Here is a 144,179-nt window from a genome sequence, read left to right as displayed (position 1 = left end):
TCATTTAATATTATCTCATTATTACAATTTTTCCAAACTTCTAAATAAAACATAAAAAATAATTCAATTTTTTCAAATCTTAAAATAAAAATTATATTCTAACAATATTTTAACTTTATATAATTTTTATTTAACTTTTTTTTCTCTTTTTTCAAAACCTCGCAAAACATGTTAAATCAAACTATTTCACAACTATTCACAAACTAGTATCTCACTATTTACATATTTTTCAACACATCTATATAATCAAATGAGACTAACTTAACCCTCTCATCCTAAAGGACGATGTTTCGTCTTCTATTTAAAAGAAAATTTAAGTTCATTATCAAAATGACATTAGGGTGAGGAAAGGGGTGGGCCTGGCCTAGACCGCCCTTCGCCCCTATTAGGATTCAAGCAAGATCGCTCTCATCCTTGAGATGGGGCGGGTGGTGGTGGCGGGGCGGTGCTACCCACCCCTAGACTAATATTGCATTCACGAGATCGAAGAGCTTCACGTACGTACCCAAAAGAGAAAACTACAAAAAAGAGCCAAAGTGGAAATACTAGGTAGTTTTAAAAACACGTACAAAAGTGGTGGTATTATAGAGTATTAATGTTGGTAATTAATTCGTGCATGATTATTAGGAGGAGATAATTAAGCATGGCACTGACTTTGAGTGAGTCAGATGGGCCTCAGAACTTCACGAGCATTATTCCCTTTCTTTCATAATCAAATCATCAAGCATGTCATTGCGAAAGCAACGTTAATGACTCTTTCTTTTTTCTAATCTCTGGTCATCACGTCTTTCTCCATTCCACGCCGAACTAATCTTCTTCCCAAAAACAATTATACCGAAAAGACATATTTCAATCATGAATTATTATGGATCATATCTTCTTCTCAAACAGCAATTGATGCAGTGAAAACATAAACTTTAGTAAATTCATACATCAATTTAGTTTAATTTAATTTTAATTTTAAAATTTAAATATTAAAATTTTAAATTATTAAATTTATCTAAATTTAAAATTTTTTTATAAATAAGATCTATAATATTTTTTAATTGAACGTATTTATAAAATCCATAACTTTTTTTAATTTTTCATAAATAATACTAAACTTATCTTAATACCTAAATACATTTAAATTGTATTTAGATGTTGAGCTGAATTGAATTAAGTTAAGATAAAAATTAAAAATTGAATAAAATATTATTATTTAATATTATTATTTTTAGATTTAAAAAAATTGAATTATTTATTATATTTTATATTGAAATTTGAGAAAATTATAATGATTAGATGAGATGAGTTGAGATTAGTTTGTGATACAAAATGGTCCAACTCATTTTAGATAGGACTCACATAACTCACTTCACCTACTCAACTCAATACTATTAATAAATAACTCAAACTCAATTCAACTCCGTGCAACATTCCAATGCAACCTTAAGCTATTTCTTCAAAGACAATCATTAATCAATTACTATTATATATAACAAAGACGCAAATACAAAGTTTGCCTATTTACATTAATGCTAATTCACCTAACAAAACTGAACTAGCTAGTATGTTGCAAACTCTGACCTACACCATCCATGTAGCATACATATACAATTCATACTGCTAAAAATAATTACTTTTGGTTTAGTAAAATTTGAAATGCCAAAGTTTGGTGTAAGAAAAAAATTTATTGTCAATCATAAGATTATGAATTGGGTTTTAATGCAATCAAGTTTAGGTCAAATTAGTTCAAGAATTAGATGGTATTCAATTCCAAATGATCTATCAGTTCATAAAATGTAACCAAGCCACGAATTATTTGGCAAGGCGAGGCGAAGGGGGGCTTAATTGAAGTTTTGAGTAAGGTGATTATTGATGGATATTATTAAATTAGATGCTTTGGACTTTCTTTCTATTAGGAAATAATCGTTTTAGTTTGTTTTGTCTTCTTGTGGTCTTTATATTTTTCCTTGCTTTCTGGTTGTTTGGTTATAGGCATTCAGGTTAATTGACACCTGTTTTGGACTTTTTTTTGCTTATTTTGTAACCTTAGATGTCGTCTATAACCATAATTTTCTTTTATCACAAATAAGAACTATTAATAAAATTAAGAGAAGTCATCCGTGGACATATAACCTTTTCTCTTATTTAAAAATAAATAAAAATTGGTTCAATCTAATTAGATTTATCAACCCTTTTAACTTGAAATTTACCTGCATGATCCGCATAACTAAATTATATTTTTATCACCAAAAGTAAAATCCTCACCCCACGCTAATAACTATTATTAATATTAATGATGATATTGAGTAATGAGATTTTGTGATATTATTTGTTGGAATGTAGGGAGAGTGAGGTATGAGATCTGATGATCATAATAGTTAGATCTTTAATTAGTGATGCTGGATTACCTTAAAAATAAATATTAGCGTAAATGTAGCAGAAAACAGTAGAAGTTCTTTGAATTAGTGCCTTACTAATAATTTGACCATAACTTTTACTATAAGCATCAGAATCGTGCGTACAATCTAATTTAAAAATTAAGCTAGGTGTTAAGTTATGGTTATCATGTTATGTTTGTTAGATAATATAGCCTATACTTCAAAATAATTACTCAATGATATAATTAAAATTTCGTTAAAATCTTATAACGAATAAAAATTTCTTTTCAAATAATATGAATATTTATACACCACCTACCCTTATTTTTATCATCTGAATCATGAAATATTCTAATCATTTCTAACGCTTTAATAGAAGACTTAAACTATATAATTTATATTTTAAAAAAGCTATTTAATGATTTAATTAGATTTTGATTAAAATTTTATAAATAATAACAACTACTCGTTCTCAAATAACTTGAAATTCCATACACTTACATAATCGATTTTTCTTTATTAGTTGGGCTAGTTTTCAGCCCAAATAACTTTATTAGCTGGGCTATTTTTTCTTTCAGGAAGGGATGAAGACCATATATAAAGACTAGGTAGCAAGACTCTGAAATGATCACAACCGTCAGATCCTTTTGAATTTTCTGGAAACATAAAAATTCGAATCATTCGACCATTGAACTAGAGAAAAGTCGGTGGAAACCAGGAATCGTTTTGGAGTACTTAATTTTTTTTCCAACTCGATCTCCGATCATACCCAATTAATCATAATAAGGTCAGTGTTCTTCAATCTCAGTCTACGAATATCTTTTTTATTTTTTTATTTTATTTTTTTTATTATTATTATTTTTTATACTGGTGATTTAATTGAGTTTCTGAATATCGTTAATTAATCGGAGTTTGTTTATATTGATACTGTTATTCGTATGTTCTCTTAAGTTTTCGAATTCGGAATTATAGAGATCTGTTTTCGTTGTTTAATATTTGGCGAATCGCGATAACCATTTCACTTTTGATCTGATTGTTTTTTGCGTGACTTAGAAAGTTAGGGTTTTATAGAGAAAATGTTCCTGATCTTGTCTTATTCCGGACTCAAAAATAGGCATTTTGATCTCTCTTTTTGTTTACTTGTGTTATCTTGATTTAAGTCTGTATTTTTCATTTTCTTTTTATAATCCTTGGTTTATCTTCACGCTTCTTTCGTTCTTGTATAAAAGCCTTTGAGAGTTTTTCTCCTTTGCTAATTAGGGTTGATAATTTTGTTTTCGTGGCGTTGGTAATGGATTTCTACTTACAGGGGCTTTTGAATTTTGAGGTTTTAGAGGTTGGGAGATGGCAAGTGGATTTGGGGAGTCGACCACAAGCGTGCCATCCCAAAGCTCGTCTTTCTCAGGCAATAATGGCAATGACGCGGCCGATTTCGAATGCAATATCTGCTTCGAATTGGCTCAGGACCCAATTGTAACTCTTTGTGGCCACCTCTTCTGTTGGCCATGTCTATACAGATGGCTCCATCATCACTCTCAGTGCCAGGAATGCCCAGTTTGCAAGGCCCTAGTACAAGAGGAAAAGTTAGTTCCTCTCTATGGAAGGGGCAAAACACAGAGTGACCCGCGATCAAAGTCCTTTCCTGGTATTGATATTCCTAGCCGTCCGGCCGGTCAAAGACCCGAAACTGCTCCTCCCCAGGATGCAAATCAGTTTAACTTCGGCAATTATGGGTTTGGATTTATGGGGGGTTTTATGCCAATGGCGACGGCTAGGATTGGTAACTTCACGCTTTCTACTGCCTTTGGTGGTCTGATTCCGTCACTATTCAATATTCATTTCCAGGGTTTCCCGGATGCTACTGTGTATGGACAGACTTCTGGTTTTCCCTATGGATTTCATACATTTCATGGAGGTCATGCTCACAGGTTCCACCAGCCAATAGTTCGGGGACAGCAGGCCGATAATGTTTTGAAGAATCTCTTTCTTCTGATAGGTGTTTTTGTGATCATTGCTCTTCTTTGGTGGTAATCTTTGTTTTCCGCATAAACTTAAAAGTAATTATGGTTTTCTACAGTCGGTGATGTTATGATTGTATATACGAGGTGCTTGGTGACTTCGTTTGAAATCGTCAATTCGGTCTTACGGTAATTTGAAAACTGGACTTGTATTCGTTTCTTAACTGACATGCAATCTCTCTCTCTCTCTCTCATTCATTTTGGAACGTGTTATTTTGTTTCATTTTTGCATTCAGATCCATGTTATTTACTCCTTTCTTTATTATTATAGTGTAGTTTGAGATCTACTTTAGCTGATTGCTAGACCTTCATTGAGTAGAAAAAGTGCAACTGATCATTGTTCTCGATGCGTACTTGATATGAAGTCTTTTTTTTCTAAATGTTAATATGCTTCCAGAATAGTTTCTTTTGCATGTAAACAGTAAGAATTGTGTTACTATCCAATGATTAGAATCTTATTCTGTACGGTCGGAAGCACTGTTATAGGCACTTCTTTGTTAGCTTGTCAGTAGAATGGTCTTTGTGGTCATGCAATTTGCAATTGTGGCACCGACTGCGAGGGTTGTAGCAAGTGGAAAATAGGAGAATTAACTGTACATTTGGTAGTGGGGGAGAATGAGTGATTTGCTGCTCAAATCTACGAAAGGCAGAAGCTAGCTAACATCCCTCCTTGAACATAGATCATGATTTTGTTGGAGTGGTGCAAAATTAATGGATTGGTATGATGGAGGTTATTGTGGTGCAAATCAGCTCATTACCAATTCGAATATAGAATCTATTAAATGCTTCTGTCATAAGAAGGGAGGGGAAAAACGCTGAAGATTGCACAATGCAGGGGACGATATTGTTTCTGCCCTTATATTAAAGCATTTGTTTATCTAGCGGGTCCTGTTTTTCATGGATCAAGGTACTAGATATGTGAAGCACTTGAGTACAGCCTACACTAAAGAATGGAGCCTATGTGTAATGTCTTAATTGAAGATCCAAATTACATAGTCTATATTTCAAAAAGACTAGTCAATGATATAAGTAGAATCTCATTGGAACCATTATAAAGGGAAATAACTTTTCATTTCTAAGTAATGTGGGATCTTGTACACTACTTATCCTTATCCTTATCATGCGGGCTATCAAGCTATGTCCATTTAAGTGGTTCATTAGATTAGCCTTAATATTTCAGTAAGGTTGCTTCTGGGTTGGCAAAAATGCAGTTGACTTGTGGAAAGAAATATTATATATATATATGAAGTCTGACCTCCCTTGAATTTTCTGTGAAGTTACGGCAGTTGCTGTTGTTCAGTTCGGATTTTAAGGATTTATTTGTTAGAAATGCTTTTGAGATTTCTTCTTTAATTTTTGTGTCAACTAGGTCGATCTTTTAATTTTATATTGTTGTTCTCTAAGACTATTGCTCACACAAGATGCAAGAATGCAGCAAATTGGTCTGCATGGGTCTCGATTTGGTTCAGAAGTATCGCTGTCTTGTAAAGATTTGTTTTAGGAGTTCTTCGTTGAAGCGAAAGCAAGTATGTGATAAATATCGTAGCTGAAGTGATTCGTTTCCCAGAAAGGAAGAGTTATTATATGTGATGCAGAATCGTCTCCAATCATATTCCCTAACAATATTCACATTCTGACCGTAGTTCTTGAGCGTGAGATTTCTAGGTAATTTCCTCATCTTTTTTAGCCAATGAAAAGGTGTTGCATTAATCTTTTTAGGTTTACTCTGAAGCTGATCCATGCAGCCACTTGTCAAAGGTGGAGTCTGGATTTGAGATACGTCTTCCAGTGAAGCAAATGGTAGGTTTTATTATTAGGTGCGACTGGCTGGTATGGATTTAGAGATGAGATGAAATGATTTTAGATAAAATATGAAAATTAAATAAAATATTATTAAAATATTATTTTTTAATATTATTATTATTTTAGTATTTGAAAAAGTTTAATTGACATTTGAAAGAGTTGAATTGTTTATTATATTTTGTATAAAAATTTGAAAAAATTATAATGATGAGATGAGATGAGATGTACGTATAATTGACATATTTTCAAAAGAAAAAATCTGGTTGCAAGTATAAGTGTATTAATATGTGCATTAATTTAATGTGATTAATCAAAAAGTAGATTTTATTGAAAATAGTTTTAATGTAAATTTTAAATATAAAAAAATCAATATTAATACGTGATTTTATTTGTACCTAACAAAACTCTTTTAAAAAATAATGAAGTTCAAAGTTTGTCATTTGGGTGGGACATCTTTGCCGTTTGGTTTGTTTTATGTTGTTGTGTCGATATGTCACAACTAGGTCCAAACAGGCATAAAAAGCCTGAAATAGAGCAAGAGTTCAATCTGCTCTGTCTTCTTGTTTATCCTATTTAATACAGAGTAATACTGTGTTGTCGGTGTAACATTGTTAAGGTTATAGGTGAAAGCTTTGTAACTGTTGTTTGTGATGTGCTGCTAAGCAACTTTAATGGAGAAGAATCTTTGAATTATTATTGGAAAGAAACTTATAAAGATTGATGAAAACAGGACACCTACTCTTTCAAAATAATATGTACAACAAAGCCATGTGCTCAAATTCAACTTTTTAAATTATTTGCAATTCTCTGTCTTCTGCTTGCAATGACCATGGATTCATGCACATGCAAATGTCCATGGGATCGTCTGGATTATTAACAAATGTCATAATCATCCTCGATTATTTGATCTTTTGCCTCAATGTTTTAAACATGCTTATAAATTGTGAAATGAATGCAGCAGCGATATGTTGTTTTTCTATTCAGAATTTTAACATCTTTTACACTCCCGCCTCCATTTTACAAACGTGGTGGATGATTAAAAAAACTCTTTATTTAGTTGAGTATTAATTTGCCCCTTCATAGCCAAGGTTGAGTTTCATGCAGTCAGAGCTTGTGTGATAAAGGTGGAGCTTCTGAACTCGGGCTCTTTTTAATCAAAAGAAAATAATAATTTTTGTTTGTATAAAGGGTGAAGTTGAGTCTCTGGTTAGGTAAAATATTATCTCTTGGAGGTTTATCTATAGAGAGTATCAACCGTAGGCCTCGCTCTTCCATTATGCAAGTTAGGCAATTGCCTAAGGCCCTTAGTGGAAGAAGACCAAATTTTTTTTTTTAAATATAGTTTTTTAAAAAGAAAAAAAAAATTCTAATTAAAAAAATTAATCAACTCGATAAGAGAACATCAAAAGTATTAAATAGATATTATGTCATTATTAATTTTAAAAGTATCACACATAATAATTATTTCAGGTACTCTCATTCTAAAAATACACTTCTCTTTTTGCCGTTAGTAATTTAATATATAATATAAAAATTATAAATAGCAAAATCTAATTTTTGAGTTCATAAAACTTTTTATACAACTCTTTGAAGAGGCAAGGTTTACTTTCTTACAAATGTATAAGTTGTTTATAGAATTTTATTGACAATAACAATTATAATTACTTTTAAGGCTTATTTGGATACTAAAAATATTTCAAAATGTTTATAGATAATAGTGAAATAGTTTTAGTTAAGATGTTTCTTTGAATTTTGTGAAATGAAAGAAAAATTTGAATTTAGTATATCTGAAAATATCTAAAAAGAGTTGTGTTCTCTAACAAATCCTAAAAGTCTAAAGCACGTATTGTAAAACTAGATTTGATAAAATCTTCTCTAAATAAAAAATTTTTCAATAAAGTTAGTTATCAGTTGAATAGGCAGTATAAAATCTTAATCAGTAATTTTACTTTACAAAACTATAGGTGTTATTTTTAAATAAAAATGTTATGTAAAAATAAATTTATTTTTTTTATTTTTTAAATAAAAGAAAAAAAAAGCCTCATTTAAAATTTTAGCTTTAAGCCCCAAAATGTATTGAGTCGGTCCTGACTATTGTGAAGTCTAGGCTAGTCCAGTAATATATTGGTGGAATTCCAAATAGTTGATATAGAAATATATCAAAATAGTTATAATTGTAAGTTTCTCTTTATGAATAAATGAAGATATTTTCTTCATAAAATAAAAGAAACTAAAAGTCGTGCAAATGGGAGATCTGATTTCCACTGATGTAGGCGAGATCAGCTTCGTTAAGAGTAGTAGTAATACTTGTAGATGATTTTCAAAGAAAAGAGGGTAAATTTAATTGATTAATGGGTACAAGTTAGGTCTATCATGCAAACAAAACCACGTTATAAAAGGAAATTAGGACTCTAATTATAGGTCTTAAAAACTTTTGGCCGGAAAAGGTTTACATGTTGCTTATAATTTCATAGCCTTGTCTATATAATATTCTGTTTTTTCTCAAGTGGATTTTTGTCTTGTACGGTTTTCTCACTACATCTCAAAGGTACTATAAGACTACTGGAAGACATGTTTTACTAAATATCAAATCCAATGAAAAGGCTGTACGCAGAGAAGCATAAGTGAAATCTGATATTAATTACTTTACTGCAAAAATATATCATGCATTTTCAAATCTTTACTCCTACTCCTCCTTTACGCGTAGTAGACACGACAGAAAGAGCTTCCCATGTACTTTCTTATATATATATTTATATATATTGCCTCTCAAATGGACAAGATTTACATGAAATTCAAAAAAAAAAAAAGGAGAGAGAGAGAGAGAGCCCGCCTTCTTTGGCTGACTTTTCCGCCGTGCTGGACCCGGCATCGGTGTCGGCCAGAAACAGTGGAGTACTGTCGTCAGATTTTAAAGCCTCTGTAGTAAAAGCAGGACATGAAAATGTCAAAAAGAACAGGGGAAGGACAAATGTACTTCAAAGTTAATGCCCCTCTTTTTCTATTCCATTCACTCGTTTTTGAATTGGGACCGAACCGACAGTAGATCAGTATTTCTCATTTATGAATGCTGATCAGCCCATGCAACACCATTCACTCTGGTCTTGAAGATCACAGAAAAAGACACCAAACCAAAGGTCCAAAACAAGAAGAAAAATGTACGTAAGAGGGACGGCATATCCTTCTAAAGATTGAGAATTTACTTCTATAATTTATCATAAAAGCAATGTTATATATAATTATAGAATTGTAAATGTCGTATAATTATTTTAAAAAAGAATAAAATTTACGATTAAAAAGTTAATTTTTTTTTCATGTGAGTCCCATCTTAATTCATTTTTTTCAAAATGACTGCACACCGCTTGCACAATCACGACTATAAATATCATTTTTTTTTATCATAATGAATGAAGTCGACCTAATAAATTTTTTTTTTCCTTAGAAAATAATTTAAAGCATTATCAGAAACAGTGAATTCTCCCCAATAATTATTGAAGTTTGTTTTGGGAGTTTGCCGTGCTTATCACATAGACCAGTTCTAGGTGAATGAAATATGGTCCACCGCTAAAAGATTTAAATTGTTATTGATATTTGGTTATTGAATATATATATATGTATATGTCTATCGTCATTATTATATATAAATACGTTAAAAACATTAATCTTGAAAAAATGGGAAGACTCAAAATATAGAAAAATTTTAGAATATGATAAAAATATATCTGTCAATATTTCAATTGGAATTATATTAGAAGCATTATAATAAGTACACACTTTTCATTTTCAAACAATGTAAAATTTTATACACCATCTATTTTTATCATTCAGTTTGAAAATATATCACACATAGAATCTTTGAAGGGCATTGATGTTGTAACGTGCTCTTCATGAGTAGTTTTGTTTCAACAATTCAGTGAAGACGTTGTAATATCATAAACCTCACAACTCACCTCCCAATCAAAAGTTGCATGCTTCTAGAGTAATGAACTGTTCAGAGCCTAGACTCCCAGCTTTTATCAAGGAATTAATTCCAAGAAGAACTCCACAGAAATTTAAAAGTAGTTTGGTGTAAAATGATATGGACTGAAATGCATGATAAATGAAACCCTAATAATGGAGAATATATTCACCACTTTTTCCTGTTGAACAAGCAAATCAATCTATTGAAAAGCGAATGCATGCATGTGAGGTGCACATGCATTAATTCAATGAGATAGATGCATTAGCTTGTATTTTTGCAACGAAATGGAACTGCTCGCCAACTCTTCTTATCTAATCGACATAAAGTCCTGTCACCAACGATGGTCAAGTACGGTCCAAGTCTTAAACATGACCTAGGGCATATTTTTGTCATCAATAAAAAAATCAGAATAAAAACCAAAAACAGATCAACATCTATCAATTAATGTAGCTGCAGAACCTCTAATTTCTTGGAGGAGAGGCTAACTTTTTTGCCGTAGAAAATATTTATGTAAAATAAATAGATATTAAAAAAATTCAGAAAATACATTATTACATATAAAATAGGATCTTGATAACTTGTTATATACTTGATAACTTAAAAAGTATATGGAAATTATAAATTTTTTGTGGAGGCTATTTTCTATATTTATAAATTTATATTAAATAAAATTTTTAAATTTTGGAACTGTTTTGAATTTTTTATAAATTTTGAAAAAGTCATCACCTCCTCAAGCTAAACGTGGTTCCCCCGCTGAATTAACTATGATTGTACATGAACTCCTGTTAATTAGGAATTTTTCTACATAATTCCCATTTAAGGCTAAAAGACAAGGTTTATGTTTATTGTTCTTGTTTTTAAATCAAATACTTGGTTGCCAACATTGGATGGAGTGACTGATGTACACAATTTAATTGACAATAACAGGAGAAAATTAAAACATGTGATCACCAAATTAATTGGTTTGGTCATATGGATGATATAAGGTAAGATGAGATGTTTTATTAAAAGTTAAATAAAATATTATTATAATGTAATTTTTTAATATTAATTTTATTTTAAAATTTAAAAAAATTATATTATTTATTATATTTTATATAAAAATTTAAAAAATTATAATAATTAAATAATATGAAATGAGATAATTTAGGTTATCCATTAGAAAATTTCATTTTTTATTTACTTTTAGTTGAGTAATAAAAAGATTTTATTATATATAAAAAGACCTTTGTACATATTTTTGTTCTAGAAAATTTAGTTGTAAATATAAATATATTTTAATATATGTACCAATTTATTAGAATTAATTAAAAAATAAATTTTATTAAAAATAATATTAATTTAAATTTTAAATATAAAAAATTTATATTAATATCTAAATTAATACGTAATTTTATTTATACCTTAGAAAACCCTTTTATTCGGACTTGAGACTTATTGTTTTTTTTTATCTCAATTGAGCAAGGAGCCAAATATTCTTCCCTCATTAAAGATTATTTAACCGAGAAGGCAACCTCCGGCCAGTGGCAGTCATATCATTGCATTGACTCGCAGGCAATTACCCGCAGCCAGGACAGGTGAATAATCAGATGACCTGGCCGGATCGTAGGTACAAATTTTGGAAACCCGAAATTATTGAACTGCCCCGTCACGATCTGACGTACCTACACACTTGGATTTATATATGAGATGGAAAGAAAAATGAAGAATAATGCATTGCTCCCAAAACAAGCATATAAACCTAAAGATATATGTGATTTGAACGAGTACTCTGTTTATTGCAAGAATTACAAAACCATGCAGACCAGATTTACCCTATTTGGAACTTTCCTCAAAAGCACGCACAAGACACTCACATTCTATGATTTATTAATGCCACACGTACGAGACATTTCTATTTGCCCACTCATTTAGCTTCTGTAGAAAAAGCTGAGAGAGATCTAGAGAGAGATGCAGGGGGGTTTTAAGGAGCTTTCGTGATTTTTGCTTCTCAGCACACCCCTAACATGCCAAGACTATCACCACCACAAAAGCAGCGGCAGCACCACCACCTCTCACTATTCCTTCTCGCCGTCTTTATACTCTCCTTCACCGGTAATGTCGCCACCACTCAACCATTCCGTGAAGCTCCCAAGTTCTACAACTCCCCAATCTGCGCTTCTATTTCTGCTGCAGCTGCTGCTGAATTCTGCTCCAATGAGGCAGTCCACGTCGCCATGACTCTCGACGCCGCTTATCTCCGTGGCTCCATGGCCGCCATTCTCTCTGTTCTCCAGCACTCTTCCTGCCCTGAAAACATAGTTTTCCACTTTGTCTCCTCCTCCTCCTCTGACCTTCTCGGCAGCACCATCTCCAAGTCTTTCCCATACTTGAAGTTCCGAGTCTACGCTTTTGATGACTCGGCCGTGTCGGGACTCATCTCCACCTCGATCCGAACCGCCTTGGACTGCCCTCTCAACTATGCCCGAAACTACCTGGCAAGTCTCCTCCCTCCATGTGTGCGGCGCGTGGTCTACCTCGACTCCGACCTGGTCCTCGTCGACGACATTGCCAAGCTCTCCGCGACCCCTCTCGGGGACCGAGCGGTCCTTGCCGCGCCCGAGTACTGCAACGCGAATTTCACCTCCTACTTCACGCCGACTTTTTGGTCCAACCCTTCTCTGTCCCTGATCTTCGCGGGCCGCGAAGCCTGTTACTTCAACACAGGTGTGATGGTCATCGACTTGCAGCGGTGGAGAGATGGTGACTACACGAACAAGATAGTGGAGTGGATGGAGCTCCAGAAGAGGATTCGGATCTATGATCTGGGTTCGCTGCCGCCATTTTTACTGGTTTTCGCCGGGAACATAGCTCCTGTGGATCACCGGTGGAACCAGCATGGTCTCGGGGGGGACAACTTTCGTGGACTTTGTAGAGATCTGCATCCTGGTCCGGCGAGTCTGTTGCATTGGAGTGGGAAAGGAAAGCCGTGGGCTCGACTCGACGCGAATCGGCCATGCCCGTTGGACGAGTTATGGGCTCCTTATGATCTTTTGCAGACACAGTTCGCTCTCGAGTCTTAGAAGAAGAAATTGTATAATTAATTAATTTTCCCTCCATAGATATTACTTCTTTTTTTTTCCTGACATTTTTAGAGGAATTGGGCATGAGTGGCTTATCTGCATATATATAAGCGTCTCTCGACTATGAGCCTCGTCTGCAGATTTTGATCATAAGTTGGGGTACTGAGGGGTGGTCATGTTTGTGTACATTGCAGCCATTAACGGATCTTTTTCTTCTTTCTTTCTGTTCCTGGGAACAGGGAATTAAGGTTACTAAAGAAGAAAGAAGGAATCTATATATATGTAATTTTGAGATGTTACTCGAAATGATGATCAATTTATTTATGTTAATTACTTCGTTCCTCCCATACCTCTTCACAAAATCCTTTATTGGTTAACACTTCATGAATTTGAAATGAAAAACTCCTTATATATCTAGCATTACTCCAAGTAATTTTGTTTTTTGTTTTGTTTTTATTTATAAAAAACAATTTCATTGAACCTGAATCAAACCATAACAACCAATGTTTGTCCACCCATACAATAGATTGAATACAATTAGGGATAAACATTCCCTTCACAGACACTTAGATCCTCAATATGCCAAGCAAACTTTGCCAACTTGTCAGCCCCTTCATTGCCAAGTCACCCAACATGTTGTATACTGCACTGAGGAAACAGTTGCATCAGGTCCTGAATATCTTGAACCAAGTTACCAATGAGTGCCATGGTAACTCTCGTCTTGAATGGTTTGGACCATTATTAAAGAATCACTCTCAATGATTGAGTTATTAATGGCCCGGCCAACAATTCAATTTCAAAATACACCCATCTCCTTCTTGCTAGTTGCAAAATACACATTTCCAACTTTCTCATCTCTAAGTATGGCACCAGTTCCCGCTTGTTGCTGATCGATCATGGAATAGAGCACCATCTACATTAAGCTTAAGAGAGCCAACTAGAGGAGGCACCCAAGTAATTAGATACAATCCTAGTTGACATATCATGAATTGATTCGTACAAAATTTTAAAATTTAATTTTTTTTTAATACGACATGTCAACTATTAATGGAAAAAAAATATATGCTCCAAATTAAATATTTTAAGAATAAATTTTCCTTATTTAAAGCTATTTTATTTGATGAAAATTTGTGGTGCTGTAATGTGAAATCGAAATTGCAAAATTATGAAGGCAATTGATTGAACTCAACCCCTGGCTCGTGCTTGTTTTGCTTTAATTCGAATACAATATTAATGTCGTACTTCTTCTTTGTTTTGTACATGTCCTTGGGGATACTTCCTTTTTGTGTCTTCTAAGGGCTGGCTAAAGGTAGCTAGCTAGCCAAACATCACTTCAAAGGATTGACAAAATGATGAGTCTTCTTAATCATTGTCGACGTTAGGTACATATAATTAGTACTTTTTCTAAGATAATTGTCGGCAAGGTTAATATATTATTATTGAAGCTTTCTAAGATCTTTGATTAATGACTATTGCTTTTATTATTATTATTATTATTAATTTAAACATGATTTGTCATGAAAGTTACTAGCTATAAACTTTAGGGTGATTTATACGATTTTTAAATAAATAAATATATATCTTTGACAGGAAAACTTTTCAACAACGAAATCTATTTGGACAAACATAATCAAATTGGTGATCCTATCATTCATTTTGGTGCCTTTATACGAATATAATATATGTCTACCGTTAGATCGACCTTTTTTTAGACCTTAAGTTATCAACTAAAATATGCGTAAGTTAATATCAGATATTCTGTGAATTATAGTGAAAAAGTAATGATAAATATTAAATACTAGTGAATAGTAATAAAAAAATAATAAAAAAAAGTAAAAAGTAATGATAAAATAATAAATAATAGTAGAATATTCTAGTATCCAAACTAGCCCTTAAGCTATAGAAATGGCCTGATAATGGGTACTTTTACGCGCATTCTATAAAGTCATGGTACAAGAAAATCGGACTTTTATGACCAATTTCTTACAATTAAAAGACTATTTGTAATAAATTTTAACTGGAAATAATTATTTCACCAGAATTAACTTGTCGCAAATAAATAATTTTCTTGTAAAGGGCTAGTATAATACTATTATAAAAACTTAATTTAAAGTGCATGCGAAATACTCGAAATTCAATATAATTAATGCATTAGTCTTTGATGAATTCAATAATAACATGCATGAGTACACACATTAATATATCATGACATACATATTTTTAAGATTGTGTGGATCTTAATTAATTAATTAATTAATAAATATATATATGTAAGAGCTTTGGTTCCGGAATTAATTAATTAAGTGATCGAATGAATGATCTGTCAAATTATTTTTAAAGGATTCCTTTATTTTTACTGATTCAATAGCAAGCTTCACGTTAAAGGAAGGGAAGGAAATTAACTTTTTGCGGTGGGGGAAAAATTATCGAAACGCCAAAATAGTATAGTACGTAGGTCAGTGGGGTGCATGATCAAGTTTTGGTAATTTCGTGGGGATAAAGACACTCAATTTTGTTCTGACGTTGTAGTCCAAACATCCAAAAACTAGTTCCAAGGGGAAAGGGAATCTCGTGTGGAACAAGCTGCTGGTCCGAAGACATGACTTATAAGGATCGAGGATCTTCGATCGCTTTTATATAAGTATGATATACACACACAAACACATATATAAACTGTATATTTTAGGGAATAATATGAATATATATATATATATATATATATGCCCAATGAGTTGGAGAAACATTATAACTATAATAAAAACGATTATTTGTGATGAGATTAAACTCGTTTTTATATAAAATTATCATTTTCATAATAAATATATAATTGATCACCTCTGATAAACATTTTTCTTGTAGTAAAATTATATACATACAACTGAAAAATTATGGCGTTTGGGGAAGGAGGATTTGGAGTAGTTTTACTCAAGTCACCATCCAGCAATGTATAGATAGTACTTAGATGATCATGACCTGTGCTAAATATAATGCATGGCAGCGTTCTGGCCAGTACTAGTACTGCATGCATGGACTGTATATGAGCTTGCTCCCAATTAAAGTAGTGTAAATAAATAATAGGTGGCATGCATGTGATTACAAAGTGTACGGGTGGCCGATGAGTACTACTGATCATCAATCATAGTTTCATTAATAATAATTGAGGTTGCGAATATATATGATCATAGTGATCACGATCACGATCTACTACTACTACCTTCTGTCCATATATACTTTGATACTTCCCTTTCGGTGGGTACGTAACGCGTGCATTTCCATTGAATAATATCCTATTTTCGAGCTTCTACATCCACACAAAAAATATGAATGTTTCAATAATATCATGAATACTGTTATTTTCGCACTGAACTACTGCATATATATTTATGCCTACAAATGCAATGGAAAATTTACCATTTTGTTTTTTCTCTTTTACGTACACCCATATTATAATTGCATGCGCGTTCCAAGAAAAAAAAATCCAGGACAGAGAAATCTAAGGCTGCCATGCATCCAGACAATTGGTCAGTAATTCTGCTCGCAGCTAGATCTCTGTTGCAACGGAGATCCGAGTTTCAGGCCTGAAACTCCACCAAGCTTTTATGCATAGATATGAGGAAATTTGAGATGGACCTACAATTATATTAGTACTATATATTATAATATTGGTCTATATATCTACCTGAATTTAATCCAATGGCTCTCTCTCTCTCTCTCTCTCTCTCTCTCTCTCTCTCTCTCTAGTTTATGAAAGATGCATGCAAGACAACATGATCGAGAAAGATCTGCCCCATCTGCAATATATATTACAACGGAGTTTAGGCAATTTCACGTGAATTAAACAGGAAGTAATTAATTAATTAAGGAGAAATTATAGCTTAATTGGTAGTAAACAATACGTTCACCAAACTTGAATCTTACGGGACATCATTTGTCTGCTGTGATTAAGCAAGGATACCTGATCACACAAGTCTTTTATTATATATATATATATATATATATATTCACTTTACTTCATCTTGATGAAGATAGTTATAAGTTCCACTTTGCTTCATCAACAATGTACAAAGAAAAATATTAGCGTATATATCTTTTATAATTATTTTTTAACTCTATATATAAAATAAAGTATAATTTTATAAAATCAAGATTTATAGGCTCGAAAAATCAGAATCGGTTTGGAATTGCGTAAGAACCGATTCAATGAATTAGACAAATCATGATAAGTTTGAATAGGATATTTCAATGTTGTTAAAAGGTTTTAAAAATCTTATTTGATGCAATTCAAGCATTTCATATCATGTATAAAAGAGTATAAAATATAAATTTATTGAATATTTTTAATAAAAATATGATATGAATTTAAAAAGTTTCAATAAATATGTAATTTTTGTATTTAACCTCACTATTAAACATTTATTTGCATTATATACAAAAAATATAAAGATCATTAAGTTATAAACACATGGAAAATATAGTATTTATGCACATCCATAAATTTGATATAAAATACTCATTCATCTCCTTAATTTTTTGTTCAACTAAAATAATAAGAACTAAATGTTTTTAACTTTCAAATTTTCTACAATTCTTATTGAATGCAATGATGAAAAAATTATTTAAAAATGTTAAAAAAATACATGTAAAAAGAAAACAAAAATCACTTTTATACTAACAGTAACTCCCAGGTGGCTGTAGTGCCACCGAAGCATTAATGATAGACTCTTTAATTAATTATGGAGCTCACTTGCTTAACTTGTTCGACACTTGCGACGGTCAATTTGATTGAATTTTATGTTACTGTTAAACTAACCCTTCTCATGGGCTGGGAAGCCAAATTTCCATTGCAAACCCAAGATACCCATGAATGGCATAAGAGGCCGGGCCTTTTCCTTGCCTTTCATTTCTTTTTTTCCTTTTTAAATGGGCCATTATGGATCTCGACTTTCTATGTATTTTCTGGTCTAATAAGATTATTTTAATCTTAAAAGATGTAAATCTCACATATTCATTTTAAAAAAAATTAGGTAAATATAAAACCTATATAAAAAAAAATTATTTTTTTAAAACTTTTTTATCGTTATGTAAACATTGTGCACTCATTTCGAAGAAAAGTGAGGTTCACCATACACTACACACCTCTATTTAGCATCCCCACACCACACACCACACATCTTTTTAATTTTTTTTATCTTTTTTTTATAGTAAGTATGTGGTGTATAGATAATGAATAGAACAACTTAATTAGTTTAGTAGGAATAAAATTTTACAAAAATAGAAAAATCATACTTATCATCCCCTACAGTGTACACCACATACCAATATGTGATTTATCATTTTTGCTATGCTATTTAAATATACGATATATTGATATTTAAATATGTGTATTTAAATAGAATGACAAAAATGATAAATTACATGTTGGTATGTGGTGTGGGGATGATAAACAGCATTTCTAAAAAAAAATTAAAAGATGTGAGATGTGTGATATGGGATGCTAAGTAGCATGATCCATTTATTTTTATTCCTATATTCAAAAGTAGCTCGTTTAATATCTAGCCAATTTGAACTTGTTCACAAGCTGTTTAAATAAAATAATTTATTTATATTGTATTTTATAATTTCTTGTCTAAAATGACAAACGCAGAGACTTTGATTTTTTGCTAATATTTTTATAAAATTTGTATATCAACAATTAAATTCATAAGGATTAATTAACATGTTTAGTATTAGGAATATGATTTGCTATAATTTCTTTAAATATTTTAAATATTCTGATTATATATAGAGAGATAATACTATAAAAAGCAATAAATAAAAAATTATTCGATTTTATAAGAGTCAAACCGAGATTTATACGAGTTACATCGTTTAATTATACGGTCATAGTTTTCACGAACAACAATTTAATAAAACGAATCGAGCCGATCGAACTCGAGTTAGACCGAGCCAATTATCTCGAGCAACTTATGTAGTAGTACTACTGTTGTTTATTAATTTACAGCGGCCTTAAGAAGATCCTTTTCTAGGTGTATTATTACCAATGTCTAAAACAAACCGAAACATATCCATCATGTGGCAATAATGCATTAAAAAATAAATACAAATGATTTTTTTTTTTTTTTTTTTTAAGAATAATTCTATTTGAGATTCAAGATTCAATTTCTCTATTCCTCTCTAGAGAACAAAGCCAAAAGACCTATGTTGCCCAGATGACTAATATAAGAAGGGAGTGAATTGAGTTATATTAAAAAATTAACAATTATAAATCAAATATATAATATAAAATATAAACAAAATATGAAATAGCAATAAATATAAAGAGTAAGGGTAAGAGAGAAGCAAACTAATATGTTAATGAGGTTCGGCTCTACTGCCTACGTCCTCGCCTCAAGTTACCCCTTGGGAATTCTCAAATTCACTATTTAACCTCTTTCAAGTGGAGATAGAAACCTATTACATCTTTGAACAACACCGCTAGAAAGGATCCGTGTAGAACACCCTCTACACTTGCAATCACCTTACACGTGATGATTCAACTATTCCCTATGTAGAACACTCTCTACACGCACAAGGGTTATACACACCCTTTTACTGATACAAGAGCTGATAGTGGGTAGGTTATCAGAAAACACTCCTCAATGAGTGAAATAGAACAATACAGCGTAAACTATATCTCTCAAAATGAATAAGGATTAAGTCTCAATATTTAGAGAAGAGAAAATGAAAGTTTTGAATGAATGTTATATGCTCTTAGTGTTGTAAATGTGAATCTCTCAAATGATCTATTTATAGGCATATAAGACTTCATATTCAAATTTAAAAAGATTCATATGTCAAAGATAACATCATTCACTTTATCAAAAAATTCAAATAAAATGTTCTTCTTTTTCAATTGTCAAAGACAATATCATTCATTTTTTCAAATATTTCAAACCTAATTTTTTACTTTTGGCATATGACAAAATGAGCACACTTTACTTTTCAAAAAATTCAAACATAATATTTTTACTTTTTGCATATGACAAAATGAACACACTTTACTTTTTCAAATATTTCAAACAAAAACATCTACCTTTTGCATAAGTAAAAAAAAAGTATCAATTACTTTTGAAAATATTCAAATAAAACATGCACACGTGAAAGATTATAATCAATCATTTTTAATATTTTCAAAGTTCAAACCTTTAATCAAGGCATGCACATGTGAAAGATGACAATCAATCATCTTTCAAAATTTTCAAATATAATTTTCAAAATATTCATGCACATGTAGAAAATGTATTTTAATGCTTTATGATAAAATATTAATTTTGAGCCTTAATCCTAATTTCAAATTTTTAAGAGATTCACAACATTACTCTATGACTTTAATGTGAACTTGTTCACTTCTTGCTCATGCTTGTTCTTTTGATGTGCTTGACTCCATTGTGTAGATAACTTGAACTTGAAATTCATTTATTTTTTGAATTCATTTGTTATCATCAAAATTCATGTATATATATATAATTACATAAAACTTGAAATCTTGAGTTCAACAACCTCCCAAGGAGGGAGGAGGCCCTCTCCCTTCATCTCTTCGTTTATTCTTGTTTTTGGTTAGGTTGGTTAGGTACTAATAATAAGATTTGAGGAGGCTGTTTTAACAGTGGCTTAAGGGTTGTTTTGGTGTGTCTCTCGCACAATGGCTCTAGTAACCACCTCTACTTCGGGTGGTGCGTTTGTCATTTGTTTGGTCTTCGATATAGTGGCATGAGCCTTGGTCCAGCCAAACCGAAGCAGGTTTTCGGCATGAGCTCATGAGCTCTGTTTTCGTCTAGGAAAACAAAGGGCTAGCTCACTTCCGGTACAGAGGAGAAGGGCTAGACAAACCGAAACATGCTACCAGCCATTCTGAAGCATGCTACCAGCCACTCCGAAGTCGCCTACGAGTGGACCAATAAGCACAAACGTCAAACTATTTTGGATGTTTTTTCTGCGCAGCAGTGATCCGACAAGGCTGGGCGAGAGATGACGGTATTAGGGTCAGGGCGAAACTTTAGTGAGCTTCGTGCAGAGGCCCGTGCTTGTGCATTGGTGGAGGGGAACTCTGCCGGGGGGGGGGGGGGGAGAAGAAGAAGAAGAAGGGTGGCAACGGCAAAAAGAAGATCGTGAAACCCTAACGGGTTGGGCCCCCACATGCACACAAGCTAGGCCTTTTGGCTTATACTAGGCCCATATGTTTTTACAGCAAATTGCCTTTTTTTTATTATTATTTACAGTCTGTTGGTTTTGTTTTAGTTTAAAAATAAAAAAGAAATAGGCTAGTATCACACTCCTCCTTTGGAGGAAGGTGAGTGTTTGTCCCACTCTTCTTTTAGATGAAGGAGGGTTATTGTACTCCTCCTTGGGATGAGGGAGTGTGGTTGTACTCCTCTTTTTTGGGAGGACAGAGCGTGTGTGTACCTCTCTTCTTTTGGAAGAAAGGTCGTTTAGCTTTGTTTTAATAGAGCACATTCTCTATTGATTGTTGTCAAGAAAGAAGTTATAAAAATTTAAACAATATCTGTCACAAAGAAATTTGTTGACGTGGGTGTCAAATGGATTGAATACCTCCATTGTGAGGATTTCTTGTCATTATAAAGGCACTAAGTGCAATATACACAACTAGATTTAAGCCTAGATTACAGTAAATAAAATCTGTCTATGTATGGAAACTAGCCCTCTGTACAGATTCTCAATAAATAAATATATACAAGTATCTATAGATAAATAAGGAAACACAGAGCATATCACGCTAACATTCCCCCTCAAATTGATGTTGGATGGTCAATAAGCATCAATTTGCTGACAAGAAACTGATGACGCTGTCGTGTCATGGCCTATGTAAACACATCAGCGATCTGGAGGTTAGTAGAAACATGAGGAAGTGTAATTATACGAGAGTCCAAGATTTCTCGAATGAAATGACAATCCATCTCAATATGTTTGGTACTTTCATGAAACACAGGATTGTCAGTAATCTGAATGGCGCTGGTGTTGTCAGCATGGAGAGGGGCAGGAGAGGACTGAACACAACCAATTTTAGCAAGGAGACCCCGAACCCAGAGAATCTCAAAACAAGCAGCAGACATTGCACGGTATTCAAATTCAGTAGAAGATTGGGAGACACGATCCTGTTTCTTACTTTTCCAAGAGAGTAAGGAGTCACCAAGAAACATGCAACAACCTGTAACAGATCGGCGCGTATCAGGACAACCTGTCCAATCAGCATCACTGTAAGCCACAAGACGAAGAGGAGTGCCAGTAGGAAAGAAAAAGCCACGACTAGGGGAACCTCGGAGATATCGAATGATACGACGAACAACAGCCAAGTGGAGATGACGTGGAGCCTACATGAATTGACTCACCTGCTGGACAGCAAAGGAAATATCAGGGTGAGTAATAGTCAAATAGTTCAGACTCCCCACTAACTGTCGATGCAGAGTGGGGTCAGAGAATAGATCACCCTCTTCCCGATGATACTTCGTGTTTACTTCCAGAGAAGTATCCACAGAATAAGTATCCTAAAAGCCAGCCAAAGTAATCAGATCCTGAGTGTATTTATGCTTATTCAAAAAAATGCCAGAAGGATCAGTATGGACTTCCAACCCCAAGAAGTAAGTAAGAGGACCAAGATCCTTCGTATGAAAGGAGGCTCGGAGATGATGCTGCAATTGGGTGATCAGAGCAGAGTCCGTCCCAGTAATAACAATATTATCAACATAAACCAGAAGAAGAACAATGCCAAGAGATGTCTTGCAGAAAAATAAAGAAGAATCATAGGCACTCTGCTTAAAAGAAAATTGAAGCAAAGTGAATCGAAATTTATCAAACCACACTCGGGGAGCCTGTTTCACCCCATACAACGATCTTTTCAATTTACAGACATCCGAGGAGGAAGATGAGGACAAACCAGTGGGAAAGGTCATGTAGACTTCTTTGAGATCACTATGAAGAAAGGCATTTTTGACATCCATCTGATGAAGAGGCCAGCCTTGGGAGGCAGCAATCGAGAGAATAGTCCGAACTGTAGTCATCTTGGCAACCGGAGCAAAAGTCTCCTCATAGTCCAACCCATATTCTTGCCGATTACCAAGTGCAACCAACCGGGTCTTATACCGATCCAGAGTCCCATCAGAACGCAGCTTGATGGAATAAACCCATTTACAACCAATGGCTTTCACCTAAGCAGGACAAGGAACAACATCCCATGTATGATTATCCTAAAGAGCCCGGAGTTCCTCGGCCATCGCTGCCCGCCAACAATCATGTTTAGCTGCCTCAGAGTAACCTGATGGGATGTGAATGGAGGACAAAGTAGCATGAAGAGAGGTATGAGAGAAACCATACCGGTCAGGTGGATGAGATACTCTGGTCGAACGGCGAGGAACTATGATAGTAGGCAGATCACCCGTAGAGGATGCATGCTGAATAGGCTCAGATGGCGGACCAGTCTCAGGAAGGGGCAAAGGAGGACGTCGTCTTTCATATACAAGTCCAGATTTGAAACGATTAGGAAAAGCAACCGGGTCATCAAATTTAGGCAAAACATGTATCTGAGGTAAAGACTCAACAGAAGAAGGAAAGAATGACTGATTCTCAAAGAACACAACATGACGAGAAATACGAAATCTATTAGAGCATGAATCAAAGCAAACATAGCCTTTGTGAGAAGCACTATAACCTATAAAAGCGCATCGAACAGATTGAGCAGATAACTTATGTCGTTCATGAGAAGATAAATGAACAAAGCAAACACAACCATAAGTATGCATATCAAGATAGGTAGGATGTCGATGATACAAACGAAAGTAAGGACTTTCAAAATTCAAAACATTGGATGGCAATCTATTAATTAAAAAACCGTCGTAGATAAGGTTTTGACCTAGAATTGAGGGGGAACAGAGGATTGGAGTAGTAACGTACGAACAACATCCAACAAATGTCTATTTTTCTGTTCAACAACACCATTTTGTTGAGGTGTATACGGACAAGAACGTTGAGAAACAATGTCTTTTTTATTAAGAAAATCATGAAACTCACGAGACATGTATTCACCACCCAAATCAGACCGCAAACTTTTAATGCTAGAAGAAAATTGAGTTTCAACATAAGCAGTAAATTATTGAAAAACAGAGAAGACCTCAGATTTTGAGCGAACAAAATAGATCCAAGTGTACTTCGTATAATCATCAATGAACGTAACAAAGTATTTATAATTTGCATGAGAGATAACAGGAGAAATGCCCCACACATCACTATGAATCAAATCAAAACAATGTTCAGCAGGAGTACTATAAGAAGGAAAAGCAAGAGACTTACTTTTGCCTAATTTACATGTGGAACAATCAAAAGAGAGAGAAGAAAATTGATCTTTATTGCCCAACAAACTAGAGTTTATGACATGAGATAAAATAACGGAATTAGGATGACCTAACCGTTTGTACCACACTTCACACTTATTGTTCACAATGTTACAAGCAAATGAAATGACATTAGGAATGGAAAAATGTAAAGGAAATAAACGTCCAACTTTAGGCCCTCTTGTGAGTATCTTGTCCGACACTTGATCCTGCACAAGACAACCATCACGAGAAAAACGAACATCGCAATTGTTATCAACCAATTGACCCACTGAAATAAGACTAGTAGAAAGCTGAGAAGATACAAAAACATCTCTAACAGTGGAATCCATATCCCCAATAGCATGAATAGGTAACTGACTACCGTTAGCAATCTGAATGTGTGTCGATCTAGTATAAGGCCGAATATTGCTAAGTGTATCAGAAGAACTAGTCATGTGATTAGATGCACCCAAATCAACAAGCCATGAGGGAGAAAGGGAACCGTTACCTTCAAGCCCTAAGGCTGAAAAAGCTGAAAGAATCATCTGCTGAACCTTCTCAGTAGTGAGAGTAGATGAGTCATTAACAGGAGTAGAAGAAGCGGAACCCATCGTAGCTTGATAAGCATGAGCCTATCGATTTTGGGGACGTGTAGGACAATCTTTGATAATATGCCCAGGCTTCTTACAATAGTTGCAAGATTTCCGAGCACAATTATTAGCAATATGTCCGTATTCTTTGCAACTGAAACATTGAACTATCCGCATGTCTTGTCCCTTACCTTTTCCGTGAGCAGCATAAGTAATAGCAGTGGGTATCATTGTGTCGTGCTGATAAGTAGCTTGGGTGACAAGACGCTGCTCCTCACGAAGTAATTCCCCGAAACAAACATCCAAAGACAGCACAAGAGCACGATTCATCAAATTAGAGCTTGTGAGCTCAAATTCAGGACGTAACTTCATTAAAAATTGATCGCGCTTGCTTTGCTCATTAACTTCCTGCACAACAGAGAGAGACTCTTCTAGTACCTTGGCATAAATTATGTCAGTAAATTCTCCCCAAAGATGATTAAATCCATAAAAATAATCCTGAATGGAGAGATTGCCCTGAGTGTAACTGGCTATTTGATACTCTAACTGAGACCGTTGAGCCGTATGGTCCTGATTATACACTTTTTTCAAATATTCCCACATAGATTTAGCAGTTTTATAAGGCCTCAAATTAAGAACAATAAGAGGATCAACCGATACTAAAATTCATGTCATCACCCTAGCATCTTTCATTTGCCACTGAGCTAATGTAGGAAGCTCAGTAGGAGCCGGATTACTCCCATCAATATGACCCCATAACTCCTTTCCCATAACAAATAAACAGAATTGAAATTCTCATGCAGAATAATATTTACCTGTAAATTTCACGGTAAAAGACTCGGAAGACATGAGATCCGTAAAAAAAATAAGCGCACGCCGAATTAAAAGTAATACCTGACCAACCAAAAAAATGTCGACAATCCAAAAGAAATAAAGAAGTTGCCGAAAACTGCACAAACAACTGCTGCCGAGACCAAAAAAAATTCAATAATCTACTGCCGACACCAACCCACAAAGCTGAAATAGAAAAGACTAAAGAGGCAATAGAAATGCACAAAATAGCAACAGAAAAGGCAATAGAAAGTGCCGACCAGGAGCCTGGAACAAGAGCCACGTAACAGGAAGCCAAAAGCCACAGAAAAACGCTGAACCCACAACCAGACTACACCGAAAATCACCCAGATAGGATCGAATAACCAGAACAGCAACCAAAGACAGCACAGATGTCGTCGATAGGACCAAATCACCAGAACAACAACCAAAGACAGCACAGATGCCGTTGATAGGACCAAATCACCAGAACAGCAACCAAAGACAGCACAGATGCCGCCAATAATGCCAAAAAGAAAAGCCCGAAAGAAAAAAAAATGTAAGACTAATAACCAGCTCTTGATATCATGTCAAATGGATTGAATACCTCCATTGTGAGGATTTCTTGTCATTATAAAGGCACCGAAGTGCAATATACACAGCTAGAATTAAGCCTAGATTACAGTAAATAAAATCTGTCTATGTATGGAAACTAGCCCTCTGTACAGATTCTAAGTACATAAATATATACAAGTGTTTAAAGATAAATAAGGACACACAGAGCATATCACTCTAACAAGGGGAGCCCCTAACATATTAGTAGTTTGGCTGATAATCTAGATTTTTCTGTATTGATTAGTCACAAATGTAATTTCAGTTTTAGTAAATGAAATTAAGTCTATTTCCAAAAAAAAAAAAAAAATTTTTTTGACTAAGCATTAACGAAAATGCTAAACCCACCGCTACACTTGCCAATTCTTTTTTTTTTTACTTCTTGATTAAGGAATTATTTTTTAATGATATTGTGAATTTAAAAAAAAATATTTAAAAGTGTTAAAAAATACATGTAAAAAAAGTTAAAAAAAAAAAAATCCCCTTTTCTACTAACTGTAACTCCCAACGGGAGTTATGAGTGGTGTCCCGCCCAAGCATTAACGATAGACTCTTAATTAATTATGGATCTCACTTGCTTAACTTGAGCAACACTTGTGACGGTCAATGACTAAATATGATTGAATTGAATTTTACTACATACAAGCATAGTTATGTACTAATCTGCGTATCAATACTGATTTTTTTATATTCAAAATTTGAATTAACACTGTTTTCAATAAAATCTATTTTTAAATAAATCACATTATATTAGTGCATATGTTAATGCACAAATATATTTGTAACTAAATTTTTCCGATTAAATTTTATGTTACTGTTAAACTAACTCTTTTCATGGGTTGGGAGTCCAAATTTCCATTGCAACCCATGAGGCATAAGAGGCCGGGCCTTTTCCTTTCCTTTCATTTTTGTTTTCCCTTTTCAAATGGGCCATTATAGAACTCGACTTTCTTTGTATTTTTTGGTCTAATAAGATTATTTTAATGTTAAAATGTACAAGTCTCACATATTTATTTTTAAAAAAATAAATAAATATAAAATTTATATAAAAATATTATTTTTTTTAATAATAGAACTAACTTTTTTTCAAAAAAATTATGTGGGGCTTACGTATTTACACATCAATGGATCGATTTTGCAAATGAATAATATTGCTAGATACAATTATGGTTATGAAAACGTCTCGTACTCATTTTGAAAAAATGTAAGGTTCATCATACACTACACCTATGCTTAGCATCCCACATACCACACACCATGCACACATCTTTTAATTTTATTTTTTTTTTATCATTTTTTTATAGCAAATATGTGGTGTATGGATAATAAGTAAAACAACTCAATTAGTTTAGTAGCAATAAAATTTTACAAAAATAGAAAAATTATACTTTAATCCCCTACAATGTACACCACATACCAATATGTGATTTGTCATTTTTTCCATTCTATTTAAATACACATGACATATTGATGTGTAAATATGTGTATTTAAATAGAATAACAAAAATGATAAATTACATGTTGATGTGTGGTGCATGGATGTTGAGTAGCATGACCCTTTTATTTTTATTCCTATATTCAAAAGTAGCTCTTTTAATATCTAGCCAATTTGAACTTGTTCACAAGCTGTTTAAATAAAATAATTTATTTATTTTGTATTTTATATTTTGTTATCTAAAATGACAAACGCGCGGACTTTGATTTTTTGCTAATATTTTTATAAAATTTGTATATTAACAATAAAATTCATCATAAGGATTAATTAACATGTTTAATATTAGGAATATAATTTGCTATAATTTCTTTAAATATTTAAATATTCTGATTATATATAGAGAGATAATACTATAAAAAGCAATAAATAAAAAATTATTCGATCTTATAAGAGTGAACCGAGATTTATACGAGTTATATCGTTTAATTATACGGTCATAGTTTTCCCGAACAACTATATTTTAATAAAACGAATCGAGCCGATCGAACTCGATCGAGTTAGACCGAGCCATTATCTCGAGGAACTTATGTAGTAGTACTACTGTTGTTTATTAAGTTACAGCGGCCTTAAGAAGATCCTTTTCTAGATCATTGTCTTTGTCATATTCACAGATATTGAGACAATTGTATATGTATATATATATGTGTCCCACAAGGATAAAATATTGTAAATAAACTTTATATAGAATGAATAGAGTTAAATATCTAACATCTTATATATTATGATCAGCTGGTCAATTTTGTTGATACGCAATATTTTAAATAATATTACCGAATTTCATACTCGATAGCTAGGAACTTAAAATATCAGAATTATTACTAATTTCTTGATCTTTTTAGTGAAAATTTTCATGAATAGTACTTTAATTTTCTTTGAGCATATATATATATACCTATAAATTGAAAACCCTGCAGCTGTAACACAAAGTGAACTACAGTCTTAACTAATTAAAAACAAAGAAAAAGCAAGATCAAATCACACTTTCAAGCACCTTTGGAAACATTTTAGAGATCATATATATATATATATCAACTTCAAGTGGTCGATTCCATGATAATCATATGGCCTTTGAAAAATTAAAGAGACAAGATAGGTTTGTAGTTGGTAAAACCCACATAGAATTATTAAACATCAATAAACGTACGTACAGCTAGCCAATGGTAATTCGCCAGCAAGGAGTGTTTGCACTAATCAAAGGAAAAACAATACATCTTTTTTTAGGACTGCTGATCGGTACTACTGCTGACGTTCGATCCAAACGATAACGCAGATCACAATTAATATATTTAAGCTCATGATCTACCGGCGAGGATAAATTAGGTTTGAAATATACGAGATGATATGACTTTGGTAAGTATCAAATAATATTACAAAAGCCCAATTAATTAGAAAAATCAGATTTTACTTGCTTCCATGCACGTAGTCTCCATAATCTTCAGTTGTACTAGTTGTGCCCGGCGTTCTTCGAAGATACTTGTAATAGATATACTGCAATATGATCTATATATAATGTTTTTGTTAAGGTATGTATGATATATAGATAATACTACATATATATGGCCAGAATGACAGTGATGAAGATGATGAAATTGATGAAGAAGATGACATGATGATGATGATGATGATGTGAGGGTAGAAATGATTATCTTCAGGAGAATTGGCATGAAAAGGATACAAGTAAATCAAGCCCCACGCATACAACAGCATCCAGCAACCATGGCATATTGGCTTTGATTTTTTCCCATTCAGTTGTCCTTACAAGAATACTGCATGCGTTCAAGTAAAAAGATTAAACATGAGGCCGGAATTAAACGACAAGGAATTAAGAAGCTTCAGTTCAGTTCAGAGAGAGACCTTGCCACGTAAGTAACGTTGGCGACCAGTGCAAAAATGAACATGAGAGGATTCAAGCCCTAAAAAGTTTACAGAGCGAAAGGGTCTTAATAAGTTGTTGGAAAAAAAAAACACTGCAAGATATTGAAGGTGTGGTAGAGAGAGAGAGAGAGGAGGCAATTAAGAGAATATCACAGTACCTCTACACTCCCCCTTTTAATCTGTCCAATTAAACATGTTCAAGAACTTTGTTAGAGAGACTTTCATACAGCATAGAAACAAAAAAAGGGTAGGTAGAACAGCAGTCATTTTAATTATTTTCAACTTACATTTAACCATATCTGGGGGAGTCGACCGCCCATGTAAATGGCAGCCATTAGCCATCCCAACCATTGACCGTATACACTCTCTACCCCACCTTGTTCCTGTTGCAGCCTAATTGTAAGAACTTCCGACAAACAAAAAGAGGATCTTGTTTAATTTAGTTATATATTATTAATCAGAAGTAGAAATAATCATACATGTAAGAGCTTCCTCCCAGTAAGTCCCAAGTATGCTTCTGTCAAACCCTTACTATGTAGGGGCAAGTTGAGTGATGTAGCTAGAAATGTTCCATAGCCTAGCTGAAAAATGTACCAAGCATGCAGCAATAACGTGTAAGAATTTAGGTGATTTTAAAGCAAACTTAAAAGATAAATTTGGGTTTCTAATGTGATGATGCATGCTATTTTCAGATACGCTGTCATCTCATAAGCAATGAGTGGTTCAAATAGCAAGTGATCTAAGTTCTGTTTGTTTAAGACATTTTGTTCTCGTTAGGAAATTTTGTTTGAATATTTGTTAGAGTGTGCAAATGCAATGGGAAGAACAGCAGTAGCAAATGATCATGATCAATAGTGCCAACAGTACTCATGCCCGCATGCTTGAATATCTGGTAATTAAGTGGAAGATGAAGACAACTTACCGATCTTGGAATAGGCCTAGGCTGGCTAATGGACTTTTTAGCCGGGGCTGGAGCTGCCTCATCATCTGACGATGAATCACTGTTCAGTCCCATAGCCGAAGGACCACTTTTGGCAGCTGTTAGATATGTTCGAAACGGAGGGGTACCACTGCCAGCCAAAGATCTTGCTGAACTGTAAAATTCAAGAAAAAAGATATTCTTGTTAATTATCCGAGCCGCATATGCATAAAACTCCTTATCAAAAAGAGCAATGCTACATACAGTTACTTTTACGTACTCTCTGTGCACTCTACTAATATGATTGGCTGGATTATTTTTTTTAATATTCAACCAATCATATCATTGGAGTGCACAAAATAATGTACAAAAAAGACTCTACATCAAATTTTTGTATCAAAAAATGATATTCTACGTACGTGATGTAGAACTCTCTTCGAGGAGTTACTTTTGGGGAAGCTGTAGGTATTGAAATGCCTGGATCAACTGACTTAGGTCTCATTAATGGTTTTTTATGATCCTCTTTATAAGCCTATAGTATTGTACAAGAAAAAGGACAAAAGATCAGAAATACTGACTGTGTGTGCATTTTCAGAAAAGTTAAAAGGGAAAACTAAGATTAAAATTACTGTACCAGATGGTTAACTTTGATCTGTCGACGCTTGAACCATCCGCGGATGTGGTCATAGTACACGCTCTGCAATACCAACACTACTGTACTGATTGTGTAAAGCTACAACAAAAAAAACAAAAATTATAATTATTATACGTAGGAAAAACAACCACAACTTGGGTGGCAGAACGCCCTAATATCTACCCAATCACCAAGCGAGTTTGTAATTTGACGTAGTTCTTCGCATAGGTACTCTAGAATTATTAAGGTTGTGTTCGGGTTAGAAAGGAAAGTTGCATAGGTCTCAAACTTTTTATGTTTTTACTGGTCCTAATTTCCATTAAAGTAGGTCTCATGCATATTATTTATTATTATTTAGTATTATTGAAGTATTTATATTATAAAAAATAAATTAGAGATTCGTATCTAAATTTGAAACAATTTCTAATTAGGGGGAGAAAGATTCAGGCCGAAAATGGATCCTACATTTATAACTTATTTAAATGAATAATATTAAATAATATGGATACTAATAACTATAAATTTGTTAGACTTGCGGGATCACTTTTTAATTTTGAGCGATTTTTTTTTATTCTTTTTACTAAAGTTTCCTTGGCCACTAGCACCACACATCGAGACCAACCAAGCCTAGCCAGCAAGGTGGCCGGTTGGAACGGAGTCACGGACCAACCCAAAACTTTCGGGTCGGCTTCGTTCCAGCAGAACCTACCTCAGTTGCAACCTTAACTTTATGTCAGGCACCCTCACGGTACCTCGGTTGCAGCAGAAAGTGAAAATCATGAAGAAATATTGTAAGAGCTATATGAATATATATAATCCAAGTGAAAGAGTGGTATTACGTACCAGAGCCGTATAGTACTGGGTAGGCAACTGCATCCAAAGAAAAGTAAATTCAGATCGAAGATTAATTTTTATTTTTTATTTTTCAATGGGAAGAAAGAAAAATAAATGAAGAAGTTGCTTGTGAGGACCAAGATAATATGCTAGAAGATAGACTGAATTACGATATTATTACAGATGGTAGTGTCAGAACCAGAACCACTCAAATTCAGACCGCTTTTTGGACCACTAAACTACCAAACAACAAAACTATGGATTTATGTTTCTCGGGCGCCAGCCTCACACTCACCGTTGCAGGTTCCATAAGGCAACCAACCAGATTAAAAACATCTCTGCATCAAGGAAATAAACATGGATATTATTTGAAAAACATGATAGTATGAAGAAAATTAAGGAAAGAAAGAAAGAAAGAAAGCTCTGTGTGGTTGTCTGTGTGTGTTACGGTACGTGTTTGTCGCTAGGTAGGAGGAAGAGAACAAACCCAACAACCCAAGTGAGCAGAAAAGCAAGGGAAACTCCATGGCCGGACTTGGTCTGGAAATTGGTGATGATTTGAGGGATTTCTGCCACTCCCCAACAGACTAGACTAATAAACCCAAAACCAAAAGATAACTCATCTCTCAGATTGCAAAGGCAGTCTTTAAAATACTTCTCAACCCAACGCGCGCAGGGCTTTTGTTCCTTTACACAGTACTGCATTCTCTCTCTCTCTCTCTCTCAAGCACTAGTGCTTTACTGGTTGAGAAGGTTGGCGATGATTTTAAAGCATGAAAGGGGCTTAAGTACTGACTTACTGAAGTCCTGAATAAGTAATGCACAGCAGCACACGTCGGACCTCTCTATGGACTCTTGTCCTTTTGTGTTTAAATTGGTAAAAGTAAGCAAAGCTATCATTAGGTTCGCACATTCTGTCTTCAGATGCTACGTTTACGTATATAATACATATAAATTATTATAAAATTAAATTTACAAATTTAATATTAGATCTATTTTATAAAACAATAATCTTATAATTTAATTACATTAAACCACTTCAATTTATAAATTTTTGTTATGAGATCTCTTTATCATGACTAAAATATTTATATAAGAAAAATACTTTAACTACAAAAACATTTTTATATGTACATTATATTAATATATATGTGTTAATTGTTCATTGCAGGTTGTACGCATATTCTTGGTGCTGATCTTTCCTTTGCATTGCATATCAAAAGCCCTAACTGACGATATTTAAAATCACTCCCAAAAAAATAAAAATAAAGGATATGTAATACGGTACGTGGAAGATAAGAACAAGATGTGTAGAACATGATGACATTCAGGAGAAACGTACAATATATAATTTCATTTTTATTTCACTCTCAGTCTTTTCATGTCCTTCTGCTTCGAAGCTTACATAAATTGATACTCATGTTCTCCAAACTTTTGTTGAATTAACCTTTGTAAAATATATGACTTTTGCGTTCTCGCTATGCAGTCATGTATATAATTCGGTGCTTTACTGCCAAACTCCAGAGTGGTTGGATCCAACATTTTCCTCATTATAAATATGTTGAACTGTATAACGCATGAAAGCAAAATTACTACAGAAAAATGTTTCTGTCTGTCTTGATCATTATAAACAGCATATACAATTAATATAATTTATGAATATTAAATGATGTTATTATATATATATGTACGATCAGTTGCAGTCATCCACTTTCAATTTTTTTTATCTTATAGTTTTTTAACTTTTCTGATCCACGCCTTTTGCAACTTGTGCACTACTTAATTGGGTGGTGCCCTAGGGTACGTAGAGATATATATATATATATATTTAAGTGAACAAAATAAATGTGAATGTGTACATGTCACACCAGTGTGTTCTTTGAACTTGTGCACGCTTACTCTATGCTTTATCGATCATTTTCTTTTATTCCAAAACTGTTTATTTTCAATTAGAGAAATATTAGTTTAGCCATAGAGGAATTTCATAAAAAATTTAACGGATTACATGATGAAGTTGAGTCAATTTATAAATTTATTTTTGTGAAATCCTTATGAAATTGTAGCACTACTAGTCTTTCAATTATGAATTATGACTTTAATTTTCAAATGATATAGTACCAGCTTCGCTAATTAATTAGAAGATATTTTAACCAAACCCTAAAAAGAAAAACATTTAACATTTAAGGATTCGACACGGCCTTTGAGACTGCATGGCAAGCTTATAAATTACACTTAATAATGCAAAGATTTCATTCCTTCAATTGATGAAGTACATGCAGCCAGCGGAAACTAATACTTTCCCAACTCAAAAGGATTCTCTGTTTATTTTTGCACAAAAATGATCTTCCCGTGTATCATGCTGTTTATATTGCGGAAACCCGTAGACATGAGTGAGTGATTTGCCAGACTGTAGCTATACTACCTAACTTGGAAAAGGATTTTCAAACTAATCACATATATAAATTGAGGAGAAATGATATCTGCATTGAAGTGTCCAAATCTTGTCATAGATTCCTTTTAAAAAAAATTATCTTTTTAATAGTAAATTGATCAATTTTTTTAAATAGAATATATATGCGGTGCTTCATGTACACATCTTCTATAATTTTGAGTTTAGGTCAACCATACGATCGAGAACGTAGCATAATCATCATCATGTGCATCTTCTATACATCTCTCTCTCGTTTGTTTTTCAAAGGCAGATAATACATCAAATAATGTAAAACATGACCAGTTTATCAATTATCGGCGAACATGGGAGTGCGAACCATACCCATTTATCTGGCCAAGTTCAATGCAGCCAAAAAGGGACAAACTCCAGCAACCCTACATATATTATACTTGGAGGCGATCTGCTCTCTGCTCCTCCTTTCTTACTTTGCCTTCTAGCAAGGCTTGTTCCATATAACACAGTTGAACCTGGACTCCATAACCATCCAGGTTCATCCTTTCCTGCCCATCTATATCTAATTCATTTGATTTTCTGTAGTGTACGTTCTGGGTCTCTGTTACAGCCTCATGTGCTCTCTCTGGAGTCTAGACCAAAATGGGTAATTTTCTGTGTGACATTATTTTATCACAGATTATTAAAGTCACCCAGCTGGCTACTTCCCCCGCCGCATGAGCTGCTGACTCGACATAGCCCAGAGATGAAGATAACGAAAGGGAAAGCTGTCAAAGGAAACTAATCCTTGAGAGTAGTGGTGGGGAAAGAAAATGACAGAAACGGCGACGGTGCGCTGCAACTTGCAGAAAAACGTACAACACGCGACACGTGGGAAATGCCTGTCTCTCATGTGGCCTTTGGATCGGTTTCATGTTTATCCACCCCTGCTTGTTTATTTGAATTGAATGAATGCTAGCCGGCACTCCATGCAGCCGCCCTCAGAAACGTTTTCGATTTTTCTTCTGACCAGATAACGTAGTACGTTTACGATTTCGTACGTTTCTTATGATTTTGTTGCACCTCTTGATCTTTTGGTTGTCTCCAGGAGGCCGTTTCTTTACGTGGAAGTTCCATAGATCGTATATTAATTTGTTCTTGTATATATGACACGCTATCGATCGTTTATTAATTAAAATTTGGTAACGATTACAACAGAAGATAGAATGCATGCTTGCAGGAAATTTTAAGGAATATTGTTGAATGTTACTTGTATATAAGCCATTTAAGCGAAATTATTAAACTCATTTCAATATATCATGATTAATTGAAGTACTACAACTTGAGTGGTTAACATCCACTGTAACTGTCAATAAATTTTTAATATTATCCATCTATATCATACATATCTTTTATATTTCGGCAAAGAAATTATTTTTGATAAACGTCCAAAAGATGACGACATGATTTACTACAGCAATAATATTAATTGTGATAAAGGATAAAGTTGGATTCACAATATTAAAGAATTGAGCTATATTTCGCTCGAATATATATGTTAGATTATTATAAGATGTTTATTATTATAAAATTCATCAGACACATTATATTATGGATGATGCGCGCGCGCTAGCTAGGTTGCCTCCAAAATGTGCTCCCAAAGTATCCCTAGTGAATTCTAGTTTTTTTCTTTTTTAAATGTTAAAAAAAACACACATTAAATGTTAAAAAAAACACACACACACAAATTCGATAACTTTTTTAATCATTTGATAAAAAAAAAAACCAAAATGCACTCGGGATTTGGGCACTTTGGATACATTTAGGAGGCAACTAATTATTTTCCTTATATTATATTAGAGAAATGATATTTGCAGTTATAGAGTATGTACAAATACCGTGTACTAATTTGAAAAAAATGTGAGTAAATATGGAATTCACAATTTTTAAGTTGTTAATGGTAAACTCCACTCATTTTCAAAAGAAGTATGCAACGCTTGTAAAATTTATAATTGTATCTGGTATTACTCTATTAATGTTATATACAGTAATAGAGTGGCAACGTGCCAAGCAATCATTTTAAAATAGTGTGGTCTATTATTAAAAAATTAATTTTTTAATGTATGTATCATATTTACTCACTTTTTAAAAATAAATTACATGACATTTGTGTACTCAATGACTGTAAATATCATTTTTCATAACATTAAGATATATAGTATTACATTAAGGACATATATGTATAGATATTATATATATATATATATATATATGTAGAGAGAGAGAGAGAGAGAGAGAGAGAGAGAGAGAGAGAGAGAGGTAGTATAAGCTGAGAGCATAAAAGAATGGGAGTTTATTACCATGAATTCATGGAACGGATGGTCTTGACTACTATGGACTCTTGAGGACCTGAGGTCAACCTCACTACGGCTATATTGTCTTCGGCCAACAAAAGTTTAATTTCAAGGAAGATTCTAGTTTGGACCAAAAACGGGGAGATTGGGCCTGGATCCTATTCCTCTAGAGGATTTCATGAGTTTCAAGTTTTAACTGTTTTTACCCTCCTAAAACCAAATTGTCTAAAACTTAAAAAGACATTATTAAAAGAAAATTTGCACAATGTAAATTATTTTTAAAAAAATTAAGTTCTATTTGAAAAAATAATTATGGTTAATACCACTATTTTTTAAAACTAGATTTGCATTTGTAGGTCCAATTGACAATCATTAAATCAAAACTTCATAAGATAATGTCGCATTTTGAAAAAACCACCTTAATTAACTAACGCTTTAAATACATGTTTAACTAATAATAAATAAAATTTTAATAATAAAATTATTTAGTACACAAAAGCATTATTATAGAAGTTATATTTTCTATTGCAATATCAAACCGATGCTAAATCACTCATTTTTATAAAGAAAAAAGAAGGAAGAGCAAAGCAAATACGCATAATATACATCTTTTGTGTCTCGTAAATTATTCTATATTGCGCGCCGGAAAGATTGATTTTTTTTTTCTTTTAATTGTTTTTTTTTTTTTTTATCTTCTTGGTCTTCTTTTTAAAACTTATGATTTTGATACGGCCTAACTACTGGTACATAAATTTACTATTGTTGGTCAATCAAAATTGCGTGACGACTAAACTTAATATATTATTGTTTTGATGGATAGATGCAATGCATCATCGCAATGAAGTTACATATGAAATTATGATGGTTTGATTAAAAACCCTATGTGGAAGCTCAACAATATCGGATGTTCCGAATTTCAAAGTGACCACCTATGACCTTGACCAGCGTTGATTAAGTTTTAGTCTTCGTCTTTAATTATATGGTCTGTCTATGCACCCTTTTTCCATTACGTTCAATCCTAATGAATATATAGTATTTTCAGTACTGTTTACACTCACCCCCTATCCTACTCCTCCACCCTCACCTAAAATCCGCCAAAGTCAGCCTTAGCCATGGAATCCAAGAGCTTGTGAGGTAGAGAGAGACCTTCATCTATCATCATCTTCCAATAACTTGGATACTTCTCTTCTTAATTATACAATTACATCAGTTACGTACTAATGCAATATGACTATACTAATGATGATATGATGTGTATACAAGAGTCAAACACTTCAAAAAACTCAATGAGCAAGTTTTATTTCTTGCTTGCCGGTCATGTACGTTAACTTACACATGTAATCGATAACAAATTAAGAAGATTAAGGATAAATGAAAGGTAATTAATTACTAAATAAACTTATTAATTATTACTACTACAAAATGTACTATTTTGATAACCAACATATTGTGTGCCTAACATGATCAAATGCACTAAGGGCATTTCAACCAGAAGGCATAAGACCTGGTCTCCAAATGAGATAATCAGATTCGAACTCCCACCCCTATATATATATATATGATCAAATATGCATGATTTTAGAGAAGTTAACTAAATTTTGAGTGAGAGATATCACATATAAAATGATATGAAATACCAAATTATAAGGAGGTTAGAGGGGCTTTACTTATTAATCTTGAAGGCATTCATTTCTTTGTTGAATTGTAAATAATTTTATTTTATTAAGTGTGGATGGTTTTATTACATTTAATTAGTAGCTCTATATCAAGATATTTTGATTTGTAAATACAGTATTCATCCTCTATATGTAAGAATATTGATAAAATTAATGAGATACCGTCCGCTTTTACCAATTAAAGTAAAAGATTGCACATGAATCGTGATCATCTTCCACAACATACATATGCATGTCATGAGATCTATTCATCAAGACAAATGTTCTAAGCGATGATAGAGATGATGATAATGATTGTTCCAATCATAGTACTTATATATATTTATATATATGATTGGCTATATAATTGATTACGCTAAAAAAATAACGCAGTAATTGTAGCATAACTTTGAGGTGTCGATTCCATAGTAAGACAAATTAAAAGAATAGTAGAAGGAAAAAAAAACTAAAGAAAAATATTAAATGATTAATGGAGAATAAAAATTAATTTTAAATGAAAATTAAGGTGAAACAAATTTACTAATGAAAGAAGTACTCAAATTTGAAGAACAGTAGAGCGTCGGGAATCCCTTGCACAAATCTGGTATTTTAATTATTCTTAATTCATTAGAAAACTCAACTGGGAACTCAATTCCCGAAATTCTCAATCAGAAGGTATAGATTTATAAACCAAAATAAAACCAAATATAACATTTTGAAAAATCATTTACCACTTTTAAATATGTAAATTATTATTCTTATTGAAAAAATTTAATAACGACAATATACTCAGGGAGCGATATTGCAGTAAAGAACTAAATCAATATAGATAAATAATTTATCCAAACATAATCAAAGAACTAATCCATTCAATAGAAAAAGTATGACTGAATCCGTAAACAAAATAAATTTTATGATTATTCAGAAAAAAAAATCAATAATAAATTGAGAATAATAAAATAAAAGAGTTTTAATAATTGAAAATCAAATACATAAATTAAAAATATCATCTACTGCAAGATCATCTATAATCTTACTTGAAAATTTAACTACTTATAAATATAATAGATAATAAAAATCTTAAAAGAAAACTGAAGTAAATCGCGACCGGAGAAAGCTCTCTTCGTTCTTCATTCCGTGCTCCCCACAACGGCGCTCTCGTTTCTCACGTCCCAGGCACCCCTGGTTTTTTTTTTTCTTTTCTTTTCTTTTCTTCATATATCGGTGGCCTCTTCTTTTCTTTTCTTCATATATCGACATCGGGTGGCCTCTTCTTTTCTTTTCTTCATATATCGGGTGGCCTCTTACCGTGCGTCTAAAACTAGCCAGGAAAAGACAAAAACAGCCTCCTCCACTAAAGCCTAAAGTTTCTCTTCCATTCAAAAGACCAAAGGTGAATTCTTCCAAAAGCCAAGCCACCCAACGTCCAAAACTCCAAAAAGCCTCCAGTCTTGTTCCAGGTCAAAGTCCAATAAAAGAGATCCCAACACTGTTAAGTATAAAGTCCAATTGTAAACTATCTCTTACCAACCAATAATATAATATTTGAAATTAAAAATATTATAAAATCATACTCAAATATATTTCAATATGAATAGATATTAAATTCAATAATATAAATTATATCTCATTATTTCTATTCACATTTTAACATTTTAATTTAATAATATAATATTTAGAATATACTTTCACACACTCGTCAATAATATTGCCGACAAATTGAAGATTGCATTAATTTCAAAATAACAAAATGATAAACCTTATTTATAATTTGATTTAAGTTAATGTGATACATGAAATTATAAATGTAATTTTCTCTATCGTAAAATAAATTTAACATATGATATAAAATCATCAATTTATAAATTCCTTTCCCTAATAAATTTAACACTTCTCACAAAAGCAAAGCCGTGGATGTATGTGTGTGTGTGTATATATATATATATATATATATATATAATATGGGTGCTACTACTCTTATCTCATAATTTTGTCCTCTCAAACTTACTACCACTACAATTGATTTTTTTTTTTGTCAAATATTTTTTAAACATCTTTAAATATTAAAAAAAAAAACACACTACTTCACTAATAGTCACTTCCTTAATTATAAAAAAATAAAAATAAAATACCCAATCCTTAATTAATTTGAGAGACACAATCATGATGCATGGAACTTTACAAGTCTTCTTAGGTCTTCTTCTATGTAAGCTTTACCGTTACGTAAAGGCAAAAATATTGATATTCCATGAAAGCCCAATTGGCAAGAAAGAAGGGACACAAAATATGCCCAAATTAATTGAATTTCCTTTTAGTTTAATTCATTTTTCTTTTAATTACAATTTAATTTGCTACTACATTAATTGTTACTATGAAGCGGTAAGTTTCAAATAATTATGTAACAATACTCTTTTATCTTTCTAATTAAATATTACAACAGATCATAGTGGTGGCAGTTGGTAACTTTATATATAGTTAACTCTGATCATCGAGCGTTGGTTTATATATATATATACTAGGTGGGAGTAACGTACAAAGCACGTTTGTCTAATTTTATGGAATGATTATTTATAAAAAATAATATATATTTTATAAAAATTATTGATGTCATTTAATAATTTAAGGCATATTAGAGAAAATAAAAAAATTAGTTCAAAATATCATATAATCCAATACATGTTTATAACATCTATAATTTTAGCAAAGATGTATACGAAAAATTTAATAAAAGTCTAACATAAACAGTAGTTCAAAATATATGTCGTTTGATGTTTGTATTATTATTCATCAATTTATGTCATCCTGTAGATAATCAATAGAGACAACATTGAAATTCTTATTTTGCTGTTGGTTGAGTCGATCAGGGACAACATAAAGTTAAAACGTAATCTTTTTATAAAATTCGTGGTATAATATTTTCTATATATAGCATATATATAAATCCTAAAATATATTTTGAAGTTGTTAGCCGAATTTACTCTTTCTTGATTAGCTCAAGGATCACGACTTTTATCACATACTCATCATAGCAAGCCTACGTGTGGAATATGACTTAACGGAAGTTACGTCCTACTACCATGAGAAAAGAAAAAACACTTTGATTAAACACACTTGTATTATATATTATATGAGATTTTTAAATTTGAAATATTCAATAATCTGAGTTAATGAAACATATAATACACGTATATTATACTTAGAGATTTACGTCTTATGCACCTAATACACGTGTATATGTTAAGGAAAATGAGAAAAATATAATAACTAATCTTTAATTACTTATTATTATATAAACTATTAAGTATTATTATTATTGTGATTAATAAATCATATAACAACATTGAATGCTATCTCTCTCAATATTTATGTCTTCATTTTATATGTCAAACCGTTAAAACAAACGGTGTTAACTTTAACGGAAAAACAAGAAAAACCGTTAAAACGAGATTTTCCGTTTCATACACACTTTTTATATATAGAAGATATAATATAGGCATAATTCACCTAATCCCGTTTCTTGGATTTTTAATTGTTTAGTATATTTTTAATTGAGTAATGATACTTATAGTTATACAATATTCAAGTCATGCACCCTTTTTTTTTAATAAAAAAATAAAATCCGGTACTTTTAAAAAAGTAATTTTTATATGTGAATCCTAGATATACCTACATTTTTCAAATAAAGTATGTAGGGCTTGTAGTTGCACCCTGGTATTGTAAATGTATCTCTTTTTATTTTCATGTATAATTTCTTATCGATAAATAGTTACTACTTTTTAATGAGATTTCACAAAAATAAAATTTATAAATTGATGTGATATATCCTTTTACATCATATTATAAAATTATTTTAATATAAAATAAATGTAATGCATTACCTATAACATTTTTTTTTTTTTTATCAATTTTCTTCGTGGAATACTTTATTTGAAAAAGCGAAAGGGGAAGCTGAGAAGTAAAGAATATAAAAAGAAATAAAAGGGCATGGACCAAACGGTCGCGTTGCATGCTGCAGCATTAAAGAGACTACATGTTCGTTAGTAATTAGCCAGCATTCCTATTTATTTTTAAGAAAAATCATATTTACACTTGTAAAATATATAAACATTGTGTAATTTTTTTTAAATTTAAATAAATACGAAATTTATATTAAAAAATATTTTTTTAATAATAAATTTTAATTTTTTTCAAAATAATTACGTGACAGTGAACACTGGGTGTCATGATGATCCTTCCCCCATGCCATAAGCCCTAATTAGTAATCCCAATATCGATCTATAGATAATAAATGTTTCTTTTAGAAAATATTAAAAATGCAATATGCATTTAGGTTTTAGTTAAACTTTTGAATCTATAACAATTTTCTAAGAGTAAAAGAAAACGATATATTAAAATAGTAGTCATGGCACCTATTTTTTCTCTATTCTTCATGAAGTCACATTTAAGAGTATTTCTCTTTATAATGATAAAGTATTAAAAATATTTTATATCTCAAATTATGTTTATAATATTTTTGAATTAAATAATATATAGCGCTATATATATAAAACACACATGCATGGCAAACAAAATTATTAAAAAAAGTTAATATTTTAATTTTATACTAATTTCTTGTAGATCAATCCACCATTGTGCATATAATGCATACGTTAAAGTGACTGCACATAAAATTTTTCATAAAAAATATATGCGAGCTGTAACTTTGTAATAAATTCAAGAGTCAACTACCGTCTCAAAAATTATTTCTACGTATAATACAGCATGGAGAAAAAAGGTATGTACGTAAGAATTAATGAACAAACATATTTTTCCTTTAATAAATTTATTTTTGTGTAGAGATTTCATGATTTTTTAATTTAATAGGAGGCGTTTGAGAACACTTGCATGATATTAATAAGGAAAAACACTATTTTGCCTTTAAAAGTGATCGCTGTATTTGACCTCTCATTTAATTTTTTTATTTAATAATTAATAAAAATAATTTTTAGTATATTGATATATTTTTTATTATTTAAAATTTTTTAAATATATTAAAAATTATAAAAAAAAATAATATATATAAAGTAAAAATTTTAAAACGTACTAACAGTCAAATAAAACGGTGTTAGTACTTAATAAAGACGTTGGATGTACATGGAGCTAGCATCGATAAAGGAAACTACAGTACCAACTCCAATTAAAGGCGCACGTCTGATCGATCAGAGTAGTAAATTCTTTCCTGCTTTTGACTGCCCTTAAAGATCTGGAAATTATATTTACATGAGTAGTACTAGCGTTCCCGCGGGAGAATCGCTAGTGTATTTTATTTTATTTTTTTAATTTCTTTTCAACAATTTTATTTTTATTTTTATTTTTATCTTTTTTTATGATCATTGATCGAAAAAAATATAAAAAATACATAATTTTATTGATAGATACTTTTTTAACCATTGATTAAAAAAATAATTAAAATAATCGAGTGGTAATTTTGAACGATAACATCGTTGAGAGGCTCTATTGTCATTTTTCTATTTATAGTTATAAAATGTCCAAACGCTTTACACTCTTTTTAAAAAAGAGATGATGAAGTGCACAAGTGTTGAACGTTTTTTAAAAAAGAGAAATAATATTTACAATTATGGAATGCGCAAGCGCCGTGTATTCATTTTAAAAAAAATGAGTAAATATGAGATTCATATAAAAAAATTAATTTTTTTAATGGTGGAATCTACTTATTTTTCAAATGAGTATTCAATATCTATACAACTCATGACTATAAGTCTGTATTTATCATTACTCTTTAAAAAAAGAAGTAAATATATGATTCACATGAAAAAAAAATTTATGAGGCGACTCTACTATTTTTCAAAAGAAAAGAAACATGTAATACTTCCACAACCAATTACTATAACTAACATTACTACCCTTTAAAAGTGCGCACGGTATTGCTTGTTGAAGTAGTGTTAAATATAGTTTTAAAATGAGTAATCTCTTTGAAATGAGGTATGTCGTTAGAAATAAATTTTTCACATGTATCTTAAATTTATCTGCATTTTTTAAAGAAAAAGTATCATATTTGAACAGCTAATATTGTCTAGGTGCCATTTAGATAGTAAATTGAGATGAAAGTTAAAAGTTAAATAAAATATTATTAGAATATTAGTTTATAATATTATTATTATTTTGAGATTTAAAAATTTTAAATTACTTATTATATTTTATATAGGAATTTCAAAATTTTTTAATGATGAGTACTGTTACACCACCATCTTACTTACATTTTATAATATATGATATAATATATTTATCATCATTTGATGATAAAGAAACATGCAATAAATAATCATTCAATAATAATAAATATATCACATCTTACTTTAAAGGAAATTGCTCAGTTAATTCATGTCCCTTTCGGAAACTGCCATGCAATTTCCCTCCGAGTCCCCCACAAGAATAAAGTCTACGTAACCACCCTTCTCGGTAATTGCTTTGTAAGTTCCCTAGGTAGAGACTTTACTCTTTTAAAATTCTCTACTTCTCTACTATAAGTTGGTTAGAAGTTCTGTATTTTCTTGAATTGAAGGATCAGGAAAATGTCACATCCAATGGCAACGTCCGAAAGAGTTTCTAAACCTTCAAAATGGTTCTCTAACAAAAGTCTTAGGGTAAGCCTCCATCGCCGGAAATCAAAGTCTGGCTCAAGTTCCTTAAGCTCGCCGAGATCTCCAAGATCATCTCCCATGTCACCACGTACCAAGAGTTCGAAGGACAGCTCTAGGGAAGACGAGCTGAAAGAAGTTTTTCGTTATTTCGACGGAGATGGGGACGGCAAAATCTCGGCGCTGGAACTCAGATCATACTTTGCGTCGATCGGAGAGTACATGTCGCACGAAGAGGCTCAGGGGGTGATCGACGATCTTGACTCCGACGGGGACAGTCTGTTGGATTTTAAAGACTTTTTGAGGCTGATGAAGAGGGATGGCAGGGGAGGCGATGATGATCAGGACCTAAAGAAAGCGTTTGAAATGTTCGAAATGGAGAAAGGGTCGGGCCGCATAACGCCAAGAAGCTTGCAGAGGATGCTGCAACGCCTCGGAGACACTAAGTCCCAAGACGAGTGTGCCGCCATGATTCGAGCTTACGACACCGATGGCAACGGAGAGCTTGATTTTAACGAGTTTCACCAAATGATGAATGATGATCATGGCTTAACTTGTTAAATTACAATTACATCATGTATTAATATTTTGTCAAAAAAAAGGGGTGAGAAGAAAAATCTCGAAACAAAACTCAATTAATGCATGAGATGTGAAAATTAAGAAACTATTCGATCCATGCATGCAGGCGTCTCTCGATCTCTAGCTAGTAGAGTACTTTAAGCTCAATGACGTAGATCAGTTAATTGATATTGTTTTGTGTATCGGTTGCAGCTTTTGTAAAGTTTCCGGTGTTATATATATGCATTATGATTTGTGTTTTGTTTGATCAATTTGTAATTTAGCAATTGCTTTGTTCATAAGTTAGAATATGTTTCGTTTAGTACTTAATATGGAAATATATAATTGAAGAAGTATATATACTGACTCATCTTCCGAGAGGCACCCCATCGTGTCATCTGTGAAACGCACGATCAAGTTAAAGCAAAGTTATGGGCATCCAAGAATCGACCTCTAACCCCTTGCCGACGGAAGAGTAGTAATAGCTTCTAAGCAGGCTCTGTGCTTACAAAATGAAATTGCAATTTGCAATAGACACCATCATGTGTAACCTCCTGAAGAAGGCGCAAATCACATCTGGCTCAATACTCTAAAATGATTAGTGAACGATACGTCAAGAGTGTCATTTATAATATATAATATTATAAATAATAAAACTTCTAATTCTCAAGTAATATAAAATCTCATACAGTATTACCGCTTACCCTCATAAATCAATATTAAAATATCACAATCTCCACCATCCCATTAAATTCCTGACTTTTTGTCGAGCCATGATTTCATTATACGTGGCATGATTTATAATGCCCCCAATGAGTACTCCACTCCAAAAGGATTAGTATTTACTTTTTGTGGGATTTAATTTATTATTTTATTTTTATAATAAATTAAGGGATATTTCATAAATTTTATTTATTTTTTAAATTTTTATTTAGTGTATAATACGAGGAATAAAGATCAAATTGCTCAACCAAAATTTAAGATATAAAAAATGCTGATATATGACACTCTCTGATCATCTATTTACTCGTGTAATACTTCGATCAATATATAACTCAATTTATACTAAGTTACATATATTTTTTTTTATTTAATAAAAAATTTGTTATTTTTGCGTATCACATTGATCTTCGTCCATTAGTAGAGATAATATTTAAAGACTTTCGTGGTTTCTAATGATCATTAAATTGTATGGCTGTGTAAGCATCATACAGGACATAATAAAAAAGAAAATTCTTCTTATCATCTTCACACATCACACATTATATTTATTTTAATTTTTTTAAGATAGAAAGAAACAATTCATACAATTAAAACTCCTTTTCAAAGCCTTGTCTTTTTGTGAGGTACGAGGCTACTAGACGTACGGACTTATAATTTAATTAATGTTGTGTCGATGTATACGACGTCGGTCGAGCGTCGGTTTCGATCCAATCCGTACGAGTCCGCATCTCCTGACCGTTGACCTACCTTAATTATTGGTTATAACTAAGGCTTTACTTCTTGTTTACTTCAATTCTGTGGTCTTTCTATGATATTTTTCTCTCCAGTCACCTGATTGCAAATACAAAATGCATTTGTGCTTAACTCTTTGCAATATGCATGTCCTTTCTTTTTCTTTTCCTTGGTAGGTATGCCTTATACGTAGGTCCAACATATATTATATAAATTGTTGATGTAATTTATGGTGATGCTGGTAACACATCCAATTAACTTGCAACCATAATAAAAAACCTCGGTGGTTCCAATGAGGGATGCCTCTGATAATTAAGTTAGAGGAGAGAAAGTCTTTAATTTTCTGATAATAGGAATATGAGGGAGAGATAATCAGTGCTCAGAACATATATGGTAATCTATTTATAGAGATTGAAAAGTTCCGTATGGTAAAATTATTCTAAGATCTCAATTCTAGGGACACAATATGATAATATTCATTTTGAAGAATGATTCTACCATTAATAACGCCGTTCTGGCATAAGTATCCCAACTAGATTTATCTCCATGAATCTTGATTTAAAAATGATTCGTTCAGCAGTAATTCTGGACCGAGTATGATTTCTGGGCTTCATTCCCAGGACCATACAACATGTTTAACTTTTTTTTTTGAAAGGAAAACTCTGTGTTTCATTAATAACAATTCATCCATTACAATCTTTGTCTCTTGACAAACTTTAAACAATGAAATCAGGGACTTCTTCAACCCAGATTTTTTCACCTCTCAAAAGTAAGGCTTTCTTAGCTAAGAATGTACAACCATATTACTTTCTCTATAAATAAATTGTATATTCCATTCAAATCTCTTTTTGAAAACCTGTCTAATATCATTTATCAAAGGTCCATAGCAAGTCAACACCTCTTCTTCACCTTCTACAGTCGTGATAATGGTCTTGGCATCCCCTTCAAATGTAACCCTCTGAAAGTTAAGGTCCCTGCAAAGTTCCAATGCTTTCCAAAGTGCATAACATTCTGCTATATCTGGTTTATTTACCATTTCTTTTCTATCACTAACAACCACCAATGCTTCACCTTCCTCATCTCTACGTATGATCCCAATCCCCATCACCCTCTTATTTACATCTAAAGAAGCATCCCAATTTACTTTGATAACATTTGCCCCCGGTTTCTTCCATTTAGTTTTGTTACCTGCATCACCTGCATTCATTTCTGTACTGAACACCCTCTTCTGTTCCTTTTGAGTCTTCTGGTATTCATCTAAACTCTCCTTAGCAGCTGACAGTAGCTTTTTGGGGCAAATAATTTTCTGTTCAAAGATTGCTTCTTTTCTTCTCATCCAAACCTTTCTTAACATAACAGCAATTTCTTCCACCTGGTTTGTCTGTAGCCTTTCCATTAAATCCTCCCATAACTCCATGAAGCCTCTACCTATCCTCTTCCATTTTTTCACATAGCTCTTCTCATCACCCCACACGTCATTTGCTGCAACACATTCTCATAGAGTATGAATCACTGTTTCCTTGTCTTCATAACATATCGGGCATTTAGGATCTTCAACAGCCTTCTTTTTGAAAAGATTAAGCTTGGTAGGTAATAAGTCATTTCCTGCCTTCCACAAGAACACCTTTACTGAGTTTGGCACATCCAATTTCCAAATGTTCTCCCACCTTTCATCTGTTATTCCATGCCCCGATGACTCCCCTTTACTTATTCTTAGCCTATCCAACTGCAGAAAATAGGCACTTTTTACTGTGAAGACTCCTTTGGTAGAAGGCCCCCATATTAGCTTATCTTCCAAATTGCCTTTGCTAAGAGGTATGCTGAGGATCATTTCAGCTTCCTCTTTTTCAAAAATTTGATTAACCAAATCTGTATCCCATTCCCCTTTCTGACTTAGAATCAGTGCTTCAACTTTGGTCTCTTTATTCAGAACCGATATGGGTGATTGAACAGCAAAGGATGATGGTTTGGTCAACCATTTCTAGCCCCATATCTCTATTTTTTTTTTCTATTCCCTACCCTCCACCTTAAACTCTCTTTTAACAAACCACCATAATGTTGTCTGAAATCATCCTCCCAGGCAAAAAAGCACTTTGAGTGGGAGCTATAATTTCAGACAAGACTTTTTAAAATCTATTACAAATGGTTTTTGAGATTAGTTTATACAATACATTGCACAAACTAATAGGCCTATAATCACTTACCAACATAGGTTCTTTAAGTTTTGGGATCAAAACTAAGAAAGTATAATTAAGTGAAGGGGTCCAAGAATTACCATTCAGAGCTGACAGCATAGCAACACACACCTCATCTGCTATAGTACTCCAATGATGCTGGAAAAAATAGGCTCCAAAGCCATCTGGTCCAGGTGACTTTAAAGGTGCCATCTGATGGAGTGCTTCTTCCACCTCCTTTCAAGTAAAAGCCTTTGCAAGCCTCTGATTCATATCTGTTGTTACCTTGGGCTCCATGCATTTTAGCACTTCCTCCAACTCTCATGAGTAGGGCAGGTTGAGGTAAACAAATTCTCAAAGTAGCCACTGAAAATCCTTTCAATCTCCTTGCACCCTGTTACCACCCTATTCTGCTCACTTACCACCTGATTTATGAAGTTTCTCTTCCTCCTTTGATTGGCACAAGCATGGAAATATTTTGTGTTCCTATTACCATGCTTGTACCAATTCCTCTTAGCTTTTTGTCTCCACCTTACCTCTTCTTGTTCAAGCAGCAACCTTATTTCTTCCTTCACTCTTTTTATTTCCTTTACTGAAAATTCATTTTCTTTTTCTTGTAAATTTTCCAACTTAGCAATTTTTTCTTCTAGCTAGCATCTTAGCATCCCTTCTTCTCCCCATTTTGCTCCACCCTTGAAAAACCTCCTTGCTTCTTGCCAATAGAGTCTCTACACTTTCTAGAGAACTCCTTCTTCCCACCTCTCTATTCCATATTCTCTTTAGAACCACATCACTTTCCACATCTAAGGCCCAACTAGCTTCATATTTAAAACTTTGGTTCCTTACCCACCTCCTTTCCCTCCCTTTTATCATATGAGCTAATAGGGGTTTATGGTCAGAAGTTCTTGCCACTAAAACCTCAACCCATACCTCATTGTAAACCTTAACCCAAGCTGGGTTGGCTAAAGCTCTGTCTAACCTCTCCTTTGTAAAAGTATCCCCTTCTTGCATATTACTCCAAGTAAATCTATCACCCTTCCACCCCAGATCATGAAGGCAACCCTCTTCAAGTACTTCCCTAAACAAAGCCATCTGTTTTTCATTCCTCAACCTTCCTCCTTGCTTCTCATCATTTGTAATGATTTCATTGAAATCCCCTATAATGAACCAGCCTTCCCTCACTTCTGGTTTAAGTGACTTCAAAAGATCCCATGACTCTTTCCTTCTGCTCGAATTTGGCTGCCCATAAAAACCTGTGAGTAGCCACTTTGCACTTACTCCCTCTTCTCCCACCCAAGCATTTATGTGCCTTTGAGAGTAATTCACTATTTCCACTTTTACTAAATCATCCCAGAGCATCAGCAGACCCCCACCTCTACCAATTGACTGCACTGTAAAACAATCTTCAAACTTCATCCTCCTTCTCAACCAATCATAACTCTCTCTACTGCATTTTGTTTCCATAATGAAAACAATGTTGGGTTTATTTACCTCTACTAGCTTGCAGAGGTCCTGAACTGCCTGAGGATTCCCCAATCCTCGGCAGTTCCAGCTTAAGAGTTTCATAATGGTAGGTGGGGCTGTACCACAGCCTCCACCTTTTCAACTTGACACATAGATACTTCCACCCTCTCTTCCTCCCCTCCTCCATACTTGGTTTCTTTCCTCTGATTCATCCCTTCTATCTCTCCCCCCATTCTTTTTGTTTTTCCCCCTTATTATCTGCAATCTCAGTATTCCCTCCTCTAGCTCAAGCTCTCCTTTTCCATTCCTTTTTTTTTTTTTTAACCTCAGTTTGATTTCTCAATTCTTGCAAAGTCACATCCCCTTTATTCAGTTTACTGCTTAGTTTGTCCTAGTAGCACCTTCCTGCACTAACTGAAGTTCTTCTTCAATGCTAACAGCACCCCCTTCATTAATCCCCTCCTCACTTCCTCTCTCAATACCAATTCCCTTCTTATCAAAACTATTGTTTAAACCTTCTTTCATATTATTTTCACTCTCTGATTTTTTTCCCATTTTACTTGTACTCTCCTCTGTATCCATCAATCTTTTACTTCCATTATCTTCCACCTCCACCAACTCCATTTCCCTCGCACAGTTCCCCTCCCCACACCAGATTGTTTTTTCCCCTACCCCTTCTTCAATCCTTCTCTCCCTTCCTCCCCCCACTACCTCTTCATGTTTTCCTTTATTTTTCCTCTCTCTCGGTTTTGTTATTGGTAAAGATTCTTACCCGTGGTCCCGAGCTTGCTCTCATCCATGATCCATACTGTTCTTCACCTTCTTCCTTTCCATACTTGTTACTACATCCTTCTGCCCCATGAACCATGCATCCGCATGAGAAGCAAAGTCTTGGTAGTTTTTCATAACTGAAAGGTATCCACATTTCTTTCCCTTTCACCATTATTGTTCTACCACGAGCAAGGGGCTGAGTAATATTCAGATTAATCTGAACCCTTAGATAGTTATCCCATCCACTACCATCTTCTTGAGTTACCACCTCCTTCACCCTCCCTACTATTCCCCCAATTTGTTCACCCCGGGTCTTAGTCATATAGGATAAGGGCAGGTCATGCATACGGACCCAAAAACTAGCATGGGCAAACACCATACCTTGTGGAGGAGTCAAACCATCAAACATCTTCAGTGCCATCAAATGACTTTCGAATAGCTAAGGTCTACCCTCCCACACCCTCAGTTTATCGGCTTGTGTTTCAAAGGTTGTTACAAAAATGTTTATACTCACCTCTGTGAAGATTGCAGCCTTGCTGATCCTCCAAACCTTTGCCATGGTCGACTCAAGCACTGCTCCACTAACTGTTCTCACCGAGCAAACCTTGCACACTAAACTCTGATCCTCCTTGTATTGTAAATCTTCTGCTTCCTCTTCCTCAAGTACAATGTTTGTTGCCTCACCTTCTGAGAGCTTAAACTTTTTCCATTTCTCCTCCAGTACGTTCATCTTTCCCACCTCCTTCCGCCGTGACCGCCCCTTCTAACCACCACTCTGTCCCTGCCAAATTTTGTTACTCGTCGCCCTCTAGGAGAATATTCCCCCCTTTCCGTTATAACTGCCTCCACTAAAAACTTCACCTCACTTTTTCCCCGAGAGAGAAAAAAGAGAGAGAAGACTTTTTGAGTTATACAACATGTTTAACTAAGTTTTATCATTTCGTTGCCTTATCTTATGCATGTGGATCGCTTATGATACGTCTTTGTTCATTCATTGTCCTTTCCTTGCTAGCTATGCACTCGTGTTTTCTCATTAGTTGTATGCAGCTTTTTCCTCCCCCACAACTAGTATTTAAACTCGACATAAATTAAAATGATGCTCCATAAATATATATATATATATATATACATGTACGTGTGTGTGTGTTTTGTGTTAAAATTAAAATTACAAAAACCTCTCTATGTAATTCCTTGTATTTATAGGTGATGATAGACTGTTTACATCTTGCAATGATTAAGATTGACAAGAAATAGCAAATACTCATGAATTGGATTATCAATATAGAAATTCACTTGGATGTCATTTGGGTTTAGGTGCATCATTGATACTTGGAAAAATAATTGATACAAGAAATATACTATATATTATATTCATATTTCATTCTCATTTCATTATGTTTAGGTGACTTGACTTATTAGTAGTTGATTTTTTTTTTTTTTTATCTTAAAGAAAAGAGCTGATTCAACTTTCAAGGGTTATGTATAATGTCAGGTCATAATAAAATAATGGTAGAAGGAAAACAAAATACCCAACATTTTTCTTGATCGATATTATAGAACTTAGTTTATTTATATTAATTAGTCTCAAAGTTTGTGAGCAAAATAGCTTATATATACGCAACATTAATTTCAAATTGGCCCCCAAAGTATCACAAGTTGTTGATCTGAAACGCATCTTCTTAGTTCTCTATATATAGTACATACAGGTCAAACAAGAATACACAGTACATCGGCTCAGAAGAAACAAACAAGAGTACGCCTCGGCATGTAAGTTATTTTTGGCTGCCTGCTGATTCTCGTTGGCCAAGTTGGCCCAGCCATCTCTGCGTCCTCTGGTCCATGCTTCCACGCATTATTGGCCAACCCGGTCCATTGATCAATAGCAATAAAATTAGATTAATTTTAAATATAATTATAGATTATGCAAATAATGTATATTTCTTTTGAAAATGAGTAAATCGATTGTTAAAAATTACTATTTTTTCAATCAAGTCTTATAATTATTTATTTTTCTTCAAAATAATTTGATGTACTTACACATTTAATAACTGCAAATATAATTTTTCATATGTAAGATAAATCTTAAGAAGTTGTTAACAAGCAGTTAGATTATAATATATTTAATTTGTTTTTATTCGAATTAGAGGTATATAATCGTGTAATATTTAATATTTTTATATATATATTTTTTAATGTTTATAAGCTTTAAATAAAATTTAAATATTTTAATTTATTTCAAATCACCACTTTTAAGATATTTTATTCTTAAACTATTGCTTTTCTAGTGACAAGTATGGTCATTTATTATAAAAGTAAGTGATGAGTATTGCTATCATGGTTCCTTGTCAATCCTATCATTTCAATCGTTACTCTTGTGGATGTGCGGTAGTTTAAAGCGGTGTTTTTACAAAAATAATTTATAAAAAAAAAAAAAATCATTTAAAATACATCATATCAATACAAATAATAAAATTTAAGAGAAAAATATTATTAAATTAAGTTATGTAACACAAAGAGATATTTTAGCTATAAAAAAGGTTAAAAATGCAAAATTATAAATTAACATGTAATAATATAATACGTTCGATTGTAAAACTAGTTTTAAAATAAATGTAACCCACAAGCCATAAATGAAAATAAAAAGAAAATATATGTTTATAAATTTGTTTATTGAATACCTAAGTATCATTAATATTAAAATGAAAGTCAGCATCATTAAATAGGATTAAAAAATAGTTATGTTAACGATTTTGATTTTGCATTTGGCACTAGTTTTTTTTTTTATTTTTTATTTTATGGAAATATGCTTCATTGCATTCATTCATAGAGGAAGTTACAACTGTGACTTATCAATACAGGAGAACCAGACTATAAGTCAACTAAAGTAACTGCTCAGGAGCTTCCCGCCAACAAATTTTTTTGTGACGGACATTGTCTAAACTTCTACACCTTCTCTCCTGACAGCAGTCAACAGAGAAGGCGCTCTGTCAAATCAGAGCTAAAACAACATTTCTTCCGAAGAAGAGAGGTACACCACACTCCATCCTCCCCAGGAGGAGGAGTACAACCACACTCTCTGCTCTCAAGGAAAAAAAGTACTAACATCTACCTTCCTCTAGAAGAGGAATAGGACAAACACCCAACTTCCTTCAAAGAGGAGTAAGACTCTAGTCTTTTTTATTATTTAATAAAACTAAAACAGACTACCTACAAAATAAAAACTGATAATGGGTTGTAAAGGCCCAGCTGAGCTAAAGGCCCAGCTGAGGAGTACTAACGATCAGCAAATGAGCCCAGCTGAGCTAAAGGCCCAACCTGTAGGTGCATGGGGGCCCAACCCATTAGGGTTTTATCTCAACACTCTAACGCCGCCGCCCAACGTCATCCCTCCTAGCCTCTGCATCTTCCCCCGCCTGGCACCTTCCCAGCCCTACACTGCTCTCATCAAAACCGGTTTGTTATCCATTAGGGATGCACGTTCTCCATCTGCTCTGGCAAGCTGCTGCCCCTACCCTCCTCCCAGCACTGAACCATCCCCCACCTCCCGGTTCAACCTCTCGCATCATCTTCAACCTCTCGCATTACCGGTACTCCAATCGGCACCACCATTTTGGACTTCCAGAGACAAAGCCAGAGCAAAACCAGATATCTCCGACATCCATGCACAGAGCATCAGGAGTTTATTCACTGTTTGACTAAGAGCAGCTCTCTGAAAAACAGAGATCTCCGAAAACCAGAAAACCTCTTAACAATATGAAATACACGAAAGCAGAAAAACAGAAAAAACAAGCAACCACCATTTGACTGCGTCACTTGAAACTCCAAACAACATCCATGAAGACAACCATCGTGAGCTGCGCCCGAGATCCACCCTGGAAAAGCTTTATCTCCTCCATGCATCTCGGCATGCGTTCCCAAAAAAACCTCTATTTTTTATTGATAAAATAGAGTTCCTATAACCCATAGAAAAGCACCCCAACCAGCAAGTTAAACCATCTCCATGAGCAGCTTCCATGACCAGCCCACGTCTTAAACCTCAAAATTGTCCCCTCAAAAGACCGAAACCAACCGGTCAGGAACACCTGCCATTTGAAGCCGAAAAACCTCCACCTCCACCTTGGAATGTCACTCCGCCCAATTGGGTGAATTGTTAAGGAAGGGAGCTCAGCAAAAACAGCTAGTCATCGGTTTTTCAATGGACATCAACACAGCCAAACCGCTTTTATTTACCAAAGGAAAAAAATAGAAATGAGACGATGGAGGAGGGAGGGAGGAGCCGAAGCTCCACCTCCCTCAAACGGCTTTTCCTGAACTTTTCCTAGAGAGAAGAGAGAGTTTCTCTCGCTAGGATTTTCTCAAACCTCTTCATTATCCTCGCATTTGGCACTAGTTAATTAAGGAAAAATCTATTTATTATTTTATGATGTAATATTAGATAATATATTTATAAATAAAATAGAATAAATAGTATTTAATTATAAAATAATAAAAAGATTATAAGAATTAAAATGATAGTAATATTGCTGTATCGTAAATTTATACATAATTCAAACAAGAAACTAGTTGGAAGACTGTTCGACTCGTACGAGAAAGTACGTCAAAACTCGGAGAATCCGCAACTCAGTAGAGAGATAGAGATGATCTGACGGCTGCAGGCGTGGCCACGTCTACTCCTCCTTTTTGAAACCACGCGGACCGGTTGAATTCCCGACCTTGGTGGATATCGGACTTCCATCATTGCAGGTGGCTCGAATATTCCCAGACAAAGATATAAAAGAAAAAAAGTAGACTCAGATCACTGTGACCAAATGTGAAACATCCTGAATGCAAAGATGGGAAATCTGGGAAATGGAGTTGCTGAAGCGTTCGAAAGAATCGGGCATGCAGTAATTGGTGAATCATCGGCTTCTCTACAAAAATCAAGCGGAGCTCGATCCAGTTTTCAATGGGGTGGAACCTTCTTTGCCTTGTGAGTCTTATCTTTCTTATATGTGATTTCTGTTTTGGTAAATTTCATGGGCTTTTCCTACAGTGTTACATAGCAGTGGCTTTGGGTGATTGGATTATGTGTCGAGAATTAGTTCCATGCGTTGAAGCGTGCAATTGGATTATATTCAATTTGAAAATGGCTGCACTATGATTTGGGTTTTTCTTGAAGAAAGATGCGAATGGTGCTGCACGCAGGCTGGCAAAAGAGGCTCTGGCTTTAAAATCTGATGAAGTCTATATTAAGTTTTCCTTCTTGTTACAGACTAGTTCTAGCCGAACGTCCTTTTCTATGATTACTGGAAGCTTTTCAGATTAAAAAAAAAAACATTATCTTGCTTTTGTTCAGACACCAAAGTTCCAGTCTGGAAAAAAAACTTCATCATAGGTCATTAACCAAATAATGAAAGTTTAAAAGCTGAGATGATTTGGGTGTGTGGAAAGGAAGTAGGATGGACAGTTTACGATTGAATTATCTTTGACATTAAAATTTCAATACCCTTCAAAATTGTTAAATATGGCGGTGTACCTCGCAATTATTGAATTTGTCTTGCATCTTGTATTTGTTCAGAAGCCAAATTTCTGACTGTATTAGTAAGTCTGGGCAAGTCCCTCTTTGTTTATGCTGCTAGCTCTCAGTTTGGTCCTACTTCTGCTTCATTTTGTTACTAAAAACGGAGAGGGAAACACATTTTTGAATTATTAGGTAAATAGTCCTTGATGCATTGAGGCTTCTAATATATATTTATTTTAACGGTCATGGGGATTGAAATTTGATAACCACTGAACTTCTATAGCTTCTGGGATGGAGTATATTGAGTGTGCTTGACAGATACATCATGCCAAATCATTTCTGTAAACAGAAATGCGTTTTGTAGACATTATGCCGTTTACTTGTATGTTTCTGATAAGAAATTTATAAATATAGCAGTTTCATAGTGTTTTTTTTTTTTTTTTTTTTTTTTTTGGGGGGGGGGGGGGGGGGGGTTATACACTATTATAAGGTTCTACTTGTTTTAGGTTCTCGCTTTTAAATTAATAGCTTTGAGTATGTCCGTGTGTTCAGCAGATCCAATCAATGATCACATACAAGTCCTTTTTTATTCCGTATACATATCAGGATGAGGGTTAGACCCCCAAAATATTTCTAGAAAACTCGTTGACATGGACTTCTGCATGTGTTGCACTTGAATAATTACTTGGTGTCTGATATTTTTGCATTTGTCTCGATGAAGATTATAGCTTCATAATAGTTCCTCATCGCTACTAGAGGTTGGCTATTAATGTATAATCCATCTCATTTTGTTTTGTACAAGCTTCAATTGATGCCAAATACCTTCGATACATACGACATTTCGATAAATACCTTAAATTCAATATTTGCTGAAACCAGCATGGCACTTACACTTAAATATGTATCTAAATGCTGACTGCGTATGGTTGTTTTGTTTTCATGAAGAACCTTAGACACTCTGACTAGAAGTTTTGTACTGAATCTTTGTTTCCCCTACAGGTTTTTGTTGCTCTTGAATCGAACAGGCCAGAGATCATCTATGAAAACTACCCTTCTAGTATTATATCTTTTTACAAGTTTCCCAACTGCTCTGTTCAAAATTATAAGGTGTCTGACAATTCTCTGTATAGTGTATGCCATATTACATATTTTAGATTCTATGTTCTGCAATTTCATTCATTAAACTTGTTAATCCACATATGCAGAGGACAATTTGGTTGTTGGGTTGCATTTCTAGCTGTTGCAGCAAACCTCTTCGACCCTCAAAATTTTCCTGGTCTGAATTTTTTCTTGATTATACAGCTAATTTGTTCATTATGCCCTCTTGTAAACTGTAACACAGATAAATTCGTGCTTGGACTAATGTATTATCTATCTGTTCAGCTGCTCGTTTCCTCCTATTTGTAATCACTCCTGATGGATTGGCCGATGGACTGCGGGACGACCTTTTTAGTTGTATCTTTTGTCTCATAATTGGAGTTTCATTAGTTATAATAGAGGTGAGAGCAATCGGAGGAGGTAATTGTCAATTTAACTGCCACTGCTTTGCTTCATGTCTTGGTATAGTTTTTCTGTTCTACTTTACAATACAGTATCTGTGCTGGGTAACTAAATAGACGAATTGTTCTCCTGGAAGGGGAATTAGCTTTTTCACTTGTAGATAATTTCTTGAGCTTTCTCCGGGCTCTGTGATTGTAATGAATTTTCTGGACAAGTCCCTACAAACTTCAACTCCTTGTGAGTTTTCTTTTCTTTTCTTTCTTTTTCCACCTCAATCCATGTCCCACTTGAAATAAATAAATTTCAAAGATGAGGAATTCAGGCCTTGTTTTTATCTCAAAAATCTACACCAGTATTTGCTGATGTGGGAACACTTGGGCCCACAAACTTGGAGGGTCTTCTTTGGTTTCACTTTGTTGGTGGAACTTCAATGCAGCAAAACAACACATAAATAAGTTAAACAGGGAGGAAAATCTGCTGCCCTCCAAAGGCTTGAAGATGAATATCTGCAATTGCCTGGCCTACTGCACTATTGGAGAGTTCTGTATGTTAAAAGACATATAGATGGGGGCCTTATTCCTAGTTAGTTTCCTCTTGTAGTTTCTTGTTAGCTGAGATATATTGGACTTCAAACCCTTGCCCTTTTTTCAGAAATTTGTACAACCCAGGCTTGATGCGGAGTCCCTGGTACTGGCTACTTTTTTGAGATTTGTCACCCGGCTGCTGCGGCTGGAGTCTGCTGTGCGCCACTAATTATGGCTTGCAATATGGCCACTTGTTCATAGCATTACCATTGGCCTAGCCATTAGCCATTTCTCAAATAACAAATTCTAAAAATCTATCACTATTTTATTACAATATTGATTTTGACATTTTCATTTATTTTAATTCTAAATCACATCTTGTAAAATAAATAAATGTTGTATGATAAACATGATATGTTGATTTTTCTCTTACCTAATTATCTTTTAAGTTCGAACTAAAACTTGAGAAGATTCTTTTCGTATAAATATAGGTAAGTTTTAAATTAAATTCCATTAACTAAGTCTATGAAAGCAGCAAGCAACCCCCAATTTCCAAACATCCAAACTTCAATTCGGTCATAGTTATTGTTCATTTCCAAGTAGGATCCAGTTTTCAGAGCAACATTATTAAGTTTGATGGAGTCAAAGGTCTGTGCCTGCCTTCCAACCCCACATGGAATTTTAAACGCCGTGATGGAATTTATATCTATATACCATAATACTTTCTTATATCACTTCTTGTTATATCTAATAAATAATTGGATTTATTTATAAAGTTTGACTGTTTTGTTCTCATTTTTTCCTACTCTTTCCTCCTGGACAAGGACCAATAAGTTTAAATAATTACTGTTCATTAAAAAAAAAAACTTACACTCTAGCATTACTCATAGTACAAGACCATTGAAAGTACTGAAGTGATAAAATCTGGATTATTTAACTTGAAAAACTGATTATTAAAAAAAATTACACGAAATATTCTGAAAAACTCGGATATATTTTTTTAATCACGATGGAATTTGATTCCACGGCTCCGTCCACCTTGCCCAGACCAGACGTCAAAATGAGAAAATTGACAAATTCAACATGAACTGTTTCTTAGAACTTTCTCCCTAGAAGAAAAATCAGGTATTTTAGCTCCACCAACGTTGTTGATTATCAGCCTACTATTATTTCCCATAAACCTCCTGCAGATCTTTCATCTTCAACCCGAAATGAATTCCCCCACTATCATTTTCGTTCTCATAATCTTGTTATTCTCAAGCTGTTCTTTGATTCTGGCTCAGCAACCTTATGAGGGAAAGATCACAACGGCTTGTGACAACTCAGATAATTCAACTTCTGCTTTTGGCTACTTCTGTAATGGCCTAAACACAAGTTGCCAAGGCTACCTCACCTTCAGATCCCAACCCCCATACAACTCTGTTTCTGCCATCTCTGCTCTCTTGGCCTCCGATCCATCCCAGCTCTCTCAGATTAACTCTGTTTCAGAGACTGCAACATTTGAAACGAACAAATTGGTGCTTGTTCCAGTCAACTGCTCCTGTTCAGGTTATTACTACCAAGCAAATGCGAGTTATGTTACAAAGACTAACGATACTTATTTGTTGATTGCTAATAACACCTTCCAAGCCCTTTCCAACTGTCAAGCTCTTCAGAATCAAAATAGTTATGGTGCTCGTAGTTTACCTTCTGGTGCAACAATCAATGTTCCTCTTAGATGTGCTTGTCCTACTAAGAATCAAATTGATGTGAATGTCAATTATTTATTGACTTACCTGGTCGCTGAAGGTGATTATGTTGCATCCATTAGTGAGAGATTCGGCGCGAGCACTGAGATGACTTTGGAGGCTAATGAGATTACTGCTCAGAACCCCACAATATATTACTTCACCACACTTCTGGTTCCTCTGCAAGACCCGCCATCAATCTCTCAAACCATAGAACCCCCACCCCCACCCACACCATCGGCATCACCGCCGCCGCCTCCTCCCTCCGGTGAAAGCTCAAGCAAAACATGGGTTTATGTCCTTGCTGGGGTTCTTGGAGGAAGTGCTCTTGTATTGGTCTTTGGCACGGTAATATTCTGCATATTTTTCCGTAAAAGCAAGAAGAAATCTGATATTGTCATTGTCTCTGATCAGTTTGAGGCACATGCGAAACCAGCAAAGAAGAAGGTGGAGGAAGAATCCAAGGACTTCTTAGAAAGCATATCTAGCATGGCGCAATCCCTCAAAGTGTATAGTTTTAAGGAACTCCAACATGCAACGGATGATTTCAGTCCTAGTTGCTGGATTCAAGGATCTGTTTATTGTGGCAGGATTAATGGGGATTTGGCAGCCATTAAGAAAATGAATGGAGATGTATCGAAAGAGATAAATTTGTTGAACAAGATCAACCATTCTAATATTATATGCCTCTCAGGCCTCTGTTTCAACGATGGTCATTGGTACCTTGTTTACGAATATGCTGCAAACGGACCCTTGAGTGATTGGATCTATAACAGCAGCAGCGGTGATGGGAAACTTTTAAGCTGGACGCAGAGAATGCAGATTGTATTGGATGTGGCGACTGGACTGAACTATCTTCATGGCTTCACTGCTCCTCCCCATGTCCACAAGGATATAAAGAGCAGCAACATTCTTCTGGACGGTGATTTGAGAGCTAAGATTGCAAACTTTGGTCTGGCAAGGTCAGCTCAAGGTCAGGAAGGCCAATTTTCCTTGACAAAGCACATCGTTGGGACAAGAGGCTACATGGCTCCTGAGTATTTGGAAAATGGTTTTGTGTCCACAAAGCTTGATGTCTATGCAATGGGGGTTGTGATGCTGGAGATAGTGACTGGGAAAGAGGTTGCTCTTCTGTATGAGGAGGAGAATACGCAGTTATCAGATGTCTTGAATGTTGTGATTCGTGAGGAGGATAGAAAGGAAAGTTTGAGGCACTTCATGGATCCCTCCCTCCGAGGGAATTATCCTTGGGAACTTGCTGTTTTTGTGGTCAGATTGATTGACAGCTGCTTAAACAAAAATCCAGCAGGGCGACCAGCCATGGATGAGATTGTGCAATCTCTCTCAAGAACGTGGAATGCTTCCCTGGCCTGGGAATCCACAAATCAAGAGTATATCAGCATGACAGTTTCAGCAGAACATCTGTCTCAGTAGTTGAAACATGATCATTCATTCACTTTTCTTATGTTTTAGTGATCAATCTTTCCCCTATTCAATTAGGACTTCTTTGTTATTCAATAAAAAGAGATTCTGTCGCAATCCCTTGCTTTAAATTCTTCCAAATATTTTTGCAGAATCAAAATTTCTTTCCCATCTTAGAGAATAGGGTAACCTGTATTGCCCACCTTTGACAGAGCAGCAGCTGGTATGCATTAAACTCAAATTGTATGAACTAAAAATTAGGCAAATCATTCACGAAGCATGGGGCAAGTAAACCAAGGTCAAGAATGACTGTTCTATACACGTAAAACTCATCTGTTTGGAAAAACTAAACTAATCTACCAACTCAAATGAAAATTAGATCTTAGTTAGATATATGATTTTTTCTAATGGCCTTTTTACCCTCGACTCTCAATCCAAAACAATTTGGGAAATATTTCGATCATAACTTCTTACCTTGATTTTCGTAATAAATAATAAGAAAAAATCTTCACAAAACTAAATAAAAAATCCCATGATATTTTTTTTTTCCAAGCGTTTTAAATGGTGCCACCACTTTTCAAACCCTAATAATAACATCTTTGAAAAAACTTTTTCAAAAAGTTTCACAAAGAATTTTTTCAAAAGTTCCAAAATTTTCTCAGAAAATCTTATACCCAAACACTTTCTTAATTTATTATATGATCTGTTTTCCGTTATATCATTTAATGGAGTCTCCAAACTTTCAAAATTAGAAATTATATATAAAAGATATGATACATCGACCCACATTTTTTTTAATCGACCCATAAGAATTGACAAATAAAAAAATGCCACGAATGAGTTATGTCAATGAAGATTTGTTTCTCGATAGGATACCATTTCTGAAGAGGGTATTGCATTTAATATTAAGAAATTATATTTGCAGTCTTAAGGTTAAGACTGCAAGTCTCACATACTCTCTTTAAAAAAAGTTAATAAATTTAAAACTCACAAGAAAAAATTATTTATTTATTAATGTTTTAAGTGTGGTTTAAGAAAATGTGGTGTGATGTATATGGACTTATGTTTAAAATTTTTCATTGATTAATCCCTATGACTCATTCCTAATATAAACTAATGGGAATTGAAAGATTCCTTTATTTTCTTAATTCAACTAGTCTTCTTCATTTAATGAAAGTTGTTCACACTGCATTTGCGGATATAAAATATGACTTTGGTGTTACCTTGGATTAAGACATGCTTTTGAAGTTGCTCAACTGGAGGAGCTGAGTATGGGATAAGAATCTATTTTCTTGCAGGACGGATTCTAAGGGAAAGATAACTCCCAATGGAGCATCATGACTGTCATATTTTGATTGACTTTAGGATAATCAGATCCGGCCATCCTCTCGAATCGGATCTGAACCGAAAAGAGAAAAGCTCAAATAGAAGGGACAAACGATATATGCCTCCCTGCAGTCCGCAAATGTCTCTGCACTGCTTGATGCCTTCCAAATTCAAGATTTCAACTCGAGTTGAAGGGAATGTTAAGGAGTTCTTAAGTCCTACAGTTGTATGTGGGTATGCTTCATATTTTCCATATGAACATCTCTTGTAATACCCAAATACATGGGTCAATAACAAAACTGCAGCCATTAGGTGTTTAAAGTTATGGCTGTATCCCCTTTGACTGAACCATGTTAATTCCTACGGGTTCATTTTCTTGGCATTCATGGAGCAAAAAACAATTAACATTATAATCGAAAAGCGATTATCTTATCAAAGAGACCGATAAGTATATTACCTCCTGTAATAAGAATAGGTCCATGGTTTTCTTGCTTCCCAGGAGATGTCCGAGTGATAGCAGAGAAGCTAAAGTTGACAATCGCCGTGCTTTGCCCTGCCAAAGACTCATCCAGCGTAGTTTTCGGGGTCTGGCCATAGGTTGAAGGAAGCTAAAACAGGATATCGTAGGGATCTTTGAATCGAAATGGAGTAGAGTTCTGATTATTCCAAAAGTACTTGTTGCTGTAGTTTATAGAGTTCTTAGTACACTATCATGAAGAAAAATACATAATCGCATTATTCATCCATAATGCTTTCCTTTCTGCTGACAATCTTTGGAAAGCTTCAGATTAGTTCACTACAAATTTTATATAAAAAGTAAGCCACCCGACGCATGAGAACCAAAAAGCTTGATGGCTTCACCTGGGATTTAATTTTACTTATCCAAAAAACAAAAAGGGAAAAGATAATCTATGATTCATACAGCTCATAGAGTTCTGATTGTTACCATACGGTGGCACCAGATCAAGGTATTAGAATGACGTTTGATCCACAAAACTGAATCACACGTCTGCCTCTCAAATGATCAGCTTGGGTGCAACTGATCTCCCATCGTTTTCAGAAAGGGCATTCATTTTAGCATAGGTCTGCAAGACTCAAAACTGCGGAAGCATCCCAATCAGATTTAATCTCTTTTGATTCAGTAGACTAACTATATCACAAGCACAAGAAGTCATTTCTTGGGGTCACTTCTATTCTTTGATGACAACCTAAACACAAGGCTGACTAAGTCAATGTAATTTAATCGATTCCACAGCAACAAAACAGCTTCACTTTGCGGTAGATCTTTCCAATTCCCAAGATCTGATAACACTCAAGTATCGCAACAGGCTTTGGTTAAATACACCAACTATTATAAGGCAACCACAAGCAGTCATCTCTTAATTTCTTTCTTTCATCAAAAGAGTCTTTGCAGACGTGAAATTCAGTTTCAAATCCAAAAAATTACCAGAAAAAAAATGGCAGCAACTTCAATAAAACATGAACGAACTTCATTTTTTTTTTAATATTTTTTTTAATTGATAATTAAATTAACAAAGTTGCTTGGTATACCGCTTTGAAGCAGATAATTGCTTGTTTAGCAGAAACATTCACAACTCTAGCCAGCTGTGGATGTAAAGCTTGTTGAATAAATATCATAAACCCTTCTGAGATCTGCAGAGCTCACCGTCCATTTGTGACCGCGCAATGTTAGTGGAAGAACTTTTGTTTGCTCACAATTTTCTTCAACAGCAGCAGCCTCTCTCCGCTTGCCTTCCTTCCAGAGACTCTTTACTAGCAGCTCTTTAGTGACAGGATCAGGCATCAAATTTAAATTCCTCATGTCTTCAAAAACTCTCCATGCAAGAGCAGCTCTCTCACATTTGCAATAACCTTGGATCAGTACTTTAAACATATAACCATCAGGTTCCACACCACTTTGCCTAACCATTGCAAAGAGTTTCTGCACTGTTTTGATGTCCCCATTCAATGCAAAGTGATGCATTAATCCAGAATATGTCTGAATATCCGGACAAATCCCACACAAAACCATCTCTTCAAGTACATCCATGACATCAGAATTCCTCCCGCACTTGGTCAACGTTCGTAATAGAGATGAATACAGAAGCATCAAATTGAAAATTGATATGGGACCACAGAGAGTTCTATCATCACGAAAGACCTTTAGAGCCGCATCAGCTCTCTTCGAGATGCCATAAAAGTCAATGATCAACCTCATGGTGCTGAAGGGCAATCTCATTCCCTCCCTTCTTATTTTGGATAGGAGTTTATCAACCAATTCAACATGGCCGTGGCGTGCTAAAAGTGCCAGCATCCTTTGTACTGTGTAAACATCATGCGTAAATCCTGGCTGATAAGCAACCCAACAGAAAAAATCCCAAGCTGTGTCCGGAGACTTCAAATTCCTAAGAATCTTGCAAAACAACCGAGTTGTCCACACCAGTTTCGCGTCCTTTAGAGCTGATACCTCGTTAGAGCTCCAATGATGTAAGGCACTTGCCAAGGCCCTTGGGTCTAACCACGGTTTTAACTGAACCCCATCAACATAGTCTACTCCACTACCACGAGAAACATCCTCATCCTCATCATCCACATCATCATCATCATCATCATAATGAGCATCATCGCTATGAACATCACTACATCCTATGCTTCTGATTCTCTCATCCGGCAACATTTCTACAAGAAATTTATCTGTCTCTTGGACAAATCCTGCCTCCTGCATACGTTTCAATGACAAACGCATGGCTCTTCCCGGCAATATTCCATCGACCATCATTTCCTTGAGCAAATCCTTGACCTCGTCAAACCGCTCAACACCAATAAGTCCTTCCATCAAAACAAAATATTGATTTGAAGTGCGTCTAATTCTCATCAAGGGCAGTATTTTAAAAATCTCCAATGCGGACTCTAACTTTCCGGAGTTCACAAGGTGCTCAATCATTACCTTGTAAGTCGTAGAATTTGGAATTGCCCCTTCATTTATCATCCTATAGAAAACCTGCACGGCCTCAGAGTCGCCCTTACCCCTTTGAGCATAAAGGCGCATGACAATGTTATAAGACTCGGTGCATACACGCTCGCTTGACAACCTATACTCGTCCCAAACACGGAGTACCATGTCAAGGTCTCCAGTCGCAGCATACCACTGCATAAGGTTCATAAAAGTGACACGGACATTGCGAAACCTGCCAGCATTGACGGCATCAATAAGGGATTTGAGTTCCGCAGTCCGGTGGGACTTGGCCAGGACCGTGGCCAGTGCATGGACGGTGTTCTGGGTATGCGAGAAATGAGGAATTGATTGAAGGGTGTCCACCAGGGATAGGGCAGCGTCTGCAGAAGGCGCAGACCGGAGCGCATGAGTGACAACGAATGAGTCGATAAGACGATGATTTAGGAGAGGCGCAAGCGAGCTGGGAGTGCTGGAGCGGAGGCCTAGTCGAATCTTATCAATGAGTTTGGCACGGAACAGGTAGTGGGAGACTTTATTGGGAAATGGGTCGCGGGCATAGCAACGAGTTTGCTGGGTTAGGCTGTAGAGACGGTTTATCCCACGAAAGAGGAGCTTGAAATGCATTGCCATTGAGTGAAGACCCATAACACTTACAGGACCATATCCTTCCCATTCTTAATATGCGCGGTATGCGAAGTTATTTCAAGTCTGTTACTCTCAATACAGGTTATGATATCTACCATCGCGTGGTTAACAGACTCAAAACATCAAACATCTGGTGGGGAACGACGTCTGGCCTGGCCAAAAGTGCACGACGTATTTCCGGCCGTCCCACGAGGAAGTCGAATCGAGACCAAGAGGATGAGTTTGGATTTAAACAAAGCACGGACCAGAGGCAGAAAACATCCCAAAATTCTTGTTAATGGGCTGTAATGATGTCACAGTCACACGCCCAAGAAGAGGAAGAAAGCTTGAGAGGGGAGAGACTAGCTGCCCAAGTATTACTGTGTTACAGATGTATTTTTACAACCAAATGGCTTTGATTATAAATGGGCTGAGAACTTATCATTGAGTTATCAATAAAGCCCAACAAGGTTCTCTTCTGTACACAGGCTAACTACTACTTAATTAAAGCCACCAAGGCCCTTTCTGTACACAAGCCCACATATGACACATAACCCAAGACTACTTATAGCCCAAACGCCCACGTACTCCCGAGTACCAATTCGTCTCTCTTTTGTTATCAACCAGAATCCTCAGACGCATAACGGCTTAGGTGAAATATAGTACTAGCTTCTGGACTTTTTTTTTGGGGTAATTTTTTATGTCCCAATAAATTAGAAAAAATTTAGTTATAAGTGATTCTGCATACCAATACGTACACTCATTCAATGTGATTGATTAAAAAATAAATTTTATTAAAAACAGTACCAATTTAAATTTTGAATATGAAAGCATCGACATTGGTATGCAAATTGATACGCAAATTCGTTTTTACGTAGCAAAACTCAACAATCATAATTATTTTCATATGGAAAATGCTTCTGATAATGACACTTAACAATAACATGTCTTTGAAATATATAAATTAATTCTTTTTTTTCATTTTCTTGAATAAAAAATGACTTATTTAACTAAACTTTCATCTGAAATTTCTAAAATTTAAAATTTAATAGATCATAATTCCATATAGTTTTTCTTTCTCTAACTCGTAGGGGATGTTTAGATCAGAAAAATGTAAACGATCTTAATCTGATCTTTATCCACTAATCTATGTCCCATCTGAATTAGGATTGTAAAAATTGGTATCCGTCCATTTCATAGTCGCCATTGGCTTATGCAATTGAGCATGTTGAAGTTACCTATGGCATCCATTTCAAGGTATGGAGCAGTCTTTTTAAGTTTAAACCCTTGAGAAGAGAGTAAACTGATCCAAATCCATTTGAGCTGTGGAAAAATAAGTAGTTTTAGGAGAAGGGGATCACCTGTTTCCCACCGTGAGCATGAGCCATGTCAGGAAGCCAACTGCTACTTCCCAAGTGGGTGCACGTTAGAGCAACAATCAAGTTTAATTTAGCTATAAACCACATCAGAAAAAAGGACTCTAAAACACAAACTAATTATGTAGTGAGATGGATGTGTAATCTTAAAGAGTGAATTTTGACTGGAGAGCCCAGCAACGTTACAAACATGAGAAAACGTACATGCATTCTTTATGTTCCTTGTTTCAATACATAGAAGTATAATAACATAGCACCATTACGCGGCCGGGAGGAGATTACAATAAGAGAAATCATTATCTTTATTCTAAATTTTGTCATTTCCAGTCACACTGACTTATTTTAAGTGACTTCGGTCAAAGTGAACTGAATATGGCAGGGAGGGCAATGCATTGATCCATGTGGAGGAAAAACTCCATTAACATTACCCTACAACTTAAGGAAAGCTTCCTGTCAGTCGAATGTGCTTAAGAGTGCTCTTCAGGCCGTATTTGTCGACCGCCTGCCTACCTCTCCTGAATCCATCTCCATAAGTTGGGGATGCATCTACCTCAATATGGTGTTTAAAAAAATCACCACATTTCTTCTCAAAGTCAGATCGTTTACCCATTTTTAATGATGTAGAAAAGGATGAGGAGGAAGGGAGTGATGAAAACAAGGATGATGTTGATGTAGAAAAGGATAAGGAGGAAGCGAGTGATGAAAACAAGGATGATGTTGATGGTACAGCATCACCTCCAGATGCTGTAGACAGCTCAGACTCCAACCACATATAAGCTAAGACCTGACAGATACCTTCTTCAACCTCTGGACTCAGATTGCGGTAACCTGTCAAAAAGACTCTATTGGTAAGTTCAGGGGTAACCGCATCTAAGAGGTAAATAATGTCAGTGGGAAAAATGATAAGAATGCAGATAAACACCATTAAGCGTTAGCCATGCATGCATCATCTCGTGTGCCAGGATTTGCCCAGTCAATAACCTGTACATATATATAAGTCTTGGTCATTTTCCAAATTCTAAAGCCAATATCATCGTTTGAAACAATAGATGGGTCTAAGTGCAAATGAGAAAAAAGAGTACCTAGGAAGGCCATATAAAACAAGAATTGCCGTCACTTCACATCTTCGGATCAGCCTACAAGGCTCAGTTCTCATGTCTATGAACTGGTGGTTTGCCCCAATCCTTGGCCTCCTTGAGATCTAGTAATTTAATTAAACAAATTATAGAGGCCGGTCGATGACACATATCTTTATAAAAGGATTCTGTTGGAACACTAGGAAAGTTCTTACAGTAGGGACAGTCTGTACTTCTGACAAGCAAAGTCCTCTGGTCTCAGACAAGTGATGATGACCCTAGTAAAAAAAATCAAGATTAACATAAATAAAAATGAAATTGAAATACATATGTGTGACATGAAAAGGTAAATGCGTTGGCCTTTACATGCTTTTCTCCCTCCATTGCCTCATTTAGTGCTTGTCTTTCAACCAAGAGCATTGGAACTTGCTGCTCCACTTTCATATTTAAACCTTCGTAAAATTCCTGTATTTCAAGGTAAAGTGGTTGACATTCTTCAGTATCCATAATGGCCGAGTTTAGACACTCTAGGCATAGTTTTCGACCATCATCAAGCAACAGATATCTTGTGTCCCTCGGCTGCATGAATCAGAAAATTTACATTATAAGTGACATGATGAAAACAATTCTAAAATGTGTTTCTTAAGGATATTTTGCAGGTAGCGGCAGTTGTTTTTAATATCATGATGCTTTCTTCAAGGTTTTGTTATTTCAAGAAAAAGGAGGGAGAGGGAGAAAGGGGGGGGGGGGGGGGGGGTCTCTTCTGCAGAACTGACCTCCATTCTTTCACAGCTACAACACCGAGGAGTACCATCATGTTCATGTGAGGGGCAGTACTTGTTCTTCCAGAAAGGATGCTCCATATACGGAATACGACCTTTTGAACTTGCTGGGATCTGTACAGAAGGAACAATAATTAAGTGTGTGAGTGTGTGTATGTGTGTGTATAAGGGCAGCAAATACTTAGTGAGATGTCGGACATAGAGAATTATTTTTTAGCTGGACCTTAACCTGGGAGATTTCCTTAAAAGGACCCTTAGGTCTACTAATTTGTATTTAAACATTACTTACCAAAAAAAGAAAATTGTATTTAAACAAACCTGACACTTGACCAGACTTGGGGAGAAGATCCCGATTACTACCAAAGGTTTACACTAAAATTAATGAGCACCATTCAGAGAATTCATCTTGTTATTTATTTATTTATCTATGATTTTAAGTTTTACAGGAACCTGCTTGTCTTCTAGATAACTGAACATGAGGCCTAACAAATTTGCACAGGTATTTTCCCTATCGTAAATTTATAATTAATCTCAACCTTGAAGTTTATTTTCAGGTTTTATTTTAATGAGATTATGAGAATCAGAAATTTATTTTATATAATGTTTGATAATAAGTAAACCAAATGAAAGAGCAAACAAAACATAGCTATTTCATAGAATTAAAAGAACCAACTAGATCAAACAATGGAACATTAAAAAGACTTACAAAATTCTTGCAAACTTCACATCTTGGGAGACGCTGCTTCCTATAGCACAATTTGTGATAAGAGCGATTGCCAGATATATAGAACTGTCATCCAAGGAGATATTCTACTCAGAAATACTCATCGAACTACCAAAATGAAGAGGAAATCAGGCAAGGACTCAGGCATTCTGTTATCCAAGTCCAAACTAGATTTTCAATTAACTCATTACTTTCACCTCACTATCAGTAATAGGACAGTTGCAAGCATGACAACGAAAACATTCAGGATGCCAATCAGCATCCATGCATGTCAAAAATTCTCCACCGCCAATCTCAGTTTTGCAGCGAGCACAGATCCTGCAAGCCATTTTGTCCAGCAATCACGTCATGTTTCAGGAATTCCATTAATAACTGGCCATTTTGATCCATTGGAACAACTCATTGAATTTGGTAGATCTTTTTAGGAGGCCCCAATGATCATATTATAAAATTCAGAAAATTTACAAAAAATAGAGTTGGAAAGTTTCAAAAGGTGTGGATATAAGTACATATGTAAATTCAGGAAGTTATGTAACAGTACGTCCCAAACTCCATTTTTCAGGGTCTGAGATAAGTTTAAATTATTTTTTATGTATATCATCTTGTGTTACAAAAGAGATGCATATTAAAATCTACAAGATCAACTTACATAACCTCAAGCTTCTGTTTCTTGGATATGTTTTTCAAATGTCTGATACTCCAGCAGTTTGTTGTTTGTTCTTTGAACATGTCCTAGTCCATTTAATGTAAAACAAAATTCTTTTCAAGCCATTTTAATCATACAAACCCAACTGGCTCTGGTAGGATCTCTAATAAACTTCTGTTGTTGGTCAAGCTTTGGCAACACTAGCTTAAAAATAAAATGACAAACTCTCAGCTCTAAACAGTTTCTCTTGCAGCTAGGTGTTCATGTCTACTTTCAATAATGTAATTTGGCACACCCATAAAAAAATGTAATTTGGCACAGCAAAAGGAACCTCTTATTATAATTCAAAGAAACACTCCATATTAATGTAGTATTGCATTACTCGTCATCACAGTTTGCCTATTATCTATATAATAACGTAAGATAACATGAGAATAATAAAAATTTTGGTATCCATGGATCAAACGTATCAGAGTGTATCCCATTTTAGAAGTGTGTCACACAATGTAATGCCATTGGTCAGAAAAAAATTAGCTATCTAGAAACCTCTACAATTATGCCAAGCATTAATACAAAACAACTGGAAGGGTTTAGAATTGGATTTAGCATCCTTGTCGAATGCTTAATATCAAACTATCCTGCACAATTCCAAATCCCCTGATTTTTTCCCTAATTTTTTATTAGTAATAAAAACAAAGAAGCTAGGAAACTCAAAAAATAATCACAACTCATCCTTCTTAAGCACACAGCCAATCAAAAAAATTGTAAAAATGTGTTTTTAAAATTTTGATTATTTCTCACCCGCCTAATTGTCCACAGGATGAAAAGAGGAATTGCACCACAAATGGCACCCCATGACAGCTAATTCTCCCTTTTTAGCATGCAAACAATTTTCTCACAGTCCTACCATTCCACTCCAGATAAAGTTAAGTACAACGGCAATGATTCTCTGTACATATTTCCATATAAAACAAGATGATCCATTGCAGGACAATTCATAAGCATGCACAATCCATCCACAACAATTTTGAGCCTTTTCTCCCAAATTTTCTATCATCAATATTTTACCAGGCAGTTATTCATCCAAAGAATGCTACATCTTTTGCTAGCTTTCCACTAATTTTAAAGTGGCTAAGAGAACTGGCTAAACTTTTTAGCAAACCAAGAATTAGAGCAATTAGCCATAGATATTTATGTACCATGGATAGCATGGTTACCACACATACCTGTATTCAGATGGAAAGTTGAATGGATGAGGCTGAAATATATTTTCAGTTTCACAGTGAGGAGGAGACTCCATGTACATGATTTTTTGAAGAGCTTCAGCAAGCTGCTCATCATCTTCCAATTGAGCTTTAGCGATATGTTCGTCTTCCTTGGTTTGAGCTCTAGCAAGCTGCTTATATTCCTCCAATTGGGATTCCTTGTCTAAGAAAAATAAGAAAGTAAATAATGAGACTCTAGGCTTCATTTCTTATTTCCAAACATGTAAGTTCTGCATCAGAAAATAACACCTGAAAATTATGTACTAATGTTAGAGGAGACTCTAATTATTCATTATGACTCTCAAGGAGCCTGTTATGAATTCATTTACTCCCATAGAATAACTTTCAATTGAGTTTTCAGGTTTAGGGAAACCTGGCAAGTATGATATGTTAAGCAATTAATTGTGAAACCTGGCCTGAAATGAGGGAAGAATGAGGCAGGGTTCAGAAAAGAGTTTAGCTATTTCTCTTACCTACAAAAGTTACTGCCCAGATTGCATTCATAGAGATTCGTGATTAAAAAAATTTATAACCTCTGTAATCAGCAAAAAGAAATTAAAGAAATAACAAAGTTTTACTAACAATATGGCCTTTGAAGATTTAACAAGAATAGACAGAACACTGACACAAAATAAAGATCCAACATTGAAGCATATATTCACGTGTGTAACGCAAGTACTTGAGATATACCATTACACTTCAAGGTAAACATCTCTCGGTGTGCCATCGTAAGGTAACTAAAATAATGAGTCATCACTCTTATTTACTAGAATCCAACAAATTTGCCCAGATAACAATTGAATCATGTCAATCTCAGCACAGGCAAACTGTGCAACTTACCAATTGATTTTTTTCCTTTCTGGTCCTGTTCTGAAAGGGAAAGTGCAATAGCATAATAAATATCTTCTTGCTCCTTGAATTCATCCTGCATATGAGGTTTCCAGTTAGCATTGGGCAATAAAAGAAGCAAGGTGGCACAAAATTTAGCAAGAATGTTACCATTACAGAAGCTATGCTGGTTTACAAATTAACCAGTAACATGTGAATTTTATCCAACAAATCAGTTACCATTAGAGAATAGGCTTGCGCATTCCATAGATGAGCAGGACCCACAACTGAGGGTATTTTAATAGATTACGGGGTTACCTTCCTCTTTGTTAAAAAATAAAAAAGCAGGACCCACAAGAGTGTATCCATGAAAAGCACAAACCATGATGACCTCTGAATGACGAGCTTCATCGCAAATTCTATCTTCAAGAGCCTTGGACAGCGACAGTGACAGTGACGGCCACTCCATATCGCCAAATATGATTTTTCCCTGCACCCAATACATTCATTTGAATTAGAGAACTATAACTGTCGAAAGTAATTTTGATAGATGCATAGAACATCTCTGACCACTGGAGATGACTAGTTTGAGAAGTTCATAAAGGCATCAATGACGAGGATGAGAGTCTAGAATTACTGTTACAGTTTGGTCAAGTTTAATATGAGGAATATATGGAAAAGGTTTCTAAGATTAATTAAGTTTTCAGATAGTAAATCATATGCTTGAACAATAATCTACAATATAAAGGCACGAGTAATATGCAATATAGTTGAAGCTAATGGCAATCTCAGAACAAGTAACAGAATTTGCATTGAGAATTAGAAACATACACCTGTTGGTGTTAAGAACAATGGAAAACAGAAAAAAAAAAAAAAAAAAAAACAGGGTAATATTCTTGAGAAACCTCAATCCCTTAATCACGGATCAATAACACCAAAGCCATGTCCCATAATTTTACTTGTGCTTTAGTATGGAGACAGCTTCCAGACTTTGAGACAGTAGTTAATCGGGGAACTTAAAAACACAAATTTGAGATGAAAACTAAAGAAACTAGAAGCAAAGAGGAATATAAATCATTGGAGGGAAGCACTACAGTAGTCATTCTCGGAGAGTTCAGTGGCCTGAAAGAGAAGCCGTATCTAAGTCTACAAAAAATTTAGAAGATATCAAAGAGACTAATAAACCTTATGGACTAGAATTCTTCGCGTAAAAGCAGATAGAATCAAAGAAGATATTATCCCAATCAAAAAATTCAGAATAAGTGATAAAAGAACGCTTTGTCTATGGGGGGAAAGAAAGGAAAGAACACACCGAATGATCACCCACCACCAAATATACAAATTTGCCAACAATGCTTCAATTCCTAAAATCCTGAAAATGACACCGAAACAACGACCAAAAAGAAAAGGCTGAACATTCAGCCCAGTACCATCGAACAACCTATCTATGTTCCATACATCCTCCGCCAAACCCATCCAATTAATATATATATACAGCAAGTAGAATCTCCCAGCTTGACAATTTTCAGATGGTAAATAACACAGCAGGCTAAACTGAAATGAAGCCAAATAAAACACCAAGTTTCAGAAACTCATCCCAGAAAGAATAAGAATATGCAGAGACAATAGAATCTAACGAATCGCCTATCAGATAAAATTCCCGACAACCACGAATGCACGGTTACCAAAGAAGAATTAGAGACGGCAATAGATGTTATCCTTCACAGCATCAATTCTCTTTGGTCCTGCATAGGACTTATCTTTTCTAACAAAGTCACACACACATTTCAGTAAGAGAAGAGGAAAGAAAGACAGAAAGAAAAAGGTACCAGCAATGAGTAACTGGAAGTGGGAGACTACTTGGATCCTACGCAAAAAACCAGGCATGAGCTGAAAAGGTAAAAACGAAAATCCAACAAAACAGTCGAATCTTTTTAGAACTTGGTCAACTACTGTACCACAACCTCTGTAAAAATCACCAAAACCAGGATGGATTGAATCTCGACGTTGCTGTGTTGGGAGTGGTTTCGATTCTAACACTTTCTTCCCGTCTTCGTTGTGGGGTCATCTACCCTCTACTAATTTCTCCACCACACTTTCACTCAACATCGAATGTTTCTGATCTTTCTGGTTGACGAAGGTATTGCAAAGGGCAAAAGGAAAGGGATTCTTCATATATTCCATTCAGCTTTATAGGTTGGCCAGCCAGCCTGAAACCCACGACGGATTTTTGCCACGTGGCCAAATAAGCTTTTAAATTCTGGTTTTTTTTTTTTTTTAATCCCAAGCTTTTTGTAACATTAATAGTAGAACTTGAGCCTTAAGCTTCAAACTCGGTCAAATTCAGCATCTGATCAAAGTACTGTGTACTCCACCATTGCAGAAGCATCTAGATGGATATTGATATATGTAAGTATAAGGAAGCAACCTAAAGCACTGTATCGATGATCTCTGCCGACCATTTTTATTTTGTTGTTTTGTTGTGGCCCCGGCCCCGGCCCCATGCTTCCTACTCTCTTCCTTTTCATTATTCAAAGTGGTTAAAAGGTGAATATAATTATAATTGCATTGAAGTTGATAGACGAACAACGTTGATTTGATCAAGTCCCTGTGTACATAAATATCAGCACTCACTCGTCTTTGCCTTTATTTGTCATGATTAAGAACCTTTAATTTTCGAGAAAGGCAAAAAAAAAAAAGAAAAGGAGACCCACCGCTTCGGACTATATAAAGGACATTAACTTGATATCATAACCTACGTACCTACCTAGCTAGCTCCATTAATAATTCATGCTGCTTGTAGGTAGTGTGGCTGCTTGGTTTGTCAACATTTATAAAATCATGATGATGAATCTGAAAATTAAATAATATCATGTTTAATTAATTAGATCTTAAACAAATATTGAGGCTCAATCATCATCAACTAGCTAGCTATCTACAAGAATTTAGTCGTGAAATGCTCTCTTTTTTATAATCTTTTTAATTTTTTTTATTTATCATTTTCATTATCTTACTTGTAACGTGTAAGAATTAGTCACAAAATACTTTTTGCGTCAAAAAATTTTTATTGGTTTCGATTTATATCGTCGTAAATACTTAATTGCGACAATAATAATAATAGTTTTGACGGCTTTTTGCGGTAGAATATCTTCTATTTGCACAAAAGCTAATGTATTTGCAACAAGCAACAAACTATGAATCGATGCAATAGATTGTTTTGACAAGCATTGTTATCGTCCTCCTAGCTGCGAAAGTTAATAGATACAGAAAGCTCTTGGAGACTGCATTAGTACTTTTTGCAACGATTTTCAATACTGTAAAAAGTCATTTTTATTGTAACGAGGCACGATTGCGACTCAATTCATATAATATTTAAAATTACTTAGAGCTAGTTTGTTTTGATTTATTAGAATTGATCGGTCCATCTATATTTATTCAATATTAAATCTAAGATTTGCTTAATCACTATTATATATCACTCAAAATACTTATAAACATGATAAAGAAATGATATTATAGATATTGATTAGAATAAAGCTGTGAACTTTGAAAAAAATTTGAAAGAAAATCATTCTGAGGCCCAAAAGAAATCTATCTACCGCTTGAAGATTTACTTATAAATATTTTAATTACAAAACCTTTGAATAAACGTTCCTTTAACCTTTACGAAAGCATCAAGATGACAGGGTTAAATGATCTATATTCACCAAGCACAATCATATTAAAAGAGTTTTGATACACAATTACCATTTTCACAATTTTTAACATAATTATATTAATTTTGTTTTAAGTTGTTAATTAAGACAGCTTATATATTGAAAAATATTCTTACATGACACTAGCTATTAATTGCTTCGACCAAAGTAATAAAACAAGGAACGAAATAATTGACATTTGAATTAAACCCGCACCTCTAATATTAGAAAAATGATATTTGTAATTGTGATTGTGTAAGTGCCATATAATCTTTTTAAAAAAAATAAATTAATAAAAGATCCACATGAAAAAAAAAAAATTAATTTTTTAATATAAATTTCATTTTTCTTAGACAATTACACGATATTTACACATATTTCAATTATATATAACATTTCTCTATTATCATGTATCATATATAAACCTACAGTTCCAATTAAGCATATTGGGTCGACCGTCGACATACGTACGTAAACATGTAGCTCTACGTACGTGTGCGGGCGAAAATTCAAAAGCACATTTTCAGACAACGTATGATTTTGTCTCCAAGTAGTCAATCATGATCTATCAGAAATGCTGTTTAAATATTTGTCTTAAATCATTAATATCTTTGAATATTTCCTATAAAGTACAAATTCCTTCTTCTTGCTTATTTTTAGTGGCAAGACAAAATGCACATCGATCCCCTCGATCTCCTTCTGTGATTAGTTATTTTTAGTTAAAATTATTATTTTTTATTAAAATGAGTTTATTCATATGATCTCATGAAATAATTATTCTTTATAATAAATAACTAGTCATATATTCTCATTTTTCTTTTAATAATTTTATATGATTGAATTAATTTAAAAAGCAACAATACACGATGTTGGCCTTTTCTGAATAAAGGCAGGAAGCAATTTACAGAGTATTAATCCCGTCTCTCTCTTATTCACGCTCTTCATTTTTTTAAGATTAATAGTAAAGTCACTTTTACATATTTTATATATATGACTTTATTGATATGATTAATTAAATTAATTTTTTTTAATATATAATCAATCACATTAATAAAATACATAAAAAAATACATAAAAATAATTATCCTTAAATTTTTATTCTTTTAACTACCCTTCTTGTGCACACTGCAAAACTCTTTCATCTTTCTTTAATCCCTTTTGCTCCCAAATAAAATTTTCAACCAGTAAGAAGGAATGTGCGTCCTTAACTTTCTTTAAGAGAGAGAGTTTGTGCCCAAGAATACACCCGTCGGTGCTACTTACGATGGCTTTTCATCCAAGGGGAGGGATAAAGTTACACTCTTAGAAGCATTGGCAATGCAAGTGCAAATTGGAGAGGAATATGATAAAATCACATTGCATTGATCTAGCAAAGATTGAAAAATTTTAAATATCAACTACGATAAATCTTAGGTGCTCTCTATCTATGACCAATTATTATAAAAGGATCAAATATTATTTTATTTTAAAAATGTAAATCTTAAATCACAATTCTATCTTGGGTAGAATAAATGTTAGTATCGTTGTATACGTGATTGTTGAGTGAATGGTTGGCAAAATATATTTATTGAATAATTAGGTTGAGGGAAAAAATAATTGAAAAATAATAATTTTATTTTTTAATAAATTTATTAATTAATATATGAACTGTATTTGTAAAATATTAAAAAAAAATTATCAAATATAATTAAAATAATTAATATTATATTATTATTTAGAATTTAGGATAGCTAGTCCAATACAGACTAATCTAACTAAAAATCTATATTATAACTAAAAGGACACATTAGAGTTCCATTTTAGATTGCTCTAATGGATTGGCTAAATCTAAAGGACACTTTTAGCTAAATTGAGATAGATTTGACTTTGGCTATTCCAATCCCCACATTGGAATAGCTATTTTTTCATTATATAACAATAAAATAATATGAATTGTGTAACAGTCCGTTAGAAATTTAATTGTGAAATTTCTATTAGCTTTAGGAACCTCATAAAGACCCCATAAATTTTCACGAATCCATTAATCGTATAGGTTTTAGTCTAACTACATAGTTAGTCTTATTATTTATTATGGTATCCGAAGTGTATTTTTGATTATTGGAGATAGTTAGAAGTGTCAAAATATATTATGGTTTGTGCCATTAGACTCGGAGGGTTATTTAAAGTCTTATGGCGCAATAACATTTTTTCATATCTTCGGACGAAACGTTTGTTCAAAAATGTAGATATTATTGGATAAAAATATCTTGAGCTAATTTTTATAGATATTATTGGATAAAAATATTTTAAACTAATTTTGTGGATATTATTGGATAAAAATATTTTAAGCTAATTTCGTAGATATTATTGGGTAAGAGAGTCCTACACTTAACTCTCACTTCGGGTAAGAGAGTCTCACACTTAACTCTCATTTCGGGTAAGAGAGTCCTACACTTAACTCTCACTCCAGTCTCATCTCTTCCATATCTCATCCATAAGTATCTCCAGTCATCCCTTCCCACGAAATTATCTTCATTTACACTTTCCATTAAAAGAATATCAAACACGCTCTCTCGGACAGCTTTTAAGAGTTCTTTTGCATGCCCATTTTGAAACTTTTGTAAGTGGTTTATCATAAAGTCTCCTTCATATAAGTTGTTCCTTTTTGAGTTTAGTTTACGTGGATATCTTACTTGTCCCATTTGAAGATCATTTGGTCAGTAAAATATTATGTAAACTATAGAAAGATCATTCTGGGAGATAAACTGGAGAATATGTTATAATTTAGAGTTTTTGACCAAGCTGATGGATAGATAAGAATCCGAAATTTTTATGGAGTATTGTTAACATGTATATATGACTATTGATTGAGGAGTTTTGCATGATTAAAGGTTTTGATGAAAGATTTTTTTAGATTTAGAAACTGGAAGAGGAAAAACAGTTTTTGTTTTGAAAAAGTTTAACTCTTTGGTGGTCTAAACTTATTCCAATAACTTTGATAATTTTATTGGAGGATCCTAAGCATCTTATATACATGTTATATTATTATTTTGAAGATATTTGATGTTAGTTCCATAGATATGAAATTTTATGCAAAGAGATATTCAGATAAGGCAAAGTGTGGATGTTCTTGGCTTAATTTATGTTTTGGTTAATTTTTAACCATGTGATCTTGAATTAGAAGCTTATATATGTTTTAAGATATCTTTTTAAACCATGTGATTGTTTGGTTTGAAGATCACATATTTATAAGTCATAGATCAAAAGGTTGATCAAAACAAGTTGGAAACAAAAATCAATAGAAATAGCATATGAGAATTTCGGCCCTATGGAGTTTTAATAGTTGTGATTAGTTTTAAATTTTTCTAAATTGATATTTGAATTGAGGATAAAATTTACATGAGGCATGTAAATTTTAGTGACTTTTGGAGTTAGTATGCAAAATCCTTAAGTTATGGATAAAACAGTCATTTTCCTACATGTAGAGTAAAATGAAAATTTTACTCTTTAAATTAGTATTTTTCCATATTTCAATTTATTAGTGATTTAGTGCTAACTTTTAAAATCACTAATTACAGTTTCTTGTGATCGCGCCTAAAATTTTATAAGTGTTGCCCAGATGACTAACACAAGATGGGGGTGAATTGATTTGTATTAAAAAAAATAACAATTGTAAATCAAATATATAATATAAAATATAAACAAAATATGAAATAACAATAAATTTAAAGAGTAAGGATAAGAGAGAAGCAAACTCAGTATTTTAACGAGGTTCGGCCCCACTGCCTACGTCCTCGCTTTAAGCTACCCCTTGAGGATTCCCAAATTCACTATTCAACCTCTTTCAGGTAGAGATAGAAACCTATTACACCTTTGAACAACACCGCTACAAAGGATCCGTGTAGAACACCCTCTACACTTGCAATCACCTTACACGTGGTGATTCAACTATTCCCCGTGTAGAATACTTTCTACACACACAAGGATTATACACACCCTTTTTCTGATACAAAAGCTGATGGTGGGTAGGTTATCAGAAAACAATCATCAATGAGTGAAATAAGAACAATACAGCGCAAACTATATCTCTCAAAATGAACAAGAATTAAGGCTCAATGCTTAAAGAAGAGATAATGAAAGTTTTGAATGAATGTTATATACTCTAGATGTTGTGAATGTGAAGCTCTCAAATGATCTATTTATAGGCATATGAGACTTCATATTCAAATTTAAAAAGATTCACATGTCAAAGACAACATCATTCACTTTTTCAAAAAAATCAAATCTAATCTTTTACTTTTGGCATATGACAAAAGGAGCACACTTTTCTTTTCAAAAAATTCAAACCTAATCTTTTACTTTTTGTATATGACAAAAGGAGCACACTTTCTTTTTCAAAAAATTCAAACCTAATCTTTTACTTTTTGTATATGACAAAAGGAGCACACTTTACTTTTCAAAAAATTCAAATAAAATCATCTACCTTTTGTATAAGTCTAAAAAAGCATCAATCACTTTTGAAAATATTCAAATAAAACATGCACATGTTAAAGATGACAATCAATCATCTTTAATATTTTCAAAGATCAACCCTTTAATCAAGGCATGCACATGTAAAAGATGACAATCAATCATCTTTCAAAATTTTCAAATTTAATTTTCAAAAATATTCATGCACATGTGGAAAATGTATTTTAATGCTTTATGATAAAATATTAATTTTGAGCATTAATCCTAATTTCGAATTTTAAGAGATTTACAACATTACTCTATGATTTTAATGTGAACTTATTTCTTTCTTGCTCATGCTTAGTTCTTTGATGTGCTTGACTCCATTGTGTGGACAATTTGAGTTTGAAACTCCTTTATTCTTTGAATTCATTTGTTATCATCAAAATCCATGTATAGATTTATAATCACATGAAACTTGAAACTTTGGGTTCAACAATAAGAAATGCGGAGATCGAGGTAAGTTAGCTTTTAACTTATTAGTAGTCTACTGTGTATGTGTGCTAAGTAAAGGAACTACAGTATATGTATGTGTGTTATCATATATGTCATGCCATGCCAAGTCATCACGTAATTGTTTGTTATACAGAATTTATTTTGTCATCAGTTTTTATCTGTTACATAATATATTCTGTCATGTATTGTTGTACATTACAAGTACATCATGCTAAGTATGTCATCTATTATATGTATGTCAAGTCATATGATATTTACTGTTGCAAGTATGTCATGTTAAATATATTGTTTATTATATGTTATGCCATGTTACGAAATGTTTCTATCTCAAGTTGGTCATGTATTTCAAGTTATGTTCAGGTCATGTTATGTTACATCAGGGGTTCAGTCATTTCGTATTCCAGTCACGTTTCATCTTGAGTACATTCAGTTTCGTGGGGTTCACAACATCTGTGGCACATGAAATATGGGGTCACAGTAATTGTGACGCATACACTACGTGAGACACAGCAATTGTGACGTGTAGAATACATGAGGTCACAACAACTGTGGAGTATGTATTTACACATAGAATACATGGGGTCACAACAACTGTAGAGTATGTATTTAACTGCATTGTAATGTGTAGAATACATATGGCCACAACAACTGTGGAGTATGTATTTACACATAGAATACATGGGGTCACAACAACTGTGGAGTATGTATTTAACTGCATTGTGATGTGTAGAATATATGGGGCCACAACAACTGTGGAGTATGTATTTTTCATGTTAAGTCAAATTTGTGTAGAATACATGGAGTCACAATAACTGTGGAGTATGTATTTACACGTAGAATACATGGGGCCACAACAGCTGTGGAGTATGTATTTTTCATGTTAAGTCAAGTTTGTATAGAATACATGGTGTCACAACAACTATGGAGTATGTATTTATACATAGAATACATGAGGCCACAATAACTGTGGAGTATGTATTTTTCATGTTAAGTCAAGTTTCAGAACAAGTTCATGATAAGTCAAGTTTCATATCACGTTCATGTTAAGTCAAGTTTCAAAACAAATTCATGATAAGTTAAATTTCATATCATGTTCATGTTAATTCAAGTTTCAAAGTAAGTTCATGCTAAGTCAAGTTTCAAATCAAGTTCATGTCAAGTCAAGTTCAGTTCATGTTTCAATTTAAGTCATGTCAATTATGCTATGTTGTACGCCAAGTTATGCTTTAATTATTTATGAATTTGATTATGCATTTATACTTTTACTGTCATCTATGCATCATTAGCTTGTGTGGAAGTTTTTGTTAACTTACTGAGATTTGTAATCAAATCTCATTTTGGTAGTCCCAACTACCATTCCCCCCGAATGGTAGATCTTGTTACAGGACCTGAAAGAGAATCAGGAGCTGATCAACTAGACACAGTTGACTAAGCGACGGTGCGACGTCAATGTTGATATAGTAGTTAACGTAAATTACTACTTATACGATGGAGTTGCATCTCTAGTACTTTTTGGATCATAACCATTTTGGACTAGTGTTGTGATCTTAGTTGTTCAAAGGGTCTTTATGTATGAAGTATGTTTTAAATATTTGGGATATTTTCAATTTGGTGCATAGTATTGCTAAAGAAAAAAAATTATCTGCTTCGAATATTATATAATGTTAGATACATGTTAGGAACATTGCATCTTTTATGTCATGAATGGAGGCAGGTAATCTTGTGTTGCATGTCTCGACGCTTTAAATGTCTGTCCGATCCCAAACAGAATTTGGGGACGTTACAAAATAAATTTGACTTTAACTATTGTATTCACATTAAATTCCCACCTGGTTCAACTTTTTCCTATTTCTTCTTTCTTCTATTTTCCTCCCTCTCTCTTCTTCTCTCAATTTTAGTTTCTTAATTTTCGTGTTTTTTATTTTGGTATCTCGATTCAGCTTTTCAATTCAGAACCCATGCAGTGTTGCTTTCTTCTTCTCCCAGTTTTTTTTTTCTTAATCATCTCGAACATAGCAGCCCGACAAAAGTTAAGTTTTAAGAAAGAAATGTTCAAAAACAATGAAACGTTATTGTCGCTACAATTCCACCTAGGGAAACTTACAAAAAAGCAATAGAAACTGTTGCCCAGATGACTAACACAAGAGGGGGGGTGAATTGAGTTATATTAAAAAAAAATAACAATTATAAATCAAATATATAATATAAAATATAAACAAAATATGAAATAACAATAAATATAACGAGTAAGGGTAAGAGAAAAGCAAACTCAGTATGTTAACGAGGTTCGCCCCACTGCCTAAGTCCTCGCCTCAAGCTACACCTCGAGGATTCCCAAATTCACTATTCAATCTCCTTCAGTTGGAGATAGAAACCTATTACACCTTTGAACAACACCGCTACAAAGGATCCGTGTAGAACACCCTCTACACTTGCAATCACCTTACGCGTGGTGATTCAACTATTCCCCGTGTAGAATACTTTCTACACGCACAAGGGTTATACACACCCTTTTTCTGATACAAAAGCTGATAGTGGGTAGGTTATCAAAAAACACTCCTCAATGAGTGAAATAAGAACATTACAGCGCAAAACTATATCTCTCAAAATGAACAAGGATTAAGGCTCAATATTTAGAGAAGAGAGAATGAAAACTTTGAATGAATGTTGTTTGCTCTTGGTGTTGTAAATGTGAAGCTCTCAAATGATCTATTTATAGGCATATGAGACTTCATATTCAAATTTAAAAAGATTCACATGTCAAAGACAACATCATTCACTTTTTCAAAAAATTCAAATAAAAGGTTCTTTTTTTTTTTCAGTTGTCAAAGACAACATAATTCACTTTTTCAAAAAAATCAAACCTAATCTTTTACTTTTGGCATATGACAAAATGAGCACACTTTCCTTTTCAAAAGATTCAAACCTAATCTTTTACTTTTTGTATATGACAAAAAAAAGCATCAATCACTTTTGAAAACATTCAAATAAAACATGCACATGTGAAAGATGACAATCAATCATCTTTAATATTTTCAAAATTCAACCCTTTAATCAAGGCATGCACATGTAAAAGATGACAATCAATCATCTTTCAAAATTTTCAAATTTAATTTTCAAAAATATTCATGCACATGTGGAAAATGTATTTTAATGCTTTATGATAAAATATTAATTTTGAACATTAATCCTAATTTCGAATTTTAAGAGATTTACAACATTACTCTATGACTTTAATGTGAATTTGTTTCCTTCTTGCTCATACTTGGTTCTTTGATGTGCTTGATTCCATTGTGTAGACAACTTGAGCTTGAGACTTCTTCATTCTTTGAATTCATTTGTTATCATCAAAATCCATGTGTAAATATATAATTACACAAAATTTGAAATCTTGAGTTCAACAATCTCCCCCTTTTTGATGATGACAAATACTTGATAGAACCTGAAAGTTGTATTAATACTTAAGCTCCCCCTGAGAATGTGCGTTAGTTTTTCAAGCAAAAGTATAAATATAATTCCAAGCATATATAACAAGTTTAGCAATTTAAACAATGTTAATGTTCTAGTCTAATACTTCTCTTCCTTTTGGCAGCATTAAAAAGGATCCACAACAAGTAAATGGACTGAAGAAAACGATACGTTTAATAGTCACTGTAGATAGTTGAAAAAAAAGAGCCGTCTGTGACCCAACAAATGCTGCAAAGTCTCGAGGCCTAACTCTATGAATTTAGTGCGGCTGGAAATTTAAACAATCGTCTGATGTTGTTGACAAACGTGATTGAAGGCTCTGAGTTTCCAAAAAAAAATGTCATTTTCACCGATCGGGAAAAAATACATTACTATTTGACTTGGATGATAGCTTGTCTTGTTCTTTATGCTATCTCTATAAAATCAGTCCTGGAGTTCATCCAATCCGCATCAAGTTTTCTTCTCATCTCTATAACTCATCTGCATTCCTTCAACATTCTCGTTTTAAGCCTTCTATTCTTTTCTCAATGGCTCATTCTTCTAACATTTCTCTAGATCCATCCATGAGGCATTCTGCATCTCAACCTCCTGTCCTTTCTGCAGCTACCATTGGTGCCATGTTGCAGCAGGAAAATAATAATCTGACTAATAAGTCAGATTCTGATGCTATTTATGACTTGGTGAGTCTTGGGACTCGCTACTCTTCCTCTATTATTGCTTTTTCTCAGCGGCTACAAGCCAAAAATCATAAAGTTGAAAAGCTCAAAGAACAAATTGTTGTACTTCAACGAATTGTTCAAGAGTCTCACACAAGGGAAGGAATCATTCGGCAGAAGAATAAACAGTTGAAATCTTTATTAGATTCTTCATTCCGCTTGCCAGTTCCCATGGATAAGAATGATATGATATTGTATGAAGAGAATGAGCGTCTCAAACATGAGGCTAAGAATCTCAAGTTTATGTAAAAGTATTTAAAAAATCTATCTCTATTTTTATTGACTCTAGTCTATCTTTTAAGAGATATTCATAGCATGCATCATACCTATTTCTCTTCTGATCATACATAATCTATCTTCTGGTAAAGGCTTTGTGAAAATATCTGCTAACTGATCGTGTGTGTTTGTAAATTCTAGTACTATATCGCCTTTCTGCACATGATCTCGAAGAAAATGATACCTTATTTCAATATGCTTAGTTCTAGAATGTTGTACTGGGTTTTTTGAAAGATTTATAGCACTTGTATTATCACATTTGATTGGAATGTAATTATACATGAGTTTAAAATCTTCAAGTTGTTGCTTCATGTAGAGAACTTGGGCACAACAACTACCCGCAGCAACATATTCTGCCTCAGCAGTAGATAGTGCAACAGAATTTTATTTTTTACAAAACCAAAAAACTAGTGCATGACCTAAGAAATGACATGCTCCACTAGTGCTTTTTCGATCTATTTTACAGCCAGCATAATCTGCATCTGTGTAACTGATTAGATCGAAAGATGTGTGCTTAGGGTACCATAACCCTAGGTTAATTATACCACTAAGATATCTAAAAATGCGCTTAACTGTAATTAAATGTGATTCTTTTGGAGATGATTGAAAGCGTGCACAAAAGCACACATTAAACATAATATCTGGTCTACTGGCTGTTAAATATAATAAGCTACCAATCATACCTCGATATATCTTCGAGTCAACTGGCTTACCGGATTCATCTTTATCAAGTTTAGTTGATGGGCTCATTGGTGTTCCAATTTCCTTAGCATTTTCCATCCCAAACTTTTTCAGTAATTCCTTACTATATTTTGATTGATTAATGAATGTCTCACTTTTTGCTTGCTTAATTTGTAATCCGAGAAAGAATGTAAGTTCTCCTATCATGCTCATCTCAAATTCTTCCTGCATAGTCTTAGCAAAAACTTGACACATATTTTTATTAGTAGCACCGAATATTATATCATCAACATAAATCTGAATCAAAAGAATATCATCATTTTCATATTTAATGAAAAGAGTTGTGTCGATTTTTCCTCTTGAAAAACATTTTTCAATCAAGAAACCACTGAGTCTCTCGTACCAAGCTCTAGGAGCTTGTTTAAGTCCATATAATGCTTTTGTGAATTTGAAAACATGATTTGGGGAAATATGATTTTCAAAACCTGGAGGTTGCTCAACATATACCTCTTCATTTATAAAACCATTTAAGAAAGCACTTTTAACATCCATTTGAAAAAGTTTGAAATCTTTATAACAAGCATATGTAAGTAGCATTCGAATAGCTTCTAATCTTGCGACAGGTGCATATGTCTCATCATAATCGATTCCTTCTTCTTGATTAAAACCTTGGGCTACAAGTCGAGCCTTATTTCTAGTAATGACTCCGGACTCATCTTTCTTGTTTCTAAAAACCCAGTTTGTTCTAATAATAGTATGATTTTTGGGTCTAGGAACAAGTGTCCAAACATCATTTCTTTCGAATTGATTTAACTCTTCTTGCATAGCTAGAATTCAAGATTCATCAAAAAGTGCGTCATCAATATTTTTGGATTCAATTTGAGATAGAAAAGCAGTATGATTGCAAATATTTCTAAGAGATGATCGAGTACTTACACCTTGTGAAGGTTCTCCCAAAATTTGTTCCACTGGATGATCTTTCACAAATTTCCACTGTTTGGTTGCATCTTGTATTAAATTTTGATGATCTTTCCTGATGGCTCCATGTTTAACTTCCTCTATTTTTTTTTCTTTGTTGAGATTGAGATTTTCCGTATTATTTATACCTCCTGTTTCTTCATCAATAGATTTCTTGGAGAGTGAAGAATTAGATTCATCAAATACTACATGCATAGATTCTTGTACAGTTAAAGTCTTTTTATTGAATACTCTATAAGCTTTACTATTAGTAGAATACCCGAGAAAGATACATTCATCAGATTTTGCATCAAATTTGCCTAAATTATCCTTGTCATTCAAAATAAAACATTTGCATCCAAATACATGAAAGTAACTAATGTTGGGCTTTTTCTCATTCCAAAGCTCATAAGGGATTTTATCTAACTTAGACCTTAGCGTAACTCTATTTATAACATAACATGCAGTACTTACCGCTTCAGCCCAAAAATAACTAGGCAAGTTGTTCTCATTGAGCATTGTTCTTACCATCTCTTGAAGAGATCTATTTTTCCTCTCTAATACCCCATTTTGTTGAGGAGTTCGAGGAGCAGAAAATTATGCACAAAACCGTTTTCATCACAAAATGTTTCAATATTTTTATTAACAAACACTTTTCTCCTATCACTTCGGATACTTGAAATAGTATAACCCTTTTCATTTTGAATTCTCTTGCATAACTTGGTAAATGCATTATGTGCCTCATCTTTATGAGCAAGAAAGATGACCCAAGTATATCTAGAGAAATCATCAACAATAACAAATGCATAATATTTTCCTCCTAGACTTGCAACTCTATTTGGTCCAAAAAGATCCATGTGTATCAGTTGCAATGGTCTAGTAGTGGAAATATGTTTCTTATTTTTAAAAGAAGTTTTTGTTTGTTTACCAAATTGGCATGCATCACAAATTTTGTCTTTAAGAAAATATGTTTTTGGTAAACCTCTCACAAGATCATTTTTTGAAAGTTTGGAAATAAGTTCCATGTTGGCATGACCTAATCTTCTATGCCATAACCAACTAGTTTCATTTTGAACTAAAAAGCAAATAGCATCTTGTGAGGTAATTTCTTCAAAATCAATTGTATAAACATTATTGTTTCTAAAAGTAATAAAACAAATATTACAATCATGATCATTCAAAATAATGCACTTATCCATTTTGAAAGTAACTGTAAATCCTTTATCACATAATTGACTTATGCTCAAAAGATTATGTTTTAGACCTTCAACAAGTAGAACATCTTCAATTATGAGAGAAGATTCATTACCAATTTTACCTATTCCCACGATCTTCCCTTTCGAGTTGTCTCCAAATGTCATGTGTCCTTTTTCTTTAGATCTAAGATCAAAGAACTTAGTCTTGTCTCCCGTCATGTGTTTTGAATATCCACTATCTAAAAACCATTTATTTTTGCTTGTGGAAGACTTCATGCATACCTATAAAAACAATTAAAATGATTTTTCTTGGTACCCAAGTTCTTTGGGTCCTTTATTTATTAGTATTAGAAGAAACAAGATTTTTAGGTACCCATATGGCCCTAATAGTCATTGTACGATTTCTTCTAATAGGACAAATATGATAATTATGACCATTTCTATTACAAAAATTACAAATAGCATGTGACATATATGAAAAACTTGAATGATTATAATAATATCTTTTTTTGACAAAATTATTTTTATGAAAAGAATTTTGAATATTAGTCTTTGATATAGAATGATTATCAAAGAAATTTTTATAAGGTTTGTATTTTTGTTTTGGCATATATCCCAATCCTGCCTTGTCAAAAACACATCTTTGACTACCAAGAAGTTTTTCAAAATTTCTTTTTCCATTTGTAAAGTTTTCAATAATATTTTCTAAATCAGTTTTCTTCTTATTCAATTCAAGATTTTCATCTTTCAAAATGATACTTTCTTTTCTTAAAATTTCAATTTCGTTTGTTAAAGAAGAATTTTTCTTTTTCAAAACAGTATACTTGATACCCAATTTTTCAAATTCCTCATAAACCTCTTCTAAAATATTTTACAATTCTTCATATGAAGGATTTTCAATATTATCAAGATTTGTTACCTCAATGTCATCTTTAGCCATAAGACAAAGATTTGCTGATTTTTCATTGCTTGCTTCACTATTTGAGCTACTTGAATCATCATCCCATGTAGCTTTCATTACTTTCTTGCTCTTGTTTCGATCTTTCTTTAGCAGATGACAATCTAGCTTGATATGACCAGGTTTATTGCATTTATAACAAATTAAAGTGTCATTTTTACCTGAATCTTTCTTGGAAAACTTTTTGAAGGATTTCCTCGGAGGAGTTCTATTTTTCTTCAAGAACCTCTGAATTCTTCTTGTTTTCATCGCAACTTCTTCATCTTTATCGTCATTTTCCTTATCTTCATCACTTTCATTTTCATGAGGAACAGCTTTAAGTGCTAAACTCTTATTTGGCTTTTCTTCTTCTTCTCATCTTTTCAATGTGTACTCATGGATGATAAGTGACCCGAGCTTCTTGAGGTCTCTAGCTTAAAGAATCGCTGTAACTTTTGATTCCCATCGTTTTGGTAAAGAGTTGAGAATTTTTCTTACTATCTCCACCTTGGAATAAACTTTGCCAAGAGCTGTCAAGCTGTTTATGATGTTAGTAAAACGAGTGTGCATACTAGAAATAGATTTATCATCATTCATCTTAAACATTTCATATTCATGAGTAAGAATATAAATTTTTGATTCCTTGACTTGCGAAGTTCCTTCATAAGTTACTTCCAAGTTATCCCAAATTTCCTTTGCCGTAGCGCAATTCATTATTCTATTAAACTCATTTCCATTAAGAGCATTATATAATAAATTCATAGCAGTTAAATTTAAAGTATAAAGTCTATCGTCTTCACGATCAAACTCTTCTTCTTCCTTTTTGACTTTTACTCCATCAACCACTTGTGTTGGAATATAAGGTCCATTTACAATACATTTCCAGATTTCTCTACCTTGAGCTTGAAGAAATATTCTCATTCTAACTTTCCAGAATGAGTAATTATCTTCACAAAAGAGTGGAGGCCGACTGCTAGATTGACCTTCACCAAATGAAGCTGCAATGTTAGCCATAAGATCTTAACTCAAAAGATAGTTAATCTTATAATAGAGCTTTTAGCTCTGATACCAATTGTTGCCCAGATGACTAACACAAGAGGGGGGGGTGAATTGAGTTATATTAAAAAAATAACAATTATAAATCAAATATATAATATAAAATATAAACAAAATATGAAATAACAATAAATATAACGAGTAAGTGTAAGAGAGAAGCAAACTCAGTATGTTAACGAGGTTCGGCCCCACTGCCTACGTCCTCGCCTCAAGCTACCCCTTGAAGATTCCCAAATTCACTATTCAATCTCCTTCAGGTGAAGATAGAAACCTATTACACCTTTGAACAACACCACTACAAAGGATCCGTGTAGAACACCCTCAACACTTGCAATCACTTTACACGTGGTGATTCAACTATTCCCCGTGTAGAATACTTTCTACACGCACAAGGGTTATACACACCCTTTTTCTGATACAAAAGCTGATAGTGGGTAGGTTATCAGAAAACACTCCTCAATGAGTGAAATAAGAACAATATAGCGCAAACTATATCTCTCAAAATGAATAAGGATTAAGGCTCAATGTTTAGAGAAGAGAGAATGAAAACTTTGAATGAATGTTGTTTGCTCTTGGTGTTGTAAATGTGAAGCTCTCAAATGATCTCTTTATAGGCATATGAGACTTCATATTCAAATTTAAAAAGATTCACATGTCAAAGACAACATCATTCACTTTTTCAAAAAATTCAAATAAAAGGTTCTTCTTTTTCAATTGTCAAAGACAACATCATTCACTTTTTCAAAAAAATCAAACATAATCTTTTACTTTTGGCATATGACAAAATGAGCACACTTTCATTTTCAAAAAATTCAAACCTAATCTTTTACTTTTTGTATATGACAAAAAAAAGCATCAATCACTTTTGAAAATATTCAAATAAAACATGCACATGTGAAAGATGACAATCAATCATCTTTAATATTTTCAAAGTTCAACCCTTTAATCAAGGCATGCACATGTAAAAGATGACAATCAATCATCTTTCAAAATTTTCAAATTTAATTTTCAAAAATATTCATGCACATGTGGAAAATGTATTTTAATGCTTTATGATAAAATATTAATTTTGAGCATTAATCCTAATTTCGAATTTTAAGAGATTTACAACATTACTCTATAACTTTAATGTGAACTTGTTTCTTTCTTGCTCATGCTTGGTTCTTTGATGTGCTTGATTCCATTGTGTAGACAACTTAAGCTTGAGACTTCTTCATTCTTTGAATTCATTTGTTATCATCAAAATCCATGTGTAAATATATAATTACACAAAACTTGAAATCTTGAGTTCAACACAAACAAAATATTATTCATACGAAATTCATTCCATTTTCTTGCCCAACCCAATATAAAGAAAGAACACTACTTTTGTTTTGAATTTTGCACATACTTCATTGCTTTACACATACTCGGATTATATACAAAAATAGAGTAAGGTAAGGAAAGTTATAACATATAATACTATAAGATTTGCAAAACTGTTCCTTGATTCATGCTTGCACAAAATCTGTCCAAAGTTATTCTTGTAGAACAGGTTCTCCCGCTTTGGTTTGGTGCTCTGGTTTTTTATACAGCTTCCATTGAGCTTGCGTGGTGCTCTGGTCAGAAGTCGTCGTCATGTTGTTCTCTCATATTATCAAAGAGTTCCAAGAGATTATATCTAACTCTTCCATTGTCAAAAAATACACCAAAAGCATAATCAATATCCGAACAGTAACACCAGACACCAAATCCAGAGCTAATTGAGGTGAAATTCCATGTGCAAAATTAATATATAAAACTGTATAAGTCCTCAAATTAAAAATATATATATATATTGCATGAGTTCTCAAAAATGCTTGCCTTCAAGTTAAAGGGGAAGGGATGTGCCGTCTTCAACAGAGGCACTTCGAATGATGGAATCGTCATCTTCGACAGAGGGATGGAATTGCAAATGGAGGGAATGAGAAAGGAAAAAACTCAAAGGGAGGGGCACAATAGTAAACAATGCGTTTCAATGAGGGCCAGATTTCACACGCAGGGAATGAGAAGGAGAACCAAATTTTGCAGACTTGAGAAAGAGAAACTGAGGAGGGAAACAAATTTCGCACGCAGGGAAGGAGAACCACCATAGAGAAAGGGAAACAATTCGCACGAAGGAATGAGAACCACCATAAAATAAAAGAGGAGGAAGAAGATGAAGGAAGTAATGTTAGGGTTACGGTTTGGGTAAAGATGAAGGAAGAAGATGGAGAAGATGAGAGGGGAAACGAAAAAAGGAAGAATATTTCGCACAATACGCACCGTTTCATTAAGGACACGTAGGATCCGACTACTTGACGACTACCCCTCCAGCTTGCAGTTAGCATTTTTCTAGATGGATAGTAATGGATAAATTACCAATCAATCACATTACTTAACATAGTGGGGATGGTATCTTGTGAGAGATTGTATCTTTAGGCCTAATTTGAATATTGAGATGGAATGGAGAATATGAGAAATCCACCAAAGAGTACTGTGTGTAGACCTAAAGGATTCCATGAATGTGTCCTGTTTCACACAATCTAATTGGCGGTGTTGAAGCAAACATCTCTTTATTTTCTGAAAGATGGGATATAAGTAAATATTGAAATATGTCTAATTGAGTGGATTATCTTGTTTTCTAAAAGGTTTTGGTTCTCATCTACTTTTAATATATTTTTTAATATTAGTTGGGCTTTTGAATTCATATCCATAAGCTTATGTTCCTTTGCTGTATGCCCAATGGTTCACCTAATAAATGAGAGATTAGATGGCAAACCCTTTGCGTGGGATCCATTAGGAAGACCTGATTGGTGAGCGAACACAAACACATATGACACATAACCCAAGACTACTTATAGCCCAAACGCCCACGTACTCCCGAGTACCAATTCGTCTCTCTTTTGTTATCAACCAGAACCCTCAGACACCTAACAGCTTAGGTGAAATAGAGTACTAGCCTCTGGACTTATTTTTCGGGGTGATTTTTTATGTCCCAATAAATTAGAAAAAATTTAATTGTAAGTGATTTTACACACTAATACGTACACTAATTTAATATGATTAGTTAAAAAGTAAATTTTATTAAATACAATACTAATTTAAATTTTGAATATGAAGGTATCAGTATTGATATGCAAATTGATACTCAAATTTGTTTTTACGTAGCAAAACTCAACGATCATAATTATTTTCAAATAGAAAATGCTTATGATAATGACACTTGACAATAACGTGTCTTTGAACTAAATAAATTAATTTTTTTTCATTTTCTTGAATAAAAAATGGCTTATTTAACTAAACTTTCATCTGAAATTTCTAAAATTTAATAGATCATAATTCCATGTAGTTTTTCTTTCTCTAAATCGTAGGGGATGTTTAGATCAGAAAAATGTAAACGATTTTAATCTGATCTTTATCCAATAATCTATGTCCCATCTGAATTAGGTTTGTAAAAATTGGTATCCGTCCATTTCATAGTCGCCATTGGCTTATGCAATTGAGCATGTTGAAGTTACCTATGGTATCCATTCCAAGGTATGGAGCAGTCTTTTTAAGTTTAAACCCTTGAGAAGAGAGTAAACTGATCCAAATCCATTTGAGCTGTGGAAAAATAAGTAGTTTTAGGAGAAGGGGATCACCTGTTTCCCACCGTGAGCGTGAGCCATGTCAGGAAGCCAACTGCTACTTCCCAAGTGGGTGCACGTTAGAGCAACAATCAAGTTTAATTTAGCTATAAACCACATCAGAAAAAAGGACTCTAAAACACAAACTAATTATGTAGGGAGATGGATGTGTAATCTTAAGAGTGAATTTTGACTGGAGAGCCCAGCAACGTTACAAGCATGAGAAAAAATACATGCATTCTTTATGTTCCTTGTTTCTATACATAGAAGTATAATAACATAGCACCATTACGTGGCCGGGAGGAGATTACAATAAGAGAAATCATTATCTTTATTCTAAATTTTGTCATTTCCAGTCACACTGACTTATTTTAAGTGACTTCGGTCAAAGTGAACTGAATATGGCGGGGAGGGCAATGCATTGATCCATGTGGAGGAAAAACTCCATTAACATTACCCTACAACTTAAGGAAAGCTTCCTGTCAGTCGAATGTGCTTAAGAGTGCTCTTCAGGCCATATTTGTCGACCGCCTGCCTACCTCTCCTGAATCCATCTCCATAAGTTGGGGATGCATCTACCTCAATATGGTGTTTAAAAAAATCACCACATTTCTTCTCAAAGTCAGATCGTTTACCCATTTTTAATGATGTAGAAAAGGATGAGGAGGAAGGGAGTGATGAAAACAAGGATGATGTTGATGGTACAGCATCACCTCCAGATGCTGTATACAGCTCAGACTCCAACCACATATAAGCTAAGACCTGACAGATACCTTCTTCAACCTCTGGACTCAGATTGCGGTAACCTGTCAAAAAGACTCTATTGGTAAGTTCAGGGCTAACCGCATCTAAGAGGTAAATAATGTCAGTGGGAAAAATGATAAGAATGCAGACAAACACCATTAAGCTTCAGCCATGCATGCATCATCTCGTGTGCCAAGATTTGCCCAGTCAATAACCTGTACATGTATATATAAGTCTTGGTCATTTTCCAAATTCTAAAGCCAATATCATCGTTTGAAACAATAGATGGGTCTAAGTGCAAATGAGAAAAAGAGTACCTAGGAAGGCCATATAAAACAAGAATTGCCGTCACTTCACATCTTCGGATCAGCCTACAAGGCTCAGTTCTTATGTCTAACTGGTGGTTTGCCCCAATCCTTGGCCTCCTTGAGATCTAGTAATTTAATTAAACAAATTATAGAGGCCGGTCGATGACACATATCTTTATAAAAGGATTCTGTTGAACCCTAGGAAAGTTCTTACAGTAGGGACAGTCTGTACTTCTGACAAGCAAAGTCCTCTGGTCTCAGACAAGTGATGATGACCCTAGTAAAAAAAATCAAGATTAACATAAATAAAAATGAAATTGAAATACATATGTGTGACATGAAAAGGTAAATGCGCTGGCCTTTACATGCTTTTCTCCCTCCATTGCCTCATTTAGTGCTTGTCTCTCAACCAAGAGCATTGGAACTTGCTGCTCCACTTTCATATTTAAACCTTCGTAAAATTCCTGTATTTCAAGGTAAAGTGGTTGACATTCTTCAGTATCCATAATGGCCGAGTTTAGACACTCTAGGCATAGCTTTCGACCATCATCAAGCAACAGATATCTTGTGTCCCTCGGCTGCATGAATCAGAAAATTTACATTATAAGTGACATGATGAAAACAATTCTAAAATGTGTTTCTTAAGGATATTTTGCAGGTAGCGGCAGTTGTTTTTAATATCATGATGCTTCTTCAAGGTTTTGTTATTTCAAGAGAAAGGAGGAAGAGAGAGAGGGGGGGGGGGGGGGGGGGGGGGGGTTCTCTTCTGCAGAACTGACCTCCATTCTTTCACAGCTACAACACCGAGGAGTACCATCATGTTCATGTGAGGGGCAGTACTTGTTCTTCCAGAAAGGATGCTCCATATACGGAATACGACCTTTTGAACTTGCTGGGATCTGTACAGAAGGAACAATAATTAAGTGTGTGAGTGTGTGTATGTGTGTGTATAAGGGCAGCAAATACTTAGTGAGATGTCGGACATAGAGAATTATTTTTTAGCGGGACCTTAACCTGGGAGATTTCCTTAAAAGGACCCTTAGGTCTACTAATTTGTATTTAAACATTACTTACCAAAAAGAAAATTGTATTTAAACAAACCTGACACTTGACCAGACTTGGGGAGAAGATCCCGATTACTACCAAAGGTTTACACTAAAATTAATGAGCACCATTCAGAGAATTCATCTTGTTATTTATTTATTTATCTATGATTTTAACTTTTTAAGTTTTACAGGAACCTGCTTGTCTTCTAGATAACTGAACATGAGGCCTAACAAATTTTCACAGGTATTTTCCCTATTGTAAATTTATAATTAATCTCAACCTTGAAGTTTATTTTCAGGTTTTATTTTAATGAGATTATGAGAATCAGAAATTTATTTTATATAATGTTTTGATAATAAGTAAACCAAATGAAAGAGCAAACAAAACATAGCTATTTCATAGAATTAAAAGAACCAACTAGATCAAACAATGGAACATTAAAAAGACTTACAAAATTCTTGCAAACTTCACATCTTGGGAGACGCTGCTTCCTATAGCACAATTTGTGATAAGAGCGGTTGCCAGATATATAGAACTGTCATCCAAGGAGATATTCTACTCAGAAATACTCATCGAACTACCAAAATGAAGAGGAAATCAGGCAAGGACTCAGGCATTCTGTTATCCAAGTCCAAACTAGATTTTCAATTAACTCATTACTTTCACCTTGCTATCAGTAATAGGACAGTTGCAAGCATGACAACGAAAACATTCAGGATGCCAATCAGCATCCATGCATGTCAAAAATTCTCCACGGCCAATCTCAGTTTTGCAGCGAGCACAGATCCTGCAAGCCATTTTGTCCAGCAATCACGTCATGTTTCAGGAATTCCATTAATAACTGGCCATTTTGATCCATTGGAACAACTCATTGAATTTGGTAGATCTTTTTAGGAGGCCCCAATGACCATATTATAAAATTCAGAAAATTTACAAAAACTAGAGTTGGAAAGTTTCAAAAGGTGTGGATATAAGTACATATGTAAATTCAGGAAGTTATGTAACAGTAAGTCCCAAACTCCATTTTTCAGGGTCTGAGATAAGTTTAAATTATTTTTTATGTATATCATCTTGTGTTACAAAAGAGATGCATATTAAAATCTACAAGATCAACTTACATCACCTCAAGCTTCTGTTTATTGGATATGTTTTTCAAATGTCTGATACTCCAGCAGTTTATTGTTTGTTCTTTGAACATCTCCTAGTCCATTTAATGTAAAACCAAATTCTTTTCAAGCCATTTTAATCATACAAACCCAACTGGCTCTGGTAGGATCTCTAATAACCTTCTGTTGTTGGTCAAGCTTTGGCAACACTAGCTTAAAAATAAAATGACAAACTCTCAGCTCTAAACAGTTTCTCTTGCAGCTAGGTGTTCATGTCTACTTTCAATAATGTAATTTGGCACACCCATAAAAAAATGTAATTTGGCACAGCAAAAGGAACCTCTTATTATAATTCAAAGAAACACTCCATATTAATGTAGTATTGCATTACTCGTCATCACAGTTTGCCTATTATCTATATAATAACGTAAGATAACATGAGAATAATAAAAATTTTGGTATCCATGGATCAAACGTATCAGAGTGTATCCCATTTTAGAAGTGTGTCACACAATGTAATGCCATCGGTCAGAAAAAAATTAGCTATCTAGAAACCTCTACAATTATGCCAAGCATTAAAAGAAAACAATTGGAAGGGTTTAGAATTGGATTTAGCATCCTTGTCGAATGCTTAATATCAAACTATCCTGCACAATTCCAAATCCCCTGATTTTTTCCCTAATTTTTTATTTGTAATAAAAACAAAAAAGCTAGGAAACTCAAAAAATAATCACAACTCATCCTTCTTAAGCACACAGCCAATCAAAAAAATTGTAAAAATGTGTTTTTAAAATTTTGATTATTTCTCACCCACCTAATTGTCCACAGGATGAAAAGAGGAATTGCACCACAAATGGCACCCCATGACAGCTAATTCTCCCTTTTTAGCATGCAAACAATTTTCTCACAGTCCTACCATTCCACTCCAGATAAAGTTAAGTACAACGGCAATGATTCTCTGTACATATTTCCATATAAAACAAGATGATCCATTGCAGGACAATTCATAAGCATGCACAATCCATCCACAACAATTTTGAGCCTTTTCTCCCAAATTTTCTATCATCAATATTTTACCAGGCAGTTATTCATCCAAAGAATGCTACATCTTTTGCTAGCTTTCCACTAATTTTAAAGTGGCTAAGAGAACTGGCTAAACTTTTTAGCAAACCAAGAATTAGAGCAATTAGCCATAGATATTTATGTACCATGGATAGCATGGTTACCACACATACCTGTATTCAGATGGAAAGTTGAAAGGATGAGGCTGAAATATATTTTCAGTTTCACAGTGAGGAGGAGACTCCATGTACATGATTTCTTGAAGAGCTTCGGCAAGCTGCTCATCATCTTCCAATTGAGCTTTAGTGATATGTTCGTCTTCCTTGGTTTGAGCTCTAGCAAGCTGCTTATATTCCTCCGATTGGGATTCCTTGTCTAAGAAAAATAAGAAAGTAAAGAATGAGACTCTAGGCTTCATTTCTTATTTCCAAACATGTAAGTTCTGCATCAGAAGATAACACCTGAAAATTATGTACTAATGTTAGAGGAGACTCTAATTATTCATTATGACTCTCAAAGAGCCTGTTATGAATTCATTTACTCCCATAGAATAACTTTCAATAGAGTTTTCAGGTTTAGGGAAACCTGGCAAGTATGATATGTTAAGCAATTAATTGTGAAACCTGGCCTGAAATGAGGGAAGAATGAGGCAGGGTTCAGAAAAGAGTTTAGCTATTTCTCTTACCTACAAAAGTTACTGCCCAGATTGCATTCATAGAGATTCGTGATTAAAAAAATTTATAACCTCTGTAATCAGCAAAAAGAAATTAAAGAAATAACAAAGTTTTACTAACAATATGGCCTTTGAAGATTTAACAAGAATAGACAGAACACTGACACAAAATAAAGATCCAACATTGAAGCATATATTCACGTGTGTAACGCAAGTACTTGAGATATACCATTACACTTCAAGGTAAACATCTCTCGGTGTGCCATCGTAAGGTAACTAAAATAATGAGTCATCACTCTTATTTACTAGAATCCAACAAATTTGCCCAGATAACAATTGAATCATGTCAATCTCAGCACAGGCAAACTGTGCAACTTACCAATTGATTTTTTTCCTTTCTGGTCCTGTTCTGAAAGGGAAAGTGCAATAGCATAATAAATATCTTCTTGCTCCTTGAATTCATCCTGCATATGAGGTTTCCAGTTAGCATTGGGCAATAAAAGAAGCAAGGTAGCACAAAATTTAGCAAGAATGTTAACACTACAGAAGCTATGCTGGTTTACAAATTAACCAGTAACATGTGAATTTTATCCAACAAATCAGTTACCATTAGAGAATAGGCTTGCGCATACCATAGATGAGCAGGACCCACAACCGAGGGTATTTTAATAGATTATGGGGTACCTTCCTCTTTGTTAAAAAATAAAAGAGCAGGACCCACAAGAGTGTATCCATGAAAAGCACAAACCATGATGACCTCTGAATGAGGAGCTTCATCACAAATTATATCTTCAAGAACCTCAGACAGCCACTCCATAATGCCAAATATTATTTTTCCCTGCATCCAATACATTCATTTGAATTAGAAAACAATACTTTAACTGTCGAAAGTAATTTTGATACATTCATAGAACATCTCTGACCACTGCAGATGACTAGTTTGAGAAGTTCATAAAGGCATCAGTGACGAGGATGAGAGTCTAGAATTACTGTTACTGCTTGGTCAAGTTTAATATGAGGAATATATGGAAAAGGTTTCTAACATTAATTAAGTTTTCAGATAGTAAATCATATGCTTGAACAATAATCTACAATATAAAGGCACGAGTAATATGCAATATAGTTGAAGGTAATGGCCATCTCAGAACAAGCAACAGAATTTTCAGTGAGAATGAGAAACATACACCTGTTGGTGTTAAGAACAATGGAAAAAAAAAAAAAACAGGGTCATATTCTTGAGAAACCTCAATCCCTTAATCACGGATCAATAACACCAAAGCCATGTCCCATAATTTTACTTGTGCTTTAGTTTGGATACAGCTTCCAGACTTTGAGACAGTAGTTCATCGGGGAACTTAAAAACACAAATTTGAGATGAAAACTAAAGAAACTAGAAGCAAAGAGGAATATAAATAAAACATTGGGGGGAAGCACTACAGGAGTCATTCTCGGAGAGTTCAGTGGCCTGAAAGGGAAACCGTATCTAAGTCTACAAAAAATTTAGAAGATATCAAAGAGACTAATAAACCTTATGGACTAGAATTCTTCGCGTAAAAGCAGATAGAATCAAAGAATTAATTATCCCAATCAAAAAAATTCAGAACAGGTAATAAAAGAACGCTTTGTCTATGGGGGGCAAGAAAGGAAAGAACACACCGAATGATCACCCACCACCACATATACAAATTTGCCAACAATGCTTCAATTCCTGAAATCCTGAAAATGACACCGAAACAAGGACCAAAAAGAAAAGGCTGAACATTCAGCCCAGTACCATCGAACACCCTATCTATGTTTCATACATCCTCCACCAACCCCATCCAATTAATATATATATATATATATACAGCAAGTAGAATCTCCCAGCTTGACAATTTTCAGATGGTAAATAACACAGCAGGCTAAACTGAAATGAAGCCAAATAAAACACCAAGTTTCAGAAACTCATCCCAGAAAGAATAAGAATATGCAGAGACAATAGAATCTAACGAATCGCCTATCAGCTACAATTCCCGACAACCACGAATGCACGGTCACCAAAGAAGAATTAGAGACGGCAATATATGTTATTCTTCACAGCATCAATTCTCTTTGGTCCTGCAAAGGACTTATCTTTTCTAACAAAGTCACATACACATTTCAGTAAGAGAAAAAGAGGAAAGAAAGACAGAAAGAAGAAGGTACCAGCAATGAGTAAATGGAAGTGGGAGACTACTTGGATCCTATGCAAAAAACCAGGCATGAGCTGAAAAGGTAAAAACGAAAATCCAACAGAACAGTCGAATCTTTTTAGAACTTGGTCAACTACTGTACCACAACCTCTGTAAAAATCACCAAAACCAGGATGGATTGAATCTCGATGTTGCTGTGTTGGAAGTGATTTCGATTCTAACACTTTCTTCCCATCTTCGTTGTGGGGTCATCTACCCTCTACTCATTTCTCCACCACACTTTCACTCAACATCGAATGTTTCTCTTTCTGGTTCACGTAGGCACTGCAAAGGGAAAAAGGAAAGGGATTCTTCATATATTCCATTCAGCTTTATAGGTTGGCCAGCCAGCCTGAAACCCACGGCGGATTTTTGCCACGTGGCCAAATAAGCTTTTAAATTCTGGTTTTTTTTTTTTTTAATCCCAAGCTTTTTGTACCATTAATAGTAGAACTCAAGCATTCAGCTTCAAACTCGGTCAAATTCAGCATTCAGCTACGTATAAGGAAGCAACCTAAAGCACTGTATCGATGATCTCTGCCGACCATTTTTATTTTGTTGTTATGTTGTGGCCCCGGCCCCATGCTTCCTACTCTCTTCCTTTTCATTATTCGAAGTGGTTAAAAGGTGAATATAATTATAATTGCATTGAAGTTGATAGTGATATTCACACGACGAACAACGTTGATTTGATCAAGTCCCTGTGTACATAAATATCAGCACTCACTCGTCTTTGCCTTTATTTGTCATGATCAAGAACCTTTAATTTTCGAGAAAGGAAAAAAAAAAAGAAAAGGAGACCCACAGCTTCGGACTATATAGAGGACACTAACTTGATATCATAACCTACATACCTACCTAGCTAGCTCGATTAATAATTCATGCTGCTTGTAGGTAGTGTGGCTGCTTGGTTTGTCAACATTTATGCAATCATGATGATGAATCTGAAAATTAAATAATATCATGTTTAATTAATCAGATTCTAAACAAATATTGAGGCTCAATCATTATCAGCTAGCTAGCTATTTATAAGAATTTGGTCGCGAAATGCTCTCTTTTTTATAATCTTTTTTATTTTTTTATTTATCATTTCCATTATCTTACTTGTAACGTGTAAGAATTAGTCACAAAATACTTTTTGCGTCAAAAAATTTTTATTGGTTTCAATTTAAATCGTCGTAAATACTTAATTGCGACAATAATAATAATACTTTTGATGGCTTTTTGCGGTAGAATATCTTCTATTTGCACAAAAGCTAATGTATTTGCAACAAGCAACAAACTATGAATCGATGCAATAGATTTTTTTGACAAGCATTGTTATCGTCCTCCTAGCTGCGAAAGTTAATAGATACAGAAAGCTCTTGGAGACTGCATTAGTACTTTTTGCAACGATTTTCAATACTGTAAAAAGTCATTTTTATTGTAACGAGGCACGATTGCGACTCAATTCATATAATATTTAAAATTACTTAGAGCTAGTTTGTTTTGATTTATTAGAATTGATAGGTCCATCTATATTAATTCAATATTAAATCTAAGATTTGCTTAATCACTATTATATATCACTCAAAATACTTATAAACATGATAAAGAAATGATATTATAGATATTGATTAGAATAAAGCTGTGAACTTTGAAAAAATTTGAAAGAAAATCATTCCGAGGCCCAATAGAAATCTATCTGCCGCTTGAAGATTTACTTATAAATATTTTAATTACAAAACCTTTGAATAAACGTTCCTTTACCTTTACGAAAAGCATCAAGGTGACAGTGACAAATGATCTATATTCACTAAACACAATCATATTAAAAGAGTTTTGATACACAATTACCATTTTCACAATTTTTAACATAATTATATTAATTTTGTTTTAAGTTGTTAATTAAGACAGCTTATATATTGAAAAATATTCTTACATGACACTAGCTATTAATTGCTTCGACCAAAGTAATAAAACAAGGAACGAAATAATTGACATTTGAATTAAACCCGCACCTCTAATATTAGAGAAATGATATTTATAATTGTGATTGTGTAAGTGTCATATAATCTTTTTGAAAAAAATAAATTAATAAAAGATTCACATGAAAAAAAAATTAATTTTTTAATATAAATTTCATTTTTCTTAAACAATTATACGATATTTACACATATTTCAACTATATATAACATTTCTCTATTATTATGTATCATATATAAACCTAGAGTTCCAATTAAGCATATTGGGTCGACCGTTGACATACGTACGTAAACATGCATGTTAACTTGTTTGTAGCTCTACGTACGTGTGCGGGCGAAAATTCAAAAGCACATTTTCAGACGGCGTATGATTTTGTCTCCAAGTAGTCAATCATGATCTATCAGAAATGCTGTTTAAATATTTGTCTTAAATCATTAATATCTTTGAATATTTCCTATATAAAGTACAAATTCCTTCTTCTTGTTTATTTTTAGTGGCAAGACAAAATGCACATCGATCCCCTAGATCTCCTTCTGTGATTAGTTATTTTTAGTTAAAATTATTATTTTTTATTAAAATGAGTTTATTGATCTGATCTCATGAAATAATTGTTCTTTGTAATAAATAACTAGTCATAAATTCTCATTTTTCTTTTAATAATTTTATATGATTAAATTAATTTTATTGATATGATTAATTAGATTAATTTTTTTTAATATATAATCAATCACATTAATAAAATACATAAAAAAATACGTAAAAATAATTATCTTTAAATTTTTGTTCTTTTAACTACCCTTCTTGTGCACACTGCAAAACTCTTTCATCTTTCTTTAATCCCTTTTGCTCCAAAATAAAATTTTCAACCAGTAAGAAGGAATGTGCATCCTTAACTTTCTTTAAGAGAGAGAGTTTGTGCCCAAGAATACACCTGTCGGTGCTATTTACGATGGCTTTTCATCCAAGGGGAGGGATAAAGTTACACTCTTAGAAGCATTTGCTATGCAAGTGCAAATTGGAGAGGAATATGATAAAATCACATTGCATTGATCTAGCAAAGATTGAAAAATTTTAAATATCAACTACGATAAATCTTAGGTGCTCTCTATCTATGACCAATTATTATAAAAGGATCAAATATTATTTTATCTTAAAAATGTAAATCTTAAATCACAATTCTATCTTGGGTAGAATAAATGTTAGTATCGTTATATACGTGATTGTTGAGTGAATGGTTGGCAAAATATATTTATTGAATAATTAGGTTGAGGGAAAAAATAATTGAAAAATAATAATTTTATTTTTTAATAAATTTATTAATTAATATATGAACTGTATTTGTAAAATATTAAAAAAAATTATCAAATATAATTAAAATAATTAATATTATATTATTATTTAGAATTTAGGATAGCTAGTCCAATACAGACTAATCTAACTAAAAATCTATATTATAACTAAAAGGACACATTAGAGTTCCATTTTAGATTGCTCTAATGGATTGGCTAAATCTAAAGGACACTTTTAGCTAAATTGAGATAGATTTGACTTTGGCTATTCCAATCCCCACATTGGAATAGCTATTTTTTCATTATATAATAATAAAATAATATGAAATGTGTAACAGCCCGTTAGAAATTTAATTGTGAAATTTCTATTAGCTTTAGAAACCTCGTAAAGACCCCATAAATTTTCACGAATCCATTAATCGTATAGGTTTTAGTCTAACTACATAGTTAGTGTTATTATTTATTATGGTATCCGAAGTGTATTTTTGATTATTGGAGATAGTTAGAAGTGTCAAAATATATTATGGTTTGTGCCATTAGACTCGGAGGGTTATTTAAAGTCTTATGGCGCAATAACATTTTTTCATATCTTCGGACGAAACGTCTGTTCAAAAATGTAGATATTATTGGATAAAAATATCTTGAACTAATTTTTATAGATATTATTGGATAAAAATATTTTAAACTAATTTTGTGGATATTATTGGATAAAAATATTTTAAGCTAATTTCGTAGATATTATTGGGTAAGAGAGTCCTACACTTAACTCTCACTTCGGGTAAGAGAGTCTCACACTTAACTCTCATTTCGGGTAAGAGAGTCCTACACTTAACTCTCAATCCAGCCTTATCTCTTCCATATCTCATCCATAAGTATCTCCAGTCATCCCTTTCCACGAAATTATCTTCATTTACACTTTCCATTAAAAGAATATCAAACACTCTCTCTCGGACAGCTTTTAAGAGTTCTTTTACATGCCCAATTCGAAACTTTTGTAAGTGGTTTATCATAAAGTCTCCTTCATATAAGTTGTTCCTTTTTGAGTTTAGTTTACGTGGATATCTTATTTGTCCAATTTGAAGATCATTTGGTCAGTAAAATATTATGTAAACTATAGAAAGATCATTCTGGGAGATAAACTGGAGAATATGTTATAATTTAGAGTTTTTGACCAAGCTAATGGATAGATAAGGATCCGAAATTTTTATGGAGTATTGTTAACATGTATATATGACTATTGATTGAGAAGTTTTGCATGATTAAAGGTTTTGATGAAAGATTTTTTTAGATTTAGAAATTGGAAGAGGAAAAACAGTTTTTGTTTTGAAAAAGTTTAACTCTTTGGTGGTCTAAACTTATTCCAATAACTTTGATAATTTTATTGGAGGATCCTAAGCATCTTATATACATGTTATATTATTATTTTGAAGATATTTGATGTTAGTTTCAAAGATATGAAATTTTATGCAAAAAGATATTCAGATAAGCCAAATTGTGGATGTTCTTGACTTAATTTATGTTTTGGTTAATTTTTAACCATGTGATCTTGAATTAGAAGCTTATATATGTTTTAAGATATCTTTTTAAACCATGTGATTGTTTGGTTTAAAGATCACATATCTATAAGTCATAGATCAAAAGGTTGATCAAAACAAGTTGGAAACAAAAATCAATAGAAATAGCATATGGGAATTTCGGCCCTATGGAGTTTTAATAGTTGTGATTAATTTTAAATTTTTCTAAATTGATATTTGAATTGAGGATAAAATTTACATGAGGCATGTAAATTTTAGTGACTTTTGGAGTTAGTATGCAAAATCCTTAAGTTATGGATAAAACAGTCATTTTCCTACATGTAGAGTAAAATGAAAATTTTACTCTTTAAGTTAGTATTTTTCCATATTTCAATTTATTAGTGATTTAGTGCTAACTTTTAAAATCACTAATTACAGTTTCTTGTGATCGCGCTTAAAAGTTTATAAGTGTTGCCCAGATGACTAACACAAGATGGGGGTGAATTGAGTTGTATTAAAAAAAATAACAATTGTAAATCAAATATATAATATAAAATATAAACAAAATATGAAATAACAATAAATTTAAAGAGTAAGGATAAGAGAGAAGCAAACTCAGTATTTTAACGAGGTTCGGCCCCACTGCCTACGTCCTCGCCTTAAGCTACCCCTTGAGGATTTCCAAATTCACTATTCAACCTCCTTCAGGTAGAGATAGAAACCTATTACACCTTTGAACAACACCGCTACAAAGGATCCGTGTAGAACACCCTCTACACTTGCAATCACCTTACACGTGGTGATTCAACTATTCCCTGTGTAGAATACTTTCTACACACACAAGGGTTATACACACCCTTTTTCTGATACAAAAGCTGATGGTGGGTAGGTTATCAGAAAACAATCATCAATGAGTGAAATAAGAACAATACAGCGCAAACTATATCTCTCAAAATGAACAAGAATTAAGGCTCAATGTTTAGAGAAGAGATAATGAAAGTTTTGAATGAATGTTATATACTCTAGATGTTGTGAATGTGAAGCTCTCAAATGATCTATTTATAGGCATATGAGACTTCATATTCAAATTTAAAAAGATTCACATGTCAAAGACAACATCATTCACTTTTTCAAAAAAATCAAACCTAATTTTTTACTTTTGGCATATGACAAAAAGAGCACATTTTTCTTTTCAAAAAATTCAAACCTAATCTTTTACTTTTTGTATATGACAAAAAGAGCACACTTTCTTTTTCAAAAAATTCAAACCTAATCTTTTACTTTTTGTATATGACAAAAGGAGCACACTTTACTTTTCAAAAAATTCAAATAAAATCATCTACCTTTTGTATAAGTCTAAAAAAGCATCAATCACTTTTGAAAATATTCAAATAAAACATGCACATGTTAAAGATGACAATCAATCATCTTTAATATTTTCAAAGATCAACCCTTTAATCAAGGCATGCACATGTAAAAGATGACAATCAATCATCTTTCAAAATTTTCAAATTTAATTTTCAAAAATATTCATGCACATGTGGAAAATGTATTTTAATGCTTTATGATAAAATATTAATTTTGAGCATTAATCCTAATTTTGAATTTTAAGAGATTTACAACATTACTCTATGACTTTAATGTGAACTTGTTTCTTTCTTGCTCATGCTTAGTTCTTTGATGTGCTTGACTCCATTGTGTGGACAACTTGAGTTTGAAACTCCTTTATTCTTTGAATTCATTTGTTATCATCAAAATCCATGTATAGATTTATAATCACATGAAACTTGAAACTTTGGGTTGAACAATAAGAAATGCGGAGATCGAGGTAAGTTAGCTTTTAACTTATTAGTAGTCTATTGTGTATGTGTGCTAAGTAAAGGAACTACAGTATATGTATGTGTGTTATCATATATGTCATGTCATGCCAAGTCATCACGTAATTGTTTGTTATACAGAATTTATTTTGTCATCAGTTTTTATCTGTTACATAATATATTCTGTCATGTATTGATGTACATTACAAGTACATCATGCTAAGTATGTCATCTATTATATGTATGTCAAGTCATATGATATTTACTGTTGCAAGTATGTCATGTTAAATATATTGTTTATTATATGTTATGACATGTTACGAAATGTTTCTATCTCAAGTTGGTCATGTATTTCAAGTTATGTTCAGGTCATGTTATGTTACGTCAGGGCTTCAGTCATTTCGTATTCTAGTCACGTTTCATCTTGAGTACATTCAGTTTCGTGGGGTTCACAACATCTGTGGCACATGAAATATGGGGTAACAGTAATTGTGACGCATACACTACGTGAGACACAGCAATTGTGACGTGTAGAATACATGAGGTCACAACAACTGTGGAGTATGTATTTACACGTAGAATACATGGGGTCACAACAACTGTGGAGTATGTATTTAACTGCATTGTAATGTGTAGAATACATAGGGCCACAACAACTGTGGAGTATGTATTTACACATAGAATACATGGGGCCACAACAACTGTGGAGTATGTATTTAACTGCATTGTGATGTGTAGAATATATGGGGCCACAACAACTGTGGAGTATGTATTTTTCATGTTAAGTCAAATTTGTGTAGAATACATGGAGCCACAATAACTGTGGAGTATGTATTTACACGTAGAATACATAGGGCCACAACAGCTGTGGAGTATGTATTTTTCATGTTAAGTCAAGTTTGTATAGAATACATGGTGTCACAACAACTATGGAGTATGTATTTATACGTAGAATACATGAGGCCACAATAACTGTGGAGTATGTATTTTTCATGTTAAGTCAAGTTTCAGAACAAATTCATGATAAGTCAAGTTTCATATCACGTTCATGTTAAGTCAAGTTTCAGAACAAGTTCATGATAAGTTAAATTTCATATCATGTTCATGTTAATTCAAGTTTCAAAGTAAGTTCATGCTAAGTCAAGTTTCAAATCAAGTTCATGTCAAGTCAAGTTCAGTTCATGTTTCAATTTAAGTCATGTCAATTATGCTATGTTGTACGCCAAGTTATGCTTTAATTACTTATGAATTTGATTATGCATTTATACTTTTACTGTCATCCATGCATCATTAGCTTGTGTGGAAGTTTTTGTTAACTTACTGAGATTTGTAATCAAATCTCACTTTTGTAGTCTCAACTACCATTCCCCCCGAATGGTAGATCTTGTTACAGGACCTGAAGGAGAATCAGAAGCTGATCAACTAGACACAGTTGACTAAGCGACGGTGCGACGTCAATGTTGATATAGTAGTTAACGTAAATTACTACTTATACGATGGAGTTGCATCTCTAGTACTTTTTGGATCATAACCATTTTGGACTAGTGTTGTGATCTTAGTTGTTCAATGGGTCTTTATGTATGAAGTATGTTTTAAATATTTGGGATATTTTCAATTTGGTGCATAGTATTGCTAAAGAAAAAAAATTATCTGCTTCGAATATTACATAATGTTAGATACATGTTAGGAACATTGCATCTTATATGTCATGAATGGAGGCAGGTAATCTTGTGTTGCATGTGTCGACGCTTTAAATATCTGTCCGATCCCAAACAGAATTTGGGGACGTTACAAAATAAATTTGACTTTAACTATTGTATTCACATTAAATTCCCACCTGGTTCAACTTTTTCCTATTTCTTCTTTCTTCTATTTTCCTCCCTCTCTCTTCTTCTCTCAATTTTAGTTTCTTAATTTTCGTGTTTTTTATTTTGGTATCTCGATTCAGCTTTTCAATTCAGAACCCATGCAGTGTTGCTTTCTTCTTCTCCCAGTTTTTTTTTTCTTAATCATCTGGAACATAGCAGCCCGACAAAAGTTAAGTTTTAAGAAAGAAATGTTCAAAAACAATGAAACGTTATTGTCGCTACAATTCCACCTAGGGAAACTTACAAAAAAGTAATAGAAACTGTTGCCCAGATGACTAACACAAGAGGGGGGGTGAATTGAGTTATATTAAAAAAAAAACAATTATAAATCAAATATATAATATAAAATATAAACAAAATATGAAATAACAATAAATATAACGAGTAAGGGTAAGAGAAAAGCAAACTCAGTATGTTAACGAGGTTCGGCACTACTGCCTAAGTCCTCGCCTCAAGCTATACCTCGAGGATTCCCAAATTCACTATTCAATCTCCTTCAGGTGGAGATAGAAACCTATTACACCTTTGAACAACACCGCTACAAAGGATCCGTGTAGAACACCCTCTACACTTGCAATCACCTTATACGTGGTGATTCAACTATTCCCCGTGTAGAATACTTTCTACACGCACAAGGGTTATACACACCCTTTTTCTGATACAAAAGCTGATAGTGGGTAGGTTATCAAAAAACACTCCTCAATGAGTGAAATAAGAACATTACAGCGCAAACTATATCTCTCAAAATGAACAAGGATTAAGGCTCAATGTTTAGAGAAAAGAGAATGAAAACTTTGAATGAATGTTGTTTGCTCTTGGTGTTGTAAATGTGAAGCTCTCAAATGATCTATTTATAGGCATATGAGACTTCATATTCAAATTTAAAAAGATTCACATGTCAAAGACAACATCATTCACTTTTTCAAAAAATTCAAATAAAAGGTTCTTTTTTTTCAATTGTCAAAGACAACATCATTCACTTTTTCAAAAAAATCAAACCTAATCTTTTACTTTTGGCATATGACAAAATGAGCACACTTTCCTTTTCAAAAGATTCAAACCTAATCTTTTACTTTTTGTATATGACAAAAAAAAACATCAATCACTTTTGAAAACATTCAAATAAAACATGCACATGTGAAAGATGACAATCAATCATCTTTAATATTTTCAAAGTTCAACCCTTTAATCAAGGCATGCACATGTAAAAGATGACAATCAATCATCTTTCAAAATTTTCAAATTTAATTTTCAAAAATATTCATGCACATGTGGAAAATGTATTTTAATGCTTTATGATAAAATATTAATTTTGAACATTAATCCTAATTTCGAATTTTAAGAGATTTACAACATTACTCTATGACTTTAATATGAATTTGTTTCCTTCTTGCTCATGCTTGGTTCTTTGATGTGCTTGATTCCATTGTGTAGACAACTTGAGCTTGAGACTTCTTCATTCTTTGAATTCATTTGTTATCATCAAAATCCATATGTAAATATATAATTACACAAAACTTGAAATCTTGAGTTCAACAATCTCCCCCTTTTTGATGATGACAAATACTTGATAGAACCTGAAAGCTGTATTAATACTTAAGCTCCCCCTGAGAATGTGCGTTAGTTTTTCAAGCAAAAGTATAAATATAATTCCAAGCATATATAAAAAGTTTAGCAATTTAAACAATGTTAATGTTCTAGTCTAATACTTCTCTCCCTTTTGGCATCATTAAAAATGATCCACAACAAATAAATGGACTGAAGAAAACGATACGTTTAATAGTCACTGTAGATAGTTGAAAAAAAAGAGCCGTCTGTGACCCGACAAATGCTGCAAAGTCTCGAGGCCTAACTCTATGAATTTAGTGCGGCTAGAAATTTAAACAATCACCTGATGTTGTTGACAAACGTGATTGAAGGCTCTGAGTTTCCAAAAAAAAATGTCATTTTCACCGATCGGGAAAAAATACATTACTATTTGACTTGGATGATAGCTTGTCTTGTTCTTTATGCTATCTCTATAAAATCAGTCTTGGAGTTTATCCAATCCGCATCAAGTTTTCTTCTCATCTCTATAACTCATCTGCATTCCTTCAACATTCTCGTTTTAAGCCTTCTATTCTTTTCTCAATGGCTCATTCTTCTAACATTTCTCTAGATCCATCCATGAGGCATTCTGCATCTCAACCTCCTGTCCTTTCTGCAGCTACCATTGGTGCCATGTTGCAGCAGGAAAATAATAATCTGACTAATAAGTCAGATTCTGATGCTATTTATGACTTGGTGAGTCTTGGGACTCGCTACTCTTCCTCTATTGTTGCTTTTTCTCAGCGGCTACAAGCCAAAAATCATGAAGTGGAAAAGCTCAAAGAACAAATTGTTGTACTTCAACGAATTGTTCAAGAGTCTCACACAAGGGAAGGAATCATTCGGCAGAAGAATAAACAGTTGAAATCTTTATTAGATTCTTCATTCCGCTTGCCAGTTCCCATGGATAAGAATGATATGATATTGTATGAAGAGAATGAGCGTCTCAAACATGAGGCTAAGAATCTCAAGTTTATGTAAAAGTATTTAAAAAATCTATCTCTATTTTTATTGACTCTAGTCTATCTTTTAAGAGATATTCATAGCATGTATCATACCTATTTCTCTTCTGATCATACATAATCTATCTTCTGGTAAAGGTTTTGTGAAAATATCTGCTAACTGATCGTGTGTGTTTATGAATTCTAGTACTATATCGCCTTTCTGCACATGATCTCGAAGAAAATGATACCTTATTTCAATATGCTTAGTTCTAGAATGTTGTACTGGGTTTTTTGAAAGATTTATAGCACTTGTATTATCACATTTGATTGGAATGTAATTATACATGAGTTTAAAATCCTCAAGTTGTTGCTTCATGTAGAGAACTTGAGCACAACAACTACCCACAGCAACATATTCTGCCTCAGCAGTAGATAGTGCAACAGAATTTTATTTTTTACTAAACCAAGAAACTAGTGCATGACCTAAGAAATGACATGCTCCACTAGTGCTTTTTCGATCTATTTTATAGCCAGCATAATCTGCATCTGTGTAACTGATTAGATCGAAAGATGTGTGCTTAGGGTACCATAACCCTAGGTTAATTATACCACTAAGATATCTAAAAATGCGCTTAACTGTAATTAAATGTGATTCTTTTGGAGATGATTGAAAGCGTGCACATAAGCACACATTAAACATAATATCTGGTCTACTGGCTGTTAAATATAATAAGCTACCAATCATACCTCGATATATCTTCGAGTCAACTGGCTTACCGGATTCATCTTTATCAAGTTTAGTTGATGGGCTCATTGGTGTTCCAATTTCCTTAGCATTTTCCATCCCAAACTTTTTCAGTAATTCCTTACTATATTTTGATTGATTAATGAATGTCCCACTTTTTGCTTGCTTAATTTGTAATCCGAGAAAGAATGTAAGTTCTCCTATCATGCTCATCTCAAATTCTTCCTGCATAGTCTTAGCAAAAACTTGACACATATTTTCATTAGTAGCATCGAATATTATATCATCAACATAAATCTGAATCAAAAGAATATCATCATTTTCATATTTAATGAAAAGAGTTGTGTCGATTTTTCCTCTTGAAAAATATTTTTCAATCAAGAAACCACTGAGTCTCTCGTACCAAGCTCTAGGAGCTTGTTTAAGTCTATATAATGCTTTTGTGAGTTTGAAAACATGATTTGGGAAAATATGATTTTCAAAACCTGGAGGTTGCTTAACATATACCTCTTCATTTATAAAACCATTTAAGAAAGCACTTTTAACATCTATTTGAAAAAGTTTGAAATCTTTATAACAAGCATATGTAAGTAGCATTCGAATAGCTTCTAATCTTGCGACAGGTGCATATGTCTCATCATAATCGATTCCTTCTTCTTGATTAAAACCTTGGGCTACAAGTCGAGCCTTATTTCTAGTAATGACTCCGGACTCATCTTTCTTGTTTCTAAAAACCCAGTTTGTTCTAATAATAGTATGATTTTTGGGTTTAGGAACAAGTGTCCAAACATCATTTCTTTCGAATTGATTTAACTCTTCTTGCATAGCTAGAATCCAAGATTCATCAAAAAGTGCGTCATCAATATTTTTGGGTTCAATTTGAGATAGAAAAACAGTATGATTGCAAATATTTCTAAGAGATGATCGAGTACTTACACCTTGTGAAGGTTCTCCCAAAATTTGTTCCACTGGATGATCTTTCACAAATTTCCACTGTTTGGTTGCATCTTGTATTAAATTTTGATGATCTTTCCTGATGGCTCCATGTTTAACTTCCTCTATTGTTTTTTCTTTGTTGAGATTGAGACTTTCCGTATTATTTATACCTCCTGTTTCTTCATCAATAGATTTCTTGGAGAGTGAAGAATTAGATTCATCAAATACTATATGCATAGATTCTTGTACAGTTAAAGTTTTTTTATTGAATACTCTATAAGCTTTACTATTAGTAGAATACCCGAGAAAGATACATTCATCAGATTTTGCATCAAATTTGCCTAAATTATCCCTGTCATTCAAAATAAAACATTTGCATCCAAATACATGAAAGTAACCAATGTTGGGTTTTTTCTCATTCCAAAGCTCATAAGGGGTTTTATCTAACTTAGACCTTAGCATAACTCTATTTATAACATAACATGCAGTACTTACCGCTTCGGCCCAAAAATAACTAGGCAAGTTGTTCTCATTGAGCATTGTTCTTGCCATCTCTTGAAGAGATCTATTTTTCCTCTCTACTACCCCATTTTGTTGAGGAGTTCGAGGAGCAGAAAAATTATGCACAAAACCGTTTTCATCACAAAATGTTTCAATATTTTTATTAACAAACTCTTTTCCCCTATCACTTCGAATACTTGAAATAGTATAACCCTTTTCATTTTGAATTCTCTTGCATAACTTGGTAAATGCATTATGTGCCTCATCTTTATGAGTAAGAAAGATGACCCAAGTATATCTAGAGAAATCATCAACAATAACAAATGCATAATATTTTCCTCCTAGACTTGCAACTCTATTTGGTCCAAAAAGATCCATGTGTATCAGTTGCAATGGTTTAGTAGTGAAAATATGTTTCTTAGTTTTAAAAGAAGTTTTTGTTTGTTTACCAAATTGGCATGCATCACAAATTTTGTCTTTAAGAAAATATGTTTTTGGTAAACCTCTCACAAGATCATTTTTTGAAAGTTTGGAAATAAGTTACATGTTTGCATGACCTAATCTTCTATGCCATAACCAACTAGTTTCATTTTGAACTGAAAAGCAAATAGCATCTTGTGAGGTAATTTCTTCAAAATCAATTGTATAAACATTATTGTTTCTAAAAGTAATAAAACAAATATTACAATCATGATCATTCAAAATAATGCACTTATCCATTTTGAAAGTAACTGTAAATCCTTTATCACATAATTGACTTATGCTCAAAAGATTATGTTTTAGACCTTCAACAAGTAGAACATCTTCAATTATGAGAGAAGATTCATTACCAATTTTACCTATTCCCACGATCTTCCCTTTCGAGTTGTCTCCAAATGTCATGTGTCCTTTTTCTTTAGATCTAAGATCAAAGAACTTAGTCTTGTCTCCCGTCATGTGTCTTGAACATCCACTATCTAAAAACCATTTATTTTTGCTTGTGGAAGACTTCATGCATACCTATAAAAACAATTAAAATGATTTTTCTTGGTACCCAAGTTCTTTGGGTCATTTATTTATTAGTATTAGAAGAAACAAGATTTTTAGGTACCCATATGGCCCTAATAGTCATTGTATGATTTCTTCTAATAGGACAAGTATGATAATTATGACCATTTCTATTACAAAAATTACAAATAGCATGTGACATATATGAAAAACTTGAATGATTATAATAATATCTTTTTTTGACAAAATTATTTTTATGAAAAGAATTTTGAATATTAGTCTTTGATGTAGAATGATTATCAAAGAAATTTTTATAAGGTTTGTATTTTTGTTTTGGCATATATCCCAATCCTGCCTTGTCAAAAACACATCTTTGACTACCAAGAAGTTTTTCAAAATTTCTTTTTCCATTCGTAAAGTTTTCAATAATATTTTCTAAATCAGTTTTATTCTTATTCAATTCAAGATTTTCATCTTTCAAAATGATACTTTCTTTTCTTAAAATTTCAATTTCGTTTGTTAAAGAAGAATTTTTCTTTTTCAAAACAGTATACATGATACCCAATTTTTCAAATTCCTCATAAATCTCTTCTAAAATATTTTACAATTCTTCATATGAAGGATTTTCAATATTATCAAGATTTGTTACCTCAATGTCATCTTTAGCCATAAGACAAAGATTTGCTGATTCTTCATTGCTTGCTTCACTATTTGAGCTACTTGAATCATCATCCCATGTAGCTTTCATTACTTTCTTGCCCTTGTTTCGATCTTTCTTTAGCAGAGGACAATCTGGCTTGATATGACCAGGTTTATTGCATTTATAACAAATTAAAGTGTCATTTTTACCTGAATCTTTCTTGGAAAACTTTTTGAAGGATTTCCTCGGAGGAGTTCTATTTTTCTTCAAGAACCTCTGAATTCTTCTTGTTTTCATCGCAACTTCTTCATCTTTATCGTCATTTTCCTCATCTTCATCACTTTCATTTTCATGAGGAACAGCTTTAAGTGCTAAACTCTTATTTGGCTTTCCTTCTTCTTCTCATCTTTTCAATGTGTACTCATGGGTGATAAGTGACCCGATGAGTTCATTGACTTCGAGCTTCTTGAGGTCTCTAGCTTCAAGAATTGCTGTAACTTTTGATTCCCATCGTTTTGGTAAAGAGTTGAGAATTTTTCTTACTATCTCCACCTTGGAATAAACTTTGCCAAGAGCTGTCAAGCTGTTTATGATGTTAGTAAAACGAGTGTGCATACTAGAAATAGATTCATCATCATTCATCTTAAACATTTCATATTCATGAGTAAGAATATAAATTTTTGATTCCTTGACTTGCGAAGTTCCTTCATAAGTTACTTCCAAGTTATCCCAAATTTCCTTTGCCGTAGCGCAATTCATTATTCTATTAAACTCATTTTCATTAAGAGCATTATATAATAAATTCATAGCAGTTAAATTTAAAGTATAAAGTCTATCGTCTTCACGATCAAACTCTTCTTCTTCCTTTTTGACCTTTACTCCATCAACCACTTGTGTTGGAATATAAGGTCCATTTACAATACATTTCCAGATTTCTCTACCTTGAGTTTGAAGAAATATTCTCATTCTAACTTTCCAGAATGAGTAATTATCTTCACAAAAGAGTGGAGGCCGACTGCTAGATTGACTTTCACCAAATGAAGCTGCAATGTTAGCCATAAGATCTTAACTCAAAAGATAGTTAATCTTATAATAGAGCTTTTAGCTCTGATACCAATGTTGCCCAGATGACTAACACAAGAGGGGGGTGAATTGAGTTATATTAAAAAAATAACAATTATAAATCACATATATAATATAAAATATAAACAAAATATGAAATAACAATAAATATAACGAGTAAGTGTAAGAGAGAAGCAAACTCAGTATGTTAACAAGGTTCGGCCCCACTGCCTACGTCCTCGCCTCAAGCTACCCCTTGAAGATTCCCAAATTCACTATTCAATCTCCTTCAGGTGAAGATAGAAACCTATTACACCTTTGAACAACACCGCTACAAAGGATCCGTGTAGAACACTCTCTACACTTGCAATCACCTTACACGTGGTGATTCAACTATTCCCCGTGTAGAATACTTTCTACACGCACAAGGGTTATACACACCCTTTTTCTGATACAAAAGCTGATAATGGGTAGATTATCAGAAAACACTCCTCAATGAGTGAAATAAGAACAATATAGCGCAAACTATATCTCTCAAAATGAACAAGGATTAAGGCTCAATGTTTAGAGAAGAGAGAATGAAAACTTTGAATGAATGTTGTTTGCTCTTGGTGTTGTAAATGTGAAGCTCTCAAATGATCTATTTATAGGCATATGAGACTTCATATTCAAATTTAAAAAGATTCACATGTCAAAGACAACATCATTCACTTTTTCAAAAAATTCAAATAAAAGGTTCTTCTTTTTCAATTGTCAAAGACAACATCATTCACTTTTTCAAAAAAATCAAACCTAATCTTTTACTTTTGGCATATGACAAAATGAGCACACTTTCCTTTTCAAAAGATTCAAACCTAATCTTTTACTTTTTGTATATGACAAAAAAAAGCATCAATCACTTTTGAAAATATTCAAATAAAACATGCACATGTGAAAGATGACAATCAATCATCTTTAATATTTTCAAAGTTCAACCCTTTAATCAAGGCATGCACATGTAAAAGATGACAATCAATCATCTTTCAAAATTTTCAAATTTAATTTTCAAAAATATTCATGCACATGTGGAAAATGTATTTTAATGCTTTATGATAAAATATTAATTTTGAGCATTAATCCTAATTTCGAATTTTAAGAGATTTACAACATTACTCTATGACTTTAATGTGAACTTGTTTCCTTCTTGCTCATGCTTGGTTCTTTGATGTGCTTGATTCCATTGTGTAGACAACTTAAGCTTGAGACTTCTTCATTCTTTGAATTCATTTGTTATCATCAAAATCCATGTGTAAATATATAATTACACAAAACTTGAAATCTTGAGTTCAACAGAAACAAAATATTATTCATACGAAATTCATTCCGTTTTCTTGCCCAACCCAATATAAAGAAAGAACACTACTTTTGTTTTGAATTTTGCACATACTTCATTGCTTTACACATACTCGGATTATATACAAAAATAGAGTAAGGTAAGGAAAGTTATAACATATAATACTATAAGATTTGCAAAACCGTTCCTTGATTCATGCTTGCACAAAATCTGTCCAAAGTTATTCTTGTAGACCAGGTTCTCCCGCTTTGGTTTGGTGCTCTGGTTTTTTATACAGCTTCCATCGAGCTTGCATGGTGCTCTGGTCAGAAGTCGTCGTCATGTTGTTCTCTCATATTATCAAAGAGTTCCAAGAGATTATATCTAACTCCTCCATTGTCAAAAAATACGCCAAAAGCATAATCAATATCCGAACAGTAACACCAGACACCAAATCCAGAGCTAATTGAGGTGAAATTCCATGTGCAAAATTAATATATAAAACTGTATAAGTCCTCAAATTAAATTATATATATATATTGCATGAGTTCTCAAAAATGCTTGCCTTCAAGTTAAAGGGGAAGGGATGTGCCGTCTTCAACAGAGGCACTTCGAATGATGGAATCGTCATCTTCGACAGAGGGATGGAATTGCAAATGGAGGGAATGAGAAAGGAAAAAACTCAAAGGGAGGGGCACAATAGTAAACAATGCGTTTCAATGAGGGCCAGATTTCACACGCAGGGAATGAGAAGGAGAACCAAATTTTGCAAACTTGAGAAAGAGAAACTGAGGAGGGAAACAAATTTCGCACGCAGGGAAGGAGAACCACCATAGAGAAAGGGAAACAATTCGCACGAAGGAAGGAGAACCACCATAAAATAAAAGAGGAGGAAGAAGATGAAGGAAGTAATGTTAGGGTTACGGTTTGGGTAAAGATGAAGGAAGAAGATGGAGAAGATGAGAGGGGAAACGAAAAAAGGAAGAATATTTCGCACAATACGCACCGTTTCATTAAGGACACGTAGGATCTGACTACTTGGCGACTACCCCTCCAGCTTGCAGTTAGCATTTTTCTAGATGGATAGTAATGGATAAATTACCAATCAATCACATTACTTAACATAGTGGAGATGGTATCTTGTGAGAGATTGTATCTTTAGGCCTAATTTGAATATTGAGATGAGAATATGAGAAATCCACCAAAGAGTACTGTGTGTAGACCTAAAGGATTCCACGAATGTGTCCTGTTTCACACAATCTAATTGGCGGTGTTGAAGCAAACATCTCTTTATTTTCTGAAAGATGGGATATAAGTAAATATTGAAATATGTCTAATTGAGTGGATTATCTTGTTTTCTAAAAGGTTTTGGTTCTCATCTACTTTTAATATATTTTTTAATATTAGTTGGGCTTTTGAATTCATATCCATAAGCTTATGTTCCTTTGCTGTATGCCCAATGGTTCAGCTAATAAATGAGAGATTAGATGGCAAACCCTTTGCGTGGGATCCATTAGGAAGACCTGATTGGTGAGCGAACACAAACACATATGACACATAACCCAAGACTACTTATAGCCCAAACGCCCACGTACTCCCGAGTACCAATTCGTCTCTCTTTTGTTATCAACCAAAACCCTCAGACACCTAACAGCTTAGGTGAAATAGAGTACTAGCCTCTGGACTTATTTTTTGGGGTGATTTTTTATGTCCCAATAAATTAGAAAAAATTTAATTGTAAGTGATTTTACACACTAATACGTACACTAATTTAATATGATTAGTTAAAAAGTAAATTTTATTAAATATAATACTAATTTAAATTTTGAATATGAAGGTATCAGTATTGATATGCAAATTGATACTCAAATTCGTTTTTATGTAACAAAACTCAACGATCATAATTATTTTCAAATAGAAAATGCTTATGATAATGACACTTGACAATAACGTGTCTTTGAACTAAATAAATTAATTTTTTTTTCATTTTCTTGAATAAAAAATGGCTTATTTAACTAAACTTTCATCTGAAATTTCTAAAATTTAATAGATCATAATTCCATATAGTTTTTCTTTCTCTAAATCGTAGGGGATGTTTAGATCAGAAAAATGTGAACGATTTTAATCTGATCTTTATCCAATAATCTATGTCCCATCTGAATTAGGTTTGTAAAAATTGGTATCCGTCCATTTCATAGTCGCCATTGGCTTATGCAATTGAGCATGTTGAAGTTACCTATGGCATCCATTCCAAGATATGGAGCAGTCTTTTTAAGTTTAAACCCTTGAGAAGAGAGTAAACTGATCCAAATCCATTTGAGCTGTGGAAAAATAAGTAGTTTTAGGAGAAGGGGTTCACCTGTTTCCCACCGTGAGCGTGAGCCATGTCAGGAAGCCAACTGCTACTTCCCAAGTGGGTGCACGTTGGAGCAACAATCAAGTTTAAGTTAGCTATAAACCACATCAGAAAAAAGGACTCTAAAACACAAACTAATTATGTAGTGAGATGGATGTGTAATCTTAAAGAGTGAATTTTGACTGGAGAGCCCAGCAACGTTACAAGCATGAGAAAAAGTACATGCATTCTTTATGTTCCTTGTCTCAATACATAGAAGCATAATAACATAGCACCATTACGCGGCCGGGAGGAGATTACAATAAGAGAAATCATTATCTTTATTCTAAATTTTGTCATTTCCAGTCACACTGACTTATTTTAAGTGACTTCGGTCAAAGTGAACTGAATATGGCAGGGAGGGCAATGCATTGATCCATGCGGAGGAAAAACTCCATTAATATTACCCTACAACTTAAGGAAAGCTTCCTGTCAGTCGAATGTGCTTAAGAGTGCTCTTCAGGCCGTATTTATCGACCGCCTGCCTACCTCTCCTGAATCCATCTCCATAAGTTGGGGATGCATCTACCTCAATATGGTGTTTAAAAAAATCACCACATTTCTTCTCAAAGTCAGATCGTTTACCCATTTTTAATGATGTAGAAAAGGATGAGGAGGAAGGGAGTGATGAAAACAAGGATGATGTTGATGTAGAAAAGGATAAGGAGGAAGCGAGTGATGAAAACAAGGATGATGTTGATGGTACAGCATCACCTCCAGATGCTGTATACAGCTCAGACTCCAACCACATATAAGCTAAGACCTGACAGATACCTTCTTCAACCTCTGGACTCAGATTGCGGTAACCTGTCAAAAAGACTCTATTGGTAAGTTCAGGGGTAACCGCATCTAAGAGGTAAATAATGTCAGTGGGAAAAATGATAAGAATGCAGATAAACACCATTAAGCTTCAGCCATGCATGCATCATCTCGTGTGCCAGGATTTGCCCAGTCAATAACCTGTACATATATATAAGTCTTGGTCATTTTCCAAATTCTAAAGCCAATATCATCGTTTGAAACAATAGATGGGTCTAAGTGCAAATGAGAAAAAGAGTACCTAGGAAGGCCATATAAAACAAGAATTGCCGTCACTTCACATCTTCGGATCAGCCTACAAGGCTCAGTTCTCATGTCTATGAACTGGTGGTTTGCCCCAATCCTTGGCCTCCTTGAGATCTAGTAATTTAATTAAACAAATTATAGAGGCCGGTCGATGACGCATATCTTTATAAAAGGATTCTGTTGAACACTAGGAAAGTTCTTACACTAGGGACAGTCTGTACTTCTGACAAGCAAAGTCCTCTGGTCTCAGACAAGTGATGATGACCCTAGTAAAAAAAATCAAGATTAACATAAATAAAAATGAAATTGAAATACATATGTGTGACATGAAAAGGTAAATGCGCTGGCCTTTACATGCTTTTCTCCCTCCATTGCCTCATTTAGTGCTTGTCTCTCAACCAAGAGCATTGGAACTTGCTGCTCCACTTTCATATTTAAACCTTCGTAAAATTCCTGTATTTCAAGGTAAAGTGGTTGACATTCTTCAGTATCCATAATGGCCGAGTTTAGACACTCTAGGCATAGCTTTCGACCATCATCAAGCAACAGATATCTTGTGTCCCTCGGCTGCATGAATCAGAAAATTTACATTATAAGTGACATGATGAAAACAATTCTAAAATGTGTTTCTTAAGGATATTTTGCAGGTAGCAGCAGTTGTTTTTAATATCATGATGCTTTCTTCAAGGTTTTGTTATTTCAAGAAAAAGGAGGGAGAGAGAGAAGGGGGGGGGGGGGGGGGGGGGGGGTCTCTTCTGCAGAACTGACCTCCATTCTTTCACAGCTACAACACCGAGGAGTACCATCATGTTCATGTGAGGGGCAGTACTTGTTCTTCCAGAAAGGATGCTCCATATACGGAATACGACCTTTTGAACTTGCTGGGATCTGTACAGAAGGAACAATAATTAAGTGTGTGAGTGTGTGTATGTGTGTGTATAAGGGCAGCAAATACTTAGTGAGATGTCGGACATAGAGAATTATTTTTTAGCGGGACCTTAACCTGGGAGATTTCCTTAAAAGGACCCTTGGGTCTACTAATTTGTATTTAAACATTACTTACCAAAAAAAGAAAATTGTATTTAAACAAACCTGACACTTGACCAGACTTGGGGAGAAGATCCCGATTACTACCAAAGGTTTACACTAAAATTAATGAGCACCATTCAGAGAATTCATCTTGTTATTTATTTATTTATCTATGATTTTAAGTTTTACAGGAACCTGCTTGTCTTCTAGATAACTGAACATGAGGCCTAACAAATTTGCACAGGTATTTTCCCTATCATAAATTTATAATTAATCTCAACCTTGAAGTTTATTTTCAGGTTTTATTTTAATGAGATTATGAGAATCAGAAATTTATTTTATATAATGTTTGATAATAAGTAAACCAAATGAAAGAGCAAACAAAACATAGCTATTTCATAGAATTAAAAGAACCAACTAGATCAAACAATGGAACATTAAAAAGACTTACAAAATTCTTGCAAACTTCACATCTTGGGAGACGCTGCTTCCTATAGCACAATTTGTGATAAGAGCGATTGCCAGATATATAGAACTGTCATCCAAGGAGATATTCTACTCAGAAATACTCATCGAACTACCAAAATGAAGAGGATATCAGGCAAGGACTCAGGCATTCTGTTATCCAAGTCCAAACTAGATTTTCAATTAACTCCTTACTTTCACCTTACTATCAGTAATAGGACAGTTGCAAGCATGACAACGAAAACATTCAGGATGCCAATCAGCATCCATGCATGTCAAAAATTCTCCACAGCCAATCTCAGTTTTGCAGCGAGCACAGATCCTGCAAGCCATTTTGTCCAGCAATCACGTCATGTTTCAGGAATTCCATTAATAACTGGCCATTTTGATCCATTGGAACAACTCATTGAATTTGGTAGATCTTTTTAGGAGGCCCCAATGATCATATTATAAAATTCAGAAAATTTACAAAAAATAGAGTTGGAAAGTTTCAAAAGGTGTGGATATAAGTACATATGTAAATTCAGGAAGTTATGTAACAGTAAGTCCCAAACTCCATTTTTCAGGGTCTGAGATAAGTTTAAATTATTTTTTATGTATATCATCTTGTGTTACAAAAGAGATGCATATTAAAATCTACAAGATCAACTTACATCACCTCAAGCTTCTGTTTCTTGGATATGTTTTTCAAATGTCTGATACTCCAGCAGTTTGTTGTTTGTTCTTTGAACATCTCCTAGTCCATTTAATGTAAAACCAAATTCTTTTCAAGCCATTTTAATCATACAAACCCAACTGGCTCTGGTAGGATCTCTAATAAACTTCTGTTGTTGGTCAAGCTTTGGCAACACTAGCTTAAAAATAAAATGACAAACTCTCAGCTCTGAACAGTTTCTCTTGCAGCTAGGTGTTCATGTCTACTTTCAATAATGTAATTTGGCACACCCATAAAAAAATGTAATTTGGCACAGCAAAAGGAACCTCTTATTATAATTCAAAGAAACACTCCATATTAATGTAGTATTGCATTACTCGTCATCACAGTTTGCCTATTATCTATATAATAACGTAAGATAACATGAGAATAATAAAAATTTTGGTATCCATGGATCAAACGTATCAGAGTGTATCCCATTTTAGAAGTGTGTCACACAATGTAATGCCATTGGTCAGAAAAAAATTAGCTATCTAGAAACCTCTACAATTATGCCAAGCATTAATAGAAAACAACTGGAAGGGTTTAGAATTGGATTTAGCATCCTTGTCGAATGCTTAATATCAAACTATCCTGCACAATTCCAAATCCCCTGATTTTTTCCCTAATTTTTTATTAGTAATAAAAACAAAGAAGCTAGGAAACTCAAAAAATAATCACAACTCATCCTTCTTAAGCACACAGCCAATCAAAAAAATTGTAAAAATGTGTTTTTAAAATTTTGATTATTTCTCACCCGCCTAATTGTCCACAGGATGAAAAGAGGAATTGCACCACAAATGGCACCCCATGACAGCTAATTCTCCCTTTTTAGCATGCAAACAATTTTCTCACAGTCCTACCATTCCACTCCAGATAAAGTTAAGTACAACGGCAATGATTCTCTGTACATATTTCCATATAAAACAAGATGATCCATTGCAGGACAATTCATAAGCATGCACAATCCATCCACAACAATTTTGAGCCTTTTCTCCCAAATTTTCTATCATCAATATTTTACCAGGCAGTTATTCATCCAAAGAAAGCTACATCTTTTGCTAGCTTTCCACTAATTTTGAAGTGGCTAAGAGAACTGGCTAAACTTTTTAGCAAACCAAGAATTAGAGCAATTAGCCATAGATATTTATGTACCATGGATAGCATGGTTACCACACATACCTGTATTCAGATGGAAAGTTGAATGGATGAGGCTGAAATATATTTTCAGTTTCACAGTGAGGAGGAGACTCCATGTACATGGTTTTTTGAAGAGCTTCAGCAAGCTGCTCATCATCTTCCAATTGAGCTTTAGTGATATGTTCGTCTTCCTTGGTTTGAGCTCTAGCAAGCTGCTTATATTCCTCCGATTGGGATTCCTTGTCTAAGAAAAATAAGAAAGTAAATAATGAGACTCTAGGCTTCATTTCTTATTTCCAAACATGTAAGTTCTGCATCAGAAAATAACACCTGAAAATTATGTACTAATGTTAGAGGAGACTCTAATTATTCATTATGACTCTCAAGGAGCCTGTTATGAATTCATTTACTCCCATAGAATAACTTTCAATAGAGTTTTCAGGTTTAGGGAAACCTGGCAAGTATGATATGTTAAGCAATTAATTGTGAAACCTGGCCTGAAATGAGGGAAGAATGAGGCAGGGTTCAGAAAAGAGTTTAGCTATTTCTCTTACCTACAAAAGTTACTGCCCAGATTGCATTCATAGAGATTCGTGATTAAAAAAATTTATAACCTCCGTAATCAGCAAAAAGAAATTAAAGAAATAGCAAAGTTTTACTAACAATATGGCCTTTGAAGATTTAACAAGAATAGACAGAACACTGACACAAAATAAAGATCCAACATTGAAGCATATATTCACGTGTGTAACGCAAGTACTTGAGATATACCATTACACTGCAAGGTAAACATCTCTCGGTGTGCCATCGTAAGGTAACTAAAATAATGAGTCATCACTCTTATTTACTAGAATCCAACAAATTTGCCCAGATAACAATTGAATCATGTCAATCTCAGCACAGGCAAACTGTGCAACTTACCAATTGATTTTTTTCCTTTCTGGTCCTGTTCTGAAAGGGAAAGTGCAATAGCATAATAAATATCTTCTTGCTCCTTGAATTCATCCTGCATATGAGGTTTCCAGTTAGCATTGGGCAATAAAAGAAGCAAGGTGGCACAAAATTTAGCAAGAATGTTACCATTACAGAAGCTATGCTGGTTTACAAATTAACCAGTAACATGTGAATTTTATCCAACAAATCAGTTACCATTAGAGAATAGGCTTGCGCATTCCATAGATGAGCAGGACCCACAACTGAGGGTATTTTAATAGATTACGGGGTTCCTTCCTCTTTGTTAAAAAATAAAAAAGCAGGACCCACAAGAGTGTATCCATGAAAAGCAAAAACCATGATGACCTCTGAATGACGAGCTTCATTGCAAATTCTATCTTCAAGAGCCTTGGACAGCGACAGTGACAGTGACGGCCACTCCATATCGCCAAATATGATTTTTCCCTGCACCCAATACATTCATTTGAATTAGAGAACTATAACTGTCGAAAGTAATTTTGATAGATTCATAGAACATCTCTGACCACTGGAGATGACTAGTTTGAGAAGTTCATAAAGGCATCAATGACGAGGATGAGAGTCTAGAATTACTGTTACTGTTTGGTCAAGTTTAATATGAGGAATATATGGAAAAGGTTTCTAAGATTAATTAAGTTTTCAGATAGTAAATCATATGCTTGAACAATAATCTACAATATAAAGGCACGAGTAATATGCAATATAGTTGAAGCTAATGGCAATCTCAGAACAAGTAACAGAATTTGCATTGAGAATTAGAAACATACACCTGTTGGTGTTAAAAACAATGGAAAACAGAAAAAAAAAAAAACAGGGTAATATTCTTGAGAAACCTCAATCCCTTAATCACGGATCAATAACACCAAAGCCATGTCCCATAATTTTACTTGTGCTTTAGTATGGAGACAGCTTCCAGACTTTGAGACAGTAGTTAATCGGGGAACTTAAAAACACAAATTTGAGATGAAAACTAAAGAAACTAGAAGCAAAGAGGAATATAAATCATTGGAGGGAAGCACTACAGTAGTCATTCTCGGAGAGTTCAGTGGCCTGAAAGAGAGTATCTAACTCTACAAAAAATTTAGAAGATATCAAAGAGACAAATAAACCTTATGGACTAGAATTCTTCGCGTAAAAGCAGATAGAATCAAAGAAGATATTATCCCAATCAAAAAATTCAGAATAAGTGATAAAAGAACGCTTTGTCTATGGGGGGAAAGAAAGGAAAGAACACACCGAATGATCACCCACCACCACATATACAAATTTGCCAACAATGCTTCAATTCCTAAAATCCTGAAAATGACACCGAAACAACGACCAAAAAGAAAAGGCTGAACATTCAGCCCAGTACCATCGAACACCCTATCTATGTTCCATACATCCTCCGCCAACCCCATCCAATTAATATATATATATATATATATACAGCAAGTAGAATCTCCCAGCTTGACAATTTTCAGATGGTAAATAACACAGCAGGCTAAACTGAAATGAAGCCAAATAAAACACCAAGTTTCAGAAACTCATCCCAGAAAGAATAAGAATATGCAGAGACAATAGAATCTAACGAATCGCCTATCAGATAAAATTCCCGACAACCACGAATGCACGGTTACCAAAGAAGAATTAGAGACGGCAATAGATGTTATCCTTCACAGCATCAATTCTCTTTGGTCCTGCATAGGACTTATCTTTTCTAACAAAGTCACACACACATTTCAGTAAGAGAAGAGGAAAGAAAGACAGAAAGAAAAAGGTACCAGCAATGAGTAACTGGAAGTGGGAGACTACTTGGATCCTACGCAAAAAACCAGGCATGAGCTGAAAAGGTAAAAACGAAAATCCAACAAAACAGTCGAATCTTTTTAGAACTTGGTCAACTACTGTACCACAACCTCTGTAAAAATCACCAAAACCAGGATGGATTGAATCTCGACGGTGCTGTGTTGGGAGTGGTTTCGATTCTAACACTTTCGTCCCGTCTTCGTTGTGGGGTCATCTACCCTCTACTCATTTCTCCACCACACTTTCACTCAACATCGAATGTTTCTGATCTTTCTGGTTGACGAAGGTATTGCAAAGGGAAAAAGGAAAGGGATTCTTCATATATTCCATTCAGCTTTATAGGTTGGCCAGCCAGCCTGGAACCCACGACGGATTTTTGCCACGTGGCCAAATAAGCTTTTAAATTCTGGTTTTTTTTTTTTTTTAATCCCAAGCTTTTTGTAACATTAATAGTAGAACTCGAGCATTAAGCTTCAAACTCGGTCAAATTCAGCATCTGATCAAAGTACTGTGTACTCCACCATTGCAGAAGGATCTAGATGGATATTGATATATGTAAGTATAAGGAAGCAACCTAAAGCACTGTATCGATGATCTCTGCCGACCATTTTTATTTTGTTGTTTTGTTGTGGCCCCGGCCCCATGCTTCCTACTCTCTTCCTTTTCATTATTCAAAGTGGTTAAAAGGTGAATATAATTATAATTGCATTGAAGTTGATAGACGAACAACGTTGATTTGATCAAGTCCCTGTGTACATAAATATCAGCACTCACTCGTCTTTGCCTTTATTTGTCATGATTAAGAACCTTTAATTTTCGAGAAAGGCAAAAAAAAAAAAGAAAAGGAGACCCACCGCTTCGGACTATATAAAGGACATTAACTTGATATCATAACCTACGTACCTACCTAGCTAGCTCCATTAATAATTCATGCTGCTTGTAGGTAGTGTGGCTGCTTGGTTTGTCAACATTTATGAAATCATGTTGATGAATCTGAAAATTAAATAATATCATGTTTAATTAATTAGATCCTAAACAAATATTGAGGCTCAATCATCATCAGCTAGCTAGCTATTTACAAGAATTTAGTCACGAAATACTCTCTTTTTTATAATCTTTTTAATTTTTTTATTTATCATTTTCATTATCTTACTTGTAACGTGTAAGAATTAGTCACAAAATACTTTTTGCATCAAAAAATATTTATTGGTTTCGATTTATATCGTCTTAAATACTTAATTGCGACAATAATAATAATAGTTTTGATGGCTTTTTGCGGTAGAATATCTTCTATTTGCACAAAAGCTAATGTATTTGCAACAAGCAACAAACTTTACCATTTTAAGTATTTGCGGTAGAATAAACGTTCCTTTACCTTTACGAAAAGCATCAAGGTGACAGTGACAAATGATCTATATTCACTAAACACAATCATATTAAAAGAGTTTTGATACACAATTACCATTTTCACAATTTTTAACATAATTATATTAATTTTGTTTTAAGTTGTTAATTAAGACAGCTTATATATTGAAAAATATTCTTACATGACACTAGCTATTAATTGCTTCGACCAAAGTAATAAAACAAGGAAAGAAATAATTGACATTTGACTTAAACCCGCACCTCAAATATTAGAGAAATGATATTTATAATCGTGATTGTATAAGTGCCACATACTTTTTTTAAAAAAAATAAATTAATAAGAAATCTATATGAAAAAAAATTAATTTTTTAATATAAATTTCATTTTTTTTAAATAATTACGCAATATTTATACATATTTTGACTGTATATAACATTACTCTATTATTATGTATCATATATAAACCTAGAGTTCCAATTAAGCATATTGGGTCGACCGTCGACATACGTACGTAAACATGTTAACTTGTTTGTAGCTCTACGTACGTGTGCGGGCGAAAATTCAAAAGCACATTTTCAGACGACGTATGATTTTGTCTCCAAGTAGTCAATCATGATCTATCAGAAATGCTGTTTAAATATTTGTCTTAAATCATTAATATCTTTGAATATTTCCTATATAAAGTACAAACTCCTTCTTCTTGTTTATTTTTAGTGGCAAGACAAAATGCACATCGATCCCCTAGATCTCCTTCTGTGATTAGTTATTTTTAGTTAAAATTATTATTTTTTATTAAAATGAGTTTATTGATCTGATCTCATGAAATAATTGTTCTTTGTAATAAATAACTAGTCATAAATTCTCATTTTTCTTTGAATAATTTTATATGATTATTTTAATTTAAAAGGCAACAATACACGATGTTAGCCTTTTCTGAATAAAGGCAGGAAGCAATTTACAGAGTATTATTAATCCCGTCTCTCTCTTATTCATGCTCTTCATTTTTTTAAAATTAATAGTAAAGTCACTTTTACATATTATATATATATATATATGACTCTATTGATATGATTAATTGGATTAATTTTTTTAATATATAATCAATCACATTAATAAAATATATAAAAAAATACGTAAAATAATTGTCCTTGAATTTTTGTTCTTTTAACTACCCTTCTTGTGCACACTGTAAAACTCTTTCATCTTTCTTTAATCCATTTTGCTCCAAAATAAAATTTTCAACAATTAGGAGGAAATGTGCATCCTTAACTTTCTTTAAGAGAGAGAGTTCGTGTCCGAGAATACACCCGTCGGTGCTATTTACGATGGCTTTTCATCCAAGGGGAGGGATAAAGTTACACTCTTAGAAGCATTGGCAATGCAAGTGCAAATTAGAGAGGAATATGATAAAATCACGTTGCATTGGTCTAGCAAAAACTGAAAAAGTTTTATATATCAATTACAATAAGTCTTAGGTGCTCTCTATCTATAACCAACCACTATAAAAGGATTTTTTTTTTTTTTAGAAGAGCCGAAAGTCACATGTCTAGTTGTGACCCCGTCCCAATTTTATTAATAAACCCTTACGTGTGGTAGAGAAAAATCTTGGTTACAACCGGAGGCCTGGGGATATAAGTATAAAATAAGACCAAAACCAGACCTCAAAAAAACAAAAGAAACTCAACAATAAGACCAAACCAAAAGAAAAACAAGATCACAACACAAAGAAGCAACCTGCAAGAAAAAACCTGCACAATTCTATTTTGGGTAGAAAAAACCACTATAAAAGGATTAAATATTATTTTATCTTAAAAATGTAAATCTTAAATCACAATTCTATTTTGGGTAGAATAAATGTTAGTATGGTTGTATATGTGTTTGTTGGGTGAATGGTTGGTAAAATATATTTATTGAATAATTATAAAATAAAAGAGGAGGAAGAAGATGAAGGAAGTAATGTTAGGGTTATGGTTTGGGCGAAGATGAAGGAAGAAGATGGAGAAGATGAGAGGGGAAACGAAAGAAGGAAGAAGATCTCGCACAATATGCACCGTTTCATTAAGGGCACGTAGGATCTGACTGCTTAGCGACTACCCCTTCTGCTTGCAGTTAGCATTTTTCTAGATGGATAGTAATGGATAAATTACCAATCAATCGCATTACTTAACATAGTGGAGATGTTATCTTGTGAGAGATTGTATCTTTAGGCCTAATTTGAATATTGAGATGGAATGGGGAATATGAGAAATTCACCAAAGAGCATTGTGTGTAGACCTAAAGGATTCCACGAATGTGTCCTATTTCACACAATCTGATTGGCGGTGTTGAAGCAAACATCTCTTTGTTTTCTTAAAGATGGGATATAAGTAAATATTGAAATATGTCTAATTGAGTGGATTATCTTGTTTTCTAAAAGGTTTTGGTTCTCATATACTTTTAATATATTTTTTAATATTAGTTGGGCTTTTGAATTCATATCCATAAGCTTATGTTCCTTTGCTCTATGCCCAATGGTTCAGCTAATAAATGAGAGATTATATGGCAAACCCTTTGCGTGGGATCCATTTGGAAGACCTGATTGGTGAGCGAACACAAACACCACACATATGAGCCCTTTGCATTACGGAAAGGTCACTTGCACACTGCTAACTTCCTTCCATATGTTCCGTCTAGTTTCATAGGGCTATCGGAGCATCAAGATAGACTTTTTGAAAGGAGTTTTGTTACGTATAAACAAAAGTAATGTTACGTACTAATTTGTGTACCAATATTGATTCCTTCATATTCAAAATTTAAATTAGTATTGTTTAAAAAAAAATTATTTTTTGATCAATCACATTAGATGAGTACACGTATTAGTGTGTAATTATACTTGCAACTAAATTTTTCCTTCTGCGGAAGTTAACTCTGACTAACACTCATTAACAAAGGAAATGCTTATATACAAGTTCATTTATTAGCACATTAAACACCAAATTCCCCTTTGTTAGCACTATTAGTGTTCTTACCTACGGATAGAGCATCTTCTTCAAAAATCACCTTCTACCATCCCAATTCAATATATATAAGAGGAGCTTTAAGTAAAGCAATGGACTCCCCTAGCTGTGTATTAGGAAATAGGCTTCTTAAATATTTACAATTAGCTATAACTCGACCATCACAATCTCTGATTGTCACCCCTACTCCAACTCTGCAGTACTAGTACTTCTTATCAATTGCAGCATTCTAATTAATTTTGAAGACACCAAATCGTAGAACTTCAAATATTAATTAAGTGAAAGTACTTGATATAATATTTCATATAGAATTTCTCAATTACAAATCCTATTCTCAAAAACAAAACCGCCCCCAAAAAATAAAAATAAAAAATGTGCTAAAAGTCATAACTTGTATAGACAGACTTTTTATTTTTCTATGTATAAAAAAAGAGTAATATTACATATAATCATGAAGTATACAAGTATTATACAATTATTTTGAAAAGAAATTGAGTCTTTTATTAAAAATTTAATTTTTTCTATATAAATTTCATATTTAATTATTTTTTTAAAAATAATTACATGACACTTATACATTCCCTATTAAAAATGATACCTCTATTACAAATATCCTTTTTAATAAGAAAGAACAACCATTTGAGCACCCGTTGCAACTCGTCATCAATGGCTTATTATTATTATTATTATTATTATTTATTTCTAATCAGTCATCAATGGCTTATAATTGGGCTATGGAAACATTTCTAACGAGAAAGGACAAAACAAAAAGGCTTCTTTTAAAAATCTTATAAATCTAGGATAGCGATCCATTCTCTATATTATAAAAGCTAAAACAATGTTTATATAAATATATATAAAGCCACTTATCAACTATTTTATAAATTTTATTATTTATTTAATTTTTTCCTCTCCTTACTGAAAAATAATCTTTCATCTTTTCCTCTACTAAAAACACATTTTCTCTCATTTTTGAATAATTGAAAAAAAAAAAAACCTTGTTTGACTATATGGTAACAATAATTTAGTTATTTCGGCCCGCACTACACGTGTATCTATGACTAGTTTAGGAGTTATTTGAATATTTAAATTCAAATGATCTCATTTCATTTTATGTCGTATAATCATTATAATGTCGTATAAATTTTCGTACAAAATATAATAAACAATTCAATTTTTTTAAATCTCAATACAAAATTAATATTAAAAAAAATTATATTATAACAATATTTTATTCAATTTTTAACAAAACATCTCATCTTATCTAAACTATATAACCAAATGAGATCTTAGATCCCTGGCTGTACTTAACATAATCTAAAAGAACTACCTAAAAGAACCAGCATCAAAGCTGAAAAGAATTGAAAAATATATAACATGGCACAACATTCATTAATAGGATCCACATAAATCCTATCAAATAACAACTTTTAATTATTGACTTCAAATTATGCTTTGCCTTCACTAATTTCTCCGCCGCCCGAAGTTTGAGGAACGGAGATCTTGAGAGATTATTCAAGATAGAGAAAAGATGGGGAGTGGTCCGGCTGCTCTCCCTCGTTAAGCAGCTCTCCAACTGTTGTACGCCACATAAGCAGTGTAATATTTTTAAGCTACACTTACATACACTTGATCACAGACCCACAAATATTGCCCCCTTCCTCATTCCTTTGTCTTCCATACCATCCCAACTAAACGAAATCCGACCCCACACTCATCTCCTACGGCACTCGACCCAGACGGTGGCAAGGATGGAGCTTGACCACTATACGAGATGTAAAATCAAATCTTCAATCAACGTTATTTCATTCGGGACATTATAATGAAGCATATTTTAAAAGCCAATCTACAAATGTCAGCCGATTGTATCATCAACAAAATCAAAACTTCCATGCAAGTCCAGACACGATCCCATGGCATACAATCAACAAATTAATCTTATAAAAAAAAAAAAAAAAAACCCAAAACCACAAAAAGACTCCGGAAGGTAAAGGAAATGGAGGAGATTCACTTGGAGCTCGGACTGACGGCGTTGTCTAGAAGGTCCTTTTCAGTAGTTGATCAAAAACTCGGGGCTTTGTAAAGCTTAAATTCATAGTGCTTAAGCTCCGAAATGACGACGAAGACGCAAATGGCTGCCTCCTAAAGCTCTCTCATACTCTCTCTCTCTCTCTAAAGACTTGTAGAAGAGTGAGAAAGTTCAAATTTTTACTTAAAAGAGAAAACCTGTGGTGATTCTATGCAGTAAGTTCTAAACAGTCTATTGTTTTTTTTCCCTAGGTGTCATCGTGTCAACAAAGGGCTACTTTTCTATCTATAATAGCCCGACCGTCCCGCAGCGCTTCTGTTCAAGATATTATTAAAGAGAACACTACTTAATCATATCAATCTACTCTCAAATTTTATCTGAAATTTAGAAGTTTAAATGAAAGATTAAAGGAAAATGAAAGGAATCCTACAATATTTTAAGTGAAAGATTAAAAGAAAAATGATGCATGGGATCTACAAAATTTCCTCCCCAAACCATTGACCAAACGCTCTCCAATATTTAAAGCTCTAACTCTCTACCCACCACAAACTACTAACGGGCAATTTGTCCTCTTGGCCAAAACATCATATTCTCATATTAGTTTCACTATTCCCCGTAATCAAGAAAATTAACAATATAAACTAACACAAAACCAGTTATATTGTTTAGACCAATTAGCACATGTAAGGCCGGTCCTTTTAGATCCGAAGAGCAATTGCTAGTTATGGGCTGAAGTGCTAGGCCCATGACTAAAGACTCAATTCAACTTTACGTGGACATGTGTGGTTTATTTGGGTTTGCATGCCCCTTATTTTCAGTCATTTTGATAGCGTGAATCATTGTCCCAATCCTCGATTAGCATGCACCAATGGAAAGGGAAGGTGGAGGGGAGAAAAAAATAAAAATAAAAAACATTATTTAAAGTGAAAAAAAAGGCAAAGCTCAAGATAGACTAAACAATTATTGAGAGTTGCCATATTTTCTAAATTTTCAATTTCTATAAAATTAATCACCTTAATTCTAGAAATCTGTCCAATTTGTATAAATTAGTCTACTTACCTATTTTACATGTTTCCGTACTTAATCTCATGTACATTTATATATTTGTAAAGTGATACACAAATAAATATATAGTTTTGCATAAAAAAAATTTCTCCCTCATGGTTTTAACATGGTAAACATCGTATCAACCTAAACCAATCTCTACCCCAGCCACAAATGGCCAACTCCTCAAATCCACCCGTCCGTTCCCCCTATCTCCTTCACCCATCAGATTCCCCTAGTCTAATTCTTGGCCACCCTCCACCAGTGGCGAACCAGGCCCACCTCATCTCCTCTCCGATGAATCCCATACTTGGCATGTCGCTGGAGCTGTATTAGAAGCTGCTTGCCTTGCTCGTGCCACCGTCCTCTACCACTTCCTCGTCTCCTTCCGTCCACTTCATTGGTAATAACATAGCCCCTTCTTAATTTATTTTTTTCTTTGATCAGCACCATTACTAGATGGTGGACAGTGGCACAAGCCACCATATATGTAATAAGCGTGCTGCCTTTACTAATCTACGGTGCCCTCTTTTGAGCACACTGTACAACTCCCGAACGACAAAGCCGTTCCAATCGAAGGCCTCGGCACATGCATTTTCTCCCCCTCCCTTACTTATCCGATGTTTACTTTGTTTTTGTTATAAACTATCTTGAATTGTATGACCACATTTATCTAGTCGTCAAATGCATAGTGCTAGTGCATAGTGCTAGTCGTCAAATGTATAGTGCATAGTGCTAGCCGTCAAATGCATAGTGCATAGTGCTAGCATAGTAAACTAGCTGTCAAATGCATAGTGTATAGTGATAGCATAGTGAGCTAACCGTCAAATGCATAGTGCTAGTTGTCAAAAGCATAGTTCCCTTTGTACTCATATATATATAGTTGAATCCTTTAAGGAATTCATAAGTTTTCATAACCTCTCTGAGCTCTATCTCTTTCTATCTCCTTTTGAAAGTTTTATAACACGTTATGGCTCTCTCTTTCAATGATTTCATAACACGTTATCAGTACGAAAGTTCTGACGATTTTGAAGCTAGTAGTCCTCTACTTCAAGTAAGTTTTTTAATATATTTTTGTAATTTCTAAAATGAATATGAAATGTTACATTACTTAATGAAAACTCTATACTTATGTTCCTGATTTATATATGTAAAAAATGTCAAATCTTACAAAATTGGAATTCGTTGCTCTTGACATTTCTGGAAAAAATTATTTATCTTGGATCCTTGATACTGAGATCCATTTGGATGGGATGAACTTGAGAAATACAATTAAAGAAGGAAATCAAGGGTCCCTACAGGACCGTGCTAAGGCAATGATTTTCTTTCGGCACCATCTTCATGAAGAATTAAAAACTGAGTATCTAACGATGAAAGATCCACTTATTTTGTGGAATGATTTAAGGGAGAGATATGAACACCAGAAAACTGTAATCCTCCCAAAAGCTCGTCATGATTGGATGCACCTGAGGTTGCAAGGCTTCAAGAGTGTTAGTGAGTATAACTCTGCACTCTTTAAAATTAGCTCGCTATTGAAATTATGTGGTGAAAAATTCACTGATGATGACTTGTTAGAGAAGACATATACTACTTTTCATGCCTCGAATGTGCTCTTGCAGCAGCAGTATCGAGAGCGAAAGTTCAAAAAATATTCTGAACTTATATCTTGTCTTCTATTAGCTGAGCAAAATAATGAACTTTTGTTAAGAAATCACCATTCACGTCCTATTGGTTCTATATCATTCCCTGAAGTGAATGGTACTAGATTTACATCATTCCCATAAGCGAATGGTGCATCTTTTTAAAGAAAACGAGGGCGTGGACGTGGTAGGAAAAACTATAGAAGTGGAGATCCTAGAAGTGACCACACTAAAAGGGACAATAATAGATATACACCGTATCACCAGAAGTGGTTCAACTCAGAGAATGACAAAGATCCTCAAAACAAATTTTTAAAAAAAGATGAAGATGGATGCCATAGATGTGGTATGACTGAACATTGGGCTCGTGTCTGTCGTATAGATAAGCACTTGGTTGACTTATGCCAATCTTCTATAAAAGAAAAAACAAAGAAATTTGAAACAAATTTTGCTGAACCATCATATGTTTTAGATTCTATAGATGGAGAAGATATTACAAGCCTTGATGTTTCTGATTTCTTTGAGGATTCTAGTGGTAGAGTTGATCATGAAAGTGTTCCTTTTTAATTAATGTATTTCATTTATCTTATTATAAAATATTTTTATATTCTGCAATATTTTGTAGTAATGAAAGTTTTATTTATTCTTTTATACTTGTTATAAATTATTGATGATACGATTTATCTGAGAATGGAAATGGAGCATCCCTAAAGGATCGCCCTAAATCAATAATTTTATTGAGTATCTCATATGAGTGATACATGTACCAAAAGCTCATTATGATTTATGCACTTGAAGTTGCATAATTGAAATTGTGGAAAGAATATATATTTGAATGAAAGTCTCGAATGTGCTCATGAAATAGCAATATTGAGTATGCTCCTGAAGTAGCAATATGAAATACAAACGTTCACAATATATTCTAAATTTGTATCAGGTCTTTCAGTGACTGAACAAAATAATGAGTTTTTGATAAGAATCATTAGTCACGTCTTACTAGATCTATATCATTCATTGAAGTGAATGATAATGAATTTATATCATTCTATTCCCTGAAGTGAAAAGAATGATGCGTTTCATTCAAAAAAATTAAGAGATTGGACGTGATAATGAATATCTTCTCTTTGAGATGATATTATACAAATTATTGAATCAAATATTATGATCTATCAAAAGGTGATATGATTCAAAATATTTATATTTTTTCATGGTTATCTTGATCATCCAAAATCAATTACGATAAGTCGAATGATTTTTATATGGACGTCCATAAAAGAACCAGAAGATTCTTTTACTATAAAGTCTTACCCCCAGAAGTGGAAAGAAAAATTTGCTTGAAGCAAATAAGATGAAATTATTCGATATTATCTTGATTATCATATGTGAACCAGAAGTTCAGATGATAATTAAATTTTGGATACAATAAGATAAAAATGTCTCATATTCTAGCTGCTAAAATCCCAGCGAGGATTGAAGTCCCTGTAGGACAATTAAGAAATTCAGCAGTCTAAAGACATGTATAAAGGCATGTGAGACTTATCGATACAAAAGATAGAGTATCTCAAAAGAGAAAGGCACAAATAATTTGGTACTCCTGAAGAGGCCATACCCACAAAACAAGCAATAAAGTTCATCCAAATTCTCTGTATAAAATTCTCCTATATAAACTCTTGAAGAGTGCCTCCTGAAAAGGTTTTTCATGAAAATGTCTTCTCTTAAAGAGGAACAGATACCTGAAAATAACGAGATCTCGTTACATTTCATGAATAATGGAGAAATTATGGATAGAAATAAAATCGTTGTGGACAACGTATTTCCATATGAGATGGCAATTGACATTACCAGAAGTAATGATGAAAGTGAATCAAGAATCGTCGAAAAATACGACGTAAAATATTGGCCAAATTTGAAAGAAACAATTCCTGCAGAATTGATTCACTAGTAAAATATGATGCATCGGGACTTATAGTCCAAACACCTAAAGAGATGATGCTTGTTGAATGTCAGTGGGTATTTATGGAAATGAAATAAAAATGTGATATATAAATCACGAGTCAGTTTCTCAATTCCTGCAGAATTGATATCACTAAGTAAAATGTGATAAATATGGACTTGAAGTCCAAACACCTAAAGAGGTGATTTTTGTTAAATATCAGTGGATATTTATATACATGATATAAAAAGTCTGAAACTTTTAATATGAAAATGTGATATAGAAATCACAAGTTAGTTTCTCGAAGAAACAATATTGATATGATTTTAAAGTGGTTGAAATCATATTGAGATTTTTATTAGCTTGAAAGTTACCGAGAGTTTGGATATGCATGATTAACTGTATATTTATATGGATCATTGGATCATGATATATATATATATATGAAAATCCCTGAAAAATAGAAAATGTCTGAAGCTTCTAATATGAATACATCTGGAAATATGTATTCTATCAAGTTTCAAAGATCCTTATATGATCTAAAGCAATCCAAACGCAAATGGAAACAAGCTATTATTGCAGTTTATATATATGATTTAAATGTCATTGAGGCTCCAGAAGAGCTCATGAAAATTGCACATATTTGAAATATAAATCTGAAACCCCTGCAGCTTCAAGGGGAAGATGGATGATGTTATTAGTCATGAAATACCATCTTTTAATACAATTAGTATTTCAGATTCATATTATAGGTTTGATATGAAGTGTGCATTATTAAATAAGAAATAAAAGGGAGCACACAGAACATCTACCAAAAGATAGAAATACAAATATGAATATTTGTGAAATATTATTTTATTATCTTGAAGCAAGAATTACAGAAATTTGAGGCACTTTGCCTCATTCTTTAAACGCTTTTGTTTTTCAAGAATCTGCATGGCATCCCTATCTAAAGGGGTGGGCAATCGAAAAGAAGATTTAAGCAAGGATTTTAAATTCCTATTCTCTTGCTTTATTGATTCTATCTTCATGTTGGACTCCAGAAGAAGTCGCTGAAATATAGCAATATTCTTGTGGAGATTGTCAACTCTACAAGTTCTGAATTGCAGTCGCTGAGAAAATGCGATAATGGATGATGAGTATCGGGTACCGAGACTCACAAGCTCATCGATAGCTTCATTATCTGACCTATGAGTCAGATCATTATATTGCATAATAGCACCTGTGGTAGAAGCAGGTACAGCTGATGAACGAGGTGCAGAGTACCTCATATATTGGCTATGAGAAGATCGCTGAGCCATTGCAGGATAAGAATGCAGAAAGAGATTGCAGAATAAAAATACAGTATGATTACAGAAAATTGAAAAAGATGAGATGCGAATGAAGATGAGCTGAATATCTCTTTTATAGAGAAAATTATGATACAACATCTCTCGTGAAGCAAGAGAAAAGAGACGAAATATAGTTTCATAGCTCTGCGGCGCCTGACAGCTGCAGCGCCTGACACCTACAGAAGAGTTGAAAATCTGCGGTGCTTGTCTGATCTTAAAAGGCTGGCCACCGTTTTTATTAAAAAATGAGGTTAGCGGTTTAATGTTAATGAATTCTCTACTAACTGTATTATTTACAAGAATTCCAGAAGAGTACAACTCCAGAAGAGTAGTGATGAGCAGAAAGATCCAGTTGTGATTATTTTATCAACATGGATCAAGTCCACAGTTAGTTGGATGTATAAATGCGAGTTATCTTTCAGATACACACAAGAAGATCATTGCAATTCATGAGAAGAAAGTTGAAATTGATATAAAAAAGGTACGGTCAAGTAAAAATCTGGTAGATTTATTCACTAAAGCATTACCAACTGCAATATTTAAGAAGATTATGCAGAATATTGGAATGCGGAGGTTTGAAGACCTGTTATCATGCACTACCAACTGCAACATTTAAGAAGATTATGCAGAACATTGGAATGCGGAGGTTTGAAGACCTGTTATCATGCACTTTTCAGGAGAAGTAATGTCTTGAAGACTTGTGCTGATTGTACTATTTTTCCTTCGCTAAGGTTTTATCCCACTGGGTTTTCCTTTGCAAGGTTTTAATGAGGCAATCCTAAAACACTCAGCGATACACATGAATACTGTACTCTTTTTCCTTCGCCATTGGTTTTTTCCCACAAGATTTTTCCTTGGCAAGGTTTTAACGAGATATATTCTTTAAATATGGTCATCCAAAGGGGAAGTGTTATAAACTATCTTGAATTGTATGACCACATTTATCTAGTCGTCAAATGCATAGTGCTAGTCGTCAAATGCATAGTGCATAGTGCTAGCCGTCAAATACATAGTGCATAGTGCTAGCATAGTGAACTAGCCGTCAAATGCATAGTGCATAGTGCTAGTATAGTGAGCTAGCCGTTAAATGCATAGTGCTAGTCGTCAAAAGCATAGTCCCCTTTGTACTCCTATATATATCGTTGAATCCTTTAAGGAATTCATAAGTTTTCATAACCTCTCTGAACTCTATCTCTTTCTATCTCCTTTTAAAAGTTTTATAACACGTTATGGCTCTCTCTTTTCAATGATTTCATAACAGTTTCCTAATTTTCATTTAATCTTTTATCAGTTTTTAAATTACCCTTCATACTTCCTGTGCCATTTTATTCTTTTCTCACACTTATTTATTTCAAGACCCACGATCGATGAGGCCAGTTGGAACGAGTGACTTTATTGGGATATGGACCGTGGGCATAGCAACGAGTTTGTTGAGTTAGGCCGTTGGGACGGTTTATCCCACAAAAGAAGAGCTTGAAATGCATTGTCATTCGAGTGAAGATCCATAGCACTTAACAGGATCATATCTTTTCAATTCTTAATATACGCGGTATGCAAAGTTATTTCAAGTCTCTAACTCTCAATACCGGTTATGATATCTACTATTGAGTGATTAGTAGACTCAAAACATCAAATATTTGGTGTGCAAGAGACTAGGTCTGGCCTGGCCAAAAGTGCGTGACGTATTTCCAGCTATCGCACGAGGAAGTCGAATCAAGACAAGGAGGATGGGTTTAGATTTAAACAAACACGGACCAGAAAACATCCCAAAATTCTTCTTAATGGGCTGGGATGATGTCACACTCCCAAGAAGAGGAAGAAAGCTTGAGAGGGGAGAGCCGAGAGAACGAGTAACTGCTCAAGTATTACTGTGTTACAGATGCATTTATACAACTAAATGGCTTTAATTATTAATGAGCTGAGTACCAATAAATCAAGCCCAACACGGTTCTCTCATTTACACAGGCTAACTACTACTAAATTAAAGCCACCAAGGCCCTTTCTGAACACCAGCCCACATATGACACTTGAGCAACAATCAAGTTTAATTTAGCTACAAACCACATCAGAAAAACGGACTTTAGAACACAAAACTAATTATGTAGTGAGATGGATGTGTAATCTTAGAATGAGTTTTGACTGGAGAGCCCAGCAAAGTTACAAGCATGAGAAAAAGTACATGCATACTTTATGTTCCTTGTTTCTATGCATAGAAGTATAATAACATAGCACCATTACGTGGCCGGGAGGAGATTACAATAAGAGAAGTCATTATCTCTATTCTAAATTTTGTCATTTCCAGTCACATTACTGATGTGAAGTATTTTAAGTGATAGTGTGATTGGGAATGACA

General features: G+C 33.6%; 10 protein-coding genes across 39 annotated transcripts in view; 5 read left to right on the top strand and 5 right to left on the bottom strand.

Moving 5' to 3' along the window:
- The first annotated feature begins 2,986 nt into the window (after window positions 1–2,986).
- On the top strand, window positions 2,987–4,582 carry LOC122306983 (E3 ubiquitin-protein ligase RNF185-like). Of its 2 annotated transcripts, none has more exons than XM_043119581.1 (2): window positions 2,987–3,153; window positions 3,701–4,582. In XM_043119581.1, the coding sequence occupies exon 2, from the start codon at window positions 3,711–3,713 to the stop codon at window positions 4,395–4,397; it is 687 nt and encodes a 228-aa protein (XP_042975515.1). In that variant the 5' UTR covers window positions 2,987–3,153; window positions 3,701–3,710; the 3' UTR covers window positions 4,398–4,582. The 2 variants fall into 2 exon arrangements, with proteins under 2 accessions (XP_042975515.1, XP_042975510.1); XM_043119576.1 differs by having other exon boundaries at window positions 3,676–4,582.
- Window positions 4,583–11,919: 7,337 nt separating this feature from the next.
- LOC122306974 (probable galacturonosyltransferase-like 1) lies at window positions 11,920–13,540 on the top strand. Its single transcript, XM_043119567.1, has one exon. The coding sequence runs from the start codon at window positions 12,155–12,157 to the stop codon at window positions 13,208–13,210; it is 1,056 nt and encodes a 351-aa protein (XP_042975501.1). The 5' UTR covers window positions 11,920–12,154; the 3' UTR covers window positions 13,211–13,540.
- A 15,634-nt stretch (window positions 13,541–29,174) lies between these two features.
- Window positions 29,175–33,109, bottom strand: LOC122306969 (probable vacuolar amino acid transporter YPQ1). Its single transcript, XM_043119553.1, has 12 exons — window positions 32,830–33,109; window positions 32,638–32,680; window positions 32,352–32,378; window positions 31,509–31,607; window positions 31,294–31,406; window positions 30,878–31,049; window positions 30,435–30,536; window positions 30,243–30,338; window positions 30,114–30,134; window positions 29,935–29,993; window positions 29,756–29,846; window positions 29,175–29,580 (listed from the first exon to the last, which is right to left on the bottom strand). Exons 1-12 carry the CDS (start codon window positions 33,045–33,047, stop codon window positions 29,482–29,484), a joined length of 1,140 nt encoding a protein of 379 aa, XP_042975487.1. The 5' UTR covers window positions 33,048–33,109; the 3' UTR covers window positions 29,175–29,481.
- A 12,121-nt stretch (window positions 33,110–45,230) lies between these two features.
- LOC122306960 (probable calcium-binding protein CML41) lies at window positions 45,231–46,202 on the top strand. The gene has a single exon (XM_043119545.1). The coding sequence runs from the start codon at window positions 45,307–45,309 to the stop codon at window positions 45,931–45,933; it is 627 nt and encodes a 208-aa protein (XP_042975479.1). The 5' UTR covers window positions 45,231–45,306; the 3' UTR covers window positions 45,934–46,202.
- A 10,187-nt stretch (window positions 46,203–56,389) lies between these two features.
- LOC122306939 (cold-regulated 413 plasma membrane protein 4-like) lies at window positions 56,390–59,779 on the top strand. 4 transcript variants are annotated; one of them, XM_043119527.1, is made up of 5 exons: window positions 56,400–56,763; window positions 58,294–58,401; window positions 58,500–58,570; window positions 58,678–58,793; window positions 59,446–59,779. In XM_043119527.1, exons 1-5 carry the CDS (start codon window positions 56,627–56,629, stop codon window positions 59,545–59,547), a joined length of 534 nt encoding a protein of 177 aa, XP_042975461.1. In that variant the 5' UTR covers window positions 56,400–56,626; the 3' UTR covers window positions 59,548–59,779. The 4 variants fall into 4 exon arrangements, with proteins under 4 accessions (XP_042975474.1, XP_042975461.1, XP_042975469.1 ...); XM_043119535.1 differs by having other exon boundaries at window positions 56,408–56,763; window positions 58,678–58,812; XM_043119518.1 differs by lacking the exon at window positions 59,446–59,779 and having other exon boundaries at window positions 56,414–56,763; window positions 58,678–59,120.
- A 414-nt stretch (window positions 59,780–60,193) lies between these two features.
- On the top strand, window positions 60,194–62,584 carry LOC122306789 (lysM domain receptor-like kinase 4). The gene has a single exon (XM_043119303.1). The coding sequence runs from the start codon at window positions 60,530–60,532 to the stop codon at window positions 62,477–62,479; it is 1,950 nt and encodes a 649-aa protein (XP_042975237.1). The 5' UTR covers window positions 60,194–60,529; the 3' UTR covers window positions 62,480–62,584.
- Window positions 62,585–64,471: 1,887 nt separating this feature from the next.
- LOC122306779 (pentatricopeptide repeat-containing protein At5g66631) lies at window positions 64,472–67,804 on the bottom strand. The gene has a single exon (XM_043119291.1). The coding sequence runs from the start codon at window positions 67,392–67,394 to the stop codon at window positions 65,391–65,393; it is 2,004 nt and encodes a 667-aa protein (XP_042975225.1). The 5' UTR covers window positions 67,395–67,804; the 3' UTR covers window positions 64,472–65,390.
- Window positions 67,805–68,940: 1,136 nt separating this feature from the next.
- On the bottom strand, window positions 68,941–103,079 carry LOC122306859 (protein DA1-related 1-like). 17 transcript variants are annotated; one of them, XM_043119452.1, is made up of 14 exons: window positions 102,882–103,079; window positions 102,747–102,797; window positions 101,311–101,400; window positions 100,942–101,026; window positions 100,063–100,264; window positions 98,388–98,508; window positions 98,173–98,256; window positions 97,454–97,573; window positions 97,040–97,252; window positions 96,889–96,951; window positions 96,684–96,799; window positions 96,523–96,581; window positions 96,317–96,428; window positions 68,941–69,465 (listed from the first exon to the last, which is right to left on the bottom strand). In XM_043119452.1, the coding sequence occupies exons 3-14, from the start codon at window positions 101,377–101,379 to the stop codon at window positions 69,186–69,188; spliced, it is 1,524 nt and encodes a 507-aa protein (XP_042975386.1). In that variant the 5' UTR covers window positions 101,380–101,400; window positions 102,747–102,797; window positions 102,882–103,079; the 3' UTR covers window positions 68,941–69,185. The 17 variants fall into 17 exon arrangements, with proteins under 17 accessions (XP_042975386.1, XP_042975377.1, XP_042975416.1 ...); XM_043119443.1 differs by having other exon boundaries at window positions 102,747–102,784; XM_043119482.1 differs by having other exon boundaries at window positions 101,320–101,400; window positions 102,747–102,784.
- A 19,375-nt stretch (window positions 103,080–122,454) lies between these two features.
- LOC122306802 (protein DA1-related 1-like) lies at window positions 122,455–129,904 on the bottom strand. Of its 10 annotated transcripts, none has more exons than XM_043119327.1 (13): window positions 129,595–129,904; window positions 129,463–129,500; window positions 128,018–128,125; window positions 127,649–127,733; window positions 126,770–126,971; window positions 125,089–125,215; window positions 124,880–124,963; window positions 124,168–124,287; window positions 123,754–123,966; window positions 123,603–123,665; window positions 123,395–123,513; window positions 123,236–123,294; window positions 122,455–123,141 (listed from the first exon to the last, which is right to left on the bottom strand). In XM_043119327.1, exons 3-13 carry the CDS (start codon window positions 128,102–128,104, stop codon window positions 122,750–122,752), a joined length of 1,551 nt encoding a protein of 516 aa, XP_042975261.1. In that variant the 5' UTR covers window positions 128,105–128,125; window positions 129,463–129,500; window positions 129,595–129,904; the 3' UTR covers window positions 122,455–122,749. The 10 variants fall into 10 exon arrangements, with proteins under 10 accessions (XP_042975261.1, XP_042975254.1, XP_042975275.1 ...); XM_043119320.1 differs by having other exon boundaries at window positions 129,598–129,904; XM_043119341.1 differs by lacking the exon at window positions 129,463–129,500 and having other exon boundaries at window positions 129,598–129,904.
- A 14,001-nt stretch (window positions 129,905–143,905) lies between these two features.
- LOC122306794 (protein DA1-related 1-like) overlaps window positions 143,906–144,179 on the bottom strand; it is a 16,147-nt gene continuing 15,873 nt past the window's right edge. Inside the window, exon 13 of the mRNA XM_043119312.1 lies at window positions 143,906–144,179. This exon is cut by the window's right edge and continues 495 nt beyond it. The gene's annotated coding sequence lies outside the window, so the exon portion shown is untranslated.

This window comes from Carya illinoinensis, chromosome 1 (assembly GCF_018687715.1).
Source record: "Carya illinoinensis cultivar Pawnee chromosome 1, C.illinoinensisPawnee_v1, whole genome shotgun sequence".
Classification (NCBI taxonomy): Eukaryota; Viridiplantae; Streptophyta; class Magnoliopsida; order Fagales; family Juglandaceae; genus Carya; species Carya illinoinensis.
This window is presented reverse-complemented; position numbering and strand designations above follow the sequence as displayed.

Excerpts from the sequence above, each read along its gene's own strand:
- LOC122306939 (XM_043119518.1), top strand. The coding sequence starts at position 56,627 with ATGGGAAATCTGGGAAATGGAGTTGCTGAAGCGTTCGAAAGAATCGGG. Across the intron at positions 58,402-58,499 it reads GCTCTGTTCAAAATTATAAG|AGGACAATTTGGTTGTTGGG; the intron begins GTGTCTGACAAT and ends CCACATATGCAG. Across the intron at positions 58,571-58,677 it reads CGACCCTCAAAATTTTCCTG|CTGCTCGTTTCCTCCTATTT; the intron begins GTCTGAATTTTT and ends CTATCTGTTCAG.
- LOC122306779 (XM_043119291.1), bottom strand. The coding sequence starts at position 67,394 with ATGGGTCTTCACTCAATGGCAATGCATTTCAAGCTCCTCTTTCGTGGG.
- LOC122306969 (XM_043119553.1), bottom strand. The coding sequence starts at position 33,047 with ATGCAGTACTGTGTAAAGGAACAAAAGCCCTGCGCGCGTTGGGTTGAG. Across the intron at positions 32,681-32,829 it reads CTGCTCACTTGGGTTGTTGG|AGATGTTTTTAATCTGGTTG; the intron begins GTTTGTTCTCTT and ends TCCTTGATGCAG. Across the intron at positions 30,537-30,877 it reads CTAGGCCTATTCCAAGATCG|CTAGGCTATGGAACATTTCT; the intron begins GTAAGTTGTCTT and ends TACATTTTTCAG.
- LOC122306789 (XM_043119303.1), top strand. The coding sequence starts at position 60,530 with ATGAATTCCCCCACTATCATTTTCGTTCTCATAATCTTGTTATTCTCA.
- LOC122306960 (XM_043119545.1), top strand. The coding sequence starts at position 45,307 with ATGTCACATCCAATGGCAACGTCCGAAAGAGTTTCTAAACCTTCAAAA.
- LOC122306859 (XM_043119393.1), bottom strand. The coding sequence starts at position 74,539 with ATGGAGTGGCCGTCACTGTCACTGTCGCTGTCCAAGGCTCTTGAAGAT. Across the intron at positions 73,406-74,082 it reads GAAAGGAAAAAAATCAATTG|ACAAGGAATCCCAATTGGAG; the intron begins GTAAGTTGCACA and ends TATTTTTCTTAG. Across the intron at positions 71,650-73,203 it reads AACTTTCCATCTGAATACAG|GATCTGTGCTCGCTGCAAAA; the intron begins GTATGTGTGGTA and ends AATGGCTTGCAG.
- LOC122306974 (XM_043119567.1), top strand. The coding sequence starts at position 12,155 with ATGCCAAGACTATCACCACCACAAAAGCAGCGGCAGCACCACCACCTC.
- LOC122306983 (XM_043119581.1), top strand. The coding sequence starts at position 3,711 with ATGGCAAGTGGATTTGGGGAGTCGACCACAAGCGTGCCATCCCAAAGC.
- LOC122306802 (XM_043119327.1), bottom strand. The coding sequence starts at position 128,104 with ATGGAGTGGCCGTCACTGTCACTGTCGCTGTCCAAGGCTCTTGAAGAT. Across the intron at positions 123,967-124,167 it reads GTAGCTGTGAAAGAATGGAG|CCGAGGGACACAAGATATCT; the intron begins GTCAGTTCTGCA and ends TGATTCATGCAG. Across the intron at positions 123,666-123,753 it reads CAATGGAGGGAGAAAAGCAT|GGTCATCATCACTTGTCTGA; the intron begins GTAAAGGCCAGC and ends TTTTTTTACTAG.